At 43.2% G+C, this 121,896-nt stretch overlaps 2 protein-coding genes across 3 annotated transcripts; one reads left to right on the top strand and one right to left on the bottom strand.

The window, feature by feature from the left end:
• The first annotated feature begins 11,639 nt into the window (after positions 1–11,639).
• LOC140491548 (galectin-4-like) lies at positions 11,640–37,234 on the top strand. Of its 2 annotated transcripts, XM_072589882.1 has the most exons (12): positions 11,647–11,880; positions 18,971–19,059; positions 19,803–20,010; positions 25,828–25,947; positions 27,231–27,269; positions 27,404–27,442; positions 28,212–28,250; positions 28,359–28,397; positions 28,541–28,579; positions 31,904–31,992; positions 32,398–32,566; positions 36,369–37,234. In XM_072589882.1, the coding sequence occupies exons 1-12, from the start codon at positions 11,845–11,847 to the stop codon at positions 36,513–36,515; spliced, it is 1,053 nt and encodes a 350-aa protein (XP_072445983.1). In that variant the 5' UTR covers positions 11,647–11,844; the 3' UTR covers positions 36,516–37,234. The 2 variants fall into 2 exon arrangements, with proteins under 2 accessions (XP_072445984.1, XP_072445983.1); XM_072589883.1 differs by lacking the exon at positions 27,404–27,442 and having other exon boundaries at positions 11,640–11,880.
• A 4,990-nt stretch (positions 37,235–42,224) lies between these two features.
• On the bottom strand, positions 42,225–63,069 carry nos2b (nitric oxide synthase 2b, inducible). Its single transcript, XM_072589881.1, has 26 exons — positions 62,736–63,069; positions 61,590–61,641; positions 60,631–60,744; positions 59,969–60,117; positions 59,078–59,240; positions 58,873–58,964; positions 58,362–58,503; positions 57,107–57,246; positions 56,791–56,965; positions 55,906–56,007; positions 54,747–54,941; positions 53,973–54,055; positions 53,496–53,640; positions 52,454–52,558; positions 51,829–51,881; positions 50,736–50,910; positions 49,661–49,793; positions 49,442–49,520; positions 49,134–49,324; positions 48,237–48,394; positions 46,653–46,863; positions 46,099–46,186; positions 45,861–45,982; positions 44,866–45,014; positions 43,671–43,865; positions 42,225–43,168 (listed from the first exon to the last, which is right to left on the bottom strand). Exons 1-26 carry the CDS (start codon positions 62,849–62,851, stop codon positions 43,118–43,120), a joined length of 3,378 nt encoding a protein of 1,125 aa, XP_072445982.1. The 5' UTR covers positions 62,852–63,069; the 3' UTR covers positions 42,225–43,117.
• Positions 63,070–121,896: the final 58,827 nt, after the last annotated feature.

Raw genomic sequence — 121,896 nt, 5'->3', positions numbered from 1 at the left:
GTTCTCTGTCCTAGATAACATTTATTCTTCAACAAACGCCACATAATATTGAAATTTTCCTTATTGATGTGGGAAAAGACTATCATCTAAGTTGGAAGACAGAACAAACTGTATAAAGCTGTTAGAATTTTCATTTAACTTTAGCTTCTTGCTGAAATCTAGGAGCATTTGGGAACATCAGTCATGACTGCAAGTCACAGTAGCCCAGTTGCATTGGTCTGTAAAAAATTTAGAACAGCTGAATGTGGCCATTGTGAGTGTGGTTGAGACACATTTGCCTTCCCTCCTTTGAGTTTTCCACAAGGACACCCTGGACCACTCCTCCTTCAATCCCAAGCCACAGCCTGACGGCACCTTTCTCTCCCCCCCCCCCCCCCCCACAGTACCTGAGGGCCCAAACACACCATCCAACTAAAGCAGCGCTTTACCTGCACTTCACTCAATATGTTGCATTCACTGGTCATAATGTAGTCCCCTGTATACTGAGGAAGCATAGCGCAGACTTGGTGCCTGCTTTGTGGAACACCTATGTTCTGTGTTCAAAAAAGACCCTAGCTTCCAGTTGCCTGCCACTTCAACACTCCACTGTGTTCTTTGGTGACTATCTCTGTCTTGCTGCAATACTCCAGTGAAGCTCAGTGCCAGCTGGAAGAACAGCACCTCTTTTTTTATCGCTTGGGAACCTTGCAGCGTTCTGGACTTAACAATGAGTTCAACAATTTTAAGGTTGAGTGCCTTTACTCATGCTTTCCCCCACCCACACACAGCAGACCTTGCTACCACACACAATTTTGACAATATTATGGCTTCAAGGTCTGTCGACCTCTCTCCATCAAACTCTCTCTCTCATAAGAGAAAGTTAGGGTCTAGGCTATTTCCTCGACATATTTTGAGGAAGTTTGGTCTGGTCTGTAACACTACCTGCTGTCAGCTAATAGTCCCCCCAAACTCACCTTTAACTGTTTTTCTGTCTCCTTGAACTCCAACTCCACCCACCACATTCACTCCCCTCTTCCCCCATTCCATCTTCTATATGAAAACCATCCTTTTTGTCGCTCCCTTCAGTTCTGAAGAATCATCACTGGACCCGAAACATTAACTGATTTCTGTCCACAGATGCTGCCAGACCTGCTGAGATTTTCCAGCAATTTCTGTTTTTGTTTTAGATTACCAGCATCCGCAATTCTTTCTTTTTTTTCACAGTTTAACTGTTGGTTAAATGTTAAAGGAAGATAGTAATAGTCTGGGAAGAAAAGCTTTTAAGATGAGGAAGAAATGAAGGATGTATGTGGGTAGAATGAATGTAAGAGGTCTAGATTAGATTACTTACAGTGTGGAAACAGGCCCTTCGGCCCAACAAGTCCACACCAACCCGCCGAAGCACAACCCACCCATTCCCCTACATTTACCCCTTTACCTAACACTACGGGCAATTTAGCATGACCAATTCACCTGACCTGCACATCTTTGGACTGTGGGAGGAAACCGGAGCACCCGGAGGAAACCCATGCAGACACGGGGAGAATGTGCAAACTCCCCACAGTCAGTTGCCTGAGTCGGGAATTGAACCCAGGTCTCTGGAGCTGTGAAGCAGCAGTGCTAACCACCGTGCCACCGTGCCGCCTCTTGGAGTGTAGATTGACATGACAGGAAGAATGTTCAATCGGAAGATTAGATAAGGACCTCGATATCTGGTAGGGCATTTTGAAATGAAGTAAATCTTTATAGGACCAAAAGATCTTCTAATAATCTGTCAGGCATCCAAAGCTGAAGAAAACATGAGGCGAATTCTCAGTGCCTGGCCTGCCAAAGCTCTGTGCAATTTTGCTCACACAATCGTCCACTCTTCACCTCCTTTTTTGACCCAATGGTGTCTCTGGTTCCTTTGCCAGGGAACTGTGCAGCCACCTTCTGACGTTTATGCCACTGGGGCACGGCTGCACAGTGCTTCAGATGTTACAGGTTAGCAACTGGTCCTCTCACTGCAGTGGTCCCCCTGGTCTTAGTCCTGAAGAATGGAAGGCTTCTCACCTACTTCTGCACTAGGGAGTAGCAGGTTGTCCAGCGTGTTTTGGAGCAGACAGACAGCAGGCTATAATAGACCTGGGATTGTTTAAGGGAATATTCCTGAATACACAGGAGAGATCCATTCTAACAAGTAAAAATTCCAAGGATGAATCCGTGGTTACAGAAGGCTCACGGACAGGAGCAAAACTTAAAATAAAAGCATATAATTCTTTCTATTGTCTTTGTATTTTCCCATCTTTCTTGTCATTGTTTAGACCACACTAGCTGACCCTTCCCTCTTATGGATATACAATTAAACTGCTGCATCTACACTATTCCCTTTATGTGGATGCAATTTGCTTTTAGCCCTTTTCTCAACACCTGTCCATGATTATTTTCTCCTGCACACCACGTTCTATAATATTCTGCTACTTTTCTTGTCATTTCTCCCCTTTTATGCTCTCCTATCCCTCGTGGCCTTTGTCAGTTACAATCCCAGCTGATTTTATTAGCTCTAATAAGTTTGATCCCAGCTCTAATCATGGTCTTCAAAGTTTGATGGCATATTTCCAATGAACCTTGAGATTGTAGGTGGCAAGCAGAAGATGTAAATTGTTTTAATATTGAATGATTCATCATTTATTTAAATATTTCTAACATAAAATTTGATCCTCAATCTGATCATTTCTTTGAGTAATTAATATCTTAGAAAAATGGGAGCCTGAAAGATAGTTCAACTTTTCATAATGCACTGCCTCGGGAAATCTTAATTGTTTTCATTCATCTTCCTGGTTGTAAGTAGGAGTGTATGTAATCCATTGGGACTTTTTTTTAGATTAGATTAGATTATTTACAGTGTGGAAACAGGCCCTTCGGCCCAACAAGATCACACCGACCCGCCGAAGCGCAACCCACCCATTTACCCCTTACCTAACACTACGGGCAATTTAGCATGGCCAATTCACCTAACCTGCACATCTTTGGACTGCGGGAGGAAACTAGAGCACCCGGAGGAAACCCACGCAGACACGGGGAGAACGTGCAAACTCCACACAGTCAGTCGCCTGAGGCGGGAATTGAACCCAGGTCTCTGGCGCTGTGAGGCAGCAGTGCTAACCACTGTGCCACCGTGCCGCCCAAATTGCTTGGTAACGTCTTCAAAAGTATTGGAATTAAATGTATAGGTTTAATTGAGGGTTTGAATTTTACCACTCGCTCAGGTATATGGTATATCAGGCCAAACCAACTGCAACTTGATATAATTCTGGTCAATTAAAATGTTTTAGCCTGGGTTTTCTTAAAACCTCAGTGAACTGCCATTGAAATCTTGTGAACCATTTGTAAAATGTTGTTCTGCTATTCTGGTGAAACTATTATCAGATGGACCACTGCCCAGTTCTCATTGGTTGACATTTGAGGTGGTCTCCATTTCCTCATTAAGACTTTGCCTCTCCGGTAATAACTCTTGGGAATTATTTCTGATTCAGTTTTCAAGTAAACTCTTAACTCTTAGTTCTTTTGTTGATTTTCTAATCAAGAATGTCTCAGCCTCATTCTTTTTGCCTTCATTCTCATTAAATCTCAGAAATGAGGTGGCAACGGTGGCTCAGTCGTTCGCACTGCTGCCTCACAGTGCCCCAAGGACCCGGGTTCGATTCCTACCTCAGGTGACTGTGTGTAGCTTGCACATTCTCCCTGTGTCTGCATGGGTTTCCTCCCACAATCCAAAGATGTGCAGGTCAGGTGAATTAGCCATGCTCAATTGCCCATAGTGCATTAGTCAAGGGTAAATATAGGGTAGGGGAATGAGTCTGGGTGGGTTACTCTTCGGAGGGTCGGTGTGGACTTGTTGGGCTGTACGGCCTGTTTCCACACTGTAGGGAATCTAACCTAATTTTAAAAAGTGTGACCCCCCATTTTTTATTTCTAAGCTCTAACATACATCGCCTTATTTGAAGACCTTTCCAGGATATTGTCTCTTCTTGCTGCAGTAACAGATTCCTTAATTAATAATGTGACACCCATCTCCTCTTTTACAGCCCCTCTTGTCCTGTCTGCAACTCCTGTACCCCTGAATATGGAGTTGCCAGTTCTGTTCTTCTGTTTTCTGTATCTCTGCAACACCATCATAGCTCCACATGTCAATCCCTTCCCCTTTGTCTTACCTCTAATCCTCCTAGTATTAAAGTAGAAGCCATCCAGCCTTGCCACAACATAGCTGAATTCCCTCTGCCATGGTTCCTTTATTAAAGCATCCTGTGTCCCATAGTCCCTTCCCTCGCCAAACTAGTTTCACTCTTACCAGTTGCTGTATCTTGTGACTGAAAGTAATTGTAAAATCTGTGTTAACAGCCCTGTCTCTTCTGCAAATGATTGAAAGAATCTGGAAATAAGAAGCTTAGACTGGGGAGTCTTGGCAAACAATCACATTGAATCCTGTGGTCTGGCGCTATTGAACTGAGTTTCCCCAGTATGTTTCTCTCCATCCATCATGTACACAGTTGGGTCTTTGTCTATGTAAGTCTGCATGCTAAAGATTAAGTGGGGCTATAGTCTCAACTAGTAGAGTTATACCTTGACAGCCGAGAGTGTGGTGCTGGAAAAGCACAGCAGGTCAGGCAGCATCCGAGGAGCAGGAAAATTGATGTTTTGGGCAAAAGCCCTTCAGGAAATTCCTGCAGGCCTCTCCTGCAGTGTCTAGTTCTGATTGCCCAGTTATAAGAAGGATATTATCAAGCTGGAGAGGGTTCAGAAGAGATTTACCAGGATGTTGTTGGGAATGAAGGGTTTCAGTATAAGGAGAGGTTGGTTAGACTGCGATGTTTTTCACTGGAGCATGGGAAATTGAGGGGAGACCTTATAGGAGTTTATAAAGTCATGAGTAGTATAGATAAAGTAAATGGCAGGTGTCTTTTCCCTAGGGTGGGGGATTTCAAAATTGGGGGCATATTTTTAAGGTGAGAGGCAAGAGATTTAAAAAAGACATGGGGACAATTTTATTTTTTAACACAGTAGTTCATGTGTGAAATGAACTTCCAGAGGAAGTGATGGATGTGGGTGGTTTAAAGGATATATCTTAGCAGGACTTATACACTTAATGGTAAGGTCCTAGGGAGTGTGGCTGAACAAAGAGACCTTGGAGTGCAGGTTCATAGCTCCTTGAAAATGGAGTCGCAGGTGGATAGGATAGTGAAGAAGGTTATGGTATGCTTTCCTTTATTGGTCAGCTCATTGAGTACAGGAGTTGTGAGGTCATGTTGTGGCTGTACAGGACATTGGTTAGGCCACTGTTGAAATATTGCGTGCAATTCTGGTCTCCTTCCTATTGGAAAGATGTTGTGAAACTTGAAAGGGTTCAGAAAAGATTTACAAGGATGTTGCCAGGGTTGGAGGATTTGAGCTACAGGGAGAGGCTGAACAGACTGGGGCTATTTTCCCTGGAACATCAGAGGCTGAGGGGTGACCTTATAGTGGTTTATAAAATCATGAGGGGCATGGATAGGATAAATAGACAAAGTATTTTCCCTGGGTGAGGGAGTCCAGAACTAGAGGGCATAGGTTTAGGGTGAGAGGGGAAAGATATAAAAGAGACCTAAGGGGCAAATTGTTCACTTGGTGGGGGTGGGGGGCGGTACGTGTATGGAATGAGCTGCCAGAGGTTGTGGTGGAGGCTGGTACAATTACAACATTTAAAAGGCATCTGGATGGGTATATGAATAGGAGGGTTTGGAGGGATATGGGCTGAGTGCTGGCAGGTGGGACTAGATTGGGCTGGGATATCTGGTCGGCATGGACAGGTTAGACCGAAGGGTCTGTTTCCGTGCTGTACATCTCTATGACTCTATGACTATGACTCTATTTTGACTGTTGCAGATCTTTTGTAACTCAATCAGGCTGATACTGTATCCATTAGTTAGATGTGCCTGATGCTGCTCCTGGCCATGCTCTCTTGCATCCCTCATTTCACTCCGGCTGGGTCCCTGGTTAATTGGTACACACATTGTAGCAATTTTCTTAAATTATATTAAAGCACATTTCAACTCCTTTCTCACTGCATTTAGGCACCAAGTGAATATCTTTTATTAAACCAAAACCAGGATTTAAACAATCTGAGTCATCCCCCAGTTTTCTGACACTCCCTGTTCATCTGATAGAAACCATGGGGTCAAACAGTCTTCCTTCTCTCTTATTGAAGTTCTTATTCTAATTTTCACATATCTCTTTGTTTTTACCTTTCCGATTCATTGTTTTCATTTCAGTTTTCTTTTAGAATTCCTGTTGTTTGCATTTGCAATTAATGGTAGAGATTCCAATTTCTTTATGTCACATGGCTACATCATGAACACATCTTCAGTGGCCATTGATCTTGGAGTGAGTCTCAAACACACACACTCCAGCTCAGAGGCAAAGGTGTTACTCCCTGCACCATATGAGTCTCTGGTTTAAAGTAAAATTGAATGTCGCTGTAGAAAGAGCAATGTTTGAGGCTGGATTCTTGTGGATCCCCACTTCCTGTTTGCAGGCCTGGAAAATGTACATTTGACCAGGTTTACATAGGGACAAATGCTGCCAGATACGTGTGTGTGTGTTTAAACATTACCTGTTCTTGTTACAACTTTCCAGTGTTGTTCATTAACATAGCATAATTGGTAAAGTTATGTAGTTTCATTGTTTGAGGTTGAACATTGGACAATGTTTTTACATTTACTTTTGTGCCCAATCAATTCTTCTGTTGTATATGTACTGATTGAGTTTAGTTAGTGACATGTACAAGGTTTCTCTGCTGATTATGTAGTCACCATTCATAAAGGGTCAGAATTGTAATATTATTTTTTCGTTCAACCACCACAATTAAAGTGATTTGCTCTCGACTTTGGGCCAGCAGTAAACTCTAGTTAGTGGGAGAAAGGGTAAGGAGAAGGAACCACAATGTGAAATGTTGCAGTTTAAAAAAAACTATGTTCACATCGAGTGGGCATTGTAGACTGGCACGTTCCGAAGTCCACGACTTCGTGCTGAGGGACGCAGTAAAGCTTGGGGCAGCTGCTACCAAGGGGTAGTGGGGAAAGACCACTGTCTGAGGTCTTCCTGCTGAAGGTAAATAGGGGCCCGTTCAGTTATTGGACTCTACTGGTGCCTCAACTGTCTGTAAATATTAGTATTGTAGAGAGGTCTTTGCATTTCTGGGTAGAGTCAAAGTCCAATGGTTGTTTTTGTTTACTTGATATGCTACTGTACAGAACAGAACTACATTTGTGACAATGTTTATATGAAGAGTTTTTTTACGAAAAGTGTATTTTGAAATAAGGAACACGGGCACATTCTACCCATGTGTGTCATTAATCACTGCAGTGACGTAACTGTAAATCAGCTGCCAAGCCTGAGGTTATAGTCAGATGTTTGACTGAGAAGTGTTTTAATTGCTTCTCTCCCCAAGACATACATCACAAGATGTGGAGTGGTGATGTCGGACTGGGAAGTGCCTTCACCTGATGAAGGAGCAGTACTCCGAAAGCTTGTGATTTCAAACAAACCTGTTGAACTATAACCTAGTGTTGTGTGACTCCTGAAATTTTTCACAAAACTGTTCTTGGTTGGGAAAAGGAGAGGATTCTCGAAGGAACAGTATTTTATGTTGGTTAGGGTGACAGGGAATCACAGAATGAAACGCATATGGAGGCAATTTTTAGCCACTCCAGTGCTTGAAACAGATTCTCTATGTTTCTACAGCTAACAGACAAATTTCACTAAATATCTTTACCCAAGGGTAACACCCCTTCACCCAACCAGAGGTAACTCCAATATTAAAAGGGAAGTATAAACATTTATATGTTTAAAACAATTTTACAAGAGGAAGAGTGAAATCAAACTATAATTTTGTCTAAAGAATTATTGGACTGATCCTTGCTGGGAATGCAAGTGTACATTAATGCATTCATTATTAATATCTGAAATCACTCAAAAATGCTGAGGATTTTACCATACGTTACTTTTTTAAAAAAAATCTTTCACATTATATGGGTATTGCTGGCTTGGCAGCTTTTATTTCCCATTCCTAACTGCTCTTCGGAAAGGTTGGTGAGCCCCAGGTCATGAACACCAAAGACATGAAGGAGGAGCTGGCCAGAGTTGACTGGGAGGGGAACATAACAGGGAAGTTGGTGGAGCAGCAATGGCTGGAGTTTCTGGGGGTAATTTGGAAGGCACAGCAGAAATTTATCCCAAGGAAGAAGGAGCTCACTCGGGGGAAATTAAGGCTGACTAGGGAAGTCAGGGAGAGCATTAAAGCAGAAAAAGCATACAATGTGGTGAAGATTAGTGAGAAGTGAGAGGATTGGGAAGCCTTTAAAAACCAGCAGAGACTAACTTAAAAAAAAGACAAGTGGGGAGAAGATGAAATATGAGAGTAAGTTAGTCAGTAATATAAAAGAAGATAGCTAGAGATTTTTTTTAAGATGTCGAAAAGAGGCAAGAACCGTTGAAACCATTGAACCACTGGAAAATGAGGCAGGGGAGGTATAATGGGGAACAAAGAGATGGTGGAGGAACTGAATACACTGTTTTCACAGTGGAAGACACCAGAACTTCAAGAGAGTCCGGAGCAGAGGAGAGTGTAGTGTTTATCACTAAGGAGAAGGTACTGGGGAAGCCAAAAGGTCTTAAAGTGGACAAGTCATCCTGATTAGACAGACTACGCCTGAAGCAGTTCTGCAAGAGATAGGGGAGGCGATTGTAGAGGCATTTGAGATGAACTTCCAGCAATCACTAGAGGCAGGAAGGGTCTCAGAGGACTGGAAAATGGCTAATGTAACAGCCCTGTTTAAGAAGGGAGGGAGGCAGAAGACAAGAAACTATAGGCCAGTTAACCTGACCTTGGACATTGGTAAGAGTTTAGAGTTCATTAAGCATGAGATTATGAAGTATTTGCAAGTGCATGGTAAAATAGGGCCAAGTCAGTGTGGCTTCAAAGGGTGATCATGCCTGTGTGGAGTTAACCAGCAAGTTAGACAAAGGAGAGTCAGTGGATGTAATCTATTTGGATTTCCAGAAGGCTTTGACAATATGCCACACAGGAGGCTGTTAAATTAGATAAGAGCCCATGGTGTTAGGGATAAGGTACTGGCATGGCTGTAGGATTGGCTGACTGGCAGAAGGCAGAAACAGGGTTAAAGGGGTCTTTTTCAGCATGGCAGCAGGTAACTAGTGGACTTCTGCCGGGGTCCATGTTGGAATCACAATTATTCATGTTTTACATTAGCTATCTGGATAAGGGAACAAAAGATATTATTGCTAAGTTTGCAGATGATACGAAGATGTGTGGAGGGACAATTAAGTTTAAGGAATCTGGGAGGCTGCAGAAGGATTGGACAGAGTGGGAAAAGAAGTGGCAGATGGAATGCAGTGTGGGAAAGTGTGAGGTTATGCGTTTTGGGAAGAAAAATAGAGACCATTTTCTAAATGGGCAAAGGCTTCAGAAATCTTAAGTACAAAGGGACTTGGGAATCTGAGTTCAGGATTCTCTTGAGGTTAACATGTAGGTTCAGTTTGCAGTTTGGAACGCAAATGCAATGTTCATTTCAAGAGGCCTAGAACACAACAGCAGAGTTGTACTGCTAAAGCTGTACTGTATAAGGCTCTGGTCAGACCATATTTGGAATATTGTTAGCAGTTTGGGTTCACATATCTAAGGAATAATGTGCTAGCATTGGAGGGGGTCCAGAGGAGATGTACAATAATCATCCAAGGAGTCAAGGGCTCGTCACATGAGGAACAGTTGAGGTCTCTGCGTCTATACTCAGTGGAATTTAGAAGGATGGGGGTAAACTCATTGAAACTTTCAGAATACAAAGAGGCCTGAATAGAGTGGACATGGAGAAGATATTTCCAATAGTAGGAGAGGCTAGGACCTGAGGGCACAGCCTCAGAATGACTCTTTCAAACTGAAATAAGGAGGAATTTCTTCTGTCAGATGGTGGTAAATCTATGGAAGCCAAGTAATTGAATGTATTTAAGACAGAGATAGATAGGTCTTGATTGGTAAGCAGATCCAGGGTTATGGGTAGAAGGTAGGAGAATGGGGGTGAGAAACAGATCAATCATGATAGAATGGTGGAGCAGACTTGTTAGGCCGAATGGCCTAAGTCTGCACCTATATCTTATGGTTTTATGCAGTCCACATTCACGATATCAATAAGAACACCTATTTGAGTTGAAAATCTCACTACCTTGAGGCTAATAACACAACACATAACCATTATCTTACTGTCACATTTCTGAATACTCAATTCACAACTTAATTACCCATCAAACACACTGAAAGTTACCACTGATATTTAAAAGGCAGAATTAACCTTTTTAATGTTCAAATTCAAGTCAACCGCTCTGGCCCAGAAACAGAACAATTTATTGTCTCCCAGCTTATTCCTGTCAGAGTGAATGGTCACATTTTCAATCCTTTATTTAAAAGACCCTTTCTGACTCTTCCCTATCGCTGCTTAAAATGTTTCCCTTCAAAACTCCTCCCACAAATATCAAGAAATAAAAGACATTAATGTGGAATAAGGATTAAGAAACAAAGTATGTTCTGAAATGATTTTTTTTGTCATTTGGTTTGGGCATCCATTACCCCCTTGATCATTCTATCACACTGATTAATTATTAATAATTCTATTACCCATAAGAAATAGGAACAGCAGTAAGCCCCTCAACTTGCTTCACCATCTTTCTGAATCCACACTCTTCACATCCACTTCCCTATAACCCTGAATTCCCTGACTCATCAAGAATCCGCCTCACCCTTAAATATCCACAAGAACACTATCCCCAGATGGAGTTCCACAGACTCTCTGAGAGAAGGGGTTGTTCCTTCAGTTTCTTCTTCTGTTCTGAACATCCCACCCCCCCACCACACACACACTCAGTAGCCCACAGCTTACAAACATTATGAGGGGCATGGATAGGAATAAATAGACAAAGTCTTTTCCCTGGGGTGGGGGAGTCCAGAACTCGAGGGCATAGGTTTAGGGTGAGAGGGGAAAGATATAAAAGAGACCTAAAGGGCAACCTTTTCATGCTGAGGGTGGTACGGGTATGGAATAAACTGCCAGAGGATGTGGTGGAGGCTGGTACAATTGCAACATTTAAGAGGCATTTGGATGGGTATATGAATAGGAAGGGTTTGGAGGGATATGGGCCAGGTGCTGGCAGGTGGGACTAGATTGGGTTGGGATAACTGGTCGGCATGGACGGGTTGGAACGAAGGGTCTGTTTCCATGTTGTACATCTCTATGACTGTATCAATCACCGGCAGGATCAGGCCACTCTGCCCTTTCAGCCTGCTCCCCCCCCACCCCCAATTCAATAAGGGGATAGCTGGTCTAATTCTTCCATATTTCTCTAACCCCCACCATCCATCCCATGAAGACCCTATCCTTCCCAACCTTAAAAAAAAATCAAAGACCACTTCTAGCAGCATTTCAGGAAGTGAGGGGGAAGAGGTTTCTGTCTCTCGGAAAAGCTACACCCCTCGGTGAAGCCTCACTTCAAAAGGGAAATCTGCCAGGAATATTGGTATTTGAGACAATGTATCCAGGTCTGGTTTGGGGGGTGGGGGGAAACTGTTAGGAAACTGAGACAGCCTTGGGCAATGAACACATCAGGGTTTTCCCCACTAAAACAGATGGGAAATTCAATGGCAATAAAGCTCTGATCTAAAAAAAACTAGTCACTGTAGCTGTTGGTCTAACGGCCCTCCCCTAAAGGAAGTTACGACAGTGTACTCGCTGGTTTCGGAGCCTGCAGTTTGGAAGTGGATTTGGATCAGACTCCGGGTTAAAGATGAGTTTCGTACCGTCACAGCCCGTCTATAACCCGGTAAGTGTTCAGGGTGGGGCCGGCTGCAACACGCAGCCAAGGCTGCGCAAACAAACCGTTAGTTTTTCTTCTCTCCCTCGCTCCTGTACTTGAGGAACTTTTCCATTCCTGTCCCCTTTCGACTCCAGGAGACCAACTGGTGCCAGTGAGGGCTTTTGACTGAGTAAAGATTTACTTGAAAAAGGGGCGAAGAGGGTGGGGTTCATGTCCTTCATAATGACACTATCTCCAATCCGTGTTGGACAACTGGGGACTGTCTCCCATTTAAGATGAACCCCAACAAACTGATGCTTTACGCAGTGTTCTGGTCAAAATGCAATATCCTTCTGGAAGGTTTGTTCATGGTTAGAGGTAAAAAAATCACACAACGCCAGGCTACAGTCCAACAGGTTTATTTGGAGGTACTAGCTACCTGACAAAAGCTTGTATTGCCACATAAACCTGTTGGACTATGACCTGGTGTTGTGTACTTTTTTAACTTTGTCCACCCCAGTCCAACACTGGCACATCCACATCGTGATCATAGTCACACAGCAGTGAAACAGACCAACCTGTCCAAACTGACCAGGTTTTTCGGAACTGAACAAGTCCCATTTGGCAGTATGTGGCCGATATCTCTCAAAGCCCTTCCTATTCATGTGCCCAGTGAGATGCCTTTTAAATGTCACAATTGTACCAGCCTCCACACTTCCTGATGAAGGGTATCGACCCAAAATGTTGACTTCTCCATCTCCGGATGCCTGCCTTTCTCTGTTCTTCCAGCCTCCTGCTTGTCTACTTTGGATTCCAGCATCTGCAGCTTTTTTGTCTCCTCCACTTCCTCTGGCAGCTCATCCTGTACACACACCACCCTTTGTGTGGAAAAAGTTGCCCCTTGGGTCCCTTTTTAAATCTTTCTCATCTCACCCTAAACCTATACCCTCTAGTTTTGGACTCCCCTACCCCTACGCCTTATCTGTGTAATCTTTTTGAAATATAATCCCTGTTGTAATAATGGACAATTCACTAAATATATTCAAGAAAGAAATCAATTTCTCAACTCTAAAGGTGTTAATGGGTGTGGGGAGAGAGTGGGAGAATAATGGTGGTTTACAGGATCAGCTAGGATCACAGTGAGCTGGTTGGGCTGAACAGCCTACAATGCTCCTATTTTCTATGTTTCTCAAACCTATTCTTTCATAGGATGGGGGTGTCACTGGTAGGCCCAGCATTTGCTTCCCCCTCCCTAATTCTCATTGAATGTAATGGCTTGCTCAGCTATTTCAGAGGGTGGTTAAGAATTAACGGCATTGCTGATGTTTGGCAGTCACATGGGTAAGGGAAACAGGTCTCCTTCCCAGATGGGATTGCATCACAATCATCAATAGTTTCCTGCACGTCAATACTGCAACTAGTTTTCAGTTTCAGATTTGTTAAATTGAATTTAAATTTCATCAAAACCTGTAGCTCCAGCCTGGCTACAGAGTCAGAGAGTCATACAGCACACAAACAGACCCTTTGGTCCAACCAGTTCATGCTGACCATGTTCCCAAACTAAACTAGTCCCACCTGCCTGCGTTTGGCCCATATCCCTCCAAACCTTCCCTATTCATGAACTTATCCAAATGTCTTTTAAATGTCATAACTGAACCCACATCCACCACTTCCTCTGGAGGTTCATTCCAACACAAACCACTCTGAGTTTTAAAAAAAAATTGTTTTTTGTGTCTTTTTAAAATCTTCCTCCTCTCACCTTAAAAAAATATGCTGCCTGGTCTTGAACTCCCTACCCTAGGAAAAGAGAGCTGCCATTCTCCTTGTCTATACTCCTCATGATTTTGTAATTCTCTAAGTTCACCCCTCATCCTCCTGTGCCAGTGAAAAGAGTCCCAGCCTATCCCTATAACTCAAACCTTCCATTCCCGGGCCCTGTATATGATTAATCCAATGATATCACCACTGTGTCATGACCAACCTTTTATTCATGGGCTGAAGGGAACCATTCTATTGTTGAGGATAGTTCAACCAGGAAGAGAATCACAGTTTAAACGTTAGACAAAAAGTCTGGTTGAGCTCAGAAGAAGGGTCACTGGACCAGAAATGTTAACTCTGCTTTCTCTCTACAGAGGCAATTTTTGCTTCTGTTTCACATTTTAAACATCAGCTGTTTACCTTAACTGTCGTATTGTCTGCTTTTCTTTGAAGAAATGTTTTCTTATTCAAAGAGTCCTACGCCATTTTATAAATCAAATTTATCATTATCAAGTATTTTTAAGTTAATTTTATTGTCCACATTAAAATTGCTGGCAGTAAGTCTTAAATGTATTTAAAAAAATATTTACAGTTTAAAATCTATCTTTTACTTACAGGCTACATTTATCTTGTTTGTGGGTGTAAGGGGTTTGCTGGTCCCTATTGAGATTAGGAAGTGTGACTAATAATTTCTCTTTTGTTGTACCATTAACATTGAGTGTTGGCCATGATACAGTGCTATAAGTTGAAGTTACAGTTCAGAGGCTTGCACCACATTTAGGCTGAAAGACCGTAGAACAGTACAGCAGAGGAAAAGGCCCTTCGGCCCATGATGCTGTACTGAACATGATGTCAAATTAATGGCCTTCTGCCTGCCCTTGATTCATATCTCTTCGTTCCTTGTGCATTCATATGCTTATCCAGAAGTCCCTTAAACTTTGCTTCCAACACCACCTCTGGCAACCCGTTCCAGACTCCTATCACTCTCTATCGCCCCCTCACATCTCCTTTGAACTTTTCCCCCTTAAATGCGTGCCCCGTAGTATAAGACATTTTAACTCTGGGGAAAAGATGCCACTCTATAGATATTTCCTAATCAGTCTTTTCGAAGCTGTTAATTCATACCTCTGGAGCAATGTGACTTGAAGCCAGGCCTCCTGGATCAATAGTAGGGATACTACCATTGCACCACTAGGGCCTTCAAATGCCCCTGGGTATTATTGAAACAGTTGCTGTGCTGTTGGAGGTGGTGCCCTTCAAATGGGATATTAAACCAGTACCAGTGTGTCCTTTTGGGTGGCAGTGAGAGATCCCATGGTAATATTTTGAAGGTGGAGGGGTGGAGGACTAGGGGGAGTTCTGCCCACTGTCCTGACCAGTATTTACATCTTAACCCGTAATAATTGAACAGTTCTGGTGATAATCAAATAGTTGTTTGTGGGACTTCTGCTTGAATTTTGTTTCTGCACTGCAACAATAACCACACTTCACAAGTACCCCAGTGCTTTTTCAGCTGTTGGGGTATTAGCAATTATTACAGAAGTGTTAGTAGTTAATTGCCTTTGTGAATGTGGTGGAGAGCTGCCTTCCTGAATCCTTCCGTTTGATGTAGGTAGACCCACAATGCCACTAAGGAAGGAGTCCTTGGATTTTGACCTAGGGACAGTGATATATTTCCGAGTCAGGATGGTGAGTGAGTTGTAGATGAACTTGGTGAAGGTGTTCCCATGTATCTACTGCCCTTGTCCTTCTGCGTGGCGGCTACTGTGGCTTTGGAAGTGCTGTTGAAGGAATTTGCATCTTGTCGATGGTATGTACCCCTCTGAGGAGCTCCTGCAGAGAGAGGTCCTGGGGCTGAGACAACCGAGTGAAGAATGTTCACTTCCTTGTGCGGTTCCAGAACATAGCTCACCACCATTTTCTCGAGGGTACACGGTAGAGGACAATAAATGGGATGTTCACATTCTATGATTAAAGAAAGGTCTCTTGAAGCTTCCCTTCTGCACTTTCACTTGTCTTGCTCTAGAATCCTAAGATCTTGATTCTCCATTTTTATAAAGAAAACTTTGTGACTTCCAGTCAGTTTGTGTGTGTGTGTGCGCGCGTGTGCGCTAAGAATAAAAAAAAATTAAATTTGCCAAGTACTGAAGAGTTTTGATTTGACACATTTCATTTGCTGCATTTAAAATTACAGGCAATATTTCCATCACGTGGTTTGCGTTTTATGTCAAGTACTGTTTGGTGCATCCAGCCAAAAGGATGGTATCAGCCCCCTAATGTACTATATGACAGGAAGCCTTGGATGGTACTCTGCTCCATGGATGCTTTGTTGTGGCTGCCTCTGGTTTTAAATGCATTTTTCAGCTTTAGCTTTGCACCCTATACAGAGGAACCGCGATGAAACGGCATTTGGTTATCAGAATTTCAGATTATCCAACAAGATCACAAGGTCCCTATGCTTGGCTAAACTGTGTTATCCAGCATTCAATTATCCAAACGAAATAGTCCCCGCCCAAGTCCTTCAGATAATCAAGGTTCCTCTGTAATGTGCCAGATTCTAACACTTGGTCAGGGTTAGCTCCTTGTTCTGGAAGACCAGTCTGTGCAAGTGAAAGACAATATTTTACCAAATTGATAAGCAGTTGATGTACTTAGAGTCATAGAGATGTACAGCACAGAAACAGACCCTTCGGTCCAACTCGTCCATGCTGACCAGACATCCCAACCCAATCTAGCCCATCCTGCCAGCACCCGGCCCATATCCCTCCAAATCCTTCCTATTCCTATTCCCATCCAGAAGCCTTTTAAATGCTGTAATTGTACTAGTCTCCACCACGTCCTCTGGCAGCTCATTCCATACACGTACCGCTCTCTGTGTGAAACAGTTGCCCCTTAGGTCTCTTTTATATCATTCCCCTCTCACCCTAAACCTTTGCCCTCTAGTTCTGGACTCCCCATTGCAGGGAAAATTTAGTTATCCATCTATTTATCTATCCATATTCCTCATGATTTTATAAACCTCTATAAGCTCCAACGTTTCAGGGAACACAGCCTCAGTCTATTCAGCCTCTACCAATAGCTCAAATCCTCCAACCCTGGCAGCATCTTTGAAAATCTTTTCTGAACCCTTTCAGGTTTCACAACATCATTCCGACAACACTTTCTTCACTATTCTATCTACTTGCAACTCTACTTTCAAGGAGCTATGAACCTACACTCCAAAGTCTCTTTTTTTCAACAACACTCCCTAGGATCTTACCATTAAGTGTATAAGTCCTCCTATGGAATATTCCACAGAGGACTAGCTAAAAAAGTCATGCTCCATTAACATGAGCTGTTGACTGATGGGAACTGGTATCAAACTTATAATGTGACCCACTGAGAGGGGAAACATTGCGAGTGATCACAACTAACTCTGGGTTTCTGAACACTACCTCCCATCTTTCCCTGGACACACAATGAACTGAAAGCTTCATCAGAACTTACAAAATATCATCATGAATTGATTCTCTCCTATCTTGTTGTAGCTGTATCAGACCTTGGTCAGGCCGTATTTGGAGTATTAAGTGCAGTTCTGGTCACTGTACTCTAGGAAGGATGTGGAAGCTTTGGAGAGGTTGCAGAAGAAGTCCACCCAGCATGTTGCCTGGACTGGAGTGTATTAGCTATGAGGAGAGGTTGGATAAATTTGGATAGTTTTTGTTAGAGCTTCAGAGTCTGAGGGGCAATCTGATAGAAATATATAAAATTAAGAGGCAGGATAGAATGGATAGTCACAGTCTCTTTCCCACAGATGTCAAATACTAGGGGGCATATGTTTAAGGTGAGTGGGGGAAAGTTTAAAGGAAATATGTGAGGCAAGTTTTTTTTCTTGTTTTATAGAGGATGTAGATCCCTGGAACGTGCTGCCAGTGGAGATGGTAGATGCAGCTACAATAGCAATAGTGAGGAGGCATTTAGACAGTACGTGAATAGGAAGGCTTTAGTGGGATATCAGCCAAATGCTGGCAAATGGGACTAGGTCAGATTGGGATGTCTGGTCGGTACGGATGAGTTGGTCTGAAGGCTCTGTTTCCGTGCTGTATGATTCTGTGACACATGAACCATGTACAGGCAGATGGAATTAGTTTAGAATAGCATCACAGTTGTTACAAACATGGTGGGCTGAAGTTAAGATCAGAGTGGTGCTGGAAAACCACAGCAGGTCAGGCAGCATCCGAGGAGCAGGAAAATCAATGTTTCGGGAAAAAGCCCTTCATTAGGATGGGCTTTTGCCCGAAATGTCAATTTCCCTGCTCCTGAGATGCTGCCTGACCTGCTGTGCTTTTCCAGCATACTCTAATTTCGATTCCAATCTCCAGTACCCACTTCCGCCATGATGGGCTGAAGGCCTGTTCCTGTGGTGTGCTGTTCTATGCTCTATGCCAAAGGTAAGTCTGTTAAATGTTCAGTTGCAGCTCGATTCCTTATTAAAAGGCAATATGGATTGTTGTGTACTCTATCTGTTTTTGCTGCTGCCGAGATCCACCCCATGCTTACATCGCTTGTTCATCCCAAGATTCAGTACAGCTCCCTCTGCAGCCAATACCTCATTCCTGCAGCCAGTCTCTTTTGCTGGAGCCCAGTGAACATTGACTGATGATTCAGTTCGAGAGAGAGCTGGAAGTTTTCCTTTTTATGACTGGGAGCGGGAGCAGGAGTGCAAGCATTTTGCCTTCCACCCTCTTTCCCCCAACCCTTGGCAGTGCTGCGACAAACTGCAGCAGCTCACTTCCCACGGGGTAAACCTGGGCACTGGCCTCTGGTAAGGTCACAGCAACAATAGGCCATAACAGAGTCTTGATCTGCTGTACCATTCAATCAGGGGCTGATCTTCCTCTGCTTCACTTGGCTGTCTCATACCCACATCCCCCGATCATTTGAAGTGGCCAAAATGCATGGTTCTCTGGCCTAACAATCCCTGACAACTGAGAATTGACAACTCTGGGGGGGATAAAGAACTCCAAAGCTTCACCTACTCTCTAAATGAATAAATCTCTTCTCCTCTCAACCCTAAATGGCCAACCTTGTATTATAAAACTGTACACCCCATGTCCGAGACTATAACCAGACAGAACTGGTTCTCAGCATCCACCCTGTTGAATCCTCTCGGATCTGTGTAGTTTGCTTCTTGAGATGTCTTGGGGAAGGGGTAAATGATTCTCCTCTTCTCAAAATGCTCTGTTCTGATAAAACTTGTTCTAAATTCCATCTGGATTGGATTCTGTGTCTTTTGTGCTGAAGGATTCCCAAGGCTTTAATGAAATGCCTCTCGTCTTATCACTGTTCTACCTGATGGTTATTCTGTTTTGTCTTTCAGTCAATCCCTTACATTGGGCCCATTCCTGGGGGCTTGCAGGATGGGAAGATGATTATGATCAAAGGACGAGTTCTTCCTCAGAGTAACAGGTACTCCTTAGAGAATGTCTCTTATAATCGTGTGCTCAATTGTGTTCACTATCCAGCCTAGAAAAGCTTTGCATGTAAGTCTAAATGCTTCCAGTGTTGAGGTCCTGAGTATTGCAGCGGTCACCTGCCATTGAAGATACATTTACATCGACCTCTTCACAGATGTTGTGACATTCCTCTGGAGGAGGTGGGCCTTGAACCTAGGCCTGCTGGCTCAGGAGTATGGACAGTACCACCACACCGCAAGAGCACTCTTGACATTGGTTGAAGTTGCTCCAGTGGATGATGGGAACCATCAGGAAACTGATAGGTTTGGGTGGGGCCCTGTTCTTGGAAGTCAGCCATAATATTGGATTAATTTTAAATCCAACAGCCAATGGGAGCTGTAGGCTTCCTGCTTGGATTGAATTAGATTGAACGTATAGACTGTTTTTCTCTGCTTGCTTCTGTGTGCCTCATTTTCCTATTTGTAGGTCAATGGGAAGTACAAATGTTTTAGGAATGGCCTCATTTCAACTTGTATATCAGTCTGGTTCCCTGTGACTCCAGTGATGGCCACATTCACTGAGCCAGATGGATCACTCTTGTTTGAACCTGGTTGAATGTGTATCATTGTACACAGCTCTTGAAAACCGTGTCTGTGTTTCAGTGGCTGACCCATGTATCCCAGTTGCTGGGAGAATGTGGTTCTTCCTCACTGAGAGTTGGGCGTTGAGACGTTTTGTGGTTCTGTGTCCCCTCAGATTTCATGTGAATCTTCAGTGTGGCTCAGTACCATATCACTGTGATGTTGCCTTTCATTTCAACCCACGGTTTGAGAATCCGGGCTACGTGGTCTGCAACACTTACAAGGAGCAGTGCTGGAGCTCTGAGGAGAGGAAGCAGGAAATGCCAATCCAGAGGGGAGAATCTTTCCAAATTCTCATTCTTGTTCAGGCCGATTGTTACAAGGTAATTTATGCAATGTTACAGCTTTCTTTAAAAAAAACCCTTTAACTATTTTTAATATTTTCGTGGGACATGGATATGCCAACATTTACAGCTCATCGCTCATTGTCTCTTGAGCAGAAGTGGTTTCTAGGTTATTTCAGAGAACGCTTAAAACTCAACCACTTGCTATGTGTCTGAAGTTACATGTGTCATGGGGTAGCAGGGTGGTTCGGTGGTTAGCACTGCAATCTCACAGCACCGGGGACCCCGGTTCAATTCCGGCCTTGGGTGACTGTCTGCATGGAGTTTGCACACTCTCCCTGTGTCTGTGTGGGTTTCCTTCGGGTGCTCTGGTTTCCTCCCACAGTCCAAAGATGTGCAGGTTAGGGTGGAGTGGCCATGCCAATTTGTTTGTAGTGTTCAGGGATATGTAGGTTAGGTGGGTTAGTCAGGGGAAATGTAGAGTTAGCGAGTTTTGAGAAGATTTGTAGGTCGGTTTGAGATTCTGGATGTAGGTTTGCTTGCTGAGCTGGAAGGTTAATTTTTAGACATTTCGTCACCATACTAGGTAACATCATCAGTGAGCCTCCAGATGAAGCACTGCTGGCATGGCCCACACTCTATTTATGTGTTTGGGTTTCCTTGGTTGGTGATGTCATTTCCTGTGGTGATGTCATTTCCTATTCTTTTTCTTGGGGGTGGTAAATGGGATCCAAGTCAATAAGTTTGTTGATAGAGTTTCAGTTGGAATGCCATGCTTCTAGGAATTCTCGTGCGTGTCCCAGGATGGATGTGTTGTCCCAGTCCAAGTGGTGTCCTTCCTCTTCCGTATGTAAGGATACTAGTGAGAGTGGGTCATTTCTTTTTGTGGCTAGTTGATGTTCATGTATCCTGGTGGCTAGGTTTTTGCTTGTTTGTCCAATGTAGTGTTTATCTTAGTCCATCCTAGGACAAGCCAAACAGAGACATGCACAAGAATTCCTAGAAGTGTGCCATTCCAACTGGAACTCTATAAACAAACAAATTGACTTGGATCCCATTTACCACTCCCTGAGAAAAAGAACAGGAAATGATGTCACCATAGGAAATGGTGTCACTACAGGAAATGACATCAGCCCAAGGAACCCCAAATGTATAAATAGAAAGCGGGCTACACCGCCAGCATATCATCCAGAGGCTCACTGATGATGTTACCTAGTATGATGATGAAACATCTAAAAATGAACTTTCCAGCTCAGCGAGCAAACCTGCACCTAGAAATGTAGAGTAATAGGGTGGGGAAGTGGTTCTGGTTGGGATGCTCTTTGGAGAGTTGGTGTGGACTTATTGGACCAAATGGCCTGTTTCACACTGTAGGGATTCTATGATACCAGGTCTGACCTACATATCCTTCCTTTGGGGGCATTAGTGAACCAGATGGGTTTTTATGACAGTTGGTTGAGCTGACTGAGCACAGACTAGCCTCTGTATTTGTTGAATTTGCAATCCACCAGCTGCAGTGATGGGTCTTTAACTGGTGTTCTCAAACTACCTCTGTTACTAATCCAATGATATGACTATTATATCATCACCTCTCCTATGCCCTTGTTACAACTCGGGAGCGATCCACTTTTTTGGGAGGCCTGCCTTGAGGAAGCTAGAGTTGGGTTACTATAGACATCACTGGAAAGGCCAACATTTTTATAGCCTATCCCTAATTGTTCTGTGAACCATGTGGAATGCTGTAACGATTGAGGCTTACTGCCCTTCTCCCATTTCCTTCACTGAGGCTGCCTCTTCATATTCCTCAACAAGAGAGCAAAGAAGGAAGGGACAGTTCTGTTGTTGAGTTACTGCTGTCAATCAGGAGAGAAGCCTGCAGTCTAGAGGCACTGGTGCTAGAGTAGGAACATCTGGTCTCCCACCATTCAGATAAAAAAAATCACACAACACCAGCTTATAGTCCAACAGGTTTATTTGGAAGCACTAGCTTTCGGAGCAGTGCTCCTTCATCAGGTAGCTCCTGGATTCGGCCTCAGTCTGTTCCTCTGTTCCATTTACCCATTTCAGCTTCAGACCTTTTGATGCTTTTCCTTTTTTTTAAAGAAAACTGTCCTGGTTCTGACTGTTCCAGCGCCCTCCAGCCTTTTGAAAGTTGTGTTCTCCCTGAATTGATTCAACAATGAACTCCCATGTCCTTCTCCAGCTGGTCGATTCTGAGCCATGTTTGAGAAGAGCATCCCAAGGGAGCACTTTTTCTCACACACAGGCCAGTGGAAATCCGTACCACTGGGACGATAAACTAAAGTCATGGGTTGCAAGCTCTGAGGCAATGCTGGTTGCCATGGAGATCTGACCGCGTGAACAACTGTGAGTAAGCTTTAAATCCTCCGACTTCTTCAAACTGTGAGGGTGACTGAAATGAGCCACCCTCGAGGCCTGAACTCGGAGTGTTACTGACTAGACCATCATTTCTTGCCTTATCCCTAATTCCCTGGGCCACCATCTTGAACAGCTGATGTCTGTCAGCGTTAGGTGCTGTGCTGTTAGGGGGGCTGCTTCCAAGACTAACACACTCAAAACGAAGGAATGGTAATAGATTTCCAAGTCTGGATGCTGTGGATTTGGAGAAACTTTCAGCGAATGGCATTCCCATCTCCCTGCCCCGTACATGAGAGATAGACAGGTCATTAGCCTGCTCCCATTTTCTAACCTCCAGTCAGTGAGTTAGTGTGGGTGTAAAGTAGAGATGAGGGAGTGGGCTGTTAGACCAGCTGTAGGGAAGGCATAGGGAATAGGAACAGGATTTGCTGCTGTTGATACTCTGGTATGTACTTTGTAAATTAGGGGTTATCAGGTCAGTCACTGATGAAATGTTTTCTGAACAAGTCAGCAGTGAACTGTGAGCTGTGAACCAAGAATGAAGGGTTCAGTGCTTCTTGCCCAGGCTGTCTGTGTTCACACCCAGAACACCCAAAGGACCTCTTCAGTTTGTGGCTACAACATCACCAGCTGTGTTTTCACAGCTCATGGGGTACTGACTCACAACATCCGGGTATTTCCAGCTCTCACTTCCTGCAGAAAGGAGGACCAGGGCATATGACAATAAGAATGTGTATTCATTCAATGTGACCTCAGAGTCAGAAATTGCCCAACTGTTGTACAATGAGGAATTTGAGAATTAAACCGTGTATGACACAGCTCTTTAAGGTGGACTCCTGTCTAAAATAGGTTTTTATTCTTTTTTTTAACCATTTCTTTCATGTGACAGGGGCATCATTGGTAAGGTTGGCACTTGTTACTAATCCCATTTCCAATTCACCTTGAAATCAGTGGCTTGTTGGGCCATTTCAAAGGACAGTTAAGGGTCAACCGTATTGTTGTGGGCCTGGAGTCATATGTAGGCCAGACCAAGTAAGAATCATAGAATCCCTAGAGTGTGGAAATATGCCCTTCGGCCCAACAAGTCCATGCCGACCCTCCGAAGAGTCACCCACCCAACCCCATTCCCCTACCGTATTACTCTACATTTCTCCCTGACTAATGCGCCTAGATCCCTGAACACTGTGGGTAATTTAGCAGGGCCAATTCACTTAACCTATGTATCTTTGGATTGTGGGAGGGAACTGGAGCACCCTGAGGAAACCCACACAGACACTGGGAGAATGCGTAAACTCCACACAGACAGTCGCCCGAGGCTGGAATTGAACCCGGGTCCCTGGCTCTGTGAGGCAGCAGTGCTAACCACTGAGCCACTGTGCTACCTAATGACAGCAAATTTCCTCCCATAAAGGCATTACTGACCAATTGATGGTAGTTTTATGGTCACCATTACATAGGTGAGCTTCCAATTCTACATTTTAAGTGATTGAATTTAAATTCAATAAATTGCTGTGACATTACTAATGTGCCACATTCCTGATGAAGGGCTTTTGCCCAAAACATCGATTTTCCTGCTCCTCGGATGCTGCCTGACCTGCTGTGCTTTTCCAGCACCACTCTGATCTGCCACCTTCTACATCCAGATTTATTGTTCCTAGTAAATGGCCTCCAGAACGATTGGGATGGGCACTAAATGTTTTAGCATTGAGGCCCATGACAAAATAAAAACTAAACATGTTGGCGGTTAACGGTGCAACCTGTGAAATTGGGGTAAATCTCACATTTTGTGGTTCCTGCTGTTGTTGTCTTTTTGATGTTCCCTAAGGCAGGTTTGTGTACTTGGTTAGGAATGTGGCCGGGAGAAAGTGAGGACTGCAGATGCTGGAGATCAGAGCTGAAAATGTGTTGCTGGAAAAGCGCAGCAGGTCAGGCAGCATCTAAGGAGCAGGAGAATCGACGTTTCGGGCATGAGCCCTTCTTCAGAAATTGCTGGTGCATTTCTGTGACACCCAGGCAATTGAACAGGAACAGGTCTCCTGTGTGGTTTATACAACCCTGAGGGTACCTTACCAACAGAGACTGGGGAGGTCCCAGGCTGATTTAGCTTCTATCTTTGTCATTAACAATACTCAGAGTGAGATAGAGAATTATAGAATCACGACAGTGTGGAAGCAGGCCATTCGGCCCATCGTTTCCACCCCGACCCTCTGGTCAGCGTCCCACCCAGGCTCTTTATCTTTGCAATCCTGCCTTCCCCATGGCTAATTCACCTAACCTGCACATCCCTGAATACTGTGGGCAATTTCCCATGGCTAATCCACCTAACTTTTCATGTCTTTGAACTGTGGGAGGAAACTCACGTAGACACGGGGAGAATGTGCAAATTCCACACAGGCTGGATTTGAACCCAGAATCCCTGGCGCTGTGAGGCAGCAGTGCTAACCACTTAGCCACCGTGCCTCCTATAGGTGGGATGGACAGGATTGCTGCTACAGGCTGCCATTCACTGTATGTAGTTAAAGGTGGGGAAGGCAGAGGTGGGACTCCGTTATCTCCCGCCAGCTTATGGTTAAAGACAACGTGGTTGCTCCTCATTTGTGTTTCGGATGACTGAGAGAACATCTTGGGGCACTGTACTGTTTCTGAGATCCACATCCATCAAAGTTTTACTTGCACATCCACTAATATCATTTATTGTATCCATTGCTCCCGATGCGGTCTCCTCTACATTGGGGAGACTGGGCGCCTCCTAGCAGAGCGCTCTAGGGAACATCTCCGGGACACCCGCCCTGTGGCCCAACATTTCAACTCCCCCTCTCACTCTGCCGAGGACATGGAGGTCCTGGGCCTCCTTCACCGCCGCTCCCTCACCACCAGACGCCTGGAGGAAGAACGCCTCATCTTCCGCCTCGGAACACTTCAACCCCAGGGCATCAATGTGGACTTCACCAGTTTCCTCATTTCCCCTTCCCCCACCTCACCCTAGTTCTAAACTTCCAGCTCAGTAACTGTCCCCTTGACTTGTCCTACCTGCCTATCTTCTTTTCCACATATCCACTCCACCCTCTCCTCCTTGACCTATCACCTTCATCCCTTCCCCCACTCACCCATTGTACTCTATGCTACTTTCTCCCCACCCCCACCCTCCTTTAGCTTATCTCTCTACGCTTCAGGCTCACTGCCTTTATTCCTGATGAAGGGCTTTTGCCCGAAACGTCGATTTCGAAGCTTCTTGGATGCTGCCTGAACTGCTGTGCTCTTCCAGCACCACTAATCCAGATCTTGTTTCTGAGATCCGACAGTCTGAGGAGAGGGAAAGGAGAAATGAAACCGAAACAACCAGAAATCAAATACTTGCTGCTCTGTTTAAAAAGTTGTCACCATCCCACCGATGTCCCACAAAATTACCAGAGGCTTTCTGGATCATTAACCCCTTGTGTTACCAGCTATTTTCAAGCATGTTGTTTTGTCGTCAAGGTGGCGGTGAACGATAAACACTTCTTGGAATTCAAGCATCGGATCCCGATCTCCAGAGTGGACAGCATTTTTATCGATGGTCAAGTCGAGATTGTCTCCATCAGCTTCCTAAACAACAATGTAAGTAAAGCATGGGGCATCTCTATTTGAGACAGTAAGAACTGTTAGTGACAGTCTGAACGTTACCTCGGTGACCTCAGTATAAATTCCCAAACAGAGAGTTTTGGCAAGTTCCTCCATATGTGGCGCATTAGCAGCCTGGAGTGGTGTTACTTTGAGTTCACACAACTTGGTCATGTCTGAAGTGATGGACATGATGCAGAGTAAACCAGCAGCAATTAATATTAACGGCGCCAAATCGAGCAGGGGAGTCACTGTGAAGATCTGGACTGGGGTGGGGTGTCTCTCTGATCCATGATTGGTCAATAAACACGAGCAATTTAGTCTGGTTCTATAAGATTTCACACTTTATTCAATCTTAGCCAGGCACAGGTTGTGCAGTAACACAGAGATTAAACACTTCCTTGTTCCTCGGAGAAACTACGCACATGGCTTAAGACAAAGATGTTTTATCTACTTTTATTTTGAGAGAAGTACAGGCCATAACCAGAGTGCACATTCAAACAATTACCAATCGATTTTAATGAAATGACTTTATTGAAAGCAATTTAGCCCATAGATATTTCCTGGGAGCCGACCTTGTTTTCCAAATATTCCTATCTCGCGAACCTAGTCTCTGCACCTGCACTTGCATGGTTAGTTAGGGTGGCTAGTAATGTCTTATCTAGTCGAGTTATTTCTATGCTGTAAAGGAAGCACTGTCTGCTAATCTTTGTTGAGACAGACTGTGGTTAGTTCAGCTTTTAGCAGGGTTACAAGCCATTTTATGCAGCTTTAAGCAGAATTGTCAATTTGTAGCCGAGGAGCCCTTTTGTCATGTTGTTTGCATTAAGAAGCCATTTTATTGCTGCCTATGTTAGTAAGAGCATGTATTAAATGGTTGCACCTGACTACAACTTGAGCCTCTATTCAGATTTCAGATCCTCAACTGGTTTGAGCTGCAGAGTCACTATTCAAAAAAGATAAATATGGAAAGAGTTCTTCCAAGTGCCCTCTGCCAGAGGGAGGAAGATTTCAATGTTTGTTCACTCAAACCCATTCAACATTGTGAAAGTTTTCTGGACTCTCTTTCCTCTGAGGAAGGGTCACTGAAACGTTAACTCTGATTTCTCTCCCCGGATGCTACCAGACCTGCTGAGCTTTTCCAGCAACTTTTTTTTGTTTCTGATTTCCAGTGTCTGCAGTTTGCTGAGAATGATAACTCAAATCACATTTAAGTTATCATTTAAAATGACTTGATGTTTGTGGATTAATCTCTGTCTTTCTTTCTCCTCGCTTTCCAGACTGCTCCCATGTTTGCTCCCCCTGCCTTTGCTAACCCGGTAAGATTTGTTCTCTGACCAGTGAATCCACTGACTGGTCATCGAAAGTTTTTAATGCTTTAATTGTTTCTTGAGACGTGATCACATCTCTCTGTCTGTCTGTCTGTCTCTCTCTCTCTCTCTCTCTCTTGCAGGCTGGTTCCATGTTTCCCCCCACTATCCCGGCCAATCCGGTAAGTTTGGAATTTTTTTGCTGAAACTCAAACTCCGTTTCCCATGGCCTGCCCTCCACCCCTTTCCCTAGCACTCAATCCGTTCACAATCTCAGCAGCTCATTTAACCCTGAGGTGAACTCTTGACCTTCTGAGAAGCCAATGCTAAGATCCTCCGCTTCCAGCTGTTTAACCTCCTCCTGCCTTAGTCCATTTGCTGTGGAAAGTTTGTTATTTTGGGGCTTGAATATTCCAACGCCCTCCTGCCTGCTCTCCTACACTCCATTCCTCTCTAAACTTAAGGTTGTTCAAGACTCTACTGTCTGTCTTAACTCTTGGATGTCCCAAACTCTGTGACTTCAGGTTGAGTGACATCTTGATTTTAAAATTCTCATCCTTGTTTACAAATCTCTCAGTGGCCTTGCCCCCTCCCTGTCTTTGTGCCCACAACTGTCTGAGACATTGGTACTTCCCTAACTCTGGCCTCTTGTACCCGGTTGGTGACTATGCCTTCTGTTGCCTTGGCATCACATTTTCTGGAATTTGCTCATTGCACCTACCGGCCTCAGGGCCTCGCTTCCCTCCTTTGAGATACTCGTTTAAGATCTACCTCTTTTGCCAACCTTTGGCTTATCTGACCTCATCTATTTTTACGTGGTTTTCACTATATGACATTTTATAATGCTCCTGTGAAGTTTTATCATGTTAAACCTGCTTTATAAGTATAAGTTGTTGTAATTACACGGGCCAGCCTCTGCCAATACTGATTAACTGTCTCCTCATTTCCCAGGCTGGATCCATGTTTGCTCCCCCTGCCTATGCCAGCCCGGTAAGTTTCAGCCTTTACCCAGTGAATCCACTGAGACGTTGGAATTTTTAATTTCTTCATTTTTCAGGATGTGCTCATCTCTCTCTTTTTCCTCTCCTCACTTCCCAGGCTGGATCCATGTTTGCTCCCCCTGCATTTCCCAACCCGGTAAGTTTCAGCCTTTGGCCAGCGAATCCACTAATGAGATGTTGGAATTTTTAATTGCTTCGTTTTTCAGGATATGCTGATTGCTCTCTCTCTTTCTTTTTCTCATTCTCTGTCTCTCTCTCTCTCTCTCTCTCCATTTCCAGGCTCCTCCCATGTTTGCCCCACCTTCCTTTGCCAATTTGGTAAGTTCCAGTTTCTTTTCTCGTTGTAACATAGACCAATCCACTGAATGGCAAAAAGTGAGGACCGCAGATGCTGGAAACCAGAGTCTAGATTAGAGTGGTGCTGGAAAAGCACAGCAGGTCAGGGCAGCATCCGAGGAGCAGGAAAATCGATGTTTTGGGCGAAAGCCCTTCATCAGGAATGAAGGCAGGGAGCCTCCAGGGTGGAGAGATAAATGGGGGTGGGGGGGGCGTGGATGTAATTCTCACTGAGGGAGTTCAAATGTGTTTGATGAGATCCGGTGAGGATTCGCTAACCCTTGTGGCGTGAATCACTTCCCCAAACTTGACATGACTTGCATTTTCCAAAAAAAAAGAATGTTCAGCCCCATGTTTCTCTTCGAATAGCTCTTTTTGTTCTTTAAGTGAAATGCCTGATCCCCATGGAGTATTTTTTTTCTTGGATTCAGTGTGGGATCCACATGGAAACTAATAAATTTAACTTCAATAAAATTGTCTCAGACCAACCATTTATCACTCTGTAGTCAGAAAAGATTGTAATGTTGTGTTTTGTTAGTATTTCAAGGAATTGTGTTTAAGTCTATAACTGTAGTCCCTACTTTCTGCGGGTGTTAACATGTTCTCTGGAATCTAGGAACTCCCTCCCTAACATCATTCCTACAGCATGTCATCTCAGCGGTTCAAGAAGGCAGTTCACCACCACCTTCTCAACAGGCAAATATGCAGCAGCGATAATTGCTGACCCAAGCAACAATGCCCGCAGCCCACAAGTGAATTTTTAAAAAAAAACAGGAACAGTTTGGATAAAAACAGGTTGGATAGGCTGGGACATTTTTCACTGAAGCACTGAATTTGATAAATGTGAGGTGTTGCATTTTGAAAAAGCAAATCAGGGCAGGACATAAACAGAGGGACCTTGATTATCTGAAGGGCACGGGCAGGGAGTATTTAATTTGGTTAATTGAATGCCGGGTAATCGATGCCTGATAACACAGTTAGCCATGCATCAGGACCTTGTGATTTTTTCGGATGATCTGAAGTTCGGTTAATTGAATGCTGGATAATTGAGGTTCCTCTGTACATTTAATGGCAAAGTCCGAGGGAATGTTGCTGAACAAAGAGATCTTGGAGTGCAGGTTCAAAGCTCCTTGAGAGTGGAGTCATCGTTAGATAGGATAGTGAGGATGGCGTTTGGTACACTTGCCTTTATTGGTCATTGCATTAAGTCTTGGAGTTGGGAGGTCATGTTGCAGCTGTACAGGGCATTGGTTAGTCCACTATTGGAATACTATGTGCAATTCTGGTCTTCCTGCTTTAGGAAAGATGTTGTCAAACTTGAAAGAGTGCAGAAAAGATTGACAAGGATGTTGCCAGAGTTGGAGGGTTTGAGCTATAGGGAGAGGCTGAACAGGCTGGGGTACAAACTAATCACCGTTGCCAGTGATTATAATCACCAGGAACTCCTTTGCCACTATTCCCCTCTGATAGAGATTATTAAGGCTTGTCCAATTGCAGGCAATCTCTCTGTTTCCCATCCTGGTGTTTTTCTTGAGAAAGAAAGAAATTAACCTTTTCAAGCACACATCTGGGCTGGCTGGGGCTTGAACCCAAACTTCCAGGCCTAAAGTAGGTGCACTACCACTATGCTATGAGACCCTTTTTAATTTCCTTGAGAACAAACACTCTGTGTATCTGGTCAATATTTTGTAAACTGAATGTTTCCTGCTGAAGTACGATTCAGATCTGTCATGGAATTATTATTTGAGACCTAGAGCTACTGAGGCTGGTACTTCTCACCTTTGTTTTCACTCCAATCCTTCTACTCTTCAATCCCAGTTCTTTGGAAGTTGCTGACTCCACCTGTGATGCAAGTGTCAGTACTCCCCAGTGAATCTGGACAGGATAGCGCTGGGCTATTCAGCTGCAGGGGGCTTCACTATCCAGTCCATCCGAACCTTACGTTTAACTGTGCTCAATGGACAGCAGTCAGGACTGATTGATCTAGCACCTTGTGAAGGTGCTTATTGCTCCTTCACTCTGTGTCAACCGTGTAGTGAACAGAGATGAGGTTTCTGAGTGTCATCAGGGATTCCCCCCGCTTTCCCTTCCAGTGACACACAGCACTCAGAGTCCTGCAGAGAGACCCAGAGAAGTGGATTTGCTCTGCTCCCTCTCCCAGAGAGACCCAAACTGGCTGGTTGGCTGCAGGCTCCCCCTACAGGAGAGAGGGCAATATACTGGGAGGTTTGATTGATTCCAGGTGAGGTGAATTGGCCATACTAAATTCCCCATAGTGTGTTCAGGGATGTGTCAGCTGGGTGCATTTAGTCAGGGGTAAATGTAGAGTAATAGGGTAGGGGAATGGATCTGGATGGGTTACTCTTTGGAGGGTCGGTGTGGGCTTGTTGGGCCAAATGACCTATTTCCACACTAAGGATTCTATGACCTATATAATATGACGTTTTGAGCACAGGACTGCGTCATTTGCTGAATTTGAGACAGACACCACTAGGTGGAGCACTGAGACTCCATGTGCTTTTAAACTCTCACTAGAGGCAAGCCAGCAATAAATGCAAGTAAGGTAATCAGGGCCAGAGAAATACATTTACATTGGGGGAGAGGGCTCTTGTGGTGCAGTGGTTTGGCTTCGAGTTTCCTCTGTTCCAGAGCTGTGTCATAACCTTTTTTTAAATACAACACAGAGGGGGAGTCGCAATATGTTTTAATTTCAGGTAGCCCATCAAGACACTTTGGTTACACTGGAACACTATTGTGAGTTGGGATTTGAATGATCCTGTCATAACTGGCATGATTATTTCTCTTGGTAGTCATCATGAGCTTTTAGTGTCAAGATTAGAGTGGTACTGGAAAAGCACAGCAGGTCGGGCAGATCCAACGAGCAGGACAAATCGACGTTTCTGGCAAAAGCCCTTCATCAGGATGACCTGCTCTGCTTTTTCAGCACCACTCTAATCTTGGCTCTGATCTCCAGCATCTGCAGTACCCACCTCCGCCTATCATGAGCTCTTATACTGGTGCTGTGCTGCTGTGGGTACAATAGAAGAACAACTCCTCACATCGGTCTTAGCATTTGCTTCCTGCTCCGTTAAGGTTATGGTCTTGGTCACTGTTTAATATGCAGCATTGCGTCTGATCCATCTTACTGCCGCTATGGATCCATCATGGAATCCTACAGTACTGAAGAAGCACTTTGGCCCATTGGATTTGTAAACTTCTTTACGCTTCAGTCACCCAGTGGGAAGGAATTGTGCTCACAGTATGAATAATTGATTTTTAATTCTCAAAAAACATGGTTTCTTGCAGCAAGTTCCTTTCAAGGCCCCGATCCAGGGAGGATTCTTTGTCTCGAGATCGATTACAATTCAGGGGACTGTTGCACCAAATTGTGGCAGGTATGTGATCTCTGACATTGAGTTTACAAGCTGATTTAACCTCTGTTAATTCAATGTGGGTACGTTAAGGAAGTTTCCAACAACTGAATTTTCCATGTTATCTTCTTTAAAACACTTTTTGGATCTTTAGGTGGATAAATTAACTGTGGATCTTTTTGGAGGGAGTTCTGAACAGGACTGGTCTGACATTAGTAAATGTTGGCCAAGTTTCATTATTAGATAAGGACCTGTAATGTTAGAGAGCCGGGGAAGAAAAGATGCATAGTTGAGTTGGTGTAACACAAACCTAGATCCAGTTGTAAACTCTAAATCATTGCTGCGGTCCAGTCTCTTTGTTATGTGGTAATTGGAAAAGCCCTGTTACTGCCTGCTCTTGAACCTTTTATCTTTCTTCCACTTTTCCAGTTTTTCCATTAACCTGAAGCCAAGCACTTCTCCCGACATTGCTTTCCATATCAGTCCGCGATTCCGCACTGAGAAGGTAGTTGTGCGAAACAGCTACCTGCGGAATTCCTGGGGCACGGAAGAGAGGGCTTTGGCTGAAAATCCGCTTTCTCTCGGACAGCCCTTTGAGGTGGGTGCCTGAACCAGTTAGTGGTTGGAGTACCAGGAGAGCTCCCACCTGGTACAGGTTTGACTTTCAGGTTGTCATTTTTAAACACAAGCAATTCACACGTAACCTTTTAAGAAAGATAACTCACTATTGTCATGTATCTGGCCTGTTGTGACAGCCAGTCCATAGCAAAATAGTTGACTCCTAATTGTCCTCTGAAATGGCCAAGTCGGACACTCATACAGCACTCTTCAGTCCAACAAGTCCATGTTGACCACAGTCCTAAATTAAACTAATCCCACCTTGGCCCATTTCCCTCCAAGGTGTCCTTATCAAAATATCTTTTAAATGTCACTATATCCATATCTACCACGTCTTCAGGAAGTTCATTCCACAAACGATACACTCTGTATTTTAAAAACAAGTTGCCTCTCATGTACTTTTAAATCTTTCTCCTCTCACCTTAAAAAAAACTATGCTCCTGAGTCTTGAAATTCTCCACCCTAGGGGAAATGACACCTGATATTTACCTTATCTATACTCCTCATTTTATAAACCTCTGTAAGGTCACCCTTCAATTTCCTGCACTCCGGTGAAAAAGTCCCAGCCTCTCCTTTAACATCCTGCTAAATCATTTCTGAACCCCCTCCAGCTTAATATTACAAAAGGGTGACCAGAACTGGAGATGGTACTGCAGAAGAGTCCTATACAACCTCAGCATGACATCCCACCTCCTATACTCCGTGGTCTGAGCAATGAAGGCAAGTATGCTAAATGCCTTATTTACACCCTGTCTGTATGCAAACTTCAAAGAATTATGTACCTGAACCCCTAGGACTCTCTGTTCTACAACACTACCCAATAGTATCTCAATACTTCAATAATATCAAATCCCTGCAGGACGTGTTCAACATGTGAACTACGACAGTTCAAGAAGGCACCTCACCACCCACCACCGCAAAGGAAGTAGCGATGGACAATCAACACTGTTACAAATGGCGCCTATACCATCGCTGATTACTAACTATTCCCTTGTGCCAGTCTGTACCTTTTCCCCCCATTTCTATTCAAATAATCATCCAGTTCCCTCATAAATGCCTCCGTTGAATATGAATGAAGATTTCTGTTTTCAGGTCCTGAGGAGACCAGGAACCTTTCCTTTGTCATCTGAAGGTCGATATATTTTTCAATGCTTTGATCCCCTTGAAACACATGGGGAACAACAGCCCCAAGGTGTCAGCTGGTCACCTCTCTGAAGAGTCAACCTGGTCAAATGCAGCCTTCACTGTCTTGTTTGGCTGTTGGGTGTTTGTTGGAACTGGTTTTCAGAGGTTTTGGCAATGTTATTCTGCTTAAATAATGGCCGCTTCTCCAGAATAGCTGGTGAGACCTGGGCTGCCAAGTAATTGGGAAGGTAGGTTTAATTCCTGAGTGCTTGTAATCTTAATATCTGTATTTTAAATTTGGATCTTCTTGTTTCACATTTGACTGAAACTGATCACCGTTATTGTGCTAAGAATATTTTAAAACAAATACTTTGTGAAAGGTTCATTTGATGGAGTCACTGACAAGAAATCATTTTCAATAGTGAGAAAGTTGGTAATCAGAGGAGACAAGTTTTAAGGTGAAGGAGGCAGCGATGATATGAGGAAATATTGGGAGTGTTCAAAGCAGATTCAATTGTAACCTCCAACAGAGAAGTGGGTAAATAAGTTAAAAGGCTATAACAAGAGAGCAAATGGGTCGTGCGTACTCCGAAAGAGCTGATCCAGCGATGAACTGAATGGTTTCCTTCTGTACTCTACAAACTTTTCCAAAATCCCGAAGTGTTGGCAATAAGTCGGCATGTACCCAGGCAGGTTAGGAAGTGCCAAGGTGCCATGTTTTCTGGCGTTATCTATGAAAACCCAATGGAATTGGAAAGGTGCATCTCACGAGCCCATGGTGCAATCAGTTATGCCATTCCAAGCAATACCCTGGAAAGAGCTTGGAAGTGACAGACTAATTGGGAAAACTTCAATGGTTTCCTTCCTGCAACATATAAAGCTGCCGATGACTAATGAATCATCAATCCTTTCAACCCAGTTTATTGTCAAAACTGGGAATGTCGGCCACTCTCTAGATCTTCCCAGTACATTTTGGCAGCACAGTGGCTTGGTGGTTAGCACTGCTGCCTCTCAGCGCCAGGAACCCAGGTTTGATTCCACCCTCTGGCGACTGTCTGTGTAAAGTTTGTATGTTCTCCCTGTGTCCGTGTGGGTTTCTGCTGGATGCTGCAGTTTCCTCCCACAATCCAGAGATGTACAGGTTAGGTACATTGGCCAAGCTAAATTACCCATAGTGCCCAGAGATGTGCAGGCTCAGTGGATTGGCCGTGGGAAATGCAGGGTTACAGGGATAGGGTGTGTCTGGATGGGGTGCTCTTCAGAGGGTCAGTGTGGACTTGATGGGCCGAATGGCCTGTTTCCACACTGTAGACATTCGGTGATTTGGTGCCAGTTTCTAATCCTTCCATTTTAAGGATTGCATCAATCTGGTCTTCTTGCATCAATCTGGTCTTGCAGTTTGTTTGGTGCGTAGCCTTCTTTAACAGGTAATTTAAAAACTGCAAGGAGGTGGATTTCTAGAACCCTGTCAGAGTAGTGTTGCTTCATGATGAAATGCTCCAGTGGTCCCTTGTGTTTCTCAAGCCGGAGGGTGAAGGAACCACTGCTGGCTGCTGGTTGGCCCAAGCACATCCTTGTATTATTGCCAGGTTTTAAACTGACGTCTCCATTATCGGTAACAGAAAAGGAATGTACACTGAAACAATGAGACTAAGGCTTTTAGGTGATAGTGTTTGTGGGGTTTGGAAGGTTCTGTCTGAGGATCATTGGTGAATTTCTGCAGTATATCTCGTAGATGGTACACACTGCTGCTACTGAGTGTCGGTGGGAATGGATGTTTATGAACATGGTGCCAATCATGCAGGGGCTACTTTGTCCTGGATGGTGTCAAGCTTCTTGAATGTTGTTGGGGCTGCACCCATCCAGGCAAGTGTGGAGTATCCCATCCCACTTGTGCCTTGTAGATGGTGGACAAGCTTTAGAGAGTCAGGAGTTCACTTGCTACAAGGCTCTGACTTGCTCTGGTAGCTACAGTATTTATGTGGCCACTCAATTTGAGTTTTTGGTCAGCGGTAACCTCCAGGATGTTGATAATGGGGGATTCAGTGATGGTAATGCCATTGGATGCCAAGGGATGATGATTAGATTCTTTTGTTGGAGAGGTGGTGATTGATCTATGATCTAACTCCATACATCTGCCTTTGTCCCTTTCAAACACTTGGCAAAAAATCCATCAATCACAGTTTTAAAACTAATAACTGGCCTGTCATGAGTTAATCAGTTGTAGAGGCTGTTTGCTGTCAAATTTTCATGTCTAATTTATCAAGTCCTTCAGCTGGGAACTTGTCTCCACTGTGTGAAAATAGTTTCTACCTGCCTTATCGAATCCTCTAAATATCTGGCAGATCCAGAATAATCAACTCTTAACTCTTGAAATTCCTGTGATATCTCTTTGCGGTTCAAAGCTCCAAGTCCAGTTTTTACCACTCAGACATAGAAATGTGATCGGCCTGCATTATAAATGAGCATGCCCCCCACTTTGAGCATTTGCCACTGTTTAGGGAAGCAGTAGTTTGCCTTGGTAGATTTTTTTTGTTGTTGTGCAGTGATCTCATTCTGTTCCACTTTGGGCTAAAGCTGTAGGTGGGTATGGGAAGGACCTAATCTTTCTAGTTTGCTAACCTGACCATTCATTGCTGTCCTTCCTACTCTGTCAGATTACCATTCTGTGCGAGCAACTTTTCTTCAGGGTGACTGTCAACGGTCGTCATGCTTTTGATTTCAACCATCGTTACCAACCGATCCAGCAGATCAACGAGCTGCAAGTCGAAGGGGACGTGACTCTCTCCAACGTTTCTGTTTAAAACTCCGCCTCCAAAACCCACTGACATTCAGTGTTCGTCAAATCCGACTTGCTTTTGCAGTGGGGGTGACAGAGGAAGGGATGGTAGAAGGTGGATATATAATTCCTGTGAGACTGAATTTTTTGTACCTTCTGCAGTGTTTCACAATATAAGACCATTTAATTGGGAAAACTTGGCAAGATTTGCATATTGATTGGTCCATATGCTAAAAGCATATATGTTTGAATCATTTTCTCCTACCACATTTATTATTAACCCCTCTCTCTAAGAATGAAAGTTATGTGAAGTAATTACCATTTTATAAAATCTGCCTTTTCATATCTTACAGTTAAATTCTTTCTAATGAGCAAAGGCAAACCATATTTTTCAGCAATTGGTGAGGTTTGATATTTTGAGATTGTGTTTGTTACATGAACGAATCGTTCCTCACGGAGATGGATTATTCCTAAATTCGTCTTTCGCTGAGTGAGAACTCTTGCTCACTCTTTGTGATTCAGTGTTGCAAGGCTAACTGTCCACTCTCTCCTTCCAGCCTTGTCTTTGGCTCCATTTCACTGAGATTGTCATGCTATCTGTTTATGTATGTCACCACTTTATTTACTAGCATGCTGTGAATCCTGTATGTATTCCTTGTTCCCAGTAACTGGTTCAGACTTTGAGATTAATCTGATTTACTACGGAATTCTATAACCATAATAAACTTTACGAGAAAAGCCAAATATTGGTGGTGTTTTGTTGTATTTCAGTGTAATCCAACTAATTATCTCTTGTGTAACAGCTACATCTCTCAACAAGCCACCCACAGCACCAGCCTTCACCAATGTAATGTATATTGAACAATTGAACTGAAAAACTTCTACTATAAGGAGGAAATATATATGGAGCAGACTTCTCTATCTATTGTCTTGCGTTCAGTTCTACCTACTGACCTTCTCCATTAATCTTTAATGGTCCTCTTACCTCAAGCCTGTCCCTTACCATGTCCATCAGTGACTATTACTGATCAGTAAAAAGTTACCATTACCCTAGACGGCCACTCTCTCATTAGAGAGATGACTAGTGTTGAGTTTAACCTAAGGTTGAGAAGGTGGGACCTCCATGGTAAACTCAGGTGGAGTGGGAATCGAACCTGTGCTGTTGGCATCACAAACCAGTCATCCAACTAACTGACTCTAATACCTCGTCTCTAACAAGAATGTCCTACTCAGACCCCTTGGCATCATGATAGCCCACGAACCCACCAACACACTAAAACAGCAGCTAATGAGCCTGAAAGACCCTATGCAGACAATGATTAAAACTAACGTCATTTACAAAATACCATGTAAGGACTGTAACAAACACTACATTGGACAAACAGGCAGAAAACTAGCCACCAGGATACATCAACATCAACTAGCCACAAAAAGATGTGACCCTCTCTCACTAGTATCCACACATACAGATGAGGAAGGACACTACTTCGACTGGGACAATACATCCATCCTGGGACAAGCCAAACAAAGACACACATGAGAATTCCTAGAAGCATGGCACTCCAACCAGAACTCTATCAACAAACACATCGAATTAGACCCCATCTACTGTCCCTGAGAAAAGGAACCGGAAGTGACTCCACCACAGGAAATAACATCACAGGAAATGACATTACCAACCCAAAGAAACCCAAACATATAAATAGAAAGCAGGAATTTTCAGCATTGTTTCACATGAGGTCCACTGAAGATGCTACCTAGTAAGGTAATGAAACGTCAGCAAGCAAGCCTACATCCAAAACCTCAACCTGAGCTACAAATCTTCTCAAACCTCGCTATTTCTTCAAATGTTCAAATTTGTATTAAGAACCCATCTTGACAGCAGACAACTCCCATCAACTTTATCCACCTTTATCACTATATTACTTACGAGATATTTGGTTCTTTAATGTGATCTATTGTTGTTTGAACACTTCAGTGCTGACCCTGTTGCCTACCTCCTAGTGACCTGTAGTTTGGAGCCAGTATCTCTCTCATACCTGGACTGACAGCTACTGTGCTCCTTTTACAACTCCCCTTCCCCCTAGTCCTTGACATCCAGTGATGCCCTTTGCAGGTGTGACATCTCTAAAGTGGCATCTAAATGGGTTAAAAGTGGCAACGATAAGAAGCATTTTCCAACAGCAAAGAAAGGATCATTCTAGGAGATGAGGTTGATAAGACACATGGAGTGAGGGGTGGATCAAGAATAACTTTCCAATAAAGGCATGTTAAAATAAATGCTGCCCCACATTTTTTGAAGTTTTGCTCATCCAATGCATTCTCTGATAATTATTCTGGAGGGAAATAGAATCAATCAGATCCAATTAACAGCAGTGAAAAATGAAAAAAAAACCATCAATTCTCGCAAACACAATGTCTTAAACAAAAGCAGAAATTGCTGGAAAAACTCAGCGGGTCTCACAGCATCAATGGAGAGCAATTAGGGTTAATGTTTCAGGTCCAGTGATGCTTCTCCAAAACAGCTCCTGAAATGTCAACTCTGCTTTCTCTCCACAGATGCTACCAGATCTACTGAGTTTTTCTAGCAATGCTTGTTTGTTTTTGATTTCCAGCATCTGCAGTTAGTCATGGAGCTGTACAACACACAAACACACCATTTGGCCCAACTCGTCCAAATCGACCACATCCCAAATTAATCTAGTCCCATTTGCCAGCATTTGGCCCATATGCCTCTAGACTCTTCCTATTAATGTACTCATCTAGATGGTTGTAAATATTGCGTTTGTACCAGCCTCCACCACTTCCTCTGACAAGATGGCCCCTTAGGACACTTTTAAATCTTTCCCCTGTCACATTAAACCTATGCTCTTTAGGTTTCAACTCCACCTCCCTGGGGAAAAAGACCTTGGCTATTCACCCTATCCATGCCCCTCATAGTTTTTTTTAAGAGAAAGTTGTGACCGGGAAAGCCCTGTTGGAGGGCTTTGTGTTTTGTTGGACAGCTTTCGGCAAACCAGATGGTTCCAGGTTTTGTCTTTTAAAAAGTTGCTACTTTTGTTTGCTCCCTCATGAAATCTTACTGCTGCTCACTGCCCAGTGGTTCCACTGGCCCTGTTTGGATTTGTCGTTAACAACTCGCTAGAGTTTAATGTGGAATGCCACCACAAACTAAAGATCTACTCAGATTGCTGACGTGGCAGACATAAAACCTAGGTTTTGTTGTAGATAGTACTGTATTGATGGTGGATTTTAAGGTTTATTGGTGCAGATGAGAGAATGCATTATTCTTCCTTTAGCCCATGCTGTACCCATGCAATAGTTGATAGAGATGTTGGATATAGAGTGTACAAAGTGATCAAAGCACACAGATGGGGCTCAAAATTCTGCTGTGCTTTTCCAGCACCACTCTAATCTAGACTCAAAATTCTGATGGATGAGTTGCTGTTGTAACAGGGCATTGTGGCAACTAGCATGAAACCAGGACTTTTTATGACCTCCAAACATCTCTGTAAGGTCATCAGTCAGCACCTGACACTCTGGGGAAAACAGCCCTATTCAGTGTTTCCCTGTAGATCAAAATCTTCAACCCTGGAAATATTCCTGTAAATATTTTCTGAGCCTTTTCAAGTTCAAGCCCATTCAGCATCTTTCCTTTAGCGGGGAGACCAGAATTAAACACAATATTCTAAAAGTGCCCTAACCAATGTCTTGTACAGCCAAACATGATATCCCAGCTCCTATTCTCAATGCATTGAATAACAAAGGCCAGTGTATCAAACACCTTCTTCTCTATCCTGTCTACCTGTGACTCCCCCTTCAAGGAACTATGCATCTGCACTTCAAGGTTTCTTTGTTTAGCAACACTCCCCTGGGCACCTATCATTAAGTGTATAAGTCCTGCCCTGGTTTGCCTTAACAACATGCAGCACCCCATATTTATCTAAATTAAATCCATCTGCAATTCATCAGCACGTTGGTCCATCTGATTAAGGTCCTGTTGTACTCTGAGATTACTGTCTTTGCTGTCCACTACACCACCAAATTTGGTGTCATCTGCAAACTTACTAACCATGCTTCCTATGATCACATCCAAATCATTTATATAAATAATGAAAAGCAGTGGACCCAGCACCGATCCTTGTGGCATACCACTGGTTACAGGCCTCCAGTCTGAAAAACAACACTCTACCACCACCCTCCTTCTCCAACCTTCAAGCTAATTTTGGCTAGCTCTCCCTGAATCCCATGTGATCCAACGTTGTTAACCAGTCTACCATGCGTAACCCTATTGAACGCCTTATGGAAGTCCATAGAGGCAATATTCATTGCTCTACTGTCATCGATCTTCATCACCACCTCTTCAAAAAATTCAAGTTTGTGCCTGGGAAATCATGTCTCACTAAGCTATGCTGACTATCCCTAATCAGTCCTTGCCATTCCAAATACATGTAAATCCTATCCCTCAGGATTCCCTCCAACAATTTGCCAACCAATGAGGTCAGCCTTTCGGGCTGTTTTGTTGCCGGATACCTCAATCCTTTCCTCAGCTCATGAAGTATGTTCAAGTCTAGTCAGTGTTACAATGCAATGGCAACTTGCAACAGTGAGTTCCTCCAAATAGCTCATGGTGTTGAGGGAGGGGTGGGGAGGGGGGTGGTGTAGAGTGTTTGTGTCTCCCGGAATCAACATTGTATATTGTGTATTGGCCAGGATCCAGAATCCCAGACAGAATCTGTGATTGGAGGCTCTAGACCCTTTAAGTGTGGGCTGAGGGAATCTGTGATTAGAGGAACAGTTCCACCTCTCCTGTGCTACCTGCTCCTCCAATCGTAACTTTGGTCAGTGGCAGAAGAATTTCAGCTTGTCCCCACCTGCCACCAGGCTGCATCTCTGTGGTCAGTTCCCATTATCAGTTTAACTGTCAATTGATATTTTTAAGAAGCTGATGGGAGTTCTGACCGGGAAAGCCCTGTTGGAGGGCTTTGTGTTTTGTTGGACAGCTTTCGGCAAACTGGATGGTTCCAGGTTTTGCCTTTTAAAAAGTTGCTACTTTTGTTTGCTCCCTCATGAAATCTTACTGCTGCTCACTGCCCTGTGGTTCCACTGGCCCTGTTTGGATTTGTGGTTAACAACTCGCTGAGTTTAATGTGGAATGCTACCACAAACTAAAGATCTACTCAGATTGCTGATGTGGCAGACATAAAACCTAGGTTTCCCAAAACACACTACTTTTAAAGTGTGGTCACTGTTGCACTGTACAAATTATGACAGCCCATTTTACACAGCAAGATCCCCCAAAAAACCCAATGGCGAGATACTGAGTAAATAGTCAGTTGTGATGATTGTGTTTGAGACACCATGTTGACCAGGATACTGAGGCAAATTATCCAGTTCCCCTTTATGGGATCTTTTACACCCATCCTGTGAGGTTTAAAAAAAATCTGCTCTGAAAGATGGCACCTCCAACACTGCAGCACTCCTTCAGCCCTGCAATAGATGGGTGTCTAATCCAAAATGGTTATCTTGACTTTTGACGGTTTGAATTTGTTTCACTATGACCCAAATATGAGGAGGGGTTCCCCTTGTCCTTCCTCTGTCTTAAAAAAAAGTCTGTTCCTGAAATCTTCTGACATAATGCTTGGAGATGCAAGTGAGTAAGAATGGTTCGACAAAGTATTGACAGAAACACAAATCAAAACAGTAACAATTCATATAATTTTATTAAACCTCATAATTTATCAAATGCTAGTTACATAGATAGCAGCCAGCTGCCACTCTCACTCTAAATCTTTGCCAGTCTCAATCTGTCAGTCGATACTGGATATTGCCCTCTCGACTACACTGTGTTCTTACATTAAAGTGCATAGTAAAACTTGACTTCACCAGCCAATTCTTGCAACATTCTGGCTGTTGTAAACAAGAATCAGACTCACCTGCCTTTTCCACTGGCTTAATTTGAATTTTTGGTCTTAAATTGTAAGCTTTTCATAAGCGCTGCCCAAAATTCCTGTTCAGCAATGCTATGATATTATTTAAGGCACAGAAAACAGAAAATCAATAAGAAGAGCAGTATCTGTTTCTGTAACAAAGTCACAATAGTTTGTTCCAAATGTTTTTGGGGGTACTGTCATTGCAAAGCCATTTTTGCAAAGTGTCAAGGACCAGGAAATTCTCTATTTCTGGCTTGATTAGTATTGACACTGAAATGGCTGACATGGATTGACATTTTCCAATGATATGCTTCCCTGACCAAATCAGTTTCTGACACTATTAAGTCTTTGATCTTCTGCTGGAACACAGATTTCCTGAATTATCCAGAAATTAACAACTGCAAACTTAAAAAAGGAAAAGAAAAACTCTCTCAAAACTTCACTAAAACATAAAAGTCCATTTTTTTTTAAAGTCTTTAGATTTCCACTTGTGTTTGTAAAAGCGAATATGAAATTGAATGCTATAAGTTATAATGAAAATTTGATTCATTTTGGTCCATACGTTGGCCAGCAGATACATAATAAGCACAGGACAAGAGTCAAGCCTTGTTAATGCAAATTTTCCTTCATTGTTCATATCAGTTGGCACAATTGTCTCTTTGGTGCTTTTTGGTTCCGTATTGGGGGTACACCATTATTTCTGAAATGTTGCCCCAAAGATGTCTTCGTGATATCGCTTCTGGTTCTGTTAAGTAAAGAAGAAATTGGGGTTAATGTAGAGAAAATGTAGAACAATTATGTGTAATATTATTGTGTAGAACAGCAGCTTACATCACACCCTATGCTGTAAGAGTCCCTTTACAACCATCTGCACTGCCAGTTCTTCCTTCCTGTGCACCCATGTAATCTTGTTCTATGCATAATGAAGTCCATGCAACTGTCTTATCATCATGTTTTCTGGCTTCTATTTCTTGGTACTCAAAAACTTTCTTGCTCATCAGTTCCTAAGCTTCCTGGACCTTGGTGACTGGGGCATGAGCTAGAGGGGAAGGCATGTGTGTCCTTATCGGACAAAGGTAAGCTTTTCTGTGCATTTTGCAATTGCTGGCTTTGCAGTTTCAGATAGTAATGTGAGTTTTCTTCCTATCAGACAGAAGGGTGACCAAAATCAAAAGCTTCTGGGACATCCACAGCAAGTTATGGTATCGAATATGAGCAAGGAATGGACTTAAGGAGAGATTACCTACCTTCAGCTTTGTGAGGAATTCCTCAGCATTCTCAATGCTCATGCCACCCTGCTTAGCAATGATGCCTTTCAGAGTTTCAGTGACATCCTGTGCCATCTTGATTTCACCACAGATGTAGATGTGCCCGTTCCCTTCATGCAGTATGTTGTAGACTTCAGAGGACAGTTGCTCCCGAAGAATATCTTGTACGTATGTCTGGTGGAATGGAAGCAGACAGCAGAATGTAAGGATACATTGATGTGGCAGTTCTGTGCAGTGAAGCTAACACCTTACAAGACCATAAGATGTGGGATCAGGAGTAGGCCATTTGGCCCACTGAGGCGAAAGTGAGGACTGCAGATTCTGGAGATCAGAGTCAAGGTTACAGTGGTGCTGGAAAAGAACAGCAGGTCAGGCAGCATCCGACAAGTATTCCTGATGACGGGCCCCTGCCTGAAACATTGATGCTGCCTGACTTGCTGTGCTTTTCCAGACCACTCTAATCTAGACTTATTCAGCCCATTGAGTCCACAAAGCCATCATAGCTGATCAACTTATGTTTACATATAACCTCACTCGACTTCAGGACTTCAGAAATAGAAGCAGGAGTGGGCCATACGGTTTCTCAAGTCTACCCTACCGTTCAGTGAGACTGTGATTGATCTTTTACCTCAGCTCCACTTCCTCTTCCTAGCCCTCGGTTTACTTCGTGATCAGAAAAATCTATTGATCACAGTCTGAAATATACTTGGCAATGGGTCATCCACAGCCCATTGGGGTTGAGAATTTGAAAGATACCATTGCAGCCAGCGAATGACTTTTGAAGTACTGTCATTGTTGTTTTGTAGGCAAGTGAGATCGCCAACGTGTGCACAGCAAAATTTCGCACACAGCTATGAGATGAATGACCGATGAATCTCTTTGCACTATTTCTGGTTGACTGATAAATGTCACTCACAAAAAAATAGGAATATTCTCCTGCTTTTCTTTACAATGCTGGTGTTAAAATACTTTACGATTAAAAATTACTTTTTTCTCCACACGCAATACCAATGATAATTTCTGACCTCCATATAACTTTGCCAAGCTGGATAACTAATTGGGTCCCATTGCAGCCAGTCAGTGTAGCTCAGTAACAGGGCACAGAACCAGATGGGAGCCCACAACTAGTTTGAAAACATATTTGCACTCCTGGCTGGAAAGTGGTTTAATTTACCTTTTGTTTGCCTGGCTCTCTGGAGTAAGCTGTGTAAACACCCTTCAAGATGCCTTTATCTTTAAGTGCAAGGGTTTCTTCTTTGTAGATATGATCCATCTCGGAGTTCCGACAGCCAAACACCAAAGTCATGGGACCAGCTTTAATTCCTAAAGGCCACAAGACAGACCAATGGTGAGTTCCATGGAAGAGTAGCTTCGTCTAATACCCACCCAATAAAGACACTTGTGAATAAGAGACATAGTGTAGTTTAAACATCAATGAATCACTGAGGCAAGTGTTAGCCATGGTCATTGTTACTGCTGGAAAGATGTGAATGGCTCAGCCTGAAATTGTACAGTGTGGTCTTTGAGTATTAGTTCCTTAATGCTTAGGAAAGTCCTAACAAAATATAAGGAGTAATAGATAGCTAATTAAATGGTCAGCTGAAATCTGGGAACTGGAACATCCCATGCCAGTGCTGCCTCTCTCTCTTTCCTCATTCTCTTTCATCGCTATTATCTTCAAATAATTATGCAATTCTTCCTTTGCTAGATAGAGTGGCTCAGTGGTTAGCACTGCTGTCTCACAGCACCAGGGACCCGGGTTTGATTCCGGCCTCGGGCAACTGTGTGTGGAGTTTGCACACTCTCCCAGTGTCTGTGTGGATTTCCTCCGGGTGCTCCGGTTTCCGGAATTGGCCATGCTAAATTTCCCGTAGTGTCAGGGGTAACTATAGGGTAGGGGAATGGGTCTGGGTTGCTTACTCTTCGGAGGGTCAGTGTGAACTTGTTGGGTTGAAGGGCCTGTTTCCATACTGTAGGGAATCTAATCATAGGACTAAGAAACATCATCATCTACTGATCAGAAGTTGTTCATGGGTGAGGCAGCAATTAGCTGTCCTGAGGCTTGCTCTTTGTGAATTTGGTGAAAGGGACTGGGCTCCAACTACGTGTTGCCTAGTGCAGCCCAGGATGTAGAAATCTGAGGCAAGGACATTAGGAGATTGAACATACCTCGTTTCTCAGAGTCATACTGTCGCTGTTGCCAGAAGCTTCGATATGGAGCAATTCCTGTTCCTGGGCCAACCAGAATGCAGGGCTTTGATTGGTTCTTTGGCAGGTGGAATCCCGCGGTGCTGAAATTGTGACATGACATCGATATTAATTTTGAGCCATTTAGGCACAGACATGGCTATAGCAGATGAAGAGCATGCAAGGTATAAATTCAAAGGGTGGGATCAAGGTGACCTACCTGCGCACGTAACATGGAACCAGTTCATCCTTTCCCAGTGTGTTGAACCAGGTGCTGCAGACGCCATGATGCATAGGGCCTTCACCATCTACATATAAAGAAAACCATTAGTTCCCAGTTTTCACATTTCAGTAAATTATCCATAACCCATTCAGAATAGGTCTAGCACAATAACCCAGTCAGAACATCGATACAGCATTACAGCTCTTTCAAACATATGTGAATGTACACTAATGTTTCATTGATGACCAATGTATAGGTTTGATCTTATTGAAACTAAGTTAACTTTGATCCTATGCAGAGTTGAATTGCCTGAATGGCCGTGCTATTTACCCACATTCCTCAGTGGGGTGGAAACAGCTCTATAAAGTACTATACCATGGAAACAAATTTGTTCCCCACCCTGCCAAGAACTCCTTATTGGAAATTTGATCCTAAAGTTTGATCAATAGATACTTCCTTATTTAATGGTACATTCTAACATCCTGGCTGGCCCGCTAGCCCTGTCCCTTTTAAAGCAAATAGATTGTCCATTTGCAATCTGACTGTATTACCTCTAGTCCTGTAGTTGACCACAGCGACTGTCAGATGGATTTCTCCTGGGTTCATATCTAAGGATGAACTGATGGAGTAATATCTGGGCTTCAGCAGCATGAGTTGTGTGAGGAGGAACAAGGCAGGACATTGGATGGACTGAAATTCCTCCAGGACTTCCAGGATGTTGGGATTGTTAAAAGATTTCCATTTCTCATACTCCTGGGAATTCTGCAGAGTGACAAAAAAACGGGATTCAATATTAAACATTGGCTGATCCACAACATTTGCCTGCACGTAGTGAATCTCTAATTGCTCCTTTCTCCAAGTTTAGACTCTTGAAAAATATATCTAATAATATATTTGTCTCTCTCCCTCCCATACTTTATCTCTGTCTGTCTCTCCCCCTCTGTCTCTCTCCCTCCTACTGTGTTTCTCTCTATCCCCCTCTCTCGCTCCTACTATTAATCTCTCTGTCTTTCACTCCCCGTGTCTGTGTGTGTGTGTTTCTCTTCATCTCTCTGTCTATACCTCAGGCATTTGCCAAGGAAATTTCACATCATTTGAGCTCATTAGACCCTCCTTTATCAATGTATGATCATTCACCCACCTATCCCTGCCTTCTTCCTCATTTTGTCTCTTTCCAAATATAATTCTAATTGTTCTGGTTTAAAATTCCACAGTACTAAAGTGTGAACCCAAATTCTATCCCAGTTAGGCAGTAGTGTGGTGGTAGAAAAAAGGAAAAAATAACCAGGAGATGTAGAGTCTCCTCAGTTTAGGGCACTGACTCTGTGCTGGCTGGTGCTACAGTCAGTGTGTTACTATTGGTACGGAGGAGGAGAAGAGTTTTTGTCTTTCTCCCCACCTTGTTCAGGGAAGATATTTGTTTCTTTTCTGTTTAGGTTTTTTTATTGTTTGTGTTTGTTTTTTCTTCTGAAGAATAAAATAAAAACAAATTCAACAAATTTGTGAATTGGGGCCAGAAATAATTGCGGTAAATTTTAACCAAATTTGCTGGGGTAGGCATCTAAGAGGATTATGTGGAATGCTGCTTTTCAACTTCACTCCTCCCCACTTTATCCAAAAGCCCCTTTCAGTGGAAAATTAAATCAGTTGGTCTGTAACGTCAACACTGCATCCACTCCAGTCAGGCTCTTGATGGGTTATATTAGAATAACTAGGAGAAAGTGAGGGCTGCAGATGCTGGAGATCAGAGTCGAGAGTGTGGTGCTGGAAAAGCACAGCAGGTTAGGCAGCATCAGAGGAGCAGGAGAATCGACGTTACAGGCATAAGCCCTTTATCATATTAGAATTGCCCCCAGTTAGGACAAGTACTCTGGGAGTGTCAAAAACCCCAGCAGGTTCACTAATGTTCTTCAGAGTGTAGCCTACTGCACCAACCTGGTTTACCTGAATATGGCACACACTGGGCAATTTTTCTTGCCGCTGTGCGTGAACTCTTGCTGTGCTCAAATATGCTGTTGTACTTTCTATTATAATAGTGCTTCAAAAGATAGGATGTAAAACAGCATGGTGGATCTATGGTCTGAATTTAAAATCGACACTCTCCATGAGGTTGGTAACTATAGGCCCATGCTTACCTGGCTCAGTTCTAGCAGTCGATTCTTCTCGGACTCGTCTGTCGCTAACTGGGCAAACTTCTTCAGGAGCTGAGGGCCGGGTGGGGTGGTGATGTCCAGAAAGTGGGTGAAAGCCTGCGAGAGACTGCAAGCCGGTAATCTCTCGTCCACCTTCCAGTCTGTGGGAAAGCAGAGAACATCCCGTCAGTTAACACCCAGGACGGGGACGGACCTGAATTGTGCTGACTCCTTTTTGGGATTGCAGGGAGGATTTCAAAAACCAAACGGGCAACAGATTGAAACTTCCATGTGACCACGTGGATGGGACACTGGAGGGTGTCAGCACCTTTAGCAGTCTCATGGAGAGAATTGGAGATTTGAATAGTTTGTTTGAAAGGAGTCCTGATTTAACCTGCATTGTGACCAAAGGTGAAGATTGCACCAGTTCTGTCCAACAGCAGAGGCATGGATTTTTTTAGAATCATAGAATCCCTACAGCGTGGAAACAGGCCCTATGGCCCAACAAGTCCACACCTATCCTCTGAAGAGTATCCCACCCAGACCCATTCCCCTACCGTATTACTTTACATTTCCCCTGACTAACCCACACATCCCTGGACACTACGGGCAATTTCCCATGGCCAATCCACCTAACCTGTACATCTTTGGACTGTGGGAGGAAACCGGAGCACGAGGATGAACCCCATGCAGACACGGGGAGAATGTGCACACTCCACACAGACAGTCGCATGAGGGTGGATTTGAATCTGGGTCTCCGGCGCTCTGAGGTAGCAGTTCTAACCACTCAGCCACCATGCTACCCCAAAGCAATCTCAAGTGGGGTCTTTCCGTTCTATCGGTTTAAGCCACTGAAAAGAACTAGGAAGGGAAGTCAGATACTTCAAAAGTGCTACTTACCCTTGATGCTATTGCCATTGTTAACCTCCACTTGGATACACTGGTGAGAACTTGGTGTCTCTTTGAGCCTTTTGATCAATGCACTGACGAGAGCTTCTTGATTCTGAGGGAAAACTCCAATGTGTTCCCCAGGCAGGTACTGGAGCTCCTTGGTGTCTGTGCAGGATAGTTCGACCAGAATAGTGGATCGGCTATAACCAGAGAGATTCACGTTAACCATGTGATCGCAAAGAGTTTGAAGAGAGTTGCAAATAAAGACTTAGCTGTTAATTTAAAAAAAAAGAAGAACTTTTAAAAGGCCAGCAGACCTTGACTTGGAGCTCTGCAGATCCTTCTTCTGTTTGAACTTCATCGGCAGAATTTTCTTTCCTTGCATTTTGGAGAGAGCTGAGATAATGAGAATATCAATTATTATTATCAGTCTGTCTGTTGAATGGTAACTTGTATGTTTAAAATGAACCCCCCCCAAGCAATGAGGGGTTGGCTGGATGGCCACTGCAGTACAAAGTGTGGAAGTAAATGGTTACCTGCACATAGGTCCAGAGGCCTTGTCTCTGTTGCGAATCTGTAGCGGCTGGGATCCCACACGTCACTCTTGGTTGCTGATTTGAATTGACCCAGCTCCACCTTCCCGCGCACATGGAAGGCTTTACAGGCCGTCTGTTTCGAAAAAGCACAAAGAACAAAACCATTTTTTAAAAATGTCATACACATTGCAGTAGTTTTGACCAGGGGGTTCTACAGGATTTCCCCACGAATGTGACTGTTATCGGAGTTTTTTTCCGTATAGCACAAAGTGTTTTAAATCACATTTTCCAATCGGTGTTTACAGTGATACAGAATAAGATGCTTTCTCAGAATGGGGGAAGTGAACAGGATATTTGGCGATGTGACTGAATTTGAAATCCAGAGAATGGGAGCACAAGGGAAGCTGGATAATTTGTATTCAGTTTCCAGACTTCAGTAAAATTAGCCGTATAAATGTCAGGTTGTCTTAAAAACCCCAACTGTTCTTCTAATGTCCTTTATGATAGGAGAGCTGTTGACCTCACCGAGACTGGCTTATTTGTGGCTCCAATGTAGTTGACGCTTAACTGCTCTCTGAAGTGGCCAAGTCAGGGTGACCCATCACCTTCTCAGGGCAACTGCAAATGGACTATAAATGCTAACCTTTGCAAGTGACATTGACATCACACAGATTGGACATAATAAAGAAACATATTGACAGTCACCCCAGGCCATTCTTGAACTTGAAGGGGTTTGTTTCAGTTATAGGAATAGGCTTATTCCTCCTTATGATCAGCTGTATACAGGAGATTTTAACAGGAACAGGGGTACATAACAAGGGTGCAAAAGGGCTATCATCTCAGAGCATTCAGTGAGAGTGGCTGCAAGTGTCCTAAAATATATTAAAATAATTTTCAAAGATTCTCTCCTTTCTCAGGTAGCCTGTGTCAGTTAGCCCTTCCCACTCTCTCTGCATCAACACAGGGAAACTTGAGACTTCCACTACTTGGCATAAGGGCACCACTATGTCAGCTGCAGATGTAGAAAGCCATATTGGAAAGAGGTAATCCCTGTGGCAAGCCAAATGCAGCCTACCTTGAAAGTGGTGATAGCCCAGTCGACAAAGGATTCCTCCTGGCCACCGAGTTCATCGCCTTCTCCTGTCAGGGCCAACTGAGTTGCCCCAAGCTGTGCCAGCTTCTTATCGAGGGTGTGGGCGAATGCACAGAACTGTGGGTACATGCGGGAGCCAAGTCCAAAGATGGCATAGCTGCAGAGAAGATGCATTAGAAGCCAAATTAACTTTTAGCTCAGATGAACCAGACCCTTTCTCAAATATAAAGCTGCCTATTTTAAAAGTTACAGCTACCCCCACACCCTTTAGCATGTGCCACAAACTAAATCACTTGAGCTTCCAGCAGAGAAACAATTTAACTGTATATATTTTTATGCTACTCTTAACCTGCCTATGCTGTGGCAGCCAAGATAGTCTTGGTGGGTCTTTTAGTTTTATTATCCATCCTGATGTTTTATTATCTTCTAACAAGCAACAAATGTAACTTGCCATGTGAGGAAATCACCTCATAATTAGCATCACATAATGAGGGGCAGATCAGGGCTACACTAAGGATCCAGTAGTTGGGCTGCCCATCCCAAACTCTTTCTAACAATGCATTATCCCAAATTCCAGCACATTTAGGAACAGATAAAATACACTTTAACAGGTTTCAAACTGCAGCTTATTTGATGTGTTAGTGTTAATTGTTAATATAAACAGACAAGACTAAGGTCGAATGGAATTTTTCTTAGTTGGCAGCATATTTAATTGGTGGCTGTGTGTATGTATTTAGCAGCTTTCACAGCCTCAGGGCAACTGCAGGTCTTTCACTAACCCAGAAATTCCTTTGAGATGTGCAATCCTAGCTGTTGTGCAGTCAATTTATATGCAGCAACCTCGCACAGAACAGCGATATAGTATGTGAGCAGATGGTAGTTGACAGGACAAATGTTGTCTATGATTTTGGGACATTTCTAACTTCTAGACTTGACCTGCAAGGAGTTAGCCTAGATTAGCTATGAAGTCTCCTGATTTAACAATGGCTAGAACACCTAAGCAACCACAGCTGATGCAAATATTAGGTACAACTGCAAAATTGAGGGTATGACACCAAGTGAAATACACGCTTACCAGAATTTATATGGTTTCAATGGCTTCTTTGTAAACAAGGATTTCTTAAACACCTGTAACAAAAAAATGCACCCCATTTTTAATGGAAGAACTTGACTTTGCACCATTCAGAAAGGACTATCTTAAAAAGAGAAATAACATTTCCCCCTGAATTTCTTTACTACAATTCACTTGCTATTTGATCGAACCCTATTTTTGATATATTTCCTGGTGTACACTTCAGCCTTTTCTAGTCTTTTCAGACCCCTCCTTCCCAAAGTTTTTTATCCTATTCAGAAAGATGATTGCCCATTCTCAAAATAATTTCTCACCTGTCCAGCCCACTCAGAGTCCCTTTCTGCTCAATTCTCCTGATAGTGAAGTATTTTAATCATTAAAGTTTTACCTCCTGAATCCATGGTCCTGATCCTAGCTCCTGTCTTTACAATTGTTCTGCATCCAGACTGACATTAGCGTTAGTAATTACTGATGTCCCCATAACCCACTGCAAACTTTGATTACAACTCATATCATTTATTCAAAGCCTGGGATAGGATATATTAATTTAGTTCAACATAACCAAACCTGCTCCCATTGTGCGAGGCATTGCTAAGAGATTTGCTTCTTCCAAAAACATGCTGCTTACCTCTCCATTTCCTGGTGAATCTCCATTTCCAAAGGTACTTGTCACCACCAAGACCAATGACTCCTGACTCAGGTCATTCAGATCATAGTCATCCATGCAGACAACCTGATAACAAAGAACATCACAACCAAACAACCATTAGGATCACATTGAACGAATAGATGGCTTTACAATGAGGCAAAAGGGAGGACTGCAGATGCTGGAGATTCGAGTCAAGAACAGAGTGGTGCTGGAAAAGCACAGCAGGTCAGATGAAGGGCTCCTGCCCGAAACATCGATTTTCCTGCTCCTCGGATGCTGCCTGACCTGCTGTGCTTTTCCAGCACCACTCTAATCTTGGCTTTACAATAAGGCAGTTCTTCAAACAATCTTACAATGGAATGTGTAAAAGAGTTCTCGCAGTTCTGTAAATGTAACAGTGATTGGACTGAAGTGAATAGGGTAGGGAATATTTTCCTCAGTTTTCTGTCCTACATTAAAAGGTCAGAGATCGTGCACGGAGGGTTACATTCCCTCCATTCTGTCTCAGTTTCAGAAGGGCATTTCCATGTGTGTACATTGGTTATAGAGACATAGAGATGTACAACATGGAAACAGACCCTTCAGTCCAACCCCTCCATGCCGGCCAGATATCCCAACCCAATCTAGTTCCATCTGCCAGCACCCAGCCCATATCCCCCCCAAACCCTTCCTATTCATATACCCATCCAAATGCCTCTTAAATGTTGCAATTGTACCAGCCTCCACCACATCCTCTGACAGCTCATTCCATATACGTACCACCCTCTGTGTGAAAAAGTTGCCCTTTAGTCTCTTTTATATCTTTCCCCTCTCAACCTAAATCTATGCCCTCTAGTTCTGGACTCCCCGACCCCAGGGAAAAGACTTTGTCTACTTACCCTATTCATGCCCCTCATGATTTATGCACGTTACAACACAGAGATTACACTTAAACTCATTGGCTGTAAAGTGCATTGGGAAACCCTGATGTTGTGAATGGTGCTACATAAATGCAACTCTGTCATTCTTTCCTTTTGTTTACCTTGACGTTGAAGGCGCCATTGAACAAGGTGCGCAGCTTTTTGGCAAAGGTTTCGGACTTTCCGGTTTCTGTTGCGTACAGGATTGTAGCCTTTGTCCTTTTCATCATGGTCTTTCGCATCAGAACAGAGCTGAACAGTGCCGCCCTGGAAGGAGAGCAACATTATTTAATCCTTACAAAGTGGCTCATACCTCTAAATGTGCTGAAAATCGCTTCAATTTTGCTGCAAGTGTATTCAAGAGGTTTGCAAAGACAACACCAAATGAAAAAAAAAGAGGTGTTACACAATCTTTGGGTTTTAGAAGTTTGTAAAAGAGGTGGAAGGTTGAAGGGCAGATAGAGGCAAGTTTGAGGTCTCAGGAATGAATACATTTCGACAAAATATTATGCAGGGAGCTTTGATTGAAACACAGACTGGGCAAAGGAAAGCTGGGGAGAAATCATTTGAAGAAAACTGAATATTTTGGATGAACTTACATTGCTAGATGTTTGAATTTGATCTCATTTTTCTTTGGTCTCTTGCTTTCATCATGCCAGATGTGGGTCTTCCATGCATCAACCTGTGATTGGAGGACATTGACTGGTGATTAGATTAAGTGATACGGTCTCAAATCGGAACGTTTCAGTGTCTCCACAATTCACAGATATGGACAAAGATCAGAGCGACCCCCCCCCCATGTTTGCTCCAACTTTCAGTAGGATCGTGGCTAATTTTTAATTTCAACTCTGCTTTCCCACCGCATCCCAGTAGCCCTTAATCCCTTTTGCGTCCAAAAGTAAGACAATCTTAGTCTTAAAAGTATAGTCTTAAATATGAGCATCCACCAGAGCGTGGATTGAATTAATTTTTAATGATCCAATTGAAAACCTTGAATTATCGCACAACAGTGCTCCAATCCCGGCTCCAGTGTGCACGGACATACCATTTCTGTCAGGAGTGATGATTGAGAGTAAGAATCTCAGCTTATTGCTTTCCTCCTTAACCCTGCAGACATCAACTACACGGTAGTTTTCCTACTAGCACCACAGATGAACCACTGACACAGGATAAGGAATGCTGGAAATTCACTGTTTCATTGGCTGTATTTTGCGAAACCATTCACCAACACTTCACAATTTACCCTTCAGTTTAGGATGCCTGGTTGGTATGGATGGGTTGGGCCGAACAGCCTGTTTCTGTGCAGTATACCTCAATGACTCAATGACACTTGGGGCCCTAACCTTTGATTTGTATCACATGGAGGGAGTTACCTGATAATAAAAGAAGGGGCTGAGGATGTAGTTCAGAATCTCCTGATGGAACACTCGAGTGATGCTTCCAGAGATGGGTGGGACAAGCCAGACCCAGTCCCCAGGGCAGCCTCCTCGGAGCCGGAACTCATTCTCCATGTGCTTCATGAAGGACTCTGCGGCCGTGTGGTGGTCCATAATGGTCACATTCTTTTTCTGGAAGAAGAAAATTGCACCTTGCTCAAAATGCATTCTAGTGAATGAATGGAAAATCTGATGGCACCTGACAAACCTACAGGTGAAGTTGATGTACCGATACCAAATCCTGGGAGCTATCCTTAAGATGATGTGACTTATTTTGTACACTAATTCCCAGAACAATGAAGAGTTACTACGTGAATTGGTCAATAGTGGTTTGGCGGAATTTGCATCATATACTTTCATGATATAAAGTGTCACCTCTGAAGACAAATGTCAAACACTCTGGGTTGTGTGATATTGGGGTAAGGGAAAAAGTAGGAATTTAGCACTGTTCTTTTGAAAAGTTCATGCTTTTGCATGGAATCATGGATTCCTTCTCCTCCACTCAGTGTCTGTGCTGTCAATCACTGTGTAATTGGTTATCCCCATTTCCATGGGGCTCCTCTGGTATTTTCCACCAGAACAGCCAACAGGGAATACTGTTGCCAAATGTTTCTCAATCTGGAACATCAGTCAGGAGAACATAGTGCAATGTATCCAAAAGAAATTATCTGACTTCTACCTTTAAGTCAATTTTACTTTTGGTTCAGCCTCAGCAAAATAGAAATCCCATTAAAAGTTGAAATGCTTATGAATTATATTAAATTAATAGCATTGATACGAATTGGTGAAAAACCTTCTAATATTCTAACAGGCTATTTTATCATTTCATTAATGGGACTGCAGTCTGGATAGAGTCTGGATTAGTGGTGCTGGAAGAGCACAGCAGTTCAGGCAGCTACTTGGATGCTGCCTGAACTGCTGTGCTCTTCCAGCACCACTAATCCAGAATCTGGTTTCCAGCATCTGCAGTCATTGTTTTTACCCAGTCTGGATAGAGTGTTTTGAATGTGATAATTTTGCTTGTATCTGAAATGGCTACCTGCTGGTTTCGGAAATAAAAATGTCTTGAAGTTCATCATGTTTATTCTCTTCTCACCTGGAAGCTGTGGAGCACAGCAACGTTGATCTCCACCAATGCTTGGTCTTTCCACAGAGACGCCAGATTGTTTGTTTCTAATCCCATCTTCTTTCCAATATCCTGTGTTCCAACAAAAAGGAATTATTTTGATCAAATGTTAAAAGAACCTCACAAATACTTTAACTTTTTACAATGATTGCTAACCAATGTGCAAAGATGCCATATTTACTCATGTATTTTAAGAGCCTTTGCTAACTGTTGCTGACAACTTTGCATGTGAACACTAACTTCTTACTCAGTTGTAAGGCATTTTGTCTGCATCTCTAAAGACTTCTTTCCCGCTGAGCTCCCCATTTGCATTCTCTCTGCATTTTTACTCTACTGCAGTCAAAATAGAGTATTTCCTGCTGTCTCAAAATGATGTGACTCTCTCTCACACTTTCTTTCTCAAGAAGTTTTGAAAACTTAAGCCAGACTTAATCTGACCTTTAATGAATCTCATCTTGTTTCATACTGATTTTAACTTTGCTGAAATCCTTTACTTTGAGCCGTGAACAGGAGATTTCCCAGTTAGTAGTGTAATTCAATCCTTTCTTTGGAAACTGTAGGAGGAAGCTCTGTATTCAGTTGCTGACTGGTGTACTAGTGACTGTCAGAGGCCTGTGTTTACAACTGGTACTGTTTCCTATAATACAGAGATCTTGATTTTAGACAGGCTATAGTTGGTGCACAAGGGAAATAGCTCAATAATGAGGAGTTATTTCTCAACTGTTCCACTTCAAGCTTCTTTATCAAATACAACCATGTAGCAGTTTACAGAAATAGAACCAGGAAAAGTACATCTGGCGGGATTGACAATCAGAAAATATTCTTGTGTAGCTGATGGATCAAAGCTGGCCTTACCTCTAGTACGTTGTATCGCTGAACATCACAGAAGTCTCGAACACCAATCTCAGAGCTCATATACCAGCCATTGAAAGGGCAACCAGGAAACTCCAGACCTCCAACTTCGAGCAGCATGTTGGCCACAGCAGGCAGAGTATACCACCTGAGACCCATTTCCTTAAACCAATCAAATCTGCAGGTAACAGCAGAAGTATTAGTTACATGACTCAATGCATTGTAGAATATTAAACCAGTCTATGATCTATCTATTTCATGGTAGATGGATTGGAATTATAAATCTGGTATTGATAAATGATTGGAAGTTTGAACTTACTTTGGATGCTCAATTTCTACTTCAAGGATGAGCTCTGGTGGAAATTCAAATATTTCTGGATCCTGACCATTGGCCTGAATGACTAAAGGAAGCACATCAAAGCGTCCAAAGCGGGGGGTCCACCCAAGGTCAATGCACACCTGAAAATAAGACAGATACAACTCTTAATACTAAGCATGATCTTACGGTAGCCTTCAAAGAGCACTTGAGCATAGCTACATAACAATTACGTTATACATCTGGCCTATTAGAAATCACTCTTTCATTGTAGGTAAACAGCCACAATGGATGGTAAAGGCTGAGAAAAAAAACTTGGGTATCAACCAAGAGAGATTAAAGATGGGTAAGTGGAGTTGAGTTATAGATCAGCCATAAACTAACTGAACAGAAGGACAGGGTTGAGGGCTGAATGGCCTACTAAGAAAATGGAAAATAAAGCAATAGTGGTATGGAGAACAATAAAAAAGCAGAGACTGTTTAGTGTTGCCTAGGGGATTGTACAGCATTCAATGGGGAAATCCTGTCAATATGAATACTTGCAGAATGAATATATGAATCATAGAATGCTGTAGCATCAAAGAAGGCCATTTGGCCCATTGTGCCTGCACCTCCATTTTGAAGGAACCAGACAATTCATCCAACATTCTTGAACTTTTGCTAGAACCCTGCTTCATTTTAAGTATTTATTTAATTCTCCTCTTTCAATTAGTTCTAGGGATTCCAATGGTAATTTTAATGAGAACATAGCAATATTTGAATGTTAGGAAAAATAAATGATCTAATGAAGCCTGACATTTTTTTTGATAGAGCTGAATTCCTTCTGTTCATTTACATCATCTCTTGCACTCTCACTACAAGAGGATCTTGTTGCCCCATGTTGTTTATTTGTCTACTCCCCAAAATTAATTTACAACTAAAGTGTCCATTGTATACAAATCTCTGTCCTAATCTTTCCTTATTTCGAACATCTTCAGCTTTAACTTCTGTCTGCACCCCCATTCCATTTGAAAAGAAATGCTTAGTCTGACCTCCCCCATCATCCCTCCACTTCTTATAAATTAGATTAGTTCCTATTGATTGGAAACTCTAGTGATCATCACTTGCTATTGGATTCATAAATCAATAGGAACAGATTTCCAAGGGTTGACCGACTGTGAGGAATGCGTGGCCTTCTTAGCAATTTGCAGCAGTGACAGAAAGATAACTTCATCCATTGGACATAATGCCAGATACTGCAAAGAGCTTCATAGCTTACCTGTGTGAATGCAACTCCAGCTGGATCTCCAATGATAGAGCCATCGGGCAACTGGTACCCTGCATAACGGACCATCTGGCTGTTCCATATTCTGAAGTCATGTTTTCCGTCAGTCCTTTGAGGGAAGATGGTGATGGTGGATCTACAGAATAAAATTATCCAGTGAATGAAAAAGAACATAACTTTTTTTTTCTATCTTACCACAATAAGCACATTTTAATTGTCCTGCATTGCCTGTACAGCATTTTGGGATGTACTTTAAGGCTCTATACAAACTGGTTCTTTTCTTGTGATTATTACTGAGATTTGGTATTCTTGCATTGCTGTCCTGATGTTTGCAAGATGGAAAGCTCTTGACAACAAGCCTCTTTTTTTTAATATTATTCAAGTTCTGTACCACAGGGCAGCGATTAATAATGTGTGTGTCAGATCCCCAGCATTAACAGTGTCATCTTAAGGACAACATTAGGTGTTCTTAAAAATTGTGATGAGAATGTTTCCTGGCTCCTACCTTAAGTTTCCATCATTGGTTGCATACTTTATGTGGGTGCACATGTGTTCAAACATCTCCTTCGCAGTGGTGCATTTCCGAGCGTCAAACACCTGCAGAGACACAGACGTAGATATTGGATGTTGGTGGGTTTCATTCGCCAGTCCGAAGGGGAAAAGGAATGAAAAGCTTTGGGAGTAACAGTGAGAAAGGGAAGGCTACCTACATGGAGGTTAGACCATTGGATACGGCCAATGCACCGAGGGGCATTGCGCCAGGCTTGCTTGGATGCAAACACCAGCTCCTCATAGGTCAGATCGTATGTGCCTGTCTCCGTGATGCTTTTGGTAACCTCCTCGATTCGGGTCAGGTGTTCCTCGGTTCTGGGGCTAGGAGTGGGAAGAGGAAGAGCAGTGTGATTAACCCAGAGACTTATCCCAATCCCAACACTTATAGTAACATGTCATGGAACCACAAAATGTGCTTTTGATCCATTTAGCAAGTTTCTGGAACATATTACTTGGTCTTTTCTTGTCAAGTGAATTTAAAATCTCCAGGTAGGTAAGAAAAATTCCTTTGTAGATTGGTCAAATTCTAACTGAAGCAGAGCAGGCTCCACAGAATGGAGTTTGAGTGCCCTGTTATTTTTCTTTTAAGAATCCCTACAGTATGGGCACAGGCCCTTTGGCCCAACAAACCCTCCAAAGAGTAATCTACCAGACCGATTCCCCTACCCTATTACTCTACATTTCCCCTAACTAATGCACCTAACCTACACATCTCTGAACACTGGGCAATTTAGTGTGGCCAAATCACCAAACCTGCACTTCTTTGGAGTGTGGGAGGAAACCGGAGCACCCAGAGGAAACCCATGCACACACGGGAAGAATGTGCAAACTCCACACAGACAGTCACCTGAGGCTGGAATTGAACCCAGGTCCCTGGTGCTGTGAGGCAGCAGTGCTAACCACTGAGCCACCGTGCCACCCTACTACCTGTACATAGTGGCATGGGGTCCCAGCCCTGTAAGACCCCATCGATCAGGGGAAATCAGGAGAGAAATTACCAGTATCCAGGAGAGAGGTGACTCCATGCACTGAGAATATGCTCTACTTACCTTTTGAAGGATTCATAATATTGCTTGATGAAGTCAATAGCCTGAGGCAGGATTTCCTCTGGTGGTATGGGCTTATCTCGGGTTTGTCTGGTCATGGCTTTCGGAGTCATTACAGAGCCTCTGCAGGTGGAAGACTGGCATGGCATGTTCTAAAGCAGACAGTGAGGGAAAGAGGTGGGTTCACATCAGATTCATGCAAACAAAATCTTTTCAAATATTGTCATTTAGTTCTACCTTTCTCATCTCAAACAGGGATTAGGACCAGTTATTTGTTTTTGGGTAGAATTGATCTTTAATGCATGTAAAAATAATGTTACTTCCAATTGACAATGGACCATCCCATGGATGAAGATGAGCAGGTACTTATATGGAATGAGCTGCCAGAGGAAGTGGTGGAGACTAGTACAATTACAACATTTAAAAGAATGGGTATATGAATAGGAAGGGTTTGGAAGGAAATGGGTGGGGTGCTGGCAGGTGGGACTAGATTAGGTTGGGATATCTGGTCGGCATGGACGGGTTGGACTGAAGGGTCTGCTTCCATGCTGACTCTATCTGTAGTGTCCCCACTGTACTTTTCAATCACAACAGATGCAGGACACTGGCTGTGTTGACAATGTCTAACCCAGCACTGGGTGAAGGAGGTTTTGAACAATTCCTACCTTGACTGCTTTCTGATGCAGGGTATCCTGCAGGATGCTCCCATTCTCCATGTTGGCCAGTTTCACAAACTTCGGGGCATAAGGACAACGCATGGGTCCTTTCATGGGAAGCGGCTATTGACAAATAACAGACAAAAATACAGTCAGTTGGTGTAAATAATAGAGTACAGCATCAACACTTGATTTAGGAAGCAGGACATTTAATATTACGATAATTAGAAAGTAATTGATTTAAAATATATATCTTTTCTATATAAAAGCACGAGACTATTCTAAATAAATAAATTTGTAACATAAAAAATATCTAAATTCGCTCGTACAGTTTGTCCCTATCTCATCGTCAGTTCTTGCAGTACTGATAACAGATAGTTTTAAAGGAATCGCATTGCATTAACACGGGGACTGAATTACGAATTCCTTCCCGGGTTTCCGGATCTCGCCCCTCCTGTTTGCTTTGAAAATTATACTGAGTTGAGATTCCCAAATTGGAAAAGTCTAAAATAAGAATCGCCGCAGAATTGAAGCAGTCATACTGGACTCGAAATGTGAACTCTTGTCTCCACTGACACTACCAGACATGTTGAGGTTCCCCAGCAATTCTTTGTTTCAGATTTCCAATATCCCTAAATTTTTTTTTGTCTATTATAGTCTGGGATGCGAACCAATTATGTGTATTGTGAAAACTTGTAGGAAATCCCTTCGGTTTCATGAACTCGCGTCCAAAAGCGTCAGGGCTAAGTAACAATAATCTAGTCAGTGCAGAAACACATCTGAAAATGTGGTCTATTTCCTCTGAAACTACTAGCTTCTAATGATTTGGGTTCGGATGCTCTCACTTATCGTTCCAATTAGTCAGTATCAAAAGAGGTTTCGTACGAATTAGGTCACATTTAAAGTGAGTCCCGATTTGGACGCTATTGGCGAACGAAATTCCTGCTTTGACGGAGGAATCCACTCACCTCAGAACATGCGCTGTCAGTCTTCAGGTTCGGAATGTGCCCATTCATAAGGCTGGAGAGAGAATCAGGTGACACTGTTAACTCAGACCACACTACTTTCTATCAAAATGTTATTTTTTATATTTATAAAGAAGAACTGAGCCTTCTAAGTTCATCTGAGCGACGCCTGTTCGGTTTAACTTACAATGAATTGCTTGAAACAGAGAGAAATGATTCGTTAAAATATCGCTTTTTAGTTTACATTCGATCCACCCAGGTGGTTTTCTAAGCTTTGAGTCGCTATTTTACCAAATAATTCGATAAACAAAATAAATTACAGCTGTTCGGTGAAACCCTTTAACGCGCGTCCATCCCCATTCGCTCCCGGCATTTGTTTTCACAAAATGCATTCTCACAAATGCCAACACTAAACAAAGTTAAAAATCGCACAACACCAGGTTAGAGTCCAACAGGTTGAATTGGAAGCACTAGCTTTCTGAGCGTTGCTCCTTCACCAGGTGGTTGCGGAGGTCACAAGTGTAAGTGCTGTGTGATTTATAACTTTGTACACCCCAGTCCAACCCCGGCATCTGGGAGAAAGTGAGGACTGCAGATGCTGGAGATCAGAGCTGAAAAATGTGTTGCTGGAAAAGCGCAGCAGGTCTGACCCGTTGTGATCCCCAGCATTTGTTGTTTTCACCACAATAGCGCGGTTGATTCTTAACTGCATCCAAGGAGCAGGAGAATCGACGTTTCGGGCATGAACCCTTCAGGAATGTCCTGAATGAAGAAGGGCTGATGCCCGAAACGTCGACTCTCCTGCTCCTTGGATGCTGCCTGACCTGCTGCGCTTTTCCAGCAACACGTTTTCAACACCGGCATCTCCAAATCAAAATAAACAAAGGAGGGAAACTGATGCTGAAATAATTAGAACGGTTTAAATGTTTATTTCTGATTATAAAACATGCTAAATGTATAAAAACTATAACATAAAACATAAAAATATATCCTGCAGTCACATCTATAACAAATTAACAGATCGTTTGAACATTAATTTGTCAGGAGCAGATGTGTGGCTGTTACGGAGGGATACTGTCTTTACAAATTGAACTTCAGTTTCCTTAAGCAGGTTGCATGACTGTTATCAAGTTGAATCTAAAACTGTACCTTTTCTCTTTGCTGGTGTCGATTTCATTATTGTTCAGGTCCGCTGCTGATTTCGGCCCGGGCTCATATTTGCCCCTGTACCTGGGTCTTTGCAGGAAGCTCCAAGGACACAGCATCTTGCTTCGATGTCTCCTTTACTCTGTTTCAGCGATGAGCAGAAAGAAGTTTCTTTTTTTTGTTGTTGTTGTGGCTTGTTGATATCCTCCTCTCCTTGAACCAACGAGAAACGAAACGTCCGACAACGACAAAGCGGTTATCTTGCACCGGGAAAGTTGCAGTTTTACAGCTCAGTGTTGGTGTCACTGACTCCAACTGTATGGAGCTCGGCGCTGGAGGTGCCTTATTTATACTTCCAGTGACACCTTTCTTATGCAAAACATGCTCAAACCGGAGCACTGCAATGCAGGAAACCCCCTCTCTACCCCGCCCCCCTTCCCCTCTCCTTCCAGCTTTCTTTCCGAGCTTCCTGGCTGAAAACGTCAGACCGTCACCGATTGCAACAGTGGCCACGTCAGGGCAATATTTCCATGTGTGCGATCACTGGGACCTTCCCCTCGCTCCGCCCGTGTCAGCAGACCTCCCTCTTCTCCCCTCAGGCACTCGTGTTTTCCTTCACACAAATTTGCTTTTCTCGGAAGATCCATCAGATTTCAACGCCTCTTAACTCCAGAGTCTAACCTGATTCCTATTTAATTGTGACCTGAGTGTACAACTCTCTACTTACTGATCCTGCCAGGGCACAGGGAGGGTGGTACATTCTGAGGAAACTGACTGCTGAACTGATTTGATTGTCGCGTGTACCGAGGCACAGTGAAAAGCTTTGAAGATGACCACCCTTGCCCCCTTCACCCACCCCGTGAACGCTGAAGACTTCCTGAAACCTATTTTGGAAGCCCCAGCAAGCGCTGAAGAAACTCAGAAATTGCTGGAAAAGCTCAGCAGGTCTGGCTGTGGAAATAAATCAAGAGTTAAAGGAATGACCTTTCCCCTGAGAATGCTTTTCCTGCAATTTCTGATATACAGCATCTGCAGCTTTAGATTAGATTAGATTACTTACAGTGTGGAATCAGGCCCTTCGGCCCAACAAGTCCACACCGACCCGCCGAAGCGAAACCCACCCATACCCCTACATTTACCCCTTACCTAACACTACAGGCAATTTAGCGTGGCCAATTCACCTGACCTGCACATCTTTGGACTGCGGGAGGAAACCAGAGCATCCAGAGGAAACCCACACAGACACGGGGAGAATGTGCAAACTCCACACAATCAGTCGCCTGGGGCGGGAATTGAACCTGGGTCTCTGGCACTGTGAGGCAGCAGTGCTAACCACTGTGCCACCGTGCCACCCACTCTTTTGAGAAACTCAGCAGGTCTGGCAGCATCTGTGGACAGAAAGCAGAGTCCATGCTCCCAGTCCTGCTGAGTTTCTCCAATGTTCTCTCTTATCATTTTGGATTTTCAGCATCTATTTAGTTTTGCTGAGAAACCCCAGATGCCTGGTCAGCATTCAACATCCAATGAATGCCATCAAAAGCGTTCTGTTTGTGGGATCTTGCTATGCACTCAGTGCTGACAGAGCAGCAGCCATATACCTTGAATGTGATTTCTTGTCACTGAGTTGCTCAGCAAGATGTGGGAGCATTGGCCGCACAGATTCAAGTTCCCCTCCACTTGCCTGCGTGTGCACATTGACTGATACCCAATTATGGTGGTAAAAACAATGACTGCAGATGCTGGAAACTAGATTCTGGATTAGTGGTGCTGGAAGAGCACAGCAGTTCAGGCAGCATCCAAGGAGCTTCGAAATCGACGTTTAGGGCAAAAGCCCTTCATCAGGAATAAAGGCAGTGAGCCTGAAGCGTGGAGAGACCCAATTATAATTACAAACCAACCACTTACAAAACTGTCCAAAGTGGTGCTTTGCTGTACTCCACTTGACCTGTTGTTCTGGAAACACCTCACTGGAAATCTTCCCTTTAGCTGACAGCCAGACTGAGATCAGAAGCTTATTGTGTGTGTTAGTCATGGTTTGCAAATCTATTGAGAAAGCAGCCTGTATGCACCAGTGTAAAAAAAAAACAAACACCTTCACTGAAAGTCGTAGATTTACAATGAATTGATTTGAGGGTAACACTCTTGCAATGTTAAATCACTTATTAAACTAGGTAGTGTGTAAATCGATTTTTTTCTATTCATTCACGGGATGTGGGCGTCACTGGCCGAGCCAGCATTTATTGCCCATCCCTAATTGCCCAAAGAGCAGTTAAGAATCAACCACATTGTTGTGGTGAAAACAACGAATGCTGGGGATCATAATGGGTCAGACAGCATCCTTGGAGAGAGAGCAAGCCAACGTTTTGAGTCTAGATGACTCTTCATCAGAGCTGAAGTGAAGTGTGGAGGGACAGCATTTAAGCTACAGTTTGAGGGTGGGAGCAGGTTAGTGGGAGTAGGGTGATGGTTGATAAAGGGTGTTGATGGTTCAGGTCATTGCTGTGGGTCTGGAGTCACACGTGGATGGCAGTTTCCTTCCCTAAAGGACATTAGTGAACCAGATGTTCATTGGCTAATTTTTGAAACAATAAACTGAATTTCCTCCTTGTCCCCATACACCCCCTTTCATTTCTGAAGGCTGAACGTGCACAAATACCACCCACCAGTGCCTTGCTTATTCTCATTCTTTAAGAGTGTCTTTGGACAATGAGCACAAAGTGTACTTTCTCCTGTATGTCCCAGCAACAACTCAGGGCGATTTCATTTCCCCTCACTTCCTACTCAGAATGACCACTCCAAGTTTCTCTGGAGATCAGATACTTAAGGGAACCCAGGCTGATCTATAAGATGCAGAGTCAGGTTTAATCCTGAGGAAAGGGAATGCAGGCACTGGAGAGTAAAGCACTGAATTAGGAGCCTGATTATTGCATGTTGCAATGAAGGAATGAGAATTGTTTGTTCCTCTCTGCACAGAATACTGGAGACTGTGATGGGCTGTACAAATCTTTTAACTACGTTCAGGCAGATGAGTAAGAGTGGATGGTGTGTAGTGCAGACCAAATGGCCCTAGCTTAATCTAAAAACACATTTAGTACTATAGTCCCACCATAGACATTTACCCATTGAGAACCCCTTCTGTCCACTACTGATGCCATCTTGTCAATATTGCCCATGCCCCAGTGACCAGTTTGAAACTCTGCATTTTAGCAGTGCCTTAGTGGAAAGAAACAGGAAAGTGGTGCAATATTTCATGTTGGTAACAGTTCAAGATGAATTGTTAAATTAAAGGGTGAATCTCCCTCTTTTGCTGGAAAGAGTTCAAAGTGAGGTACAACCATAATATTATAGCCAGGCTGTTCAGGAAGCAATTCTTCAGACAAAAAGAAGGTTGTGAAAATGTGTAACTTTCTGTTCCTAAAAGCTGTTGAGATTGGTGGCCAATTGAAAAATGTCAGAGCTGAGATCAGCAGGTATTTGTTCCACCCCAGTGTTGTAAATTACAAAACGATGATAGTGAGGTGGAGTTATGGTACAGGTTTAATTGGCTGACAGAACAAAGTTTACTGGATGAATGGCCTCCCTCTGTTTCTATGTTTCTTCATGCCTACAGAGAGGAATTAGACCTGCAATCTGCTTCTGACCCATCACTCTGACCTTCCCACAGGATGTGAGGTTTAGCTGAATCATTCCTCAAACATTAGCGACACTGATGTACTGAATACAGGCTGCGTCTGTTCTCCATTTGCAAATTTCCTTCCTTTTGCTGAGTCTGTATAGAATCTTTGATTGTGTTGCAGCTTGTTGGGTGAGCATCCCACCCTCTGAGTTGGCAGGTTGTGCGTTCAAACTCTGGGGACTGCAACATCTGATCTAGAGTCTGTCATGGAGGTGCTGTCTCTCAGAGGAGTTGTAAAACCTAAACTCCAACTGTTTTCTCAGGTGGATGTAAAAATCCCAATGTACCATTGAAAAAGGGTAGTAGTTTTACCCCTAATGTAGTTAGTTTTACCCCTAATGCAGTAGTTATCCCTCAATTAACATCATTAATTTGAAATTTCTAGTCAGCGTCATTATGTTTGTGGAAGCTCGCTGAGGCACTTCCTAAATTACAACAGTCCAAAAGACTACTTCATCGGTCTTACAACACTTCAGCATACCCGAAAGCTGTGATGGACATTGCAAAATGGAAATCATTTTTTCCTTTTGAACTCAGGCACATCAAAGCTGATTTTAATCCTACTACTTAAATAATTTCCATTAGGGATCATGGGTCCTGGGATACTGCTAAATTGGGATATTTCCTAATCCAGCTCAGGATGAATGGTTCACATTTGTTCCTGCTCTTACTTGAGATCATTTAATTTAACTTAGACAGTAGATTCAACCTGGAATCTACTGTCTAAGTTAAATTAAATGATCTCAAGTAAGAGCAGGAATCTACCTGGACAGTAGATTCAACCTGGAATCTACTGGGAGAAAGTGAGGACTGCAGATGCTGGAGATCAGAGTCGAGAGTGTGGTGCTGGAAAAGCACGGCAGGTCAGGTGGCATCTGAGGAGCAGGAGAATTGGCGTTTTGGGCAAAAGCCCTTCATCAGCAATGAGGACTCACGGCCTGACCTGCTGTGCTTTTCCAGCACCACACTCTCGACTCAACCTGGAATCTATGGTCATTGCAGTATAGCTGATAAATTTGACAGTCGCAATGAGAGATGTAGCTTTGGCTGTAAAGCAATACATTTCTAAAATATAGTTATTTGTACAATGTGGGGGCCACTGGCAAAACCAGCACTTGATGCTTGTCTTTAATGGTCCTTGAGAACATAGTGGGGAGCCATCTTGTTGAACATTGCAGTCTTTCTGTTCAACTGCAATATTGAAGTTGCAGTTCAACTTCACATCAATGTTATAGAGTGGGAGGCCCAGGAGTGTGGTCCAGTGAGTTACTCTAATGAAAAGCTCTTCAAGTTTCCTGGTTATAAATTTGGTTAATTAATCTGTGGATGATATTTTAATCGCTCACAGTTTATTTTCAAATATCCTTCCCCACTTTAGCATTACAATTCAGCTGGCAATTCATTTGGATGTCCCACGTTGTAACTTGATTCTGCCCAAGTTACCCAAAGGGAAGAGCAAACCTTTTGCTCTGTTTAAGATCCCTGTGCATGTGGTTCTTCAGATGGGCTGCTGCTGTGAGTTCCTGTCTGCCTCCTGGAGAGGTATAGAACACCCTGTTCAAGCAAGGATAGGGAGTTCTCCTGGCCTCTGAGTCACCAGACCCATCTCCACGAGAGTAACTAAACAGAAATGGTCTAATTGGCTTTCTGTGAGATCTTCCTGTGTGCGAAATGGATCTCCAGAGATTGCTCACACAGCAATGCTGGCCATCAATGGCTTCTGATGAGCTGTGGGTGTGAGTAGCATTGTGTAAATCCATTTTATTTCTTTGCCAAATCCTAAACAAGACAGTATTGAATTCACAGCACAGGGCAAATGCATAGCAGCAGTGTTGGATGTTCCTGTTTTGTTTTATAGAATCCCTACAGTGTCGAAACTGGCCATTTGGCCCAACAAGTTCACACCGACCCTCGGAAGAGTATCCTGTTGCTGAGTAACTAAAATGAATTGAATATGGGCCTGGCGGGAGATTTGGCCTGACTGCAGTAGCTCAGAGAGACTGCACTGGGGCTGTGCCCACAGGGGGAGTCACAGTACTGGAATTGTGGCCTTTACTCTGAGCCCCTATTAATACCCAGAGAGGGACCAGTTCAGCCACAGCCTCGTCAAGTCCCCTTTAGTTGTCAACTCGCATTGTCAAAAAAGGCAAGATCATGAGCTTACAGATCCTGAGTTTCATTCAGAATGTTGAATCAAATCCTAAGCAATGGACTAACTTGTCCAGAATCTTAAAAAATGTCTCAAGTTCTTGAGCCTATTGAACATGGAGACCATGCTCTGAAGTCATTGCAACTGAGCATGAGACCTAATTCTAAAGTAGCTCAGTTACAGCCTCAAAGATTGAGGAGCCTTCATTCAATTGATCTCAGTCAAGCTTTCGCCACTGATTGAAATGGATTGATAATTGTTTCTAGTCTGCCTTGCCTTACTTCATAAAAGTTGTCGTTTGGAATTAAATGAACATTCACTTTCCTTGCTGACATGTGAAAGGAGGGGAAAAGGCATTTGTTTTGGTCAGCAGACAGATATTTCTGACTTTGCCTCTCAATTCCTCTCTCAAATCCCTTTGGGAGCAAGTCATTGGTCCTCAAGCTTTACCTGGTTGAATTGTCTGTTCATAGCAAGTGTAGCCACTGGAGGGCGCAAGATACAACATGATGACACCTAGCCCTCTTGTTCCTTGTTCAAAGACACACATCAGGTTATAGTCCCACAGATTTATATCGAAGTACTAGCTTTCCGAGCGCTGTGACAGTTACCTGATGAAGGAGCAGCACTCCAAAAACTAGTACTTCCGCACAAACCTATAACCTGGAGTTCAGCGATTTTTAACTTTGTCCACCCTCCCAGTCCAACACTGGCACCTCCACCTCTTGCTCCTTGGTCAGTTGCCAACACCAATGATAGGAATTGTTATACTCCACCTCCAATCAGAAACCGGGCCTTTTAGAGCTCCTGACATATCTCTGAACAGAATTGCTGAGGACATTCAGTAAACATAAGATTTCTCAAGCCAAATGACGTCATCAGTTAGCTAAATAAAAGGAGACTTTGCATTTAAACAACACCTTTCAAAACCTCAGGACATCCCAAGGAACTTTACAAACATTCAGTGACTGGTGTGAAGTAAAAACAGAAAGTACTGGAGAAAGGCAGCAGGTCTGGCAGTGTCTGTGGAGAGAAAAAAATGAAAAGATGAAACAAGGATCTGTGGATGCTGGTGATCTGAAACAAAAACCTGAAATCTGAAAAAAACTGGTCGAATTCAGCAGGTCTGGCAACATCAGTAGGAAGAAAGCAGAGTTGATTGTTCAAGTCCAGTGACCCTTCATCACAACTGACAGCAGCCAGAGAAAACTGGTATTAATGTTGAAGGCAATGTTGGTAGGTGGGGGGAGAGAGGTGAGCAGATGGGTGGAGATGGAGCCCACAGAGAAAGATAGAGAGATGAAAAGGGTAGGTAAATGAGGGAATTATGGAAGGCAGGCTAGTACAGAAGAGAAGTTGATAATGCTTCAAGCCCAATTTAACTCCACCCGACGCCTGGAGGAGGAACACCTTATATTCCGCTTTGGAACCCTGCAACCACTTGGGATAAGCGTGGATTTCAACAGCTTCCTCATTTCCCCTCCCCCTACATTATCCCAGTTCCAAGCCTCCAACTCAGTACCGCCCTCCGAACCCGTCAACCACTCCCCCCTCTGACCTATCACCCTCTCCCTCACCTTCATCCACCTATCACTTTCCCAGCTACCTTCCCCACCCCTCTCCCATTTATCTCTCAGCCCCGACCCATAAGCCTCATTCCTGATGAAGGGTTTCTGCCCGAAACGTCGATTCTCCTGCCCCTTGGATGCTGCCTGACCTGCTGTGCTTTTCCAGCACCACACTCTTGACCATTGAGTTTTGCTGGTTTTTCGTCATTTACTCCAAGATTGGAATGTCTGGGGTAATGTAGCAAACACTATAGACATAATTGCATGCAGCACACGCCTGTCTGTGAGATAAGGCCCAGATATGACCAGTTTTAGTAATATTAGATGATGGATAAATGTTGGCTGTGGCACCAGGATGAAGTACTCACAATTGCCTTTTTTCAGAAGAACACTATAGGACAGGGCAGATTTAACATTGTATCTGAACAGTGACACTCTTGACAATGTAGCACTTCCTCACTACTGTGACGGAGCATTGACTTGAATTTTTATTCAATTTATTGGCTTGGGGATTGAGCCAGAGGAGAGCGATGTTGTTGTAACCTCAGAAGCATGAATAGAACTAAGCAGGAATGTTGTCGTGTGCCCAGTGCACATTACCTTGTCAGGATGATCATTTTGCAGGTGAACAGTCTGTGACTAGTTGGCCAGAGACTGAGAACCATGATGACAGAGCCCTTTATGACCACCAACATGTCTGTCAATGCAATCGAAATGGAAGCAGTGCAGGAATGGAGAGAAGGAAAAATTGGCTGGAATAGAAGATCCTACATCTTTCTTCCTCACATTTTGGTCAAAACATCTGTTCACCCGGACTGTTAGCTCACAAATTATCAGCATTATGTTCTGGTAGTGGCTTCAACTTTCATTTGTGTGTTGGCAAGAAAACCCAGTCAGTCTGTTAACATTAGCCAGGCACACGTACAGTGCAGTAGACAGGTGTATTGTCTCACTCTCTGCACCTTTTTGGTGTCAGGTTTCATGGAATTATATCAGGTTCTGCTGCCTTTGAGAGAGAGCCAACAAATTAAGAAGCTAGATGTCATTGCAGAGTCTAGCGGGCATGAAAATAAGATTGTCACCAATACACCCAGTAAAATTCAGGAGAAGCTTCATTTCTGAGGAATGCTAAGAATGTGGACTGTGCTCTTACAAGGTAAGTAGCAATGAAGGATTTAAGGGAAAGCTAAATCAGTACATAAGGAGAATAAAAACTTATAATCCATCTTTTCAGGCACGACCTCTGGAACAGATAGTACTTGAACGCTTATTCAGAGATAGGGACACTACCACTGAGCCACAGGGGCGTAAGAACAGTCAGATGTACTGATAGTATACATGAATATTTGTGTGTAGAAGCACATATGGACCATGGTGTTGCTGTAGACCAATTCAGCCAAATTGGTATTTCTCTGTAGCTAATTCTGTGTCATTCTTCAGAAAGTACAATTGGGTTGAAATCATACAGTTCATGTCTTTTTTACACTTTTATTTTTACTTGTTTGCCCTTCTGGGTGATTGCAAAAGACCCTAGGGCATAATTTGCCAAGCTCGGAATTTTCCCTGTATCTCTGGTATTTTTTTCTCTGTCAAACCAATGGTCTCTTCTGTAAGTTGTGATTGAACATTCCAGATGCTAACCATTCATAAATCACTGAGTTATTTAGATAGTTTACAACTATGTTGGTCTGTGTGCTAGCTTTAGGACATCCGTAATTTTGTGGTTCAAACTAATTCAACAGTTGACGCTCAGACTAAATTGTTAACTAGGAGAAAATGAGTACTGCAGATGCTGGAGGCCAGAGTTGAGAAGTGTGGTGCTGGAAAAGCTGAAGAAGGGCTTATGCCCGAAACGTTGATTCTCCTGCTCCTCAGATGCTGCCTGGCCTGCTGTTTTTCCAGCATCACACTTCTCAATTCTAAATTGTTAACTGTCCAGCGTGGCTATAGTGCACACTGCATGCTTGCCATGAGCACTCAGTGTTGAGCCAGTCTATGAGGGCCCAGTTAAAGAAAATTGGCTTCCTGATTCATGGAAGTGGACTTGTAAAAATGTTGCATTTGTGTAAAGCTCTGAAATTCCTTCCCATAACCTTTGCTTCTCTCTTCTCTTAAAACACACACTCTTGAAATCTACCTATTTGATCAAGATGTTAGTCATCCATTTTAACTCTGGACCAGTCTTTGTTTGATTACACTACTGTGAAGCATCTTGGGATGTTTCCTTACATTTGGACATTACACAAATCAACATTTTTGTTTTTATTCCAGAGAACATGTTGGGAGATGTCAGTTGCAACAGATTTAGGTGTGATTTAGATTAGATTAGATTCCCTACAGTGTGGAAACAGGCCCTTCAGTCCAACAAGTCCACACCGACCCTCCAAAGACCAACCCACCCAGACCCATTCCCCTACATTTACCCCTTCACCTAACACTATGGGCAATTTGTCACGGCCAATTCACCTAACCTGCACATCTTTGGACTATGGGAGGAAACTGGAGCACCCAGAGGAAACCCACGCAGACACAGGGAGAATGTGCAAACTCCACACAGAGAGTTGCCTGGGTCTCTGGCGCTGTGAGGCAGCAGTGCTAACCACCGTGCCACCGTGCCACCCAAGGTCCTTTCCTCAAGGTCAACAGGTTTCCCAACATAATCCAGCATGAGGAACTATCAGCTTGATTTTCAGGTGGAACTCCACCCTGACAATTGAACTGCCAATTCCGGAAGGAAGAAAGTGACATCAATCAGGAAAATGCATGTTAATTGGTTGAGCAAAATTGTCATCTGGACAATGTTTACCAAAAACCAATCGTTGGCAAGATTCTATTTTCATTCTTCCCTTTTTTGGTGATAATTTTTAATAAGAGCTGCAGTCTCAGGAAGTGTGGGAGGAAACTGAATGAATACAGGATGTCACAATCAATTTACTTTGGTTCAATAACTGGATGTCAGCTGACGCTGGTTAGTTCTTATGTGACTTGCCCTCAAAAACTCCATGGTATTGCCAAATCCTACTTGTGACTAATAGTCAAAAGAAATCAACCGTGGGTCAACTATCGAGAAAATCAGACAGGCGATGCTACTTTATGTTGAAGATATAAAATTAAAATTAGGATTTAAATAATGTGAAAGGGAAGGAGAGAATAGAAAAGGAATAGTTGTGGAAATAATGTTTCCTGTTATGGAGGAACCTAGAACCAGGGATCATTGATTAGAAATTACTGTTCATTTAAGGAGGAGCATGGCGGCTCATTGGTTAGCACTGCTGCCTCACAGCGCCAGGGACCCAGGTTCAATTCCAATCTTGGGCGACTGTCCGTGTGGAGTTTGCACATTCTCCCCGTGTCTGTGTAGGTTTTCTCTGGGCGCTCCGGTTTCCTCCCACAGTCCAAAGATGTTCAGGTTAGGTGTGTTAGTCAGAGGGAAATGGGTCTGGGTGTGTTACTCATCGCAGGGTCAATGTGGACTTGTTGGGCTGAAGCGCCTGTTTCCACACTGTAGGAAGTCTAATCGTAGGTAAAGTGAAGTGTTTTCTCCCAGACATTTGTGAATCTTTGGAAGTCTTTGTTAAAAGGCAGTGGATGTGAGTCCCTGAATATTTTTAAGGCTGAGCTTTATGGGATCTTGATGAGCATTGAGGTGAAAGGTTATTGGAGGTGGGTGGGATGGCAGAGCAATCAGATCTGCATGAACTCATTGAATGGGGGAAGCAAGCTTGAGGGACTGAATTACCTACTCCTGCTCCCATGTTTGTATGTAAAGGACAATGAGAATGAAAGAGGAAGCATAGGGGAGACTGGGAGACCAGAATGAAAGAAAGAAAAGATGGGAGGAGGAAAGATTAAAAGAGAACAGAGAAAGAACAAGATTGAGTTGGTAAGACACTAATGGGAGAGAAGGAGTCCAGGCATATACCAGCTCCCCATGGAGCACTCCTGTCAATCCCACTTCACAGCTCAATCCGTCTCACTTTGCAACTTTATTCCCTCAAGTGGAACCCCCCCATCGTAGGGAAAAGACAACTACTACAATCTCGATCTATACCCCTCGTGATTTTATTAACTTCTATAAGGTCTGTGACGATTCTGCCTTTTTAACAAGGTTATGTTGTCCTTGCTATCGTTCAAGAGGGGTTGTGAAAGCAGAGGTGACGATTTGTCTGGAAATGGTTAATGTGAACAATGGTAGGGGAGTGGCTAGTTTGCCTAGTTTAAGTGCTTGTTTTAGCTTCTCTAGTTTTAGCGGGCAGTCAAAACTCTGCTGGGGACCTAGAGAAGCAGCTACAACAAAGTGAGGTTCCATGCTTCAATAGAGGTCTTGCCTGAACTTTCTCTCTGAAAACATCTGCCTGTAGGAACCTGTGTTTGAATGTACCTTTTGCCAAGGGGTGTGTTTATGGGGTGTTGCAGGGATTGGAACAGCTACATTAAGTTGTGATGTCATGTCGGTTGGGTTCTCAAATAAGTTGTTATTCTATATTCTGTTTACTTTTGTTCGTAGTTTCATCCGTAATGTTTAAATAAATTCTGTTTTGTTTAAAGTTGAGAGGTTTGACCAACTACATCACTCCTGGACTATCCACTGTACATCTGCCTAAAGGAAAATAAAAAAAAATGGTCTGGGGTTACCTTCTTAAGATGTTTTGAGGGAGTTCTGGCCTGGTCCACAACAGATTGAAAGCTCTTGGCAGGATTTATTCTGAAGTTCCAATTTGCGATTAGGGTTGTTGGACTCACAGGTGGCAAATGCTCAGTGTTCTTTTGTTCTGGGTGTTGAACTCAGTTGGTTTAAGCAGTGCTTGGTGGCTCTTTCAGTCACTAAGAGTTTTCTGGGAGTGGAAGAAGTGACTGTGGGGGCTTTACAAAAGGTGGGCAAGGCAAAGCTGTTGGAGTTGGAAGTCAAGCTGGAGGAAAGGAGAAATAATCATAACAATAGCTTGGCATTTAAATTTGCTGGAAACACCGTCAGAATCTTTGGAAATGGCTAAAATTCAATTGAAAATGAAGCAGCTTGAGTTAGAGGCAAAACAAAAAGGGAAAAAGAAATGAAACAGTTTGAATTATCATTAAAAGCAGAGGAAAGAGAAAAAGAACAAATTGCCCTAGCAGAACACGAAGAGAAGGACAGAATTGGTGTTTTCACTGCAATAAGGTAGGCCACATGAAATCACAGTGTTAGTGGGTTAGGAGAAGCACTAGGAAAACAGGGTAAGTCAGTGAATTTTGTTGGAGTGGTAATGGAAAGCACAGAGGAGGCTAGAAAGCTCCATCAGAATGTACAATGTGATCAGAGGTTGGTTAAGGAGGAAGTGCCAGATAATCTTCAAATCATATACTTGCAAAGGTAATGTTCACCTGCATAGATCAGGAGCAGCAGGCAAAGAGATTACAGGGTTAAGAGATACAGGATCATGTCAATCTTTGATTTTAAAAGATGAGGAGATATGCAACTCAGAAGGACTATTGCAGAAAAAGTGTTAGTATGTGGAATTCATGATGAGACAAGAAGTACTTGATTATGTAGAGTGAAGTTAGAGTGTCCAGTAAAAAGTGGAGAAGTGGTAGTCGGAGTTCTAGAAGAACTCTCAGCTCCAGGAATACAAATTGTCCTCGCTAATGATTTAGCTCGGTCACAAGTAGGAGTGCTGCCTACTGTGGTTGAAAAGCCACATATCCTGGGATTTTTCCTGACAGTGTGGTAACAAGGTCACAAACTCACCAGTTGAAACTTGAGGAGAAATCAATGAATACGGATAAAAAAGTTGAAGTAGCATTACCAGAGATCATGTTGGGTCAAATGGTTGAGACAAGACAGGAACAGGTGGAGGACAATGTGGATATCGTTAGCTCAGAGAAATTAACTGAGTTACAACAGAAAGATGAAAAACTAAAAAAATCGTATCAAAAAGCATACACGGAAGAAGAATCTGAGTGTATCTCTGAGTGCTACCACCTTAAAAATGATGTGTTAATGAGGAAATAGAGACCATCACATATTCAAGTGGATGAGAAATGGACAGAAGTTCATCAAATTGTATTGCTAGTGGGTTATGGAAAAGAGCTGCCGAGGGTAGCACATGAACTTCCAGTAGGGGATCACTTAGGGGTAAGAAAAACTCAAGTTAAAATACAAAAACATTTTTATTGGCCTGGACTGCACAGGGATTAGTTGAATTTTGCCAGACATGTAATACATGTCAGGGAATCAGTAATAAAGAATACACCTTCGACACTCATTCCTGCATTTGAGGAAGCTTTTACAAGAGTCTTAATTGATTGTGTAGGGCCACTACCTAAAACAAAAAGCATTTGTTAACAATAATAGCTGTGTCCACTAGATTTCCAGAGGCCATTCCATTATGCAATATCACAGCTAAAAGAGTTAATCAGATTTTTCATTAGATATGGACCACCCAAAGAGATGCAATCAGAAAAAGAGTCAAACTTTAACATCAAAATTATTCAAGGAAGTTATGGGCAGTTTAGGAATAAACAATTCAAATTCACTGCATACCATCCAGAGTCGCAGGGAGCACTAGATAGGAAGCATCATTTTGAAGGCTTATAGTAAAGACTATCTGGATGATTGGGATAAAGGGATTCCATTGTAGTTTTTGCCATCAGAGGTGCACCAAATGAATCAAACAAATTCCGTCCATTTGAATTAGTTTTTGGGCATGAAGTAAGAGGACTGCTAAAATTGATTAAGGAGAAATTGGTGAGTGAGAATTCAGAGATTACATATTTGGGCTATGTGTCAAATTTTAGGGAAAGATTAAATAGAGTGGGGGAGTTGGCTAGATAGTTTTTAAACCCTTTAAAAGTCCATTGTTTGTGCCACTCTCCCCATCAGCCCCCCCTCCCCCACCCCAAACCCCCAGTTACCTTCCCCTGCAACCGGAAAAGATGCAAAATCTGCTGGTACACCATGCCCTTCACCTCCATCCAGGGGCCCAAACAGTCCTTCCAGGTGAGACAGAGGTTCATCTTCCTCTCCTCCATCCCAGTTTACTGTATCCGGTGCTCCCGATGTGGTCGTCTCTACATCGGTGAGACTGATTGAAACTCAGGGAATATTTCACTGAGCATCTCAGCCGGGCCCATAGGGGCCAACTGGACCTTCCAGTCACTGCCCATTTTAATTCCCCTTCCCACTCTCCTTCCGACATGACCATCCTTGGCCTCCTCTTTTGCCACAACGAATCAAACTGTAAGTTGGAGGGAGAACACCTCATCTTCTACCTGGGCACCCTACAGCCCAGAGGACTCAACATTGAGTTCTTCAATTTCAAATAACCTCCCTTCCCTTCCCTCGACTTCCTTCCCAGCCCCTCACCCTCCCTTCCACTCCTCTCTGCCACCAATTGGTTTCATTCCTCTCATTGACCAATCAGGTCATACTCACTGCCTGTCTTCACCTATCCTCACTTCACCACCCTGCCCCCACCTCCCCTTTTATCTGCAGCTCCCCCTACACCCATCACAAGACCTGAAGAAGGGTTACACCTGAAACGTGGACGTCTCCACCTCCTGATGCTGCCTGGCTTGCTGTGTTCTTCCAGCCTCCTGCCTGTCCCTCCTGATGCTGCCTGCCTTGCTGTGTTCTTCCAGCCTCCTGCCTGTCCCTCCTGATGCTGCCTGCCTTGCTGTGTTCTTCCAGCCTCCTGCCTGTCCCTCCTGATGCTGCCTGTCTTGCTGTGTTCTTCCAGCCTCCTGCCTGTCCCTCCTGATGATGCCTGGCTTGCTGTGTTCTTCCAGCCTCCTGCCTGTCCCTCCTGATGATGCCTGGCTTGCCGTGTTCCTCCAGCCTCCTGCCTGTCCCTCCTGATGATGCCTGGCTTGCTGTGTTCTTCCAGCCTCTGCCTGTCTACTTTGGATTCCTGCATCTTGTTTTTTTGTCTTTAAAAATGTCACAGCAAACAACAAAACAGGAAACAGACAAGAAATCAAAAACTCACAATTTTGCTAATGGAGATAAAGTATTAGTGTTACTTCCAGTGATAATGAACCTTTAAAAGCAAGGTTTATTGGACCTTATTAAATCAAAAGGAGATTGAGTGAGGTGAACTATTTGATAAGGACTCTAGACAGAAAGAAATCTCACAGATTGTGTCATGTAAATATGTTCAAAAGATATTTTGAAAGCAAAAGTGAATGTGTTATTAGTTACAACATAAAGCGAAGAACCAATTTCAGACCATTCTGAACTGGATATTCCTCAAATTAAATTGGACAATGAAGAAGTTGTCAAAAATTGGGATAAAGTATTGAGTTATCTTCCGGAGGAAAAACAAAATGACCTGAAAGAGTAATGACTATCACATGGGGGCGTAAGTGGAATTAAACTGGGAAGTACTGAACTAAATTTGCATGATGTAGATATAGGAAATGCTGTTCCAATTCAGCAACATCCATATAGACTTAACCCTCTAAAGTTGGCACAGATTCAAAAAGAGATTGAACGTATGTTCCAAGACAGCATAATTAAAGTGAGTTGCAGTGACTGGAGCTCACCCATAGTAATGGTACCAAAGCCAGATGGTACCCAATGGTTATGTGTGGACTATCACAAAGTCTGATTCATATTCAATGCTGTGTTTGGAAGAATATACTAAAAAGGTGGGATAAGTAATTTATAAGTTGGACTTACTCCAAGTATACTGGCAGGTACCTTTAGCTGAAAGAGTGAAGACAATGTCGACTTTCGTAAAGGCAAATGGGCTGTATCAATTTAAAGTCATGTCATTTTAAATGAAAAATGTACTGATCACATTTCAAAGAATAATCAATAAAGTCATTTCCGGACCACCCAATTGTGTGGTTTATATCGATGACTTGGTGATTTTTAGCCACACACGGAGAGAAAATGTGCAATATTTATCAGAATTACTCGATCGATTTTGGAAGGCAGGCTTGGTGATAACCCTGAGAGTGAATTTGCCAAAGCCTAAGTCACCTTCCTGGGCCATGTTATCAGACATGGACAACTGGCCCCACAGAATGCAAATACAAAGGTAATTGGGGAGTTTCCCATACCATCGACACAAATAGCAGTACTATGATTCTTGGAATTGAATGGGTTTTACTGGAAATTCATACCGAAGTTTAGCAGTGTGGCTGCTCCACTCATTAAATTATTAAAGAGAAGCAACAAGATTCAATGGACAGCAGACCATTAGAAGGCATTTGCCAGCCGAAAATCTGTGTTAACCAATGCCCCAGTATTGGCCACACCTTCTTATGCAAGGCCATTTAAGATAACTATTGAAGTGCATGATGTGGGTGTCTATGCTGTGCTCTAATAGGAAGACAACGAGAAGATAGAAAGACCTATTAAAAATTCTCCAGGAGATTGAACGTTCTTCAACAGAAATATTTGACAATGGAGCGAGAGACTTTAAGCTTAGTGTTGGTGTTGCAGCACTTCAGCATTTATGTTGCCAGTAATGCGTCCGAAACAATCAGATAGACTGATCACAACCCACTTGAACTTTTAGAGAAATTTAAGAACAAAAATTCTATACTGTTTCAATGCAGCTTATTATTGTAGTCATTCAGTTTGAAAATCATACACATGGCAGGATAAGAAAATGTGATTGCTGATGCGTGGTTGAGACTTGGATGAGAAATGGAGGCGTTTGGTGGCAGGAGTAAACAGACTGAAATAAAACGTGATAGTGCATGTTTGCATAGTTATAGTCAATGCAATGTTTATGTATTGTAGTGTACTATCAGGGTAAGACTAAAGGGTTTCAGTATGAAGCCATCTTTGTACACTGATGTTTTGTTTAATAAGGGAGGAGGTGTGATGATGCTGCCCCTTTAACAAGATTATGATGTCCTTGGTTTTTTTTGGAGAGGTTTTGTACTTGCCTCAAAGCCAGTGGTCTTTTTTGCAGCAGAGAGTGGCAGAAGTTGGACGGAAGTGAGGTCGGAACACAGAGGCTGCTGGGAAGATTAATGAGTTCTATTCAAGTAGGTGTGTTCAGGAGGAGTCAGATGTCATGCAGAGCTGTGGTAATAGGAGGTTCCATAGTGAGAGGGACTGAGAGGAGTTTCCGCGGAAAAAGGCGGGATTTGAGGATAATGTGTTGCCTTCCTGGTGCCAGGACTCAGGACATCACCGATAGAGTGCAGGGAATCCTCAAGGGCAAAGGTTAAGAGCCAGAGGTGGTGGTGCATGTTAGCACAAATGATGTTGGGGAGAAGAGGAAGGACATTCTACAGCGGGACCTCAGAGAACTCAGAGGAAGCTGAAAAGCAGGACATCCAGGGTGGTTATCTCCAGTTTGCTTCCAGTTCCTCGGGCTGAAGAGGGCAGGAACAGGGAGATAATGGACTTGAATGTGTGGCTGAGTAACTGGTGCAGGAAGCAAGGATTTAAATTCTTGGATCACTGGGATATATTTTGCGGTAAGGATAAATTATACAAGAAGGATGGGTTGCACCTTAATAGGTGGGGGACCAGCATTCTGGCAGGCAGGTTAGCCTCTGCAACACAGGGGTGTTTAAACTAAGAAGTGGGGGGGGGGGGGGAGTGGGGATGGGGGGGGAGCACAATGGAAATTTAAGAAGGAAGTTAAAGTGAGAATAAGAGAAGTTAAGAAAGACAACAGAGTCAATGGAGCAGGAAACTCAAGAAGGCATCATACAGTATGGTCAAATGAAATAGGGATTAATAGGAAGGTTGAGGGGAGTAACAGATTAAAATATTATACATGAATGCACAAAGCATACGGAATAAGGTGGATGAGCTGGAGGTTCAGTTGGAAAATGGCAGGTACGATGTTGTGGGGTTAACTGAGACGTGGCTTCAAGTGGACAGGGCCTAGGAAATGAATATTCAAGGCTATATGTGCTATTGAAAGGACAGATTGATGGGGCCCTATTGGTGAGGAACGATATTCAGTCCCTTGCGAGGGGGGTCATAGAATCAGGAGATGTAGAGTCAGTATGGATAGAGCTGAGAAATTCTAAGGGTAGAAAGACCCTAATGGGAATTATCTACAGGCCCCCAAATAGTAGTCTGGATGTAGGGTGTAAGTTGAATAAGGAGTTGAAATTGGCCTGTCGCAAAAGTATTACTACAGTTGTTATGGGGGATTTGAATAAGAAGGTAGCCTGGGAGAATCAGGATGGTACTGGACTCCAAGAAAGGGAGTTTGTGGAATGTCTCCGAGATGGCTTCTTAGAACAGATTGCCTACCAGGGAGAAGGCAATTCTGGATCTAGTGTTGTGCAACGAACCGGATTTGATCAGGGACCTTGAAGTAAAGGAGCCAATACAAGGTAGTGACCAGAATATGACAAGTTTTAATCTGCAATTTGAGAGGGAGAAGGCGGAGTCAGAAATGTCAGTATTGCAGTTGAACAAAGGGAACTATGGCGGTATGAGGGAGGAGCTGGCCAAAGTTCAGTGGTTCAATACCCAAGCAGGGGTGGCAGTGGAACAACAATGGCAGGTATTTCTGGATATTATGTAGAAGGTCCAGAATCAGTTCATTCCAAAGAGGAAGAAAGATCCTAAGGGGAGGCAGGGATGGCCATGGCAGATGAGGGAAGTTAAGGACTGTATAAAGATAAAAGAAAAGAAGTATAACATAGCAAAGAGCGGGAAGCCGGAGGACTGGGAAACATTTAAAGAGCAACAGAGGATAACTAAAAAGACAATACATGGAGAAAAAAATGAGGTAAAAAGGCTAACTGGCCAAGAATATAAAGGAGGATAGTAAAAGCTTTTTTAGGTATGTGAAAAGAAAAGAAATGGTTAAAACTAAAATTGGGCCCTTGAAGGCAGAAACGGGTGAATTTATTCCGGGGAACAAAGAAATGGCGGGAGAGTTGAATAGGTACTTTGGATCTGTCTTCACTGGGGAAGACAGAAGCAATCTCCCAGATATAATAGTGGCTGAAGGACCTAGGGTAATGGATTAACCGAAGGGAATTTATATTAGGCAGGAAATGGTGATAGATAGACTGTTAGGTCTGAAGGCTGATAAGTCCCCAGGACCTAATGGTCTTCATCCCAGGGTAGTTAAGGAGGTGGCTCTAGAAATTGTGGATGCATTGGTAATCATTTTCCAATGTTCTACCAATTCAGGATCAGTTTTCAAGAAGGGAGGGAGAGAGAGAGAAAACACAGGGAATTATAGACCGGTTAGCCTGATGTCAGTGGTGGGAAAGATGCTGGAGTCAATTATAAAAGATGAAATTATGACTCATTTGGATAGCAGTAACAGGATAGGTCAGAGCCAGCGTGGGTTTATGAAGGGGAAATCGTGTTTGACTAATCTTCTGGAATTGTTTGAGGATGTAACTCTGAAGATGGACAAGGGAGAGCCAATGGATGTAGTGTGCCTGGACTTTCAGAAAGCCTTTAATAAAGTCCCACATAGGAGATTAAAAGTGAGCAAAATTAGGGCACGTGGTATTGGGGGCAAAATACTGACTTCGATTGAAAATTGGCTGGCTGACAGGAAGCAAAAAGTAGTGATAAACGAGTCCCTTTTGGAATGGCAGGCGGTGACCAGTGGGTTACCCACAAGGTTTGGTGCTGGGACTGCAGCTTTTTATAATGTACATTAATGATATAGATGAAGGTATTAAAAGTAACATTAGCAAATTTGCTGATGACACAAAGCTGGGGAGCAGGGTGAAATGTGAGGAGGATGTTAGGAGAATACAGGGTGACTTGGGCAGGCTGGGTGAGTGGATCGATGCTTGGCAGATGCAGTTTAATGAGGATAAATGTATGGTTATCCACTTTGGTGACAAGAACAGGAAAGCAGATTACTATCTAAATGGACTCAAGTTAGGTAAAGGGACAGTACAACAAGATCTGGGTGTTCTTGTACACCAGTCAATGAAAGCAAGCATGCAGGTACAGCAGGCAGTGAAGAAAACTAATAGCATGCTGGCCTTCATAACAAGAGGGATTGAGTATAGAAGCAAAGAGGCCCTTCTGCATCTGTACAGGGCCCTGGTGAGACCGCACCTGAAGTATTGTGTGCAGTTTTGGTCTCCAAATTTGAGGAATGACATTCTGGCTCTTGAGGGAGTGCAGTGTAGGTTCGCAAGGTCAATTCCCGGAATGGTGGGACTATCATATGTTGAAAGATTGGAGCGACTGGGCTTGTATACCCTTGAGTTTAGAAGGATGAGAGGGGATCTGATTGAGACATATAAGATTATTAAAGGATTGGACACTCTGGAGGCAGGAAACATGTTTCCGCTAATGGGTGAGTCCAGAACCAGAGGACACAGTCTAAAAATAAGGGATAGGTCATTTAGAACAGAGTTGAGGAGAAACTTCTTCACCCAGAGAGGGGTGGGTGTATGGAATGCTCTGCCCAGAAAGCAGTGGAGGCCAAATCTCTGGATGCTTTCGAGAAAGAGTTGGATAGAGCTCTTAAAGATAGTGGAATCAAAGATTATGGGGATAAGGCAGGAACAGGATACTGATTATGGATGATCAGCCATGATCATAATGAATGGTGGTGCTGGCTTGAAGGACCGAATGGCCTACTCCTGCACCTATTGTCTATTGTAAAGGCACAGGTGCTGATTTGTCTGGAAATGGTTACTGTGAACAATAGCAGAGGAGTGGCCAGTTCTTCTCCTTCAAGTGGTTTTTTTAGTTTGGTTTAGCTTTAGTTGACAGTCAAAAGCTTCTGGGGACCTAGAGAAGCAGCTAGAGTGAAAAGAGGTTCTATGCTTCAACAGAGGTCTTGCCTGAACTTTCTCCCTGAAAATGTCTGCCTATAAGAACCTGTGTTTGAATATACCTTTTGCCAAGTGGTGTGTTTATGGGGTGTTGTAGGGATTGGAACAGCTACATTAAAAGTTGCGATATCGGGTTGGTTGGGTTATCAAATGAATTAAGTTATTCTAAATTCTGTTTTCTTTTGTTGATGTTTCATCCGAAGCTGAGTGGTTTAACCAGCTGCATCACTCCTGGAATATCCACTCTACATCTGCTTACACGTAAATAAAAAATTAGGGTCGGGGCTGCCTTCTTAAAATGTTTGGAGATTTTGTCCATACCCAGGTCGCCCCTCCTTGCATTTTCCCTGCATCCCTTGCCCTATGTCCTTTTGTGCCTGTACTATCAGTCAGTGGGAAGGGTTTTTCTTTGTTTAGTTTATTTAAGTCCATCATAATCATGCATAAGTCTATTAAATCTACCCACAGTCTTCTTTGTTCTGAGGAGAACTGCATCAGTGTTTTCAGCCTAACATTGGGATCTAAACCTCTAGTTCTTGTGACCAATTCTAGTCCAATTCCCTTTGCACCCTCAATCCTTCCTAAAGTGTGGAGACCAGAACTGGATGTAATACTTTAGTTGAGATCTACACATAGCTTTTCAGCAAGTTCAGAATACATACTCTTGTTTTTGTACTTAATACCTTGTCTTTGGAAGCTTGAAATCCCTTTTGCTTTGCTAACTTTCTCAATTTGTCCTACCATTTTCAAAGATCAGTGCACACAGATTCTCAGACCCCTCTGTCCCTGCAAATTCTTTAGAACTGGATGATCACATCAATATTTCCTCTCCCTCACATTTCTGCCAAAATGCATCACCTCATACTTCTCTGCACAAACATCCAAACAGCCACTTACCTGCCCATTGTACCAACTCAGTGATGATCTGTTGAAAGGGAGAGCAAGAAAGAAAACTGGAGAATAGGGAAAAGTAGAAGAGAAGAAAGGGAAGAGGAATACTAGTGGAAAAGTGAAGGAAAAGAGGAGTGCAGCGATAAAGAAACAACTGGAGAGAAAGAAATGACTCGGAGCAACAAACAAGAAAAAGGAGGAAAGGATGACTGAAAAGGGGCAGCATAGGAGAATGAATGAAAGAGCAAAATCAGAGATAAAAAGAAATGGGAATGAAATAGTGAAGAAAGTAAATAGTAAAAGGGAACAACAGAAGAACGTAGATAGAGCAAAGGAGCAATTTGTGGAAGAAAACAAAAAAAGTGGGAGGAAAATGAAAAGAATGCCCAGTCATTTCTTCCACAGTGTGATAGTTCTGTTCCTGTGCAAACCTGCGCTATGCAAGAATCACACAATACCAATAGTACTTAAAGTGTTGGCAATGTAATTGCATGATAGACAACACAGGTTTAAAAAGATTGTGCTTTAGAAACAGCAGCTCCTATTCATCAATCGTGTTATAGCTAATTCACATTGACACGGGTTATGGAGGAACAAACTGTAAATTCTCTATTTTTCTCTTGTTGTCTTCTACTTTTGCTTCTTTTAATCATAAGTGGGATGTGGACATTGCTGGCTGGGCTTTTTCCCTTCCAATAGATCACCCTCGGGCTGGCAATACAAGTAGACAAGTTGCAGATGGATTTCGATATACAGGGAATATATTTCTGTTAGTTCATGGGTGGGTTCTGTTGTTTGCAACTCCTGTGCCATGTAGGAGTTTCTGGACAATTCATGTGATGTTGGAGGATTGTGTAAGTGGGAAATGTCTCCAGGAGTGGGAGGTCCAGCTTGCGAGAATTGGCGGGCTGTTGTGGTCATGAAGGGGGCAGGTTTGCTGGGTTGTATGTCCTGGGAAATGGGTACAGAAAGAGTTCACAGTGGCAATCCAGAAGAAAAGAAAGAGGCAGGAAATGTTTTTGGGGCTGGCCTGTCTCAAAAGAATACTCTGTGCTGGAAACTGTGAGGTGCATCAATACATTGATGCATCAAAAACAGGCCAGACTGTGATCCTATTCCACTGGAGAAACTGAACATCATTACAATGTGGCTGTTATAGGAGATCTTCAGGGGTGTTTCAGAAACTATTAGAGTCATAGAGTCATAGAGATAAACAACACGGAAACAGACCCTTTGGTCCAACTTGTCCATATTGACCAGATATCCAAAATAAGTCTAGTCCCATTTGCTAGCATTTGGCCCATATCCCTCTAAACCCTTCTTATTCATGTACCCATCCAGATGTTGTAATCGTACTAGCCTCCACCACTTCCTCTGTCAGCTCATTCCATACACGCACCACCCTCTGCGTGAAAAAGTTGCCTCTCGGGTGCCTTTTAAATCCCCTCCCCCCCCTTACCTTAAACCTATGTTCTCTAGTTTCAGACTCCACTACCCTGTATTGCACATTGCACATTGTGTGTTGCCACCCCAGTGCCAGGGTGAAGGACATCATGGAGAGGTGCAGAATACTGAGAGCAAAGTTAGCGAGGCATACGCAGTCTTGGGCTTCATAAAGAGAGGCATTGTTGCACAGAGAGTTGGTGTGGAGTTTTTCGTGCTGAGTGCTGACTCTGTAACTCAGTGAGTCCATGACTAATTTATATTCAGTAGCTCATGTCAAGAGTTCAAACGGGAATTACTTGACTGGATTTTCTGAGCACACACTAGATTGCGAACTCTGCAGCTCAGGCATTTCCTCTTGCAACCATCAGATACAATGATAGGGAGCTGAGTGATTCATTTCCAGCAACTTGAAGTGATAAGTTTAAACTTTACAATCATCCCTTCGTCAACATAAGGTACCTGACCAGACCAGAATATAGACCATACTTGATGTCCTTCAAGCTACTGAAGAAGTAGAACTTTAACCACGCCCTTCCTGAATTTTTCATTTTGATTGGGAGACAACAAGATAGAAATATGAGGTGCATGACCCTTTCGAGTCATTAAGAAAAAAATTCTAATCAACCTGTTCAGAAATGTAATTTGCACATGTCTGTCTCAGGTGGGAGTTGAACCAAACCCTTCACATTTACAGGTAAGCAATTCTACCACAGGAGTCCTCATTAATTCACTCAGTATAATTTCTAATCAGCTTGTTATGGTGTACCTCCAGACTGGGTGTGACTTGAACCTGGGGTTTCTAGCCCAGAAGTATGGAGACTGCCACTGCATCACAAGGATCCCTTTTGCTCATTCATTCAATTTCAAATAACATAATATTTTTCACATGCTAGGACATAAGACCATAAGATACAGGAGCAGAAATTAGGCCATTCGGCCCATCAAGTCTGCTTCGCCATTCCATTGTGGTTGATAGCTTTTTCAACTTCATTCTCCCACTTTCTCCCTGTATCCCTTGATCCTCTTGGCAATCAAGAATGTATCAATCTCTGTTTTAAATATACTCAATGACCTGGCCTCCACAGCCTTCTGTGGCAATGAATTCCACAGATTCCCCACTCGCCGGCTAAAGATGTTTCTCCTTATCTCCGTTCTAAAGAGTCTTCCCTTGACTATAAGGCTGTGCCCTCAGGCCCTCGTCTCTCCTGCCAATGGAAACATCTTCCCAACATTCAGTCCATCCAGGCTGTTCAGTATTCTGTAAATTTTGATCAGATGCTCCCTCAGTCTTCTAACTTCCATTGAGTATAGCACCAGAGTCCTCAAACATTCCTCATATGTTAAGCATTTCATTCCTGGAATCATTTTCGTGAACTTCCTCTGGACCTGCTCCAGGGCTAATCCATCCTTCCTGAGGTATGGTGCCCAAAAATGCTTACATGACTCAAAATCAGGTTTGACCAGAGCCTTATAGAGTCTCAGAAATGCCTCCCTGCTTTTACATTCTAGTCCTCTCAAGATGAATAGCAACATTGCATTTGCCTTCATGGTATATAACCAGTTGGAACAATTAGTATAGGTGTAGATAAGGCAGGATAAATGCAACCAATTTACCCACAGGTAAGTCTCACAAACAGTAATATGATAGTGGAAATGTTAGTTCAGGGTATATACTGATCAGGATGACACGTAAAACGTCCTGCTTTTATTCAAAATAGTCAGGTGGGATTCTTTTTCATATGCTCCAGTACACGTCGATGGGGCATAGGTTTAACATCTCATTCGACTGAAGCACTTCCAACAATACAACACTGCAGAGGACCACCAACCATTGAGATTTGTGTTCAAGTTCAGCAGTGGGACTTGAACCCAGAACCTTGCGTCACTGAAGCAAGAGTATTCCAACTGAGCTTTAGAAAAAAACTTTAATTTCATAACTTTTTCTGTCTATTACTTCAGTGAAATTCCAGGAACATGGTGGGAAGTAGTAATTGTACTGGAACGAGATTGCAGCTTTTGTTCGTAATGCCCAGGGTGAGAGATACTCATAACGACCAAGTTTTAAATTGGGGCAAGGTGAATTTTGATGGAATTAGACAGGAGCTTGCAGGCAAATGGACCTCTGTCAAGTAGGAGGCTTTTAAAAGTGAGATAGTTGGAGTTCAATGTTTATGTGAGGGTAAAAGACAAAGTTGACAGGAATAGAGAACCCTGGATGACAAGAGATATTGAGACTTTGAGAAAGTGAAGACTGCAGATGCTGGGGATCAGAGCTTAAAAATGTGTTGCTGGAAAAGCGCAGCAGGTCAGGCAGCATCAAAGGAGCAGGAGAATCAACGTTTCGGGCATAAGCCCTTCTTCAGAAATGAGGAGGGTGTGCCAAGCAGGCTAAGATAAAAGGTAGGGAGGAGGGACTTGGGGGAGGGGCGTTGGGAATGCGATAGGTGGAAGGAGGTTAAGGTGAGGGTGATAGGCTGGAGTGGGGGTGGGGGCAGAGAGGTTGGAAAGAAGATTGCAGGTCAAGAAGGCGGTGCTGAGTCTGAGGGCTGGGACTGAAAAAAGGTGGGGGGGAAGAGAAATGAGGAAGCTGGAGAAATCCGCATTCATCCCCTGTGGCTGGAGGGTTCCTAGTCGGAAGATGAGTGGCTCTTCCTCCAGGCGTCGCGTTGCCATGGTCTGACGATGGAGGAGTCCAAGGACCTGCATGCCCTTGGCGGAGTGGGAGGGGGAGTTAAAGTGTTCAGCCACGGGGCGGTTGGGTTGTTGGGTGCGGATGTCCCAGAGGTGTTCTCTGAAACGTTCCGCAAGTAGGCGGCCTGTTTCCCCAATATAGAGGAGGCCACATCGGGTGCAGTGGATGCAGTAAATGATGTGTGTGGAGGTGCAGGTGAATTTCTGATGGATATTGAAGGATCCCTTCGGGCCTTGGAGGGAAGCGAGGGGGGAGGTGTGGGCGCAAGTTTTGCATTTTTTGCAATTGCAGGGGAAGGTGCCGGGAGTGGAGGTTGGGTTGGTTGGGGGTGTGGATCTGAGAAAGGAGTCGCAGAGGGAGTGTTCTTTCCGGAACTCTGATAGGGGTGGGGAGGGAAATATATCTTAGGTGGCGGGGTCCGTTTGGAGGTGGCGGAAATGACGAAGGATGATCCAATATATCTGGAGGTTGGTGGGGTGGTAGGTGAGGACTAGTGGGGTTCTGTCCTGGTGGCGATTGGAGGGGCGGGATTCAAGGGCAGAGGAGCGGGAAGTGGAGGAGATGCGGTGGAGAGCATTGTCAACCACGTCTGAGGGGAAATTGCGGTCTTTGAAGAAGAGGCCATCTGGGTTGTTTGGTATTGGAATTGGTCCTCCTGGGAGCAGATGTGGCGAAGGCGAAGGAATTGGGAATATATTGAGACTTTGACCAGAAAAAGAAGGAGGTATGGCTCAGGTACAGGCAGCTGGAATCAAGGGAATCCCTGGAGGTATATAGGGCGATACAGGAGTTTACTGAAGAAAGAAATCAGGAGCGTGAAAAGGGGGTATGAGATAGCCTTGGCTGAGAAGATTAGGGTGAATCTAAAGAGGTTCTTTATATTAAAGGAAAAAGAATAACTAGAGATGGAACAGGACCCCTCAAGGACCAACGTGGTTTCAAACCACAGGAGATGGACGGGGTCCTCAACAAATATTTCACTTCTGTGGTCACCGTGGAGGAAGACATGAAGACTTGGGACTTTGGGGCAGTTAGTAGTCATATCTTGGGGATAGTTCATATCACATTAGAGCAGGTGTTGGATAAGTTAGAATGTATGAAGGTGAATAAATCTCTTGGTCCTGACCAGATGTATACAAGAATATGGCAAGAGGCTAGAGAAGAAATTGCGGGGCTGATATTTTTGCATTATTGTTAGTTGCAGGTGAGGTCTTGGAAGACTGGAGGGTGGTGAATGTTGTGCCATTATTCAAGAAGGGCTGCAAAGAAAAACCTGGGAACTATAGACCAGTAAGCCTAACATCCATGGTAGATAAGTTACTTGAGAAGATTCGAAGAGATAAGATATACATACACTTGGAAAGACAGGGTTTGATTAGGAATTGTCAGCATGAGTTTGTGCATGGGAGACAAATTTGTTAGAGCTCTTCAATAAAGTGACCAGGAATGTTGACAAGGGCAGAGCGGTAGACGAGGTCTATATGGATTTCAGTAAGGCCTTTAATAAGGTGGTGCATAGTAGGCTATTCTTGAAGGTTAGATTGCTTGGAACCTAGGGGAGCCGACAAATTGGATACGCAATTGTCTTAATGGTAGGAAGTAGAGAGTAGTAATGGAAGGATGCTTGTTGGACTGGAGGTCTGTGGCTAGTGGAGTGCCTCAGGAGTCGGTGCTGGGCCCATTACGTTTTGTTATTTATATCAATGATTTGGATGAGAATGTACAAGGCATGATTAGTAAGTTTGCAGATGGCACTAAAATAGGCAGTATTGTGAGGAAGGTTATCAGAAACTGCAGCAAAACCTTGACCAGCTGGGTAAGTAGGACAAGAAATGGAAAATGGATAAGTTTAATATAGATAAGTATGAGGTCTTGCATTTTGGGAAACCAAATCAAGGTAGGAGTTTCGTGATGAATGGTAGGCCCTTAAGGTGTATAGTAGAACAGAAGGACCTTGGAGTTCAGGCATACAGTTCTCTGAAAGTGGAGTCACAGGGTGGTGAAGAAGACTTTTGGCACACTGGCATTCATCTGTCAGGGCACTGAGTATAGAAGTTGGGAAGTTATGTTGTCATTTACAGGACGCTGGTGAGGCAGCACATGAAGTATTGTGTTTAGTTTTGTCACGTTGCTATAGGAAGGACTTCTTAAACTGGAAAGAATGCAGAAAAAAATTACAAGGATTTTGCCAGGACTCAATGGTCTGAGTTATAGGGAGAGTCTGAATAAGTTAGGACTTTTTTCTTTAGAGTGTAGGAGATTGAGGGGGGGATCTTATTGACATGAATAAGATCATGAGAGGCATGGATCAGGTGAATGCACTCAGTCTTTTTTCCAGGGTTGGGGATTCAAGGACTAGTTTAAGGTGAGAGAGGTAAGAATAAAAGGGAACCTGAGGGGCAACTTTTTTACATAGTGGGTGGTACCCAATGGAAGGAGCTGCCAGCGGAAGTGATTGAGGCAGGTACATTAACAACATTTAAAGGCATTAGGACAAATACATGGACAGGAAAAGTTTAGAAGGATATGGGCCAAGTGCAAGGAAATCAGGTTCATGTAGATGGACATTTTGGTCAGCATGGATCAGTTTGGACTAAAGGCTCTGTCTCTGTGCTGTAGGACTCTATGTCTCTATAAGATGCAACAAGGTCGATTCACTAGGTTGAAGGGAAACTGAACTCCCACACTCTGTGCATTAATAATGATAGTGACACTGATGTCACTAAACTGTTTCCTAACCATTTGACCTACTCGCATGACCTCAAATTCTGCTATTTATTCTAATCTTTGCTCTCCTTCCATACAGCTGAAAGCATAACTATTTGAGTTTTTTTAAAACATCTGACAGGTAGCCTGTAGTTCTGCCAGATTTCTAAGTGCCAGAATATGTAAAAAAAAGTACTCTACCTCCAAGCTCTGAGCAATATGCATATTTTAAATGATAGATTTTACTATGCAAATCCTTGCAGAAAATCAGCATTTCCCAGAGGTCACGTCAGAGAGTCATAGAGTCATACAGCACAGAAACAGACCCTTCGGACCAAGTCATCCAGCCGACCAGATATCCCAACCTAATCTAGTCCCATTTGCCAGCACTTGGCCCATATCTCTCTAAACCCTTCCTATTCATATACCCATCCAGGTGCCTTTTAAATGCTGCAATTGTACTAGCCTCCACCTCCTCTGGTAGCTCATTCCATACACGTACCACCCTCTGATGAAAACATTGCCCCTTAGGTCCCTTTTATATCTTTCTCCTCTCACCGTAAACCTATGCCCTCTAGTTCTGGACTTCCCCACCCTAGGAAAAAGACCACGTCTACTTACACTATCCGTGCCCCTCATGATTTTATAAACTTCTATAATGTCACCCCTCACCTTCCGATGCCTCAAGGAAAACAGCCCCAGCCTATTCAGCCTCTCCCTATAGCTCAAACCCTCCAAACCTGACAACATCTTTGTGAATCTTTTCTGAACTGTTTCAAGTTTCACAACATCCTTCCGATATGGGAAAAGGAAATGCATGGGGCAGAAACAATAGCACTGGTGACAGGACGAGTGAATTCACAGAGTTACGGTGTACAAGATTCTGTTGGTATTCATTTCTCCTCTGAACAGACAGAATATAAGCCCCTCCCTGACCACCCACTATGACCTGGAGTCACACTGAGCTGGAAGGTGCCTGGTTTGATCTTCGCTTGGTCCCTGGGTCATCTGACTTAACCTTACTCTATCAAAAGATTGAAGGTGGCCACTTCTTACTTATGGGTGATCCAGTCAGATCTACCTTTAACTTTTTCCTCTCCCCAACAGCTACCAGGGACACCACTGCCTACAAGATCCTTCCTCCCCCTTCCTACCCAAGTCACATATCATCCTGATTTGCGACTATGTTGCTGTTTCTTCAAGTGACATTGGACCAAAACTTTGGAACTCCCACCCCAATAGCACAATACAATGTGTATAAGCCGCATCCCACAGACTAAAATGGTTTAAGAAGACAGTCTGACATCAATACTCCCTCTCGACTGCATGGAAATGCAATGCATGCTGGGATCAATCTCAGAGGTCTGCAGGAAACATTTAACGGGGAACATTGCTCACCACCATCTTTTCCAGGGCCGGGAGTGATGGACAATAACTGCCAGCCTAGAGTGCCTGTATTTGATGAAATCACGACCTCACCTCAGTGCAGATTGGCCTGGTGTGGACAGGCTGGACCAAGAGGCCATGTTGTCAGCGCTAGATAATTCCACAGAGACAAACAGCATCCATTCGCACACACCATCCCCCTCCACTTTCTCTCACAATGCATCTTGGGATAGTTTTCACTATTAAAGGTGCAAAATATTTGTAAGCAGTTGGTGGGCCAAGAGGCAGAAATGTGATCTGAGGGAAGTCGAATGATTTGCGTGTGCTCGCCCAGCACACAATATCAGGAAATATTGTCACCTTAATTGCAAAGACTCCTCCAGGTGTTTTTGTGTGGAGATCATTCTAACAGAAACTATCCTTAGGTTAAAGGAAAACCGCCAAGTCAGTCCCAAATATTAACAAGACAGATATTGAGAAGCAGTTTCATAGCTTGGCCTCAGGGTCTCAGCGCCATGGTAACACATTCCACCTCAGCCACTGAGAGAAGTAATGTACGGCCGCTTTAATGAAATAATGAAAGACTTTGCATTTATATAGCTTCTTTCACAAGAAGGGCCCAAAGTGTTTTACAGCTGCTGAAGCACTTGCAAAGCACAGCAACCAGTGTTTACAAAACACGACAACCAGTGCCTGCATAGCAAGCTCTCACAAACACAAGCACTTCTATTTTTAGGCAGATGGTGGTTGAGGGATAAACAATGGCCCAGGACTCTTGAGAAAACCTCTTTTGTTTTTCTATAGGTGCACTTACATCCACCCAAAGGGAGCAATTGACATGACCTCCTAAAAGATATATTTGCATTTATATATCACCTTTCACAGCCACTAAAAGCTCAGCCAAGGCAGTACCTTTGAAGTGCATTCACTGCTGTCAAGTAGGAAATGATACAAACAAGGAACAAGGGAAGACCACTCAGCCCTTCGAGCCTACTCCACCATTCAATAAGATCTTGGCTGATCGGGCTTTAACCTCAACTCTATGTTCCTGCAAATCCCTGATAACCATTAATGGCAGCCAACTTGTGTACAGCAAGATCCCCTAATTGGCAATGGGGTAGATGTCCTCCACTCTTCTTCAGAACGGTATCATGGAATCATTTATATCTACCTGAAAATGAAAGCATGGTCTCAGTTTAGCATGCAATCCAAAAGACAGCATCTCTGTGTGTGTGTGTGTGTGTGTGTGTGAGAGAGAGTGTGTGGGCGTCTGTGTATGTGTGTGAGTGTGAGAATGTGTGTAGGTGTGTGTGTGCGTGTGCATATGTGTCTCTGTGAGAGTGTGAGAATGTGTATGTGTGTGGGGGTGTGTGCGCGTCTGTGTGTGTGTGCGCGTGTGTGTTGCGTGTATGTGTGTGTGTATATCTGTGTGTGCCTGTGTCTGTGTATCTGTGTGCGTGTGTCGCTGTGTGCGTGTGTCTGTGTTTGAGAGTGTGTGTGAGTGTGGGTGTGGGTGTCTGTGTGTGTGTCTGTCTGTGTGTGTGTCTGTGTGTGTGTGTGTGTCTGTGCATGTGTGTGTCTGTGCGTGTGTGTGTCTGCGCGTGTGTCCGTGTGACAACATTTGATTAGTTGTTGAGCAGTTCTTGTACTCTGATGACAGTTTGTGAATTTGAATGTTGTGCATCAAGGCTTGTTCACTAAAAGAAAGACCTGTATTTAAAAAGAAAGCTTCAATTATGCTGTCAGGTCACCCCAAAATGTTCGACAGCCAATGAAGTAATTCCAAAGTGTGGTTCCCGATTGACATTCAAAACCTGACAGTCAGTTTGTACACAGTAAGTGCCTACTAACAGTAATTGACAATGAATATACAGTCAGCTTTTTTGTTTTAGATTTTATTTCATTCATATACATATGAGGCTGATGCTGGCTGAGCCAAAATTTATTACTTATCCCTAGTTGCCCTTGAAAGGGTGCTGGTGGTGAGCTACTGTAGTCCCTGTGCTGTCGGCACACCCACAATGCTGTTAGGGAAGGAATTCCTGAACTTTGAACCAGCGACAGTGTAGGAATGGTGATATACTTACAAGTCTGGATGGTGAAGGGCTTGAAGGTAACTTGCAGATGCCTCTGTATCTGCTGCCCCTTCTCCTTCTTGATTGAAGTGGTCATGGGTTTGGAAGATGCTGTCTAAGGTGCCTTGGTGATTTTCTGTTCTGCGTCTTGTAGATGGTGTACACACTGCTACTGAGTGTCAGTGGTAGAGGGAATGAATGTTTGTGATGCTAATCAAGTGGACTGATTTGTCCTGAATAGTATCAAGCCTTGTGTGTGTTGTTGGAGCTATACTCATCCAGGCAAGTGGGGATTATCACACTCATAACTTGTGCCTTGTAGATTGTGGACAGGGTTTGAGGAGGTGAGTTACTCACTGCAGAATTCCAAAACTCTTACCTGCTCTTGTAGCTGTTGTAGTTGTATAACTTATCCAATTCGGTTTCTAGTCATTGGTAATGCCCAGGCTATTTGGCTGAGGCCCAGAATATTGACTTGGACACCATGGACAATTCTTCCATTGCTGCACTTGAATAGTCATAGAGTTATAGAGATGTACAGAATGGAAACAGTCCCTTCGGTCCAACCCGTCCATGCCAACCAGATATCTGACCCCAATCTAGTCCCACCTGCCAGCACCCAGCCCATATCCCTCCAAACCCTTGCTATTCATATACCCATCCAAATGCCTCTTAAATGTTGCAATTGTACCAGCCTCCACCACTTCCTCTGGCAGCTCATTCCATACCCATACCACCCTGTGTGTGAAAAAGTTGCCCATAAGTCTCTTTTATATCTTGCACCTCTCACCCAAAACCTATGCCCTCTAGTGATAGGCCTTGGCTTAATGTTTTATGCAAAAAGGCAGCACCTCTGGCCATCCATCAAAGCATCCCTGGAGAGTTCAAATACACATCAATTCAAGGGTGACTCTGGTTGTGACTGACCACAATAGACAAGGTTCACACCGGAAGGCACTGAACACATCGAGAGGGTTCATTGGGAGCGTGCAGACACTATATCAGCGCCTTGAATGGAACACACAAACTTCTAACCAACCCATTTGCCCAACCCTTTACATATGAAAACACGGGCATTCTGTATATTGTTACTAACTGGGATTAAATTGAGGCTGGTGGAATTTAATTGGTTATTTGGAACAGTGAGCTAAACACATTGTTTCTCAAAAGGCAAGTGACTTCAACCAGGTGTCTGGCAGGATGTCTGTGGTGTAACTGAATTGAATGTATGTAGCACCGAGTTTACAACAGACTGGAAGACATTAGTTTGGCTTTTTGACTTCAGTCAAAAAATCAGGAGTTAACCTCAGAAGGGAGAACAATTTTCTCCTAGCAGGAGAAATAAGTTTTCAGTTCAGGGGAACCAGTGGCCCTAGCAGAAGATGTAGCTTTGTTTGTTTTTTCTAAATTTTACTTACTACTGGACAAGAAAGAACCCAGAATGAAATCTGGTTTGATAAATCATATGTTTAATTCTTGCAGTTGCTTACCATGGTGGTTAGTCACTGAAATTTATATTCACACAAAGCTACAGATGTTCTTGAACAATAGAACATACATTTATTTCATGCAAAAGAAAATAAACCTCTATATCTAACACAATTCATAAGGTTTTGATGTGAACAGCAAAACAAATTTACAATCTATTCCTTATAAAGATAATCAATTCTGGAGAAATTTCACTCCTATCACAAATTGTTAAGGTTTCACTAAACTGATATTCATTTCTTTTTCTTTGACCGAAGAGACAGTTTTAAGATTCTTTTCCAAGAAGGCTGCCAAGGATTTTTCAAAATTCTGATGGCCTAAACTTTTTCAGTCCTGACAACTTGGAGATTTCTATCCAAATTCCCCTGACTCAGAAGCTCCACAAAATCAAACACTAAGGTGAGTGCTTCTCCTGAACTAAAATCTTGATTTTCTTGCTAGGAGAAACTGTTCTAATTTCTGTACTGAAGTAAAATCAAACCTAATAGATTTCTGGTCTGTTGTAAACCCAACACTCTACACATTGCATTCATTCACACTTCACTAGCGCTCTCTGGCACTTTACTGCAATCCCATTCTTTGTTGGAATTGATGCATCTCGTTTCAGTTTCAAATGACTTTCTGATCTGTTTAAGAAGATATCTTCACAGACCTGACACACATCTATCTGCCTCTATTTTAAAGTCCAAATCCCAAATGAGAATAATATTTTATACATCTCTGATCACACTTTGTTTGGGATCTTTGTGCAGGTAAGTTAGCTGCCATGTTTCCTACATTACTAACAGTGACTACTGTACATTCCTAAAGTTTAGCTCAACAGCACCTCCATCATTTTATGGTTTTGGAAATCCTCAAACAGTTTTTAGGAAATAGTTACGCACTTTGGGATATCCCGAATGGTGGAATCAGTGGGGTTTTATGAAAGGAAATGGTATTTAGCAATCTATAGGCGTTTTCTAGGGCTTACTAACAGAGTGGATTTATGGGAATCAGTGAATGTGGCGTGTCTGGTTTTTCAGAAACCATTCGCTTCGGTGTGGTGCAAAACATTGTTACACAAAATAAAAGCTCAGGGATTTGTGGTAATATACTGTCATTGCTCATGTATTGATTAATGGAAAACAGGGAGTAAAACTAAATGAGTCATTTCGGTACAGCTATAAGATTAAACAGCAGGAGTAGGTCATTCAACCCACAAAGTCTGTCCTATCATTCAATGAAATCGTGACTGGTCTGATAATCCTCAACTCCACTGTCCTGCCTTTTCCCCATAACCCTTGATTCCCTCACCTTATAAAAAAATCTGTCTCAAACATACTGACCTGGTCCCAACCGCCCTCTTTATGGTAGAGATTTCTATGGATTTACTCTGCTCTGAGAGAAGAAACTTCTCCTCATCTCTGTCTTACATTTGTGACTGCTTGTTCAGAGATTATGCCCTTTGGGTCCGAGACTTTCCTCCAAGGGGAACCACCCATTCTGCAGTTACCCTGCCAAGTCCAATAAGAATTGTACAGATTTCAATAAGGTCACCTCATTCTTCTGTATTGCAACAAGTACAGGCCCAACCTGCTCAACCTCTCCTCATAAGACCATTCCCTTCAAACCTGGTGTCAGCCTAGTGAGCCTTCTCTGAACTGATTTCACTGCCAGTACAGACGAACCTCAATTATCTGAAGGACACGGGCGGGGAGTATTTCAATTGGTTAATCAAATTCCGGATAATCAAATGCCGGATAAGCATTTAGCCGAGCATTGGGACCTTGCGATCTTGCTGGATAATCCGAAATTCAGATAATCGAATGCCAGATAATCAAGGTTCCTCAATATATCTTTCCTTAAATAAAGGGTCCAAAATGAGTCTTTTAGCCTCAGCGGGTTGTGACATTAAATGACGTGCTTGTACTGTCATTGAACTGTAGCACATGGGCAGAGGGCTATGTTCTGGGGTATGGCAATGGGTGGAATTTAAATTCAACTAATAAATCTGAAATTTAAGGATAGTCTCAGTTGTGATGACCATGAAATGATCAGCAATTATTGGAAAAACCAGTTGATTCACTGGAAAAAGATCTTCCATCCTTATTTGGTCTACAAGCAGGAGGCTGGAAGAACATAGCAAGCCAGGCAGCATAAAGACATGGAGAGGTCAATGTTTCAGGTGTAACCCTCTTTCAGGACTGGGAGTAATGGGAGCTTCAGATAAAGGTGGGGTCTGGCCCTTATCTAGTCTGGCACACGTGTGAGTGTAGAATGTATGTACTCTTGACTGTGCTCTGAAATAATTGAGTGAACCAAGCATAGTCAGGAAATGGCAACAAATGCTGGCATTGTCAGCAAGGCCCACATCCCATGAAAGAATAAGGAAGGAAAAGCTGGCACATGTTCATAGAAAAACAAAATAAAATGGTGGAATACCATTCGCAAGCACAGGGTAAAAATCCTTCAAAACCAACTGCAGCATCTCAACTTAGTTGAATCACATTAAAGATCAGAAGTGGACTATAAGCCTGTAGTCAGAATGCACATTAATTGAAAAGTTGTCATCTGTTTTGATACAGACCAGACCAGATGAGGCCAGATTCTACACCCACCCAATGAGTGGAATCGTGTGGAGGAGGAGACAGTATCATCAATGCCTGGAGAGCCAGTGAGAATCCCATACTCACTCCTTAAGGCAAGACCCCATCAAATCTAAAGACAATCAGGCATTGAAGAGGCTGCCAGTGGGCTTTTGACTAGAATTAGGACCCTGGGGGTGAAAATCATGGCCAGTGAGAGTTGTTGGCCAATCAGAGGAGTCGTGGCTACTGCCAGAAGGATACCTAGGATCTCAGAGGGCCAAGGAGTGAAGTAAGTGGTTTGTTAGGGAAGGAGGCGGATACTAGAGGTTGGGAAAGGGGTCATGGGGATCAGAAATGGCTAGGTCTCAGTGGACACACACTCTGCCTTAAGTCCAATCCTTGGATCAGGCATGAGAAGCCGCAGCTGATAGGCTGTCTGTGTGGGTTGACCTGTACATGCCGCTTGCTCTCAGGTTAGTCTCAGCAATAGCAGATCAATGCACTTCAACCGTCCTTAATTAAGTCCTCAACTGGTGGTGAGGTCAGAAGATCCAATGTGGACCTTCCCATCTTGGACTTGATTCTGGTGAAGACAGGAAAGGCAGCAGGAATGATTTGTCTCCACTCTTCCTAACTTAGTGGCCTTCCTGTCTCCAAACTCAGCACCTCCAGGAGCCCAAGATTCAAACCAAAACTATCTGAACTGATATAAGCCAGGCCAGCAAGTAGTTCAATGTGGTGATAATTTGACAAAAATACTCCTTGAAGATTAACTGCCAAACCTGCTAACTGTGATAGTATTAGGTCAGGTCAATTGTGAGGATTTTTTACAATTGTGATTGTGGAGAAGATTTGGAGCTCAGGTTGTGGATCAGGTTGTAGGTTTGCTCTCTGCGCTGGTAGATTTGTTCTCAGGCGTTTCGTCACCATGCTCAGTAACATCGTCAGTGAGCCTCCAGTGAAGCACTGTGTTCTGTCCTGCTTGGGTGACATCATTTCCGGTTCTGTTTCTGAGAGGTTGGTAAATGGGGTCCAAATTGATATGTTTGTTAATGGAGTTCTGGTTTGAATGCCACGCCTCTAGGAATTCCCATGCATGTCTTTGTTTAGCCTGAGCCAGGATGGATGTATTGTCCCAGTCAAACTGGTGACCCTTATCACACATCCATACTGTGAAGGCTAGTTGGTGCTCATGTATCCTGGTGGCTATTTCCTGTCCGTCTGTTCAATATAATGTTTGTTACAGTCCTTGCAGGGTATTTTGTAAATGACGTTTGTTCTGCTGGTTGCTGGTACAGGATCCTTTAAATTCATCAGGAGCTGTTTCAGTGTGGTGGTAGGTTTGTGGGCCTAGGGCCCAGAGTAGTCTGGTCATCATCTCAGAGATGTCTTTGTATGGCAGAGTGGCTAGAGTCTCTGGGCGTGTTGTGTCATCCTGTTTTGGTCTGTTGTGCAGGGATTGGTGGACTGTGCTTATCGGGTACCCGTTGTTCCTGAATATGTTGTATACATGTTTTTCCACGACTTCTCATAGTTTCTGGGTGCTGCAATGTGTCATGGCTCGTTTAAGTAATGTCCTGATGCAGCTCCACCTGCGGGTGTTGGGATGATTGCTCCTGTAGTTGAATATCTGGTCAGTGTGTGTGGCTTTCCTATGGATGTTGGTCTGTAGCTCTCCATTGGCTTTATGTTTTACTGTGACATCTAGGAAGGGGAGTCTGTTGTTGTTCTATTCTTCTTTGGTAAACTTTATGCCAGTAAGAATGTTGTTTATGTGTTTGTAGGTTTCGTCTAATTTGTTGCATTTCGTGATGACAAAGGTGTCATCCATATAGTGGACCCAAAGCTTGGGCTGGATCATGAGAAGGGCTTTTTGTTCTAACTTCTGCATAACTGCTTCTGCTAAGAGTCCTGATATTGATGATCCCATGGGTGTCCTGTTGACTTGTTTGTAGATCTTGTCATTGAAGGTGAAGTGGGTTGCGAGGCACAGGTTTACTAGTTTGAGGATGCGGTCCTTGCTGATGGAATTGGTATTCGTGCCCTTGGTTCGTCTAGCTGTGAGGCCAGTGTTTCTTTGGCTAGGGTGCTGTTTATTGATGCGAATAGGGCTGTCACATCAATGGGAATGATGGCCTCATCATCCTCTACCTTGGTGTCTTTCATGATGTTAAGGAATTCCTGGGTGGAGTGGATGGAGCAACTTGAGTCTTCTACTGTGTGTTTCAGTTTGTGTTACCATTCTTTTGCCCGTCTGTATGTCAGTGTACCAGGAAGTGAGGCGATAGGTCTGCGGGGAGCAAACTTACAACTTGATTTTGGACATATTTAACACTGCTTCCTTGAGGAATGTGTGTATAGAATCAACAACTTGGTGGTGAATTTGCATACCACCCTGATTATTGGTTATGTTCCGAACAAAATAATAAAATGTCTAATGCATTTATACACTGATAGGAAAAATAAAGCAGCCAGAAACATGGTTCTGTTCTTTTACCATTAGATAAAAAGCCAACCTCGGCCAACTTTGTCATTCCTGAAGAAGGGCTTATGACCGAAACGTCAATTCTCCTGCTCCTCGGATGCTGCCTAGCCTGCTGTGTTTTTCCAGCACCACATCTTTCAACTCTGGTCTCCAGCATCTGCAGTCCTCACTTTCTCCAACTTTGATCAAGGCATTCCTAAACTGTGCAGTGATCTGATTATCACCATCTGGGCTTAATGATGAGGAATGACATCTTGGACAATGCTTGATCTCTTTACCTCAGGTAAGATATTATTACCATCGAGGGAGCGACATTAGACTTGTTCCTGGTTTGGTGGGACTGTCTTATGAAGAGAGATGGGGCAAACTTGGTCTGCATTATAGAGTCATACTGCATGGAAACAGACCCTTCAGTCCAACTAGTCCACACTGACCATGTTCCTAACCTAAACTAGTCCCACCTGCCTGCGCTTGGCCCATATACCTCCAAATCTTTCCTGTTCATGAACTTATCGAAATGTCTTTTAAATGTTGTAACTATACCCACACCCATCACTTTCTCCGCAGCACTCTGTTTCAAACATTTCTCCAGTATTTCGAAGAATGCAAGGAGATCTTATTAAAAAGTATAAATTACTTAAAGGGAAAGAGAGGGTAGGTGCGGGTAAGATGTTTCCCCTGGTTGGGGAATTCACAACCGGGTCACAATTTAAAAATAAACAGGATACCATTTAGGGCAAGTTGAGGAGGATTTCCTTTCACTCAGAGAGCTGTGAATCTTTGGGATTCTCTACCCTCAGAGGGCTGTGGAAGCTGAGACTTTAAATATATTTAAAATAGAGATTATCAATGATTGTCAATTGTATAAGTACTTATGGGGATAATGTGGGTAAGAAGCATTGAAGTGTTGATCACAGTCATTGTAAATGGCAGAGCACACTGAGTGGGATGTTCCTCCGATCCTGTCATGGATCTGTCAGATTACTGAATCCCTAAATTAAATTGCTTGTTTAGGAGAAGAAGTAAGAACACCAGAATGGAGAGAGAAAATGTGTGTGCTTTGAAATGGAGAAAAGAATGGACAAACAGATGCAAAGATCTACATTTTTGTAAGTGAATGGTAACAGGCTTCATTTGACATAACTATTCACGTAGTTTCACTAGATTGATTCTGGGGTTGAGAAGGGTGTCCCATAGGGTGAGATTGAACAAAATGGTCTTATATTCTTTAGAATTTAGAAGAATAAGAAATGATCACATTGAAACGTATCAAATTGTGAGAAGACTAGGCAGGTTAAATGCTGAAAGGCTGCTTTCCTGCTTGGGGAACCTAATAGATGTTGGTCATAGCTTGGGATACGAGCAGTTAGTTTGGACTGAGATGATGACAAAAATTCTTCAGCCAGAGATTTTTGAATCTTTGGAATTCTCTATCCCAGGTAGCTGTAGATGCTCAGTTACTGAGTATGTTCAAGATTAGAATTATTGGATTTTGGACATTTAAAGAACTCAAAATATTTAGATAGTGGGTAGGGAAGTGGGATGAAGGTTGAAGATTAGCCACAATTTAATTGAGTTTAATTGAATTTAATTGAATGCGAAACTTGAAAGGGTTCAGAAAAAATTCACAAGGATGTTGCCAAGGCTAGAGGGTTTGAGCTACAGGGAGAGGCTGCTTATACTGGAGCTGTTTTCCCTGGAGCATCAGAGGCTGAGGGATGACCTTATAGAGGCTTATAAAATCATGAGGAGCGTGGATAGTGCAAATAGCCAAGGTCTCTTCCCAAGGTGAGGGAGTCCAAAACTAGAGGACATAGGTTTAAAGTGAGAGGGGAAAGATTTAAAAGAGGGGCAACTTTTTCAAGCAGGGGGTATGTGTGTACGGAATGAGCTGCCAGAGGAAGTGGTGGAGGCTGGTACAATTGCAACATTTAAAGGACATCTGAATGGGTATATGAATAGGAAGGATTTAGATAGATATGGGCCAAATGTTGACAAATGGGACTAGATTAATTTACGATATCTAGTCAGCATGAGCAAGTTGGAGCAAAGAGTCTGTTTCTGTGCTGTATATCTTAAAGACTCTGTGACTCGATAAACGGTGGAGCTGAGGTTACTCATTTTTTTTAACATTCTTATAAAATCATGAAAGGATTATAAATGAACATAAGTTATTTCAAATCGGAGAAAGAGTTCATGCCCTGGTATATTTGCAGTGGAAAATATCGTGCACAGACAAAATAACAAAACTGCAGAATGTCACTGGGCAAGTATCCTGGAATCACAAAATAAAAAAACTGAACCAATGTAGTCAGTAATGAACATACAGTATGCTACAGTTTAAAATTACACTCTACATTATTATCTCTGTTTTGAAGCTGTTAATCAAATCCTGCAAGTTTCTTAGCCAATTATCACGTCGATTGTACAAATTAAAATTATTTCAGATCTTGTCCTGATTCAATGCTACTTTAACCAAAGTCAACAGAGGTAGAAAATAGGTCACTACTTTTGCCCATTAACAAATAAAAATAACAGTACTTGTGTTTAACTGCCACGTATCCTACTTACTGCAAGACCTTTAGAAAGGAATTCATGCAATAATTGAGCAACGTTTGAATAACAGTCAACTTTGTTTCCTTCAAATTGAAGGGTTGCCTTAATCATAGCACAAACACTCGAGGAACTTAGCAGGTGAAAAGCATGAGTGCAGAGAGGGGCAAAGTAAACATCAGCCACAGAATTATATTCCATTACAATCTGCAACCTCATAGCCAGATATATCATAGGTACATAGGAAATCGGAGCAGGATTATATTCTATTTCAGTCCCTGTACCTACTCCATCATTCAATTAGATGACAGCTGATTTTGTTTTACCTCAACACCATTCTCTCACACTATCCCCATATCTCTTAATACCTGGAAATCTACCATTCTCTGTCTTGTAAACACGCAATGGCTGAGCTCCCAGTGCTTTCTGGGACAGAGAATTCCAAAGATTCTTCATGAAGAAACTTTTCATCTCAATCCTAAATGGTCTACCCTTTGCTCTGAGATTGTACTGCCTTGTTTGTGACATTACCAGACAGGAAACATCCTTCCTGCATCTATCCTGTTGAGGTCTGTAAGAAGTTTGTAAACGTCAATGAGATCAACTCTCAGTCTTCTAAACTCTAAAGAATATGGGCTTAGTCTCCTCAATCTCTCCTCACCAGACAATCGAACAAGAACAGGCATCAAATTAGTGAACTTGGCTGCACTCCTTCTATGAGAAGTATACCCTTCCTAGGTAAAGAAACCAAAAATGTACGAAGTGCACAGTATTGTCTTACCAAGGTTGTCTAGAATTACAACAAGGTGAAAGTGAGGACTGCAGAGGAATCCTGAAGAAGGGCTGATGCCCAAAACGTCGATTCTCCTGTTCCTTGGATGCTGCCTGACCTGCTGCGCTTTTCCAGCAACACATTTTCAGCTAGAATTACAACAATACATCTTAACTCCTGTACTCACACCATTCTGCAATAAAAGCCAAAAAACTATTTGTCTCCCTCTTCACCTGCTGCACCAAAGTGTTAACTTCCAGACTCTCATGAACAAGGATGCTTGGGTCTCACACCGATCAGCACTTCCTAACCTCTCAGCACTTTAGAAATATTCTGTATGTTTGTTGTTATGTGTATAACGGCATTTATTTCACATTCCATTCCATCTGCCTTGTCCTTATCCATCCCTTAGCCTTTGTAAATCTCCTTGAAGCCTCATCACCTCTACCTATAACTCACATTCCCACCTATTTTTGTGTCATCAATATTATGTTTGAAATCCACATTATTGATCTTGTTTATGAATCATTGTGGTACCCCACTTATGACAGTCTGCAACCTAAAAATGATCCATTTATTCCTAATCACTGTTTTTGATCTTTGCAATCCATATTACCCCAGATGGCCCTAATTTAGTTTACTAACATTGCGCATGGGAACATATTGACGGACTTCTGAAAATCCAAATATGCTCCATCCATTTGTTCCTCTTATCTATTCTGTTAGTTACATCCTCAACAAACTCTAACAGGTTTGTGAAACATGATTTCTCTTTCATGATCCCTGTCAATTCTGCCCAATCCTGTTATTATTTTCTAAGTGCCCAGCTCGCCCATTCCTTACAATAGATTCTTACATTTTCCCTACTGTTGATGCACGACAGCTTTACAAGTTCTACCCCTGTTCTACATGGACCACAATCACCAGATCCTTCCCCTCCTATCTCAAGTTCTTCTTCACCCAGAGCAGATGTCTCAAGCCCTGGAATTGGGCAGGCAGCACAGCTGTCTGGACTCATACTCTTTGCTGCAGAGAATAGTGACAATCCACCTCAAGATACTGTCCCTTACAACCACCACATTCCTTGGTACTTTCCCCGCTGGATTGGTTTCCAGTACCATGGTGCTGTGGGCAATGTGGATGTCCGCTCTGAAGCCTCCTGCCTCATCCAAATGGGCTTTGAGAACTTCAAGCCTGTCAGACTATTGCAGAGGTGAGCATTCCTGCTCTCATGCTGTCCATATCTCCTTACCTGCATCACTTGGAGTCACACCATCCTGTCCTGGACCACTGACCAAATCAGAAGGCCCCCATCCGAAGAGGTACTGCTTCCTAGTACAAAGTATCCCGGTAATTCTCCCTCTCCTTGATGTGTCGCAGTATCCGCCATTCCACCTTCAGCTCAGAAACTCCAAGTGGAGGCTTCTTGAACTTCAAACACTTCCTGTAGGCATGTCTGCTCTAAATCACAGTGGTATCCAGGTGCTCAAACATGCTGCAGTCTTGACACATCACCTGTCCAGTTATCCTTGAGATGAAAGAACAGACCTGAGCCATTTACCAGAAACTCACCAAATAGCTAGACCCTTTCCCTGTAATAGGGTAAGAACCATTTCCCAACTCTAAAGTTCGCACTAAGTTTTGTCAGCTACTCCTGTTTGCCTGGTGATGGGTCAACAGGACTTGGTGTGGGTGAGGGCACAGGCAACATAGTTTTCGATGAACTCAATTTTATGGAGAGTGAAAATGAGAGTTTATGAGTGTGTTGAGAGAGTCAAGCCTAAATATAACAAAGAACATAAGCTTAGACAGGGATGGAGTTGTTTAATATTACAGAACTGGAAATAGGCAAGTCTGAATGTTCTTGCAGCATGTGTTTGGAATCTCTAAGTTGATGAGTAAAGTGGCTCAGCCACAGAAAATCCACACAAACATCAACATGCCCATGACAAAATGATCTAATGTTTTTTCTTGATAGTCATTGAGGGATATATATTGAACAAGATACCCAAGAGAAATCCCCTGTTATTCAGTTGGATCTTTTATGTACAGCTGGGAGGCAAATGGCATGTTTAACTTTTGGAACAGTAGCATTGCACTGGATGATGTAGTCCAAGTCTGGAACTAGGCTCAAACCCACAATTTTCTGACTCAGCCATGACAGTGCTTTCACTGAATCACAACTGGCACACAAAGCTGAACAAAGTAGCTCAAATCTATTTTAAACTTTTGTAAATATTGATGAATCACCTGATAATATCACAGCAGACACAGGCGGCATTCTCTGTTTGGTTGTTTGAACTTGCCAAGGATTTGCCAAGGAGGAAGGAGAGGAATGGGGTTAACCAGATGGCTCTTCATAAGTGCTAGTACAGACTTGATGGACTGAATAGCCTCCTCCTGTTCGGTGCTATTCTAATGTACTATCCTAATTTGGAGGATTTGAATTGTAAGGAGAGGTTGGACAGTCTAGGACTTTTTCAGTGGAATGTAGAAGGTTGAGCATTGACCTTATAGAGGTTTATAAAATCATGAGGAGCGTGGAAAAGGTAAATGAGACAAGGAGGCATATTTTTAAAGTGAGGGGAGAAGGATTTTAAAAACAACATGAGGGACAATGTTTTCACACAGTAAGTGGTTTATGTATGGAATGAATTTTCAGAGGAAGTAGTGGATGTGGGTACAGTTACAACGTTTAAAAGATATTTTGATACGTACATGAATAGGATAGGTTTGGCAGGATATGGACCAAATGCAAGCAGGTGGGACTAGTTTATTTTGGGAACATGGTTGGCCTAGATTGGTTGGATTGAAGAGTCTATTTCTGCACTGGATGACTCTATGACTCTAAACTGCTTGCTTCGTTATTTTCTGCTTGCTTCATTCCGTTGAGCAACTATGTACAGATCATTCTTGCTTCTCATATATTCCTACACAGCTGGGGAATTGTAAAACATTGTTTAATTTACAAATACAATACTTGGTGTACAATACTGCCATATTACAGTGAGCTACAAAGTCATTAGTCATTAGCTAATTTGAGGATATGAAATCACTGAGGTCAGTTATGAAAATTGCACTTGAGTGTTATTTCCAGCAGGGAAATGGGTGAAATGCTATTAAATGATCCCCTTGGTCAACTATTGTTGAGAAATCCATTTTGCAAGTACATGTGCATGTGCTCAGGATAATAAGGCTGTTGCTTTTGAATGACCTACCAACTCTCGTTGTCAGTGACTTGCAGAAATCTTGTCAGTGTTTTTTTTTACTGTTTCTGGAACTGTATGCCTGAAGAAAGGGAAAATGACATTTTGGAAAGAGGAACTGAAAATGAAAATAAGACAGAAGGTGAGTTTTACACTGGATCAGACTTTTCTTTTGTGCAACCATATGTATATCTGTTATATTGGTCTGCCCTGTATTGCTAAACACAAAATGCAGAGATGAAGCAAATGAGTCAGAATTTCTAAGAGTCATTGTTCCCATTATATCATTGAGGACAGCATTAGAAGATCAGGGAGGAAGTAGGGGTTGGGGGGTTAGGGGCTGGTGTTTGGCTTGATGCTGGTGGTATACAGTTCCTAATTTGCTGAATTCTGGTCCATTTCTCCATCACTTTCTCATGCAATCACAGAAGGTGGAGCACTTGTCCCTTTATTTCAACCATTCACACTGTCAAGGTCCCAAATACAACTTCCAGGTGAAGCAGTATCTTAGTTGTACTTCTTTCAATCTGTTCTGCTGTATTAGCAGCTCACAATGCGGTCTCCTCACCCTGATCAGCTCAAACACAGACTGTGTACTTTACTCTGACTGCAAGCATGACCCTAACCTTCTGGTTCCTTACCAATTCAATACACTGTCCTGCTCTCATGCTAACATTTCTGTCCTGCTGCAGTGTTTCATTAAACCCCAAACAAGCTGGAGGAGCAACATCTCATTTTCTACTTTCGCTCTTTAGAACCTTCAGACTCCACAATTTCAGATCATGAATGCTATATATAATTTTGATGTATCCCCTTCTTCCACAACCCGCAGTTTCTTGTGTGAGTAGGTTTTCTTTCAGTCGGTCTGACTGACTTTCTGCTCTTAAGAATCTACCATTAAGTCTTAAACTGCTTTCTCTACTATTATTAACAGTTCCTTTGCCCTTAGCTGGATTGTGGCAGGATTGCTATTTGTTGTGGAATTGTTTAGTCCTGAAAAATGTGTTGCTGGAAAAGCGCAGCAGGTCAGGCAACATCCAAGGAGCAGGAGAATTGACGTTTTGGGCACATTTTGTGATTCCTGAAGAAAGGCTTATGCCCGAAACATCGATTCTCCTGCTCCTTGGATGCTGCCTGACCTGCTGCGCTTTTCCAGCAACACATTTTTCAGCTCTGATCTCCAGCATTTGCAGTCCTCACTTTCTCCTAATTGTTTAGTCCTGCCAACCAATGATATTTATTTGGCTTCACCAGGTAGACATCTCATTTCTAGGCCTGCCTGGTGCTGCTCCTGGCATGCCCTCCTGCACTCTCCATTGAGCCTCCATTGTGCCTCCATTGTGCCTCCATTGCTGGAAGGATGGAGTCCAGAAACAGGGAGGTTATGCTGCAGCTCTACAGGGTGCTGGTGAAGCCACATCTGGAGTACTCGGTATAGTTCTGGTCTTCTTATCTGGCATTGGGGGGGGGGGGAGGGGGGGGCAGAAGGGGTTCACCAGGTTGATTCTGGAGTTGAGAGGGATGGCTTATGAGGAGAGATTGAGTAAACTGGGACTGTCCTCATTGAAATTTATAAGAATGGGAAGGGATCTTATAGAAACATAAAATTAAGAAGGATATAGATAAGATAGAAGCAGAGAGTTTGTTTTCACTAGAGGGTGAAAGTAGGACTAGAGGGCATAGTTTCAAAATAAGAGGGAGATTTAGGACTGAGTTGAGGAGGAACTTCTTCACCCAAAGGGTTGTGAATCTGTGGAATTCCCCGTCCAGTGAAGCAGTTGAGGCTATCTCATTGAATGTTTTTAAGGCAAAGAACAGGAAAAGACTTAAGGGCTATGGTGACAGGGCGGGTAAGTGGATCTGAGTCCATGAAAAGATCAGCCATGATCTTATTGAATGGCGGAGCAGGCTCAAGGGGCCAGATCCTGCTCCTAGTTCTTATGTTCTTACGAGCCAGAGTTGATGTCCTGACTTGATGGTGTTGATAGAGTGGGGACATGCCAGGCCATGAGGTTGCGGCTTGTATTGGACTATAATTCTGCTGCTGATGGTCCAGTGCCTCGTGAATGACAAGCTTTGAATTTCTAGACCTGTTCAAAGCATATCCATTTGGCAATGTGAACTAATGGAGAAGATTCTCTGTGTGGTACTGATCCCTGCGATCACTGTCATAGATACATCTGTGGCAGGCAAGTCAGTGACCATGAGGTCAAGTATGTTCTTCCTGGTAGCTGTTCCCTTTAGCACCTGCTGCAGACCCAGCCTTGCCAGGTTCTCCTTTGGGACTTGACCAGCTCAGAAAGCAGGGGTGCATCCATGCCACCGTTGGTGATGCACTTTGAAGTTCTAAAGCCCAGATTACATTCTGTGTCCTTGCCGCCCTCAGCGTTTCCTCCAAATGCTGTTCAACATGTTGGAGCACTGATTCATCAGCTGAGCGAGGGTGGCATGCAGTAATCAGTAGGAGGTTTCCTTGCCCATGTTAGACCAGAAACCATGAGACCTCATGGGTCAATGTTTGAGGACTCCTAGGGCAGCTCCCTCCTGACTGTATATCACTCTATTTCCACTCTTGCTTCTGGGACTGAACATTGTCTGTGAGACATGACTTTGTCAGGCTGTTGCTTGACAAGACTGTGAGACAGCTCTCTCAATTTTGGCACTTGCTCCCAGATATGATTGACAGGACTGAGTTTGCCATTGTCATTTCTAACCATTAGGTTGACCCCAGGTTATCAATCCAGTTTCATTCCTCTTTGAAGATAGTTTTGGTGTTTAGATGGCTTATTAGGCTGTTTCAAAGGGCAGTTAACAGGAAACCATATTGTTGAGAGTCTGGAGTTACATGTAGGCTGCAGCAGGGAATGACAGCTGTTTCCCCTTCCCTAAAAGGACATTAATAAACCAGGTGGGTATCTGCAACAATTGGCAAGTGTTTTATGGCTATCATTAGACTTTTAATTTCAGATTTGTAATTCGATCAACTGCTGTGGTGGGATTTGAACCTAATTTCCCAGAGTATTATGTAGGCCCCTGGAACACTAAACTGGCATCTGTGATGCTGGAGAAGACAGATTATTCACTCAGCACCACTGGCTTATGATTGTTGCAAATGCTTCAGCCTCGTCTTCTGTATTGATGTGCTGGACTCTCTCTTCAATGGTAGTAGGGATATTTATAGAGCATCCTCCTCCAGTGATTTGTTTAATTGTTCACCACCATTCAGGTCTGGATGTGGCAGAACTGCAGAGTTTGGATCTAACTGGTTGATTGTGGGATTGCTTAGCCTGTCTAGTGCATGTTGAATATGCTGCTGGAGATGCAAGTGGTCCTGTGTTGTAGCTTTACTAAGTCGACGATGCAATTTTAGGTTTCCCCTTATGGTGGAGTCTTGAACCAGGGAGACAGCTTGAGAATTAGGGAACCTCCATTTAAGGTTGAGATGAGGCGATTTCGCCTCTTACAAAGGATCGTTAGCCTGTTTTCCCCAGAAAACAGAGAAGGCAGTATCATTGAATATATACAAGGCTGAGAGGCAGATTTTAAATCAACAAGTGAATGAAAGGTTGTATGCAAAAGACAGGAAAGTGGAATTAAGCCAACAGTCAGATTAGCCATGATCTGACTGAATGGTGTAACAGGCTCAAGGGGCCAAATAGCCAATGCCTGCTCCCAGTTCCTGTGTAAAGGCACTATATCAATGCAGATTGTTGTTACAAAGGTAGGACTCACAGAATCTGGATTATGAAATATTTAATAAATCTTAGCCTTCCGTAGAAGGATGTTAGTATTGTTATACACAACATGCTGATACCTTCAGTGATGGTGACCTTAATGTTTGTTGAAGTAATCAAACAGCAAAATGTATAGAAATCAAGCGATGTCAATTTTGGGCTGAAAGCTGACAGTTGAACATTCACAAAAGTTGGCCTATTTGGTGAATTCTATACTGAATAATGTGTGACTCTTTTTCAAGGAAACCTTTGAATAGAGAACAAATGTAGTTTTGAAGAAAATTCTTGGCCTCTGTTGTGTATTATACATAATTACAGGGAAACAGCATGTGTGGCATGTTCCCTTCCAAGTCACTCATCTATCTGACATGGACATTAATCGCTGTTCCTTTACTGTGCTGGAACTCCCTCCCAAAGGCATTGCAGGTGGACCTGCAGATTATCTCAACTCCGCAACTAGGGATTGGCAATAAATGCTCAAATCCCATAAATGAATAGAAGAGAAATATTTGGATTACATTCACTATCAAATTGAATTAACATTATTGTTACATGTACTCAAACAGGTACATTGGAAAGTTTACAAGTCGCCATTTAAAGCAGTGAATGTACCTAGGTACAGCCTCTTCAGTTACAAGATTGGTTACAGTGCAACAGTGTCACCAACACAGGATGCCATCTTAGGTACAGAGCACCTAGGGACAGTCCTTAGTTCCAGAATAGAGAAATGAAGAAAAAAAAATGACATTGTAGCTGTAGGAGTATAACCATAGGTCAGAAAGATAAAAAGCAAAGTTAAAAAGGCAAGCATCACAGTGTCTCTGCAGGGGCTCTCTGCAGGAGGCCTCTGTGTGGTCTGACCACTGGCTGCCACCATGCACTGTGCTGGGCCACTGCCCCGCTTTGTGTGGGGCCGCTGACCACTGGCGTCCCAGCTTCAGAGGTTGGGAGTTGGAGGCCGGGACTGGGTATCCAAGGATGAGAGAGGGAGGAAAAGAGGAAGAAAGAAAGAAGAAAAAGAAAGGGGATCATGGGTTATGGGGAGAAAGCGGGAGAATGGGTTTGAGAAACTTATCAGCCATGATTGAATGGCAGAGCAGACACGATGGACTGAATGGCCTAATTTCTGCTCCTATGTCTTATGGTCTTACCATCTTAAATGGTGGAGCAGATGTACTCTGGCTGGAGTGTCCTACTTCACCGCCATCTTACTGGATGGTAATATTAAGAGTGTGAATCAAATTATTTTGGACAGCCACGTAGTCAGTAATGGGCACAGCGCTGGGATTGTGGTGAAAGACATTGTGACATGATTGAATTTCCATAATATTCGAATACACACCAACCAAGACAAATTGGCCTGTTTATGCTCCACATGAATCCCATCACAATCTCAGACTCACACAGAATTCCAACCTGCCTCATCTCAGCTTTTGCACATACCAATCATTTGATTTCTGTTTGAATGTATCTAAGATATTTGACTCAACCACTTCCAGTGGTCTGAGTTCCACTTTCTAACCACACATCGACAAAGATTTGTCCTTACTTCCCTGTAGCATTTATTAGAAATTCATTTGCGTTTTTGGTTTTAGTTCCCTTTAAGCAGAAATGCTTCATCTACATTTACCGTGTCCAAACTCATGATTTATCTTTTCTGAAGGAAAATGCTGAATTTTCTAAACTTGCCTGCTACCTGTATTGTTGTGTTGTCACACCTTTGGTTACCAGCCTTGCACATTAAATGCTTTTTGCACATTTTGTTTATCCAACGGGGTGAATCATCCCAGAAATTGGCTAAGTGTCAACTTTGGCAAGTTTGGTAGAATTCCTTGAATATTTTCCACATGTATCATGCTGTTATACCACATTGTATTCTCCCAGTTGTTGTAGGCACCTGTTTGCCACTGCTGGGGAGTCCTGTGATTCATGCCATTGACTTTATCATTAAAACCAGTCCTTCACAATGCACATAGTAAGAGGGCAACCAGGAACAAGCATGTTGCAGGCTTACAGATGGCACAGCTGACGTTTCATTGCATGTTCAAGTACATCTCTTCCTATTTAAGCACCTTTGTACCCCTCTTTAGCCACATCCCGTCTTGCAAACCTGTCTAAGGGAATGCTACTCTTTTCGTGATGCCCAGTGAAGCTCAACCCCCGGCTCATTGTTCAATGTGGGACCATCACACACTGGAAAGCCTTCAAACGGTTCAAAACTGTTCACTTTTATTCAGCAACAGCAAAAGTGAACAAAAAAGAAATCAAACTTACAGAAACTGCATTTGCCTCTGGGCAATGCCAGGCACTGCCTGCCTTTTCGCTCAACAACAACTGTACAGTCAATGAGTGATCACCGCAGCCACCTCACATCTACCCGTTCTGAGGAAGGGTCACTCTAACCGAAATATTAACTCTGATTTCCCTCTGCAGATACTGCCAGACCTGCTGAGCTTCTCCAGCAAATTCTGTTTTTGTTTCACATCTACTGCAACTGGCTGTCAGGTCAGAGAGTCATAGAGATGTACAGCATGGAAACAGACCCTTCTGTCCAACCCGTCCATGCCGAACAGATACCCCAACCCAATCTAGTTTCATTTGCCAGCACTTGGCACATACCCCTCTAAACCATGCCTATTCATACACCCATCCAGATGCCTTTTAAATGTTGTAATTCCTGCTGCACTTGATGCTGCAGTGTTCTATCTTCTCCTTGGAAGGCTTGTGTTGCTGTCCTAACTCTTCAGTATCCATCGCATCTCCTCTCCACAGTTGGTGGCCCTTGTCTCCAAGTTACCATCCATGTAAAGCATCCATCTCTGCCAACAAAGCAGGTATACAAGGGTTCTCAAGGATATGGGCATCATGCAGCTCCTAGGGTACCTGGCACAGCTTTTCAAGATGTGGTACTGATGATCACAGTTGATTTGTACATTTGATGGAACAAAAGACTTTTCTATTGATAAAGTCAGTTACACTCTGATAAGGAACCCTACTGTGTGTCCTGTCTATAGTGTCCTGTACTTGGGGAATGCCAGCTCTATTGGCAAAGCCTCCTGGCCAGTCTGCAGCATGGAGAAACGAGATAAAGTGTTGTGATCTGGCACAAACTGCATCAGGAACAGCCTTGATGAGTTTCAGGGTTGAGGGTTGTAAGATCCCACACAGGTCCCCAGTGGATCCTTGGAAGCAGCCAGTTACAAAGAGGTTTTGTGTAGCTGTCACCTTGATGACCACTGCAATGGGATAGCCACTCCATGTGGAAGGTTCTGCTCCAGCGAATGGCATTGCTCAGTGACGGTGTCCTGGGGGATTACACTGTGCCTCGTTCATCTGGAGGAAAAGGCATCATGGATGACAAACTCTGGGTCTCCTGCACATCCTGAGGGGGGCCTCCAGCTGTGGCGTCTTCCTGTGGAGATGGTTCAGCAGCCACTGCAGGTTTCTGCTGCTCCTGGACTTGCTGGTGTATCTGATCCTCCTCGATTTCTCCAAGAGCTTGTTGGAGTGACAATAACTCCTGCTGTGTCTGGATCCAATGGTCATGCTTCCAATAAACCATCTGTCTGTAGGAATATGAATCATCAGCATTTACAACCGCTTTCAAACTACAATTTAGATCAGTCCTTCATTGAGTGGAGCTTGGAGGGTCATGGAATACCCCTATGTGGAACTTTCATACAGGGACCTCTATTCCAATAAATACAACAGACGCCAAGTTGCAGAACTAGCATAGGAGATTGTAAGTGCATTGTGCTCCCACTACCACTTTTATCTAAGAATGGCAGCATTGTAAATAAGAGCATGTTGGTGAATATTTACATTTCAAGGTGAGAGGAAGTCTGTCTATGCCTTTGGTCAGCCTGTGAGAGCTCGGATTGTGAATCATGGCCCACAGATGTGCTGGCCATCTGGAATTAATTCTGCTTCACAGAGATGACTGTCTTCAACCTGCAATGATCAATGACATGGTTCAAGTTTGGGTGTGACCAGGATTTTATCCCATGCAGTTAGGCACTGGAATGTTTCACATTCAGGTCACTGTGAATTCACGTGTCTCCAACTTCCATTGTGAATGCGCCTGATTAATACAATTGCCCCTTGAAGGTCCTCACATCTCTGACAAGTGGACTTGGGGGTGTTCTTGAAAAAGAAGCACTTACTCCACCCTACTCAGTATGATTGCAGCCATGTTTCATTTCCAGTGGCCATTTACAATTGAAGGCACTACAGATCATGCATGTCAGTCTTCCTGGCTCTCCCTATTGAGCCTGTCAGTACTGAGCTTCCAAACACTCCTACACAGCCCTTTGACTCACAATTTTGTCTCTCAACATGACCACCTGAACCCTGACCCTATAGCTTAGTCATGCTAAGCGTTCATGCTGCACTGACTCTTCCATTGGGGGGTGACCAGCGATGGCCTCTCCCACACTATCTCACGCCCTTCAATGCAGTATCATCTCTCCTTTACTTATACGTGGAAGTGCTCCCATTCACATTGCGTATCGCAGCACGCTGCTTCCAATCTTGATTTCCTTGTTGGTCCAACCACAGCAGTGTTCCCTGACAGCCCAGCCTTGACTTTCGTTGCGCTGACCCTAGGACTGACCGTGTCCGACTCCTTGACTGACTTGGACATACAGCAACAATGGACTGGACCTTGGACTGATCTGTGCACAGCTGCCCATCTGACAGAACACAATTCCCTGGGGATTGCTCGCACTGCACCTGCAGGACTGACTGTGGCCAATTGCCAGGAACAATAGTGACATAGAGCCCTGACTCTGCAGAAATAAAAACTGAATGTGTCTGTGTACCTGGACACTGGCCTTGAGTTAATGTCTAGGGCCCCTGACTGAAGGCTGCCTCCCTTGACTTGACTGAGTAATTCCCTTAGACTTGGTGACATGGTCGTTCGGCTGATATATGTGCAGCGAATTTGTCATGTCTGCTGCTGGCACATGGTGCAGGTGTGAGATTGATGTGGCATGGTGCCATCCAGCAACATGCCCAGCCCCTTGACTGATGACTGTTGACAAGCTGCCTGATTTATGTCTGTGCTAAAATGTGAGTCAAGCCAGAAGTACAGTGAGACTTTAAGGTCAGGATGAAGGGGGGACAGCACATAAAAAGCAAGGCACAGTAGTCAGGGATGTTGTGAGCATCCAAGCAATGTAAAGATTGTATCTTTTTAGTTTTCTGTACTTCTGTTTGCAGACTGAAAGAGACCTTTATAAATATGAACCAGTCATTGTGTGCCTTCTGCAAGCAAATATCTGGAGAAGAAAAGTTGTGAAACAGCATTCTAATTAATGAAATGATCACCTCAGTAAACCCTGGGAACAGCCGCCACTGAGCTGTCTTGTCAATCTTCCCTTCCACCAAAACACTCATTTCTTTTTCTCTGTCTGTGTCTATCTGTATGTATGTGTAAATAGGAGTTTTATCAATGGGTCCATGCTTATTTATCTATAATTACAAGCTATTTGTTTTCAAATAAATAATAACTCTTGTTAAGTACAGAAACTTTGTGTCAATCTGGGTCTAATGATAAGTAATTTGAGGAATTCTGTGAACATCTATAAATTTTTTAACTTTTGTGGTGATTCCTGAAAAAGAGGGACTTGATTTTCCACTGATTAACTACCTCACTGAGGTATACTAGTAGATGCAAAGTGAGTGTGAGCTAAGAAAGCAAGCCAGAATCCCTAAGATGCAACCTCGCACAAACCATGACCGTGAGACTGCTCCATGCACAAAATGTCCCGGCAGCCGCATGCTAACGAACTGAGCCAGTGCACTGGAAAGTGCAGAAAAATGTGTTGCTGGAAAAGCGCAGCAGGTCAGGCAGCATCCAAGGAACAGGAGAATCGACATTTCGGGCATAAGCCCCTCTTCAGGAATGAGGAGGGCGTGCCAAGCAGGCTAAGATAAAAGGTAGGGAGGAGGGACTTGGGGGAGGGGCGTTGGGAATGCAATAGGTGGAAGGAGGTTAAGGTGAGGGTGATAGGCCAGAGAGGGGGTGGGGGTGGAAAGATCAGGAAGAAGTTTGCAAGAAGATGTCCTATGAGAGACAGGATTAATGTTTTAAGCCCAGTGACAAATTCTGAAGAAGAGTCACGCTATACTTGAAATATTAACTCACTGTGTTTCTGCAGATGCTGCCAGAGCTGCTAAGTTTCTCCAGCACTTTCAGTTTTTGTTTCAGCTGGATACTGTCTGTCTCATAATGCACAAGGCATCACAATCACAAGATACTAGCGAGATGAACTGATTGCTTTCTCTTCCTTTCTCTGTCTCTTTCTCATCTTTTCATGTGGCTATTTAGAACATAGATCCCTGGAGGTTTAAGTGTCCTTCACTAAAGTGAGATTGATTCCCTTTACTTCCTTCTATAGTCATTTTTCATCTGTGAGCTAAACAAAAAAGACCCCCCCCTCACCCAACTATGGATGGGAACGATCCTCAGGTTAAGGTCTGGGCTCAACTATCTTCAGCTACTTCACTGAACCTCTTCCCTCAAATGTAAGATCAGTTGTAGAGATGTTTGCTGCTAAATGAATGGATGTTCAGCACCATTTGTGAGCAGGTTGGAGGCTGGGAATTCTTCAGCAAGTAAATCACCCCCTGACTTCCAAACATCTCATCACCAAAGCACAAGTCAAGAACGTGCTGAGATACACTCCATTAACTCACAGACTACAGCTCCAATGGCATTCAGGAGTGCTATGCCATCCAGCACAAACAGCTTGCTTGGCTGGCATGCCATCCACAACATTCACTCCCTTACTATTGGTGCACGGTGGCAAAAACCTGTACCGTGTACCGAATGCTGCATCTTGAGCAGTACTGCCAGGAAGAGTAAAGGCAGTATGTTCAGAGAATATCACCAACTGCATGTTCCTATCCACACCATCCTGACTCAGGATTACAGTAGTCCCTCCACACCCGTGGAGGATATGCTCCAAGACTTACCGTGGAAGCCCAAAACCGAGGATAGTAGCGAACCTATTTATTTAGATGCGAAATTTAACTCCCCGGCAGCCCCCTGGTCCCTGGTTCTGGAAAGTTCCATGTAAAGGGTTCCGGCTGTGATAAACTGCGGCTAACTGAAACCATGGAAACCGACTCCAGCGAAATGGCTGTTGCCCTGTATATCATTGTTCCTTCACTACCGGTGGGCAAGACTCCCTTTATTCTGGAATAGTGGTGCTGGAAGAGCACAGCAGTTCAGGCGCTCTTCCAGCACCACTAATCCAGAATCTGGTTTCCAGCATCTGCAGTCATTGTTTTTACCTCGTTTAAAACTCCCTTTATGTCAGCACTTTGGGTGTACTTACTCCATGGATTGCAGCAGTTCAACAAGGTGGCTTAGGGGCAATTAGAGATAGGTAATGCATGCTGGCCTTGTCTCATTGCTGATGCTCACCTGTCAAGAATGAACTTCTAAAAAGTTATTGCTTAATGTCCTTTGATGATTTGGATAGAACGACTTCATCGTAGGATTATCACACATCAAAATATTCAAGTTAACCCTATAATCCTGTAATGAATTAATATCTAATGAGGGAAAAAATTAATTAGCATCCTTTGTTTTGATGGAATGTACCGATATCACCAAATGATTGGGTTGAATAGAATACATGCATTTTTGTGTGATGCAGTAGATTTCCTGAAAGCTCTTTCATATTCCCATAATGGCCACACCCTGCAATGATTTAAGCCTGCGATGTTTATTTTTGAACTTTTTATTTCCTCAATTTTTGTCCTTCATCTCCTGAAGGTGATGACTCAAGTTTCGTGTTGAGTGTTGACTGCCACAATTGCAAGTCACCTCCTTTATCTCATCCAATAACAGTGTAAAAGAGATCGTGAGATGCACCATAGGGGCATTATTTGGTATCAAGCCAAATTGGTGATTTTAGGGCAAATCACAGAATTGTGGTACATATCGCTCCTTTGAGTATTTCTGAAGTACCTCCATGAAGGCTGGCATCCCGTCACCAAGTCACTCTTTATTTGCACGTGCATATTACATGACACTGACCCAACTAGCAGAGTCAGCTCCTGGAGTGAGCAGAACCCATGACCCTCCTGTTTATATCTGTCAGCCAGGGCTCCCTGATTGGACCTCATTAACAGCTCCAATCAGGGAACTCATGAAGTCCACCTGGCTGACCTCATTCCAATCACTACAATTATGACTTACCACCTTTCATCTGCCTTGTTCCCATGTCCTTGCACACTGTTCCTAGCTCATTAATCTTCCGATTGCCCTTTTCAATACCTCAATTCAATTTGCACTCACAAGCAGTACATTCAAGACCCAACCAATGAGCTAGGTGAAAAGTTTCTTTGCTCAAGGCACCTTTGCCACGTTTACAAATCATTGTAGATTTCTGTTCTCAATTTTTGTGTGAGTGGAACAGTCCCTCCCAATCTATTGAGTCCTCTCACGATTTTAAAATCATCTATCAGATCTATTCTGAGCCTTCTTCTCTTCAAGGAGAACAGTCCCAACCGCTCCAATCTATCCTCAAAGCTGAGGTTTCTCATTCCTGGAACCATTTTTGCAATACCATCATGTCTTTCTTATAGAATGGCACTAATTCGAACAGTGTCCTGTATAACGTGCTGCTCGTGCACTCTATAGCTCAGTTAATAAGGCCCAAGATATGAAGCACTTTATAAATTTCTGTTTCCATCTGCCCTGCCACCTTCACAGATGCACCAGGTTCCTCTGCTCCTTCATCCCCTTAAGCATTGTACTCTTTATTTTAAATTGCCTGTTGATGATATTCCTACCAAAATGCCTTACATTTACCTACATTTCCCTTCATTGAATTTCATTTGCCCATCGATTGGCCAATTCACCATCATTGCTATGCCCTTCTGGAGTTCTACAATGTTTTTCTCACAATGCTTCTAAGTTTTGTTCCATTACATTTTTCCTCTCTAAACATAACAGAGTGATCTGGTAAAAGGACTAGAGACATAGATTCATAGAGTTATACAGCATGGAAACAGACCCTTTGGTCCAACTTGGTCAGGCTGACCAGCTTTCCCAAAATAAATTAGTCCCATTTGCCTGCATTTGGCCTGTATCCCTCTAAGGAGAAAGTAAGGACTGTAGACTGTAAGAAAGTAGATGCTAAAGAATCAGAGTTGAAAAGGGTGGTGCTGGAAAAGTACAGCAGGCCAGTCAGCATCCGAGGAGCAGGAGAATTGATGTCTTGGGCAGACACCCTTCATTCATTCCTGATGAAGGAAGGGCTCATGCCTGAAAAGTCAACTCTCTGGTCCTTGGAGCTGACTGGCCTGATGTGCGTTTCCAGCGTCACTCTATTCGATCATCATATCCCACTAGACTTATTCATGTACCCATCCAAATGTCTTTTAAATGTTGTAACTGTACCCCCCCCTCTACCACTTCCTCTGGCAGTTCTTTCCACAGACACACCACCCTCTGTGTGAAAAGGTTTCCCCTCAGGTCTCTTATAAATCTTTCCCCTCTCACCTTAAACCTACACCCTCTAGTTTTGAAATCCCCTACCCTGGGGAAAAGACGTATGTTATTCACCATATCTATTCCTCCCATGATTAGAGTCAACTGTGTGGTGCTGGAAAAGCACAGCAGGTCAGGCAGCACCCGAGGAGCAGGAAAGTCATTATGATGAAGGGCTTTTGCCCGAAATGTTGATATTCCCACTCATCAGATGCTGCCTGACCTGCTATTCTTTTCCAGCACCACATTCTTGATTTTAAACTCCAGTATCAGCAGTACTCACTTTCGCCTAGAGGTTCTGGAGACACCTAGGGTAAAAGGCAGTAAAGAATTTGAAGAGAAGGATAAGAATTTTAAAATAAGGTGTTGCTTAACATAGAGCTCTGCTTTCTATAATATCCCCATTTTGATGAAAGCTTGTTAACCTGAAAAATTAAGTCTGGTTTTCCACACTATTGAGTGTTTCCACCATTTTCTGTTTTTGTGAAACTAATAAAATAGTTTGATATAGTATGGCTCGGAGCTCATGCAAAA

The sequence above is a fragment of the Chiloscyllium punctatum genome, chromosome 19, assembly GCF_047496795.1.
Source record: "Chiloscyllium punctatum isolate Juve2018m chromosome 19, sChiPun1.3, whole genome shotgun sequence".
Lineage (NCBI taxonomy): Eukaryota > Metazoa > Chordata > Chondrichthyes > Orectolobiformes > Hemiscylliidae > Chiloscyllium > Chiloscyllium punctatum.
Note: the sequence above shows the minus strand (reverse complement) of the source record. Positions and strands in the feature narration are given on the sequence as shown.

What these genes read in the sequence shown, in the direction of transcription:
- LOC140491548 (XM_072589882.1), top strand. Translation starts at nt 11,845, where the DNA reads ATGAGTTTCGTACCGTCACAGCCCGTCTATAACCCG. An exon ending in CCCCTGCCTATGCCAGCCCG is followed by an intron (nt 28,251 to 28,358) that starts GTAAGTTTCAGC and finishes CTCACTTCCCAG; the next exon opens with GCTGGATCCATGTTTGCTCC. An exon ending in GTTGCACCAAATTGTGGCAG is followed by an intron (nt 31,993 to 32,397) that starts GTATGTGATCTC and finishes CCACTTTTCCAG; the next exon opens with TTTTTCCATTAACCTGAAGC.
- nos2b (XM_072589881.1), bottom strand. Translation starts at nt 62,851, where the DNA reads ATGCTGTGTCCTTGGAGCTTCCTGCAAAGACCCAGGTACAGGGGCAAA. An exon ending in CTGGAGTTGCATTCACACAG is followed by an intron (nt 57,247 to 58,361) that starts GTAAGCTATGAA and finishes TCTTATTTTCAG; the next exon opens with GTGTGCATTGACCTTGGGTG. An exon ending in ATGGCGCCTTCAACGTCAAG is followed by an intron (nt 52,559 to 53,495) that starts GTAAACAAAAGG and finishes CTTTGTTATCAG; the next exon opens with GTTGTCTGCATGGATGACTA.